The sequence below is a fragment of the Solea solea genome, chromosome 2 (assembly GCF_958295425.1).
Source record: "Solea solea chromosome 2, fSolSol10.1, whole genome shotgun sequence".
Classification (NCBI taxonomy): Eukaryota; Metazoa; Chordata; class Actinopteri; order Pleuronectiformes; family Soleidae; genus Solea; species Solea solea.
Window position 1 is genome coordinate 34,692,859 of NC_081135.1, and position 118,548 is coordinate 34,811,406.

The 118,548-nt window shown below is 41.7% G+C and overlaps 2 protein-coding genes across 2 annotated transcripts; one reads left to right on the top strand and one right to left on the bottom strand.

Moving 5' to 3' along the window:
- Nucleotides 1-561: 561 nt before the first annotated feature.
- On the top strand, nt 562-31,277 carry tmtops2b (teleost multiple tissue opsin 2b). Its single transcript, XM_058623202.1, has 4 exons — nt 562-1,328; nt 12,268-12,593; nt 23,029-23,262; nt 30,481-31,277. The coding sequence occupies exons 1-4, from the start codon at nt 962-964 to the stop codon at nt 30,691-30,693; spliced, it is 1,140 nt and encodes a 379-aa protein (XP_058479185.1). The 5' UTR covers nt 562-961; the 3' UTR covers nt 30,694-31,277.
- st6gal2a (ST6 beta-galactosamide alpha-2,6-sialyltranferase 2a) lies at nt 23,402-84,585 on the bottom strand. The gene is made up of 7 exons (XM_058623200.1): nt 84,328-84,585; nt 56,922-56,979; nt 55,542-56,640; nt 39,640-39,737; nt 38,810-38,911; nt 33,953-34,127; nt 23,402-27,471 (listed from the first exon to the last, which is right to left on the bottom strand). The coding sequence occupies exons 3-7, from the start codon at nt 56,548-56,550 to the stop codon at nt 27,224-27,226; spliced, it is 1,632 nt and encodes a 543-aa protein (XP_058479183.1). The 5' UTR covers nt 56,551-56,640; nt 56,922-56,979; nt 84,328-84,585; the 3' UTR covers nt 23,402-27,223.
- Nucleotides 84,586-118,548: the final 33,963 nt, after the last annotated feature.

Below are 118,548 nucleotides of genomic sequence, written 5' to 3' on the forward strand. Positions count from 1 at the left end.
ATAAAACGAGTGTGTCTGTTTATACTACAGTATATTCCTATACTACACGTCATTTGTGTATTGCCAAATCCCATCAAACATTATCTCATAGTAAGGCAGAAACCTTTACAACATTATACCCGTTAGATGAGGAGCTGCGATCCCAAAACAACCTGTGGATGAAATTCAACAATAAACACGTTTTTTCTAGCAATCTTACATACCCTAGCTTTAATACCAAACAATAACCACACCCCGGACCTGACCTAAACCTTCTTCTAAACCTAAAACCCAAATTGTAACTGTCCTCACACATAAAACACAGCTATTCCTACATGGAGACAATGGATTTATAATCACAACCAGTCTGTTATTGTGTAATCCTTAACCAATAACCACGATTCACAACTCATCACAAACCTTAACCCTTATTTAGCTTCATCTCTAACCTAAACACACAAACACACACCTCCCCCTTTGTAGCCCCTGTCATCCCCATGCCTCGTGACGTCAGAGAGTGGTCTTTAAAAGCCGCTGGTTGCCGGAGCAGCGCGTACTTTACGCAGCACTTTACGCGCGGCCGGAGCCTCGATTGTGAAACGTGGATTTGCGATCCATCCCAAACTAAAACGGAACATTTCCGTAACACGAAGTACACAACAGGAGAGAGATTGAGTCTTTGTGTAAACTGGAGGAGAAAAGAATATTTACAATATCCTTTAAATGAACTGTGGTGACTGAGGGAGATGCGTTTAGGTAACAGGTGGCACTTTGCTTTTGTGTCAGTTTCTTCTCCTTCTCCTCCTTCTTCTTCTTCTTCATCATCACCATCAGTGGGGGAATGTGCGTTTTGAACACGGGGGTCGCGCAGGTCGCACGTGCCAAAGGAACAACAGCATGGACGCAGCGTCTTCGTGAACTTTAGAGGTGAGCGATGCGCTGCTCAGAGCGGAGTCAAGAGTGAAAAGACGAGCTCCGATGAATGGACACCAGGATGTTTTCTGGTCAGGATGGTCTGAATTACAGCTTCAACCTGAGCGATGGGCAGGAGCTGCTGGACACGCCGGCGTACCGGGGCAGACTCTCCCCGACGGGCTTCACCGTGCTGTCCGTGGTGCTGGGCTTCATCATGACTTTCGGCTTCCTCAACAACTTAGTCGTGCTGCTCCTGTTCTGCAAGTTCAAGAAGCTGCGGACGCCGGTGAACATGCTGCTGCTGAACATCAGCGTCAGTGACATGCTGGTGTGTTTGTTCGGCACCACGCTCAGCTTCGCCTCCAGCGTCCGCGGCAAGTGGCTGCTGGGGCGCAGCGGCTGCAGCTGGTACGGCTTCATAAACTCCTGCTTTGGTACGTGCGCTGCTTTTCTCATGATGAAAAAAATATGCCTGAGCACAAACACCACACCAGACCAGACCTGACCAGACCAGACCAGACCTGATTAGACCATCTGTTGAGGATCTAATGTGGTTTAAAAGAGAGAGGTGTTTCATTTTACATGATGAAAGGCAGGGAAATGTGTTTGTAATCAGTCAAATATACGTGATGAAGTTGATTTGCCACGTTTTACATTTTTGTATTAAAGTCGCTTTTAACCAGATTTACAGCAATATTAAATACATATTTTCACACGTTATACATCAAATGCATAATCAAATTTATAGCAAAGTTTGATTATCTAAACGCTAAATCCAAAATGTTAGATCTAATTGTGCAGTGGGCGTGGCCTGAGCGGACAAGATTAGAGTGGGCAGGTCCAGAGCATGGCTCATTTGCATATTTTTTTCTTTTCTTTTTGCCGTTTTCAAGAACAGTACAGTAACCAGACTCAGACATGTAAAAATAAAGTAAAAATAAATCAAATAAGTAAAAGTAAGTGAAATAATAAATAACAGGGGGGAAATAGCCTATTTTCTAAACATAAACTTTGGTTTAAACTTAGTCAAGATTCAAGAATTCTTTATTGCCTTTATGTGTACTCGGCATTTAGTTCGGTGGTAGCTCTCAGCTTCAAATCAAAACTTAAAAACGCACAAGACACGACATTATAAACGTGTGCAAAGTTAAATAGCATTAAATAAAGTGGAATTTATACAGTGACGTGTTATAGCAGCAGATCACAAATGCTGCCGTAAATCTGGTTAAAGAGTGACTTTAACAAACTCCCCATTGTGACAAAATGTCGCTGTTAAATTCAACATGAGCGACTCTTATATTATATACATATATTACTTCAGCTGAGCTGACACATGATGACACAACTGAAACAGACCTGATAGGTAGACTCTTTAAAATAATTATTACAGTTGGGTAATGTACAAACTGTCTGCTGGTTTTCTTTTCTCTTCACAATTGTGTCGCCTTTCTTCCCCAAAGACTTTTCTCACAAAGACTTTTCAGCTTTTTTCTTCACTCATTTTTCATAGGAGATGCACAAACAAACACACTCACATATCTATGTAGCTATTCTTCTTAGGACGCTGTACTAACGCCATTCATATGGACAGTCGGCCTAAACTCATGGTTCTCAAGCGGTGGCACAAGCTTCCTCTGGTGGTACTTGGAGGAAAATCAGAAATATTGTTATATGTGGTCGGCGTGGAGCTGAGGAATTTTGACCAGAGTGTGTAGAAAATGAAACAAATGAAAAAAATTATAATTTTAAAGTCGCCTTATCTCACGCTCCATCTTAATCGAATTTCATTATACCAGTGTGTGAAGTATATGTGAGGTAGAGGAGGATGATGAGAGAGCAAATGATGTTATTGGAAATAAACAAATCTGCCTCCTATGAAAAGTCTGTAGCTGACAGATTATTTACTTTAAGGTGGTAAATGGTATAAAAAGATCAGTGTTTATGAACAGAAAAAGTTCACACACACACATACAGAAAATAAAGATATCCCCCCGAGGCGACTGCAGATAGTGATTTCCCGTCGGCACTTAAATCTTCATGACTTTTCAAAGTGATTTTGAATGAATGAACACTTTGTGCAAAACAGAGTTGATTTGATTTTTCATATCTTACATCATCCTTTAAGTCTGACTCTGTCACATAGAGCAGTGTTTATTCAATTAAGTGGAAGCAGGTTTTTGAAGTGGTTTTGGTCATGAGACTGTCCTCTGATGAACAACTTAATGCTTAGTCTGTGCATGTTGCGGCGTATTACAGTCAGTAATTGGATTACTTTTAATTGTTGAGTCCTCTTGTGAGATTAGTGGGTGGAAATGGTGGTAATATGGATGGATGGATTAGATAAGATAGATTCCCAGACTGGGAAATTATTCATAGGCGTGTTCCACGTTGGGTCAGTTCAATTGATGGCGTTATGGTTGGAAGAAAACATGGACGCAAACATTTCTGGGGCCAACAGTTGTGAGCAAAACCACTCAATTTCAATGCTCTACACCAGCGGTCTCAAATTCAAATGGTCTGCAGGGCCAATGAGCATCTAGTCTGGTCAGGAGGGGGTGGGTCCAACTGTCTGGAAAAAAAGCTACTGTTCAGTCGTGGTGGACGATATGAGCCAATATTATATCCCGATTCTCCATTAGGACATCAAAATAAGGTCTATTTATGACAGAATTTCAAAATAAAAGTGTTTGTGCACAATAAAAACATATTTATGATGCTAAATAACTCATTATAACTTGATTTTAAGAGGTGGGCTGCATGAAATCAATGGATCCACGAATACAAATTGAGAAGTGCTATGTGTACAACTGAGTTAATGTAAAACAAATAAGAAAGAAATGCGATTAACAGTAAAAGTCAATATGGTTTTTCTTTAGGTCTAAGCATGTGAGGTTGGAAATACAAAAACTGGAACATACCATTGTGCCTCATTGCATTGTACCCATGGTGAATTGGCATTCACTCCAGTGTCAAAGGACCGTGGTTCAGCTCAATTCAATTCAATTCAGTCACTTTATTTATCCCAAGGGGCAGAGAGTAGCACAATAAAAGCATAATTAAATAAGTAGTCATAGTGCAAGTTGTGCCAATCTCAGCTGACATAGGGCAATAGACGGAGTACGGTCAATTTAGAGTGAGGGGTGAAACAATAATAATCTTGCCTTTTTAGCTGGTAAAACCCAAACCACATAATCCTAATTAAGATACAAAAAAGAAAATACAGCCGTCTACCACAATTCCCCGTCTCCCAACTCCCCTGTCTGTCCTGGAACCAGAAATAAGTCCTTGCTCTCTCAGGGACCTCTTTTACCCGAACACCCTGCAGCACACAAAGGAAAAGGTGAGTGATTTTTTAAACTGCAGCACAAGTACACAGGTTTACACAGCATTTTTTTTTTGCTGATTTCCATCATTTATTAAATCTGCACACATTGCTGCTTTCTATTCTAATAAGCCTTCCTTTTCCTGGCGAGTGCTGAGCGACCTTCACAGCACCTCCCACAAGACAATACAAACATTTATTAGAATATTTTATAGAACAAGGCTGCAAATGCAACGTGGAAATCTTCTGTGCAAACACACAATTAATGTGCAAATTAATGTCATAGTGTGTCAAAGAAGTGAGTCATTAAAAGGATGTTTAATGAGCAGAGCATCCATTCTGTGCTGATACCGCTCAGTATTTGTTAGTGCGTCTTCACAAACCTGTTTCTTACCAAGTATCAATACTTATTATCACATATGTAGGTTTTTCTCTTGTTAAGAAACTCTTATTTCTTAAATTAGCTTAAATAAACCACATAAATGTTGAGAAAAGTGTGACACTTTGACGGATTTTTGGACAATGTGCAGTTGGCTCCGGTACGTTACAGGGAAAGGCCCAGCACGACCCCTTCATTTCCCAGTTTATTCAACTGCTTTGTTCTGTCAAACTGTGCCAGAATTATTTAATGTTTCCATACGGAGAGGAACTTCTTGTTTGTGTGGCATGATATTGAATGCAGGAGAAGGTGGAAATGGAATACTCCAGTCCAGTAATTCACCTTCACATAACATATTGACTTCACATGACACAGACTTGATTGAATTTATGAGATATTAAAGCCCAAGTCCATAACAGGAAGGAACATTATAGTTTGTGGTGCACAAACAAACGCACTGTTATACACAAATTGAATACAGAATGCATCACATTTCATTTATTTCAGTTCGCAAACGTCCAGAACACTCACCTTGTTCAGTACATCGTGTCTTCTCCACATGTGGGTTTTCCTCATGGGCACATTGAAACATCAGACCGTGTCCTGTAAAGTGTATGGAAATGACAGAGTCACAGGATTTTATTAGATTCTGACTTATTCACCCTGTTCATTTCCTCCAGAAAAGGTCCCTGCCACCGCCCCCATCACAAGTCTGTCCTTCAAATGAGATTGCAGAGGAGCAGCGTCTATGCATACTTACGTCACACTCACACCGCACGCACCATGACTGATCACCAGTTTCTCTCCAGCACTGCCTGAGGCCAGAGATAATTGAGGTTTAATTTAAAGTAAATGCATGTAAATGATGACCTTTATAGGACACAGTGTGCCAAGTCCTGCTTGGTCCTCTAAATGTTACGTTTAACATTCAGCATAATCGTCCCTGCAAAAGACCTAAATAGACAGTCTACTGCTCTAACATCACATATTACCTGTGGTCTCTCCCTGATTTGTTCTTTGCGCTCCCTCACTTGTTCTGTGCACTCCCTGATTTGTTCTTTGTGCTCCCTCACTTGTTCTTTGCACTCCCTTATTTATCTTTGCGCTCCCTCACTTGTTCTTTGCGCTCCCTCACTTGTTCTTTGCGCTCCCTCACTTGTTCTTTGTGCTCCCTCACTTGTTCTTTGCACTCCCTGATTTGTTATTTGTGCTCCCTCACTTGTTCTTTGCACTCCCTTATTTATCTTTGCGCTCCCTCACTTGTTCTTTGCGCTCCCTCACTTGTTCTTTGCACTCCCTTATTTATCTTTGCGCTCCCTCACTTGTTCTTTGCGCTCCCTCACTTGTTCTTTGCGCTCCCTGATTTGTTCTTTGCACTCCCTGATTTGTTCTTTGCACTCCCTGATTTGTGTTTCCATAGAATTAGGGTTAACTTCAACATATATATACACCCACACACACACACACATACTGCAAAATTTACAACATTCGCATTTTCGCGTTATGTTACATTTACATTTACATTAGTTTGCAAACTGCACAAATTGACTTGAAATCATAATCCCTTACTTAGACGTGTGAATGTAGTTAAGGGAGTGTCGGCGTGTGCGCACATGTAAAATTAGCAAAGGGGAAAAGAAACGGATTAACATGAGCATTATTCATACATTCTCGTGTCACAGGGGTTTATTAATGTAATGCAGAGGCTCCGTATATGGGGTCAACAAGATTAAACCTGCATGAGCCCGCTGCTGCTCTGTGGATGTTAATGTGATGTGATGTGTTACTCTTCACTCTGGCTCCTTCCCTCAGTCCAAGGACGTGTGGACGGGTGTTAGGTTAATTAGAGCCTCGACACTGACAGGTGTGAACGTGAGTGTGAATGCTTGTTTCGTCTTTGTTTTCTCTTTGCTGCTGGTTCTGTGACAGACTGGCCTTTTGTCCAGGGTTTACCCTGCCTTTCGCCCCACGTCAGCTGCCCGCCGCCTGCAACCAACCCTCTGCAGGATAAGTGGTAGTTAATGAATGAATGAATGAATGAATAATCGTCATATTTCTGAAAAGTCAATATGATGCTTGTTAATACCCAGACAATTTCATTCTATGAATCGCAAGCCTCGGCAAGGACGATGGTTATCTTGTCCTTTTTTTTTATTCGATTTATTTCATTTCATTTCATTCATAGAAAGATGCAATAATTGAACATAAACATGAATAATATTTTCTGAAAGCAGAAATAATCTTGTAGCATCTGACACTCTTTCACAGAACTCATCATCATTTTCTAACTAACCTCAGGCTGATATGTACACACACACACACACACACACACACAATATGGCATGACATTCAGGAAATTAATTTAATGGAATAAAAGTCTGAATATATATTGAATGAAACTTTGAATATATGGAATGAAACGTTTTATGTCACTTCCTGTGTCCACTGGCATTACACTGTGTTTCTCTTGTGCTCTGCAATTATTTATCTACTGTTACGATCAATTCACCGAACAAGCACTCGTTTTGTAAACTGATTAATACTTTCATACTCTCTTGGTGACATTTTCACTTAACTCTCTATATTTCACGTAGATTCACAGAATCTGTGTTAACAACCAAGGATTCACTTTTAATATCTTGACATTTCTCCACTAAAGTGATCCTGACCATGTGTTTGTTAAAATCAAGCATATAAACTTCAGTGGTTTTCTTTAAAATGCACTGTTTTGCAGGATGAAAGCCTAATTCCAGACACAGATGTGCGTCAGACATTGCTCGAGGGCCGTTAAACAAATTCACAATACCACAAAAAGACACAGTGTTAATACTTGCTGTACGATTATAATTAGATATTTTCATGTGATGATCAAAGTGACGTACATTGACAATCCCACATTACATAATATATATCCATTAAATCAGGATTTAGTGATTTGAAAGGATAAAGAGCTCCTAGAGTTTTGATATGATGCCTATGGAACATCAGAACATCATGACATTGCCAGTGAGAGCGTAACAAAACATGGAAGATTCTATTTACTCTGTGTTTATATGATTTGATGCTGATGTCAGTGGTTTGCGTAAGAACAGGTCAGCTATTGATGCCACACTTTGTTATAGAGAAGGTTTCAAAGCAAGGGTTGGGAAATAGAAATAACAGAAGTGTCCTGTTGTGCGCAGGGACCAAAATCCTATTTCATTTTTGGGGGGAACAGAAAACAGTCAAATTTCAGAGAGTATACTTCCTGTGGAAAATGCTGTTTACTCTCCTTTGAAATGTTTTTTTCAAAGTTGAGCCTCCAACATGTTCAAGTGTCTTACATCATTATATTAACTTTTCCTTTATGTTACAGTTTTTTTTTATGTTCAACCAGAAATACCAAGAATGGCAGTGGGGGGTCAGTGGCAATGATACACAATACTATATGACCCAAGTCTCCTGTATAAATATACATATGACTTGAAAATCGGTTAAAATTCTCCAAGATGTGATGATTTTAAAGACAAAGAAGTGGAAATAAATAAAAACAACCAAGAATAAATATGGATAAATAGTAAGTATATGTAAATAAATAGACATAAATAAGCAACACATCAGAATTCATGATTATTTTGACTATATTGTAAATTATCCCTTCAGAAAATGTATCCATTCATATATCTTAAAGTATATGACATTTACTGTACTTGAATATCAAAAGTGTGTCCCGTCTGATAAAGACTTTTTAAAATAGTTATGCCTCCTATTGAGTGCATGGACTTTTTTGTCTTAATTATGTTCCCTGTCAAGAGCACCAGTGGTTTCAGGGGACACCAAACTAAAGCCAGACGCACTTATTCAAGCGTGTTTATGGGAAGTATATTAAATTTCTGTTCACGGACAATGAAAATGTCAGTGAAATGTTACACTGTGGACATTTAAAGTAAGATCATGTGGGTCAATGAAAGATCTTATGATGGCATTTTAAAATGTTCACATCTACTGTATATTAAGTGCCAAATTAAATGACTAACCAAGCAAGCACTCAAACTGGATGAATGACCAGCGTAATTATGGCGATCTCGTTAGGATTAATCACCCACTAACCAGCCTGTGGCTGAACAATGGAGTACTCTGTATTCTCATCATTGCAACTAAACAAAGATGCCTCACACTGCTGCTGCTGCTGCTGCTGCTGCTGCTGCTCACACTCTCTGCTGTACTGAGTGCATTAATAAACAGTGTTTTTGCAAAAGGGCAGAGACATGGATGTGATGTCAGATGTGATTTGTTAGATTCATCTCGTTAGGCGTCTCTCCACAGGACCAGAACGCCCCATGATCATTTCCAACCTTGTTAGTGAAACAAAGTATGACACGGGTACAGTAACGTAGTGTTGTTTCCGTGAATGGCGTAAACACTGAGGGGAATAGAAACTTTGTTTTCCCACGATATGTTAAAGCGTCTGCTAGGAGGGACTCACCCTGCTCCTATGTTATTCTTATTAGTCTAAAATGTGAGGAATGTGATTTTGGGTGGCTCACGTCAGAGTTTTTGAGGATTTCATGTCTGGAGTTGTTGTTTTTCATTGCTTTCTTTGTTATTTTTCAGCATATTTCTTTCTCCTCTACTATTCAATTACAACAAAGCCAGGCCTTTTCCTGCAGCCGTAAGCAGCAGGTGAGGGCATATAAAAGGTACAAAATAATTATTTAATTATTTTAGTCATACCGGTCCTTTGTGTGTTTTGTCATATTTGACTCAGGCGCGTAAAATCAATAAGGTGCAACAGCATTTGTTTCTCTTTCAAATAATATGAACATGTGTCATAGATACGACCCACAAACATCTCAAAAGTACCTTTTCCACCTATGGTCCCAGCTCGCCTCGCCTCGGCACAGCACGGTTTAGGTTGGTTTTCCACTACAAAAATAGTACCTACTCAACGTGGGCGGAGTCATCACCGAAAGCATGAAACTGCCGGGATTTAGTTTTACACGCGACACACACACACACAAGCGGGTGACTAGTGACTTGTAAAGCAGTTGTTTTCATTGTAACTGAATCATTAGAATCATTAGTTCAGTACTTCTACTCCATGACCGGAGCACAGACTCCGTCTGACACAGTTACTGGACTGAAATACAGCAGTGCTGCCGCTAAATACGCCAGACTCCTCTGTTAAATATTGAGATTTTTGACATTTCCCTGGTAATTGTTGGAGATTAACCCACGTTTTTAGGATTGTTAAGTCTTTTTAATTGATCTACAGTTTGGCATTGTTCGGCTTGATTCTTTACTCTTACTGTGACGGTAGTCTAAAAAAAAAGTACCAGGTACAATGCGAGTGGAAACACGGCAAAAATGATACAAAAGAACTAACACTGCTATCAAACCTCATCAGACTACTATAGGAATTGGTGTAGGAATCTCTGAGGGACAGTGAAAATTTAATTAAATAATTTACTTAAATGAGTCTTTGGTGCAAAGTGTTTTGAACTACTTCACTTTAAAAGGTATTCTCACTGTTCCCTCAGTTCTGATGACAAACCAATACATGAAAACACAGACGTGGAGTGTCGAGTGTGATCTACGGACCCATGTGAAATACACTCCATAAAAGCTCAATGCAGCTTTCTTGGTTTCTTTATTACTGACTTGTGAAAGCTGTCAAATAAAATCCCCCCCGCTTTTATTGTAACAGCGCAAAGTAAAAATGGCAAACTCAGCCTCTCGGAGCTTAAATCTTGCGAATGAGAAACGGGAGGAATAGAAGAGGAGAGTGTAGAAGAAGGGTGCCGGGTCACGATTCTGAATTTAACTGAATTATAGTCTGCTATAGTCATTTTGTTGTGGTTTGAATAATAAATATTATAATAAAAAATAATAATTATCATGTATGATGGAGAAAACACGACGCAGACTCCACACTGGGCCCCTGTGGTGACGGACGCTGCACTTGTGCTACTGTGGAAACACGCGACGACAGGCAGCTGCAGGGGAGCACAGCTGCAGTCTGCCACAGATTAACAATATAATAATTAAAAAAAAATACATCACATAGTGAGCGCTGGTTCTAAAATGATTCTAAATTTAAAAGTCAGCCATTAATAACGTCATGCATAAATTATAGGTAATTATAGGTTCAAAAGACAGTTCTCTCTGTTTTATACAAGAGATGAGGTGGAAAATGTTAATGCTAAATGTTAAAAATAGGGGGAAAAAAAGAAGCTATAGGTATATTCTTGCCCGAGGACGAGTGGCCTCAGGTCATACAGCTGCATTAAAGCTCCTTAAAGGCAACTCTCGCTTTCAGTAAGAAAGAAAGGAAACGCTCACAGGAATGTGGAAACGACCTGAATAAGCATTCTGGGTGAATTTCTGCGATTTCCTTTCAGTTCGGTGGAGTTGTTAAAACACTGCGTGTGAAGGTTATACAGCTCGGACGTATATTCCGTTCCCCACGGAGTTTCCCGCTGCGCTAAATGTGGCAACGATCAACCAATATGAATTCCTTACGCGGTGATCAATTATTAAGTGGAGTGTTTGGAATCAGCCGAGTTTGATCACAACATTAACATCAAACTGATTTTCACATCACAGCAGGAAGCTCTGATTAAAAGATTCACAGTCACACATGAACGACTGTCAGTTTTCTTCTGGTTTAGAGTCTCTTTTTTTGAAGCTCATTGCCATGAAATAGCTCAATTAACGCCACACGATGTGCTTTTCTAGGTCTTGGCGGTCACACGGGAAGCTGCTTTACATTCACATTCATACACGGCATCTACGCCTTTTCAAATCACGCATTCAGCCGTCACCATGGGGTTTAGTGGCCGTCCACACGGAGACGCCTCCCAGAGTGGGAAGATCTCAAAATGCCGGCCTCGCGTTTCCGTGTAGACCAAGAATACGTTACTTCAGGAAAACGATGACCTCATAGTCCCACCTCTCTCTTGTGCTGTCACTCACTGTCTTGTATTTGGAGATTGTTTGACAGTTTTACCAACTACTGTCAATGAAACGTGACTGAAGTCAGTCTGAAAAGATGCTAGATGCACTAGTCCTGTAGACCACACTTCCTGTCTGTGTGTGTGTGTGTGTGTGTGTGTGTGAGACACTCCGCCCGCAGTAAATACAGTTAGATCGCACTTGTGCGGTAGAATTGTGCATTTCCTACTCGTAAAGTATTTAGGTTTATGATAGAAAGTCGGTAGATCTGTTCGCTAGTTGCTTTAAAAAGTCGCTAAAGTCGCTAAATATGGTCACAGAAAAGACACTAAACATAAACAAACAGACATTATTTTCCTTTCTTTCTCTTGGTTTATTCTGTCTCCATTTCTTTTATTATATCTGTGATGTTTACAGCGTCTTCTTCTGTTTTTGGTTTTGGTACAGTGCTAGCATATGAACTATAGCGTTTTGAGTTCCATGGGGACGGAGATATTTCCTGAAATGATGCCGCTTTTACAGGGAACTTTTTGAAAACGGCACAAAGCATAAACGATCTTTTCCTTTGCTGTATGAACGTGGCCTAAGTGTCTTGCCCAGGCACACATCTGTACTGTAGACTACAGTAAAGTATGTGGAGTATGTTGATGATAGTATTTTGTGAAAATCAAAGGATTGTTAAGATCAGGTTATTTTTTCTTTCCCACTGTTTTTAATGTCATTATTTCCTCACTTTCAGGTATCGTGTCGCTGATCTCCCTGGTGATCCTCGCTTACGACCGCTACAGCACTCTGACCGTGTACAACAAACACGGACCAAGCTACCGGAAGCCCCTGCTGGCCGTCGGGGGCTCTTGGCTGTACTCCCTGTTGTGGACAGTGCCCCCACTACTGGGCTGGAGCAGCTACGGCATAGAGGGCGCAGGGACAAGCTGCTCCGTGTCATGGACGGTTCGCACCGCGCAGTCGCACGCCTACATAATCTGTCTCTTCACTTTCTGTCTGGGTCTCCCGGTCCTGGTGATGGTCTACTGCTATGGTAGGCTGCTGTGGGCCGTCAAACAGGTACAGACACAGCGACGGTTTGTGTGCATGTGCTTGTGTTTATGACATTGCTCTATCATATCTGCCACTTGTAGCTGTAGTGCGTAACTTTGTGATTTTTGTTGTTATTGATGCAAGAAACTGGGGTGTCATGATTGACCTTTACAGATCATGTTGCCTCTGCTGCTTTGCACTATTCAATATAAGAAGAATCAGGCCTTACCTAACCCAACAGGCTACCCAGCTCCTAGTACAGGCTCTGGTCATCTCCTGCCTTGACTACTGCAATGCCTTGCTAACAGGCCTCCCGACCTGTGTTGTAAAACCCGCTACAGATGGTCCAGAACGCGCCTGGTCAGCCTAAAAGGCCACATGTGACCCCTCAGTTCATTGAGCTCCACTGGCACCCGCATCCAATTCAAATCACTGATGCTAGCCTGCAAAGTGCCCCATGGGTCTGCTCCCACCTACTTAAATGCTCTCCTAAAGGCCTATGTTACCCCTCGTTACACCCTGCACAACACAATCCAGACTCTTTTAATGCGTCGCTCCCCGCTGGTGGAATGACCTACCGAGCACTACCAGAACGGGGGGCGTCCCTGTCTATCTTCAAGAAGCTCTTGGAAGACCCAGCTCTTCCAAGAGCATCTTCTGTCCTAGCACTTACCTTACCCTCCCCCCCTCCGCGCTTGGATCCATTTCTGCACTCTCTCCCTCTGTCAGTCCACTGTTCCTATCTAGTGGAGTTCTTTCCAAGACTACTTCAATGTAGCTTATTCGTCTTTTGTAAGTCGCTTTGGATGAAAGCGTCTGCTAAATGCTTTAATGTAAATGTTGTAATTCTGCCCCTGGTTAGTCTTTGTAAACAGGAGCAATGTGACATTAGTTGTACGACATGTCCTTCATCAGTCAATCAAACTTTTTTTTTTTTTTAATAGAGCACTGTAACACAACAGTCACATTATTATTAATAATTATTATTATTAACAGCACACTCATCAGGGCTCATAAAAATGAGAAAGGACAAACAAATAGTCCTATGATTTCCTTTTGACTGCCTTTGTGGTGAAGACTCCACAGACCCCAAATTCAGATCAGAGGAGTTACATCAGCAGATTTCTACTCAGACCCGGCGCCAAGATAAAGTGATTGAAAGGGCTATTAAGAAATCCCAGGGGGCAAGTTTGAAAATTAAATACATTTATTAACCACAGCACCAATGCCTTAATGTGATCTCTTTAAAGAGCTGGACAGTTTGTTTTTTGGCAGCCACAGACAAGATCTACACATTTGAAAGTATTCCTTGTTGAAAATAAGAACAAAGCTATAGTAAGGACAACATATATACATGTAGCCTCAGGTAAAACACAAAGACATGCGACATATGACGACAGAGCTGATTTTAACACATGATCGAGGACGTCACCACGTGTCTTTGTGGTACTTATTTACCACAGCACAGCAGCACAACACCAAAAACCTCAAACAACAAGGACAGTGACATTGGCACATTGCTCTCTCTCAACTCTTTTATTTATATCAAAACAGCCCTGTGCCTGGTCTGAAACCCCTACCTTTTTTGTAATTCTATGGAAGCTCAAACAACTGAGGGGCCAACAAAGCCCAAACCATACAACCCACAGTAAAGACCCATCACTAATTGCAAGAACATGCTCCAAAGTCTTTGTTCGCTTTGTTTATGTGACCTCTCTAGCCCCAAGTGGTTCTACTCCTCCGTGTTAAGGCTGAGGAGCATGAAATATGCAGAAAATAGGCACAGATTGTCTGTGCTCTAATCTATGTCCACAAAAGTAGCTCCTCTATTTTACTGGAGGGAACATCCACTTCCCTCTGAGAGGAAATTAGTGCCTCTCTCTTACACACACACATTTAACACTTAAAATTCTTCACGATATACTGCTTTACTTTATTAGACCTGATAAACTGCTGGTGAAAAGGCAGAACATATCTGAATAATTCTTTGAACCTCTGTGCTGTTAGATGGTCTTTAAAGCTGTGTTTCCATCATGGTACAGTCCGGTCTGGTACAGTATTTGGTAGGCAGGGTGTGGACTGTGGCCAATGGACGCGACACAACAGACAACACAGGAGGACATCCAGCAGCATTTTTTCCTCCTGCTCAGTTTGTCTCATTGAGACGTCCAGCTTTGTATGAAAATGGGAAATTATTTTGTCTCCCAATCAGACTTTACCGTACCATTTTGCTCTGGTATCTAATGGGCTGGTTATTTTGGTACCATTCTTGCAAACTGAACAGTTCCACTCGATGGAAACACAAGTTTTTAGAACGCCGCTAGCTGAGGTCACGCAACGCTCACCACCAAAACAACGCCATGTTGGCGGGAAGCCGTTCCAGTAAAATCCACAGATACTATAATACAACCGGCAGCATATACTGTACATGTGTGCCAGGCTGTTTTCAAAAAAAGTGAAAATGGTGGATTAGCCGTTTGGGACAAGCAAACACGGCGAATAGTGGGAATTGAAGAGGGAGTGAAGGTTAATCTCCAGGAACAGAATTCAATTCTAATTAACTTTATCTATATCTTGTTTCGGAGTCAAATGAGAGTTTGTCAGAACATTGCAGGACTGGAATAACGTCTGCTCCGGCTGCAGTGGCATTTTAAAAGGTCACTTATATATTCAGTCTGTCAAGTTCTGTGATACATTATATTACGTAATACTCGATCGCCTTGGATTTAAAGTGTGCAGTGTACTCCCACGGCCACAGGAGCAGCTTATTAACACAGTTATGTTGTAGCCTGGTTTATTCATTCATTCATTTTCTACCGCTTTATCCTCCACATGAGGATCGTGGCAGGTGAACATAGGGTGAAAGGTCACCAGTCCTCCGCGGGGGGCGGGGAAACAAACGGAGAGGAACAACCATTTATGTTCACATTCACATGGATGGTCCATTTAGAGCAGGGTTTCTCAATCCTGGTCCCAAGGACCCAGCGCTCTGCATTTTTAAGATGTTTCTCATGCTCCAACATGACTGATTCAAAGTACTGCACAAGCCTGGTAATGAAACATTTATTTGATTGTGGTGTGTTGACGCAACATGGATGGAGTGGAGGGTCCACAGGACCGGGGGTTGAGAAACCTTGGTGTCCAATTACCCTAATAGAGACGGGGAGAACAGGCAGACAGACAGGCAGACACAGTGTCATCCAAACCAGCTTATGAAAATACTGTCACATCGAGGGTGACATTGGAATTGTGTTGTTACCGAGCCATACTGTGGAAACCACAGTGAAAAAAAGCTGCAACGTTGCTCTGATTAGCCTCAGATAACATGAGCGTAATGCAAATGTGAATGTATTGCAGGTGGATTCAGGATCTATAGGAACAGTAAGTGATAACGAGCTTTGTCATGTACGTGTAAAGCATGAATGGTTGTGACGAGTGTGTGGAGTTTGTTTTTTTTAGGAGTGACTTCACTTGCAAGTTAAATCCTTGTGACTTATTTAATCCACAGGGCAAAGAGGTTTAGCAAAGGCGGGGGATTATCACAGTGTTCCACAAACTGAAAATTCACTCAACCATCCTATTGTTTATCATCATTCTGATTCACCGCGTGTGAAAAAGACTTTGTTTGTTCCTGTGACACAAAGAGAAAGAGATGCTGTCGAACATAAACAAACACAAGAGGAAAACAAACTACCTGTGTTTGAAGAGGATGTTCCCGGACTCACTCACTCACTCACTCACTCACTCACTCACTCACTCACCAATAAGCAGCTTTTGTGTGAGTCACATTAGCCCGATGAGTTTTTCAGTTCATTTTCATTCACTTCATTAATGAAAAAAGCTGACACACACACACTCATGGCCACTTCATTAGGTACACCTGTTCACCGTCTTCACACAAACATCACATGGTGGCGGGGTCAAGGATTGCATTTGCGATGTGATTATCACAGGGAATGGTACATTTTTACACTCCTTACTCTCACTTTATTTTGAAAAACACTTAAAATGAAGGATAAACAAGCACTTTTACTGTGAAATATCATCATGAATATCTTAATTGCGATGTCGTGATGGAATATTGTGTGACATAAGCACTTTCTTTTTTTTTTTAGCATTACTGTAATCATGCGACGGTTTGTGCGATCAGAAACATTCCAACAGTTTCTGAAAGCTGAGAAGCTGCTCGCCAAAGCCAATGTGTGGTTATTACGGTAATTTCACTCGCACTTTTAGAGGAAGCCGGAGAATCAGCGTCTTTGTCGCCAGAGGAAAGAGTGACTCAAAGACTCAAAAAAGTTATTGTCAATGTGTTTTATACTGTTCAAATTTCTGATTTAACACGCAAAATCTGTTGTTCATGTACAACTGCAGTTTTTTTTTCTTCATTTTAAAGTGTTAAAACAGTATTTTAACATGCAGTAAATATTTGCCAGATATTATAAGTTATTCTGTAAAAATGGGGTAAAAACAGTTACAGGACATTCTCTGGCCTTTTTATGATTAAAGATGGACATTTTAAGGGTTAGAGGTTAAAGGGTTAAAAGTAGTTTTTTCCCCCCCTCACCGTTTTCTCTAGACACGCCCCCTTTTGACCAGTCTAGATGCTCATTGGCCCACAGGTCATTTGAGTAAATGCTCAATTTAAAGAGAGAATCTATAAGAGCAATAGACTAGGGCCGAGCGATTTTGAATAAATATCTTATCACGATTATTTTGACAGGAATTGTAACATGATTCATGATTATCAGAGAGAACGGTAATTCATTTTTTTTTTACATCATTATTCTCATTTTCATTCGAAAAACATGTTTAAAATGATGGACTGTGTGATATTTGTGCAGATCTGTGAGAAGCAAAGATGTTCCCTTCAGTCTGTAGAATAATGATATTTTGACAACACACATTTTGACTTTAACAAATATTGCTACGATTTGAAAATTGAAAAAAAAAGAAGGTCGATTAATTGTTCATTTGCGACTTCCTGTTGCGTTGAGGCCATGGTTACGATCGACGATCGCACAAAGTCGTGGCAAATAAACATAGTACCTAACGAACTATGCTCTCCCTCTGCGTTGCATTTCTAAGCATGAGCTCATCACCACTCGCTGCAACCAAAGATATTCAGAAAACCGTCTTTGAATGCACAACATGCTGCAGCAGCAGAACACCACAGCACGCCTGCCACTTCATTAGGTGTCCAGTGCACCTCATTAGGTTGCCCGTGAGTGTACATGTACATTAATTCTTTAACATATTAAATTAACGCCGTGCTAGATCAAGAAATCGTTAACATGAAGGGTTACGGTTCTTAGGACAAGAAATCGAACAAAGGTGCAGAGTTGGAAAAGCACCTACTGCCTAAAGTTTTAACTTTAGAAGTTAATTTCTGATTAGAAGCAAGAACAAGTCCATAAAAAGTTAAATGTACATAAAGCCTCTTACATTCCTGCAGAAAGGTCACTTTTGTCATAGTCCTCAGTTGTTTTAGTATAATACTTTTTCTGACTCATTCTGAGCATAAAAGGATTCCTGTGTGCGCAGTGTTTTACAAACTCCTCAGAGCGTTTTCTCAGCACAAACAAAGCTGCATTTTAAAGTTAATTCAATTCTTTTTGTTTTGTTGTATGACGTACTGACACAGGTGTACTGTATATACAGATTCCTGGGCTGTGGATGATCCCTGAAACCTGCAGGAGAAAAGCAGGCACATTTTTTAGCGACATAACAAATTACTCTAAATCTTAATCTACACCATTAGACCACATTTTTTCTCGCTCTCCCACAACAAAGTATTTCACAGCTGCTTTGTTTGTTTGTTTGTTTTGTCACCGAGGTCAAATTAAACAAAAGGATTCCAAACACTGAAGTCACAAAATACCACATTTGAACTAACAGCTGTGGAACAACAACTCCTGTGTGCTGTGATGCAAAATCAGTGATGATTGGGGGGAGTCATAAGCTTTATGAGCTTGTGACTCCTTATCTCCTGCAGAAAAAGTGGAGTCAGCCTCGTGTAAGACTCCACCGCAGACAACCAGACACATCTAAATAAAAGGAGAGAAACTCATTTATTTAAAGCTTCTTTCATTCCTCGTTTCTGTCGCGCTCCAGTTTATTGAATGTGTTTGAAGGCCAATTTATTTGACTCCTGTACCAATGTTGACCGAGTGCGACCGGATCACAGCGGCAGCTGCACCGAGACGTGAAATCACGCGTAGAATATACACGTTGTAACGTAACAGAGTACAAATACTTTGTTACTGTACTTAACGACAACATTCACATATCTGTGCTTTTCTTTGTTATGTATTCGTGCTGTCAGATAAAAGCGCTATTAACGGCGTTAGCGCAAACCCATTTTAACGGCGTCAATGTTTTTATCGTGAGATTAACGTTCTTTTTGGCCTAGCAAACTTTTTTGGTTTTTTCTTCCACACGTTGTTGCAACAACTAGTAACGTTAGAAAAACGACAACACCAAAAACAACAGGCACGCTGCACACATTTGTTTGGGCTCGCAAGCTGGCTAAAGAGTAGTGGGCTAACGTTAGGTTTTGAGTGAATGGCGAGCGTTGTGCGCTTCTCCGTATCCAACGCAGCCCGGATCATTTCTCGACGCGCTCCCCACATCCAAGTCATGATGTATGCAGTGTTAGCAACCAAGCTAGCAGACCTCCAAAGACCGCTAGCTCCTTTAGCTAGCATTAGCTCATTACGGCAACAACACATTAAACCATGGGACGGCACTTTATTCACAGCACTGCAGGGTGATACACATCCTTTTATTATTGTGCAGCTCTCACAATAAGAGGAATAACTCAAAATATGCAGGGTGACAGAGATATTGTCTCAATAAAGAAAATATTTGCATAAGAGCATTAAAAAAAAGAAATCAAGGGACATTTAGAATAGATAAAACGTGATTCATTTTGAACAACTTTTACTTTTTCTCCACTACATCTCCTCTAACTATCTTTGTTACTCGTTACTTCCAAATAAAATCAAAAGAAGAAGAGTTGGTATTATGGTCTGTATTTATATAGAGCTTTTCTAGTCTTTTGTGAGCGGTCTTTCACACCCACTGAACCGTCAACCTTGAAGGTCTCAGAAGGTCCAAATGTCATGAATGCAGTCAATATGAGCACAGGTCAAAGGCAGCAACGTCCAGTAAAATTACGGTCATTATTTGAGCAGAAACAGTTGAGATTACATCATCTGATTGCAATTATGTGTTGGAGTCGAGCCTCAAATCAGCGTGTCACCAGTGGACCAGTTGCTTGGATACGTGGGTAACAGTTGTGTCAGACGTTGTGTACGAGGTCGAAGTGAAGGGAAGAGGGAGCTGTGATGGTGGCGGTGGACACGGATCGATGTGAGCTTGTGGTTGTGACATAAGAAAGAAAAGGTTCAGTGGGTGGTTAAGTTGTGTCAGCAGTGTTCTCGTCGCTGACATGAATTCCCATCGCAACCTCACACGCTCCATTTGAAGGCAGTGAAAGAATGACACTGTACCTTTTCTTACGAAGATCAAAATTCACTCAGGAAATGGCAGCAGCTCGATTAACTACACCTCATCTTTGTAGCTTTTTAATGCTGTTGATTTTTTGTTACCGAGATTCCAATGTTTGTACTATTAGCTGAAGGGGGATTGATTTCCCTGTGCACACACTCACAAACTTTGGATGTAGCTATTCCCTTTCTTTAAAAGAGCAGATCATGTAAAGAGAAGCTTCTGACTGAGTGAAATGATTCTTAGAAGAGTCAGGATTATGTCAGTCTTCTGAGATTAAGAATTCTGACTTTTATATTCTGAGATTAACAATACTGATTTTTATATTTTGAGATTAAGAATTCTGATTTTTAAAATGTTGAGATTAAGAATTCTGATTTTTAAATTCTGAGGTTAAGAATTCTGATTTTTAAATTCATAAATCTCAGAATTCTGACTTTAAAATCAGATTTCTGACTTTTTCCTCACAATTCTGACTTTAATCTCAGAATTTCGACTTTTAAATCACAATTCTAATTTTAATCTCACAATTCTGACTTTTAACTCAGCATTCTGATTTTAATCTCATAATTCTGATTTAAATCTCATAATTCTCATTTTAATCTTTAATCTCCAATTCGACTTTAATCTCACAATTCTGACTTTAATCTCACAATTCTGACTTTAATCTCACAATTCTGGCTTTAATGCTGTTGTATTTATTTTGCTTTCTTTCAATTATTTTATTTTATTTTATTTTATTTTATTTTATATGTGGCCCTAATACTCTTCCCTAACATATTAATGTTGTTCATTGAGCAAAATAAATCAAGTAAGTCAAGGAGTCTGCAGCCTCTTCCTCCTACTGTTGTAGTCATTAGTCATATCAGCAGATATTGGTGTGTTTGCCGATATCCCATCACACATTTTAAAGCCAATATGTGCCAGTCCCGATATCACACCGATAATATCATGCATTCCCAGAGCAAATTACTTTTCATGTCGTCACTACAAGCTCAACAAGTGACTACGGTTGAGGATGAAATTATTAGCCCAAAAAGGCATTTCCAAGTGCTGTTAAACAGATCTAAAGCTTATTTAAACACAGCTTTTTCCAAACATCCTAGTATTCATTTTGGATACTTCTAAAATTTGATTTAAATTATCCCAAAAAAACCTTAAGAACTGACCTTTTTATTGAGCCACAGCACAAACCACTGTTGTGCAGTGATGTGCTTAACCTGGTAACGCTCAAAACGTAATATTAGAATCAAGTTAGAACTGATTTTTAATATTATTCACACAGTAAGGGTTTGAGCAGTCACTTGAGAATGCATCAGGCCAAAGATCAGTTTCAGAGCCACACATTACAGACAAAGACTGTGGAAAGAAAAACTGGCGAGAGATGAGTCTAAAGAACCCAGAACAACTGCAGAGACACTCGTGAAGGACTTAGCCAAGTCAAAGAAGACAATCACTAGAGTCTCTGTTTCTCTATTTCCACTAAGCCGTTACAGCCAATGATGCAGAGATGTTCCACAGCCGGTGTCTGCAGTCAATACATTTCCACTTACACAACAATCGACAGCCTCCGCTCATCCCTCACTCCAGGCAGCACCGCTGTTCTGATCCATAAACCATGACACGACTGTAAGTCCCTGCTTTTTGGTTTTCAACACAAGTCACAAAACAAAAACAAAAAAAAATGGTCGAACCACAACAGGACAAGACTTAAATCCACTGGGGAGGCTGGAGCAATCAATCACAGGTGAATCACATCAGGGCGGGGCAGATTATCAGGGCAGGAAGTGAAACTAAAGGAAGGAAGAACAAGGAACTAAAACAGGAAACTTGTAACCCAATAAAATCCTTTCTGGTTTGTGAAGGCCACCGTAGTTTCCTGTCATGCTTGAGTAAAGGGGAGGGGTCTGCAGTCTCACCTCTAAACTGCCTGAGAACTACGCCAACAACATTAGTAATCTATGAATAAAAGTTTTTCCACAGTCGAGACATTTTTATGTGCAAACGTCAACCGTGATGTAAAGTGTGTGAAGCGTGTGAGGCAGTGGGACTGGAAATAGAAACACAATCTGTGACTGATGTGGAAACAAACACAGAGGAAAGACAATTATTATATTTATATATATATAATTCATGTAAAAGAGTGGAGTAACTGTGGAAAACCAGTATCCAGGTCACATTATGTACATAATATCATGAGACCGTCTGGAGTTAAATATGTCCACTGCTGCTAATCTACACAACAAAACAATTTGATAATTCATTTGAATTATCTTTACATTTCTTAACCCTTTCCAATGTCACGACAGGTGGTTTGATTAGAAAACTAACTTTGGACAAACCGCCTCTACAGTCTACAACACACGACGATCATCAGCTGTCTTAACCTTTAGGTGAACCCATGGTAACTTGACATAGGGAATAATACACAACTCCTTATATGAACATTGTGTGTGTGTGTGTGTGTGTGTTTATAGGTTACATATTCAGGTTTTAAAAATAATGAGTTTTTTTTCCGTCTTCTTATGTGTTTGTTGAGTCAAAGTTGTGATTCATTTTATATCGCTTTTTTTTTTGCCGTGCAATAAAATAGCAATAATTGTACAGAAGTCACAAATTAGACCCTTTTTGTTCATCAAAATGAACCAACTGTGACATATTTCCAAATGTCACCAATTAAATACGATTTTAAACATTTTGGGGACTTTTTGCCCAGAATGTGTTTATATAGCTGGTGAAAATTAGATATTTTTTTATCAGATTGCTGAAAAAAAAGGAAATAAGACACTCTGTGTTGCACATTCTTATACTCTCTGTACATACATATTATATCAGCCCCTTTTCCCCCAGTGTTTTTAATCATTATCCGACCGATACAACGACTCTGAGCATCATATCGACTCATGTTGTCAGTCTGTGCTACGACAAACTCCGCCCCTCTCATCCACAGGTGGGTAAGGTCCGGAAGACGGCGGCGCGCAGGAGAGAGTACCACATCCTGTTCATGGTGCTGACCACGGCCCTCTGCTACCTGCTCTGCTGGATGCCGTACGGCGTGGTGGCCATGATGGCGACGTTCGGTCCGCCCCACATCATCAGCCCTGTGGCCAGCGTGGTGCCGTCGCTGCTGGCCAAGAGCAGCACAGTCATCAACCCCATCATTTATATACTTATGAATAAACAGGTGAGTTTGAAATATATATATATATATATATATATATTTTTTTTTTTTTTTTTTTAAAAGGAAATTACGGAGATTGACATGAGCGACAACTTTATTTACACGGTAAAAAAAGACAAATTACAACAGCTGAAATGGTTTCTTTTCTTTTTTTTTTTTAAAATATTAATTCAAGTAGGAAGAAGAGAATTCACTGACAAATCAAAGTCAAGAAGAACACCCTAAGGCTGTTTGAGAGTGAAACACAACCTTCACTCTTCACTAAGTGTGTTCAGGTGTGGATGCGTCTTCTTTCTTCCCCCCCAGTTTCCTCACTCAGGGGTCACTGCAGGCGGCTGCAGCGGGGGAACTGTAGCTAAAACAAAACAATCAAATCAAATCAACCCCTTCGACAAACAATCCTTCGGAGGCAGTGTGCGATGCAGCCATTCCCACAATATCGAATAAAAACAACGCATGGGAGGAAAAGAGCAGAGAGACGGAGGCAAAGAAATAAAGAATTAAAAATGTCATCCAGTGTCTCCGAACGCGTTTTCTCACCTCACTGTTGTGTCAATGTCACAACAACGTCCTGAATTAAAAACTGGCAATAAAAAGGTTGCTTTATACTCAAGTTATGTGTCACCCATAAGCAGGCGGCAGCACCGAGAGAGAGAGAGAGAGAGAGGTCCAAGACTTTAATTAAAAAGGAGGAATTTGGCGCCACAAACAGAGACAAAGATACCGCGGGGGATTCACGCTTACTCAGGTTGCCGCCAAAGATCTGATTCCCCCCCCCCCCCACACACACACAATCATGCATTGAAATCCTTAATAACACCATTTAATGAAAGAAAATATGTAGTACAATCTCCTCCCACAACATGGATGGCGATGGTCGGCACAGTCACAGCACAGACAGTTTCAGACTCTTAGCCCTGATCTCCACGTGCATGCTCTGCTGTGCGTCTGGTGAAGTTATTAGAAACACGCATGTACAGTAATAAGAATAATGTCCCGGGGGTTTTTTTACGCACCTTCAGTGTGTTACAATCACAAGCACTAAACACATTTAGTTATTATGTCAAAACCTGAAAATGACTCCTTGAACCTGCGGTTTTTTTCCCCCTCTCCTTCTTAAAGACATGCTCACAAAAGCCTAATCCTCTAAAACCTGAAACTGGGGCTGGATATCAAACGTCAGTAAGAAGACAGACACACGTGGCGTGTGCGTCGCTGCCGCCGCTGCTGCGTCTCACACATGTTTGTGCTGGAAACCGCGCGAGGAAAAACAGGCAAGACACCACATTTTATTTAAAAAAACAACAATAAAGCATGAAACGCGCGTCAAACTCGCGGCCCGCGGCCCACATGTGGCCCTCCAATCGATTTCATGTGGCCCGCCACTTCATATCAAGTTAAAATGATGTTTGTTTCCTTTCATCACAGATTAATTTCACTGTATTTTTTTAACTGTATATTCTTCCATATCAACACAGACACTTATTGTGTTGAATTCTGGGAAATATCTAGCATTACAGATACTTTTATTGCGTTACCATGACATCATTTTCCACTTTTTTTCCCACTCGACCACAACCAGCATGTCCATGTGGGCCCCACAAGGATTATATTGGGGCTGCCAATATGGGCCCCAAGCGGGTTTGTCCATGGTTTCCATGGTGGCACCACCTGTGTTTGCCCACTTCAAGCCTTATAGTACCCAATCATGTAGCCTGGTAAGTGCACTTAGTGGGCAAATCATGCAGGTCCCATATGGTTCCATAGGCAACAGGCCCGAACACGGCTGGAGCCGCCATGGAAACCAATGGAAAAACCCACTTGGGATCCATAGTGTCAGTCTGAAATATAAACCTTGTACGGCTCATGTCCAGATTAGGTCTTCTGAGTTTGAGACCGATGCTCTAATCTGTAAATATGGGCACTGAAAACATGACAGGACGCAGCAGGGAGTGTCCGGTGTAAACCAGGCCTAATTAATGCCTTAATTACAATAATAATAATAATGATAATAATATACACATGTATATACAGTATACGTACAGAAGTACAGCATACACTGTGTTGTCATGTTGTACATCTGTACCGCTCCTACTGCATCTTCAGTATCTTCAGGAAGTCGTGGAAGATGCTGCAAATCTGCTTCTTATTTTTTTGACGATACTCGGGAATTTTTGCCTGATTTTTTTTTTTGCATCAATGTGATGAAGTACTTTTGCCACGCGTGTAATTCACTGAATTAGTCGTTACTACGATCTATCGGAGTATTCCTTATATTTCACTATCGAAGGACAAATAAACAAAAAGAAAAGAATGTCATCATGATATACAGTTATGTCCGTTTTTTTAATATAAAATAACACGACAGGAAGGAGGTTTTTTTTACGTATTAAAAACTTTGGCCACAGTTATGACACTTTTTTTTTATTTTGTACTATTACTGACAGATTTTTTTGGATGATACCAACCCCAGAATCATCTACGCACGCACTACTCTAACCAACGCGACTATAAGCCATCCTCTTCCCTGTTATTCATAAGACAATTCACAGTAACGTTTCTGTCCGAACACGTTTTTCACATCTTATATCAAAACCACAAACCAATGGCACGAGCACATTTTGTTAAAATAGCACAACTAGTAGTAAAAAATCTCTGATTTAGGCAAGATTTTCCACCGACCGACCGGCCGAACCGACCGACCGCTTCTATCTACAGCAACAAACACCAGCCGACCTCCAGAGCTCGTCGCAGATGTGGCCCTAATTCTCCTGTAAACATAAATAACTGCTCCCTAGACAAAGCAAATTTAAATTCCTCCTCTGCAGTCATCTCCACTCGGCCACAAACCAATATTAGAGGATTCGGGGGAGAAAATATGAGACGATTACAGCAGGAAGTTACATGACAGAAGGAATAATCCTGCACTGAGGAGACGGCGCTGCACTGATCGAGCTCCTTGTGGCCACACAGTGGTGAAATTACATTCAATAAAGAGTGAGCAGACAATGGTGGGGAACCCCAAACACCCCCCCCCCCGGCAAACACGCAACAGATCGAGCCAAACTCTACAGACGACTGCCCCCCCGCCCCGCCCCACAGTGTGTGTCCAAACAGTCACGAGGGAAGCATTCAGCCGAGCAGTAGGCACAGGAATACGGCTGCTCTGAGCACCGGTGAGCTCTGACGCTCCGATTTGGCCCCGTTTACTTTACCCCTCAGTACAAAAAGAAAGAAAGTCTATACTCAGACGTTTTCTTTGACAGAATCATGTGAACAAGCAGCAACTACCTGGTGATTGCGAGTTTGCAGGAGAGCTATCGTGAAATCAGTAGCGTGGAATTAAAACCCTCGACACAAGTGTCTGATCTCATCAGAGGAATCGGAGAGGAGCGCCGGCTACAGTCGTTGCTGCCGTTGCACCAGCAAGAAAGGGGGGAAAAAATGAAATAGAAATCACAAATATCCACTGTGACAAGTGGACATTTCCCTTTAGTGGAGAATCCACTCCATACTATTTGAAAAACACACATTGTACACGGTCGAAACACACCCACTTATTGAAAAGTCACATGTCTACCTAAAAACACGGATCTGTTGCTACCCTAGTCAGCTCCACAGCTAACGTGGCTCAGCTAAAGCAGAGAGAAACTTCTTTTTTTTTCTTTTTCATCTACGTTGGAGACGTTTCCTGGAAGTCTCCGGTCCGGTTAAACCATCTTGATGAAGAACAAGTTCCTACAGAAGCCTCCGCACTGATCCTTCCCTCGAGGAGTATGGCTTATGTTCTTCATGGGTCTGATCCGGATCTTGTTGTTTTCAGGCTTCGCGTCTCCAGCGGCTTTATTGCACCTCTCCCTCAGTCAGCCAGCAGGGGGGGGGGGGGGGCAGGTGGCGGAGGGGGGGGAAAGGCCCAGTGCGTTTGCGTCATGTCGAGTGTGAACACAGTCAGGTTCCATGTTTCTCAGATGTCACAGTTGATGGTGCTGAAGCCCGGCAGAGTGACGCGGCCCTTCCTCCTCAGGTCACTCTCGGGGCCCGTGTTGATCCGCTGGATCAGGTTCTTCTCGTACAGGAGAGGATGGTAGGCGCCCAGCGTGCACGCCGCGTCGTAGTAGCGCTCGTGGTAGTGGCACAGGTCCGTCTGCCTCATGGAGGGAATGTACTCGTAGACGTGGACTTGCTCGCAGAGCGTCATCATCAGGAGGATGCCTGCAGTGTCAGAGAGAGAGAGAGAGCGAGAGAGAGAGGAGGGGAGGAAACGGTTTTCAAACGTCAACTTCAAATCATGGAAAGGTTCAGTGACTGACATTTCTGTGCCACGCTGTAAATCCACCGAAAAGAAGTAAATGGTAACTTCTCTGGTCTTGAAGACCTCCTCAAAGCGGCTTTACACTACAGATTTGACATTCACTGATAAATAATACACGGCATGGCTGTAGAATTTTCATAAAAATGTTCAACGAGTGAGTTTTTCTGCTCCTTTTTCCCCCAAAGACAACTTGGTGAATCTCGTCTGTGATCGTGACGGTCGGGAGTCCTGAGAGCTACCGTAATGACAAGTATATGGGCGCAATTAAAGCTCTATTTCTCTGCTTCACAAACAGTGTAGGAGTTACGGTGATGAGAAGGATATTAAGAAAAATAAATAAAAAAAACACATTTTCAATCTGCTCTTAAAACAAAACCTGAGTGGAAACATGGAAAATAGAAGTAAAATGCTTTTTGAATTTTTTCTCCACACCTGTATTGAAAAGTAAAGCTCAGGTTTTTTCAGAGTCGTTTTGAAATGATTCTAAAAGGAAAAAAAGTGGTCAAACTCCCGGTTCCTTTTAGCCAAACGTTCATACTCACAATACCTACATACACATTTGATGTAGTTTTATTTATTATTATTACTAAACATGAACGATCGTCGATAAAGACGAGCAGAAGCAGAGGAGTTGAGAGGAAGGTGAACTGTAACAAAGGCGACTAAATGTACGTTGGGAGCCTTTAATCTCCCTCGGTTCGCAGCGTGTACGAAGCGATGCCGTGCAGGATCCGCTGAGGCGGCAGAAACTCGCCGTCTTCATATATTATGTATTCAGGTCTGTTTTTCTTTCTCAGTGCTTATCTAAAAAGAGGTATTTCCTCCTGAACATGTACGAATGTTCCTTCTTTACAGCACTGGACTGAACTTTACATTCGCACCTATTATCACATTTGTACTTGAGAAGTGCTTCGTCGGCGCTGAGGCCATCGACCGTGAGCCGCGGGAGAGTTTTACTGATAAATACCTTTCACATGCTGAACCAGGCCATTACATTTAAATCACTGCAGGGGAGAAAACCAGCTTATTCTTCAACGCCCGAGCGGCTCCTTCCATTCGTATAATCGTGGAGGTTAATGGACGTGTGTTCCCCTTTCATCACAGCTAACGCCAAGGAGGAAATATTTAACGCTACGTTACTTGTAGCTTGTATACAGAAAATTAAACCTGTTAGAGAAACATGTCTTTCTGCGAAATCCATCAGACACGTTATATTAAAATACTGGCTTCACTGATAATATTTTTGTTTTGTACGTTTATGTCATAAAAAAAGGGAGAAAAGGGAGAAAAAAGAAAGAAAAAAGGGAATTTTGAAAACTTATTTTCCACAGAAATGAGACACACCGCGCCTCTCGTTCTCTCCGGGAACACAGACAAAACAGGAGTGACTGCATGTGTGTTTCACAGAGCTTTCAGACCTCTCAACGTAATGTGTTTAATGACCTGCGAGTGTGAGAGGCCACTTCCTCTTCTGTGCTGGTGCAATAAGCCATTAGAAGGACCATTCTCTCCTTAAACCTCACTACCTGTTGACTCTGAAGACATGAAAGTGCACTAAGGGAAGATTTCTTCTGCCTAATCGAACTCTGAGCAGACTTTTGCCTCCAGTCTCTCTCTCTCTGTCTCTCTCTCTCTGTCTCTCTGTCTCTCTATCTGCAAGGCCAGTCGACATAATGGGAGAAGGATTTTCATGCACAGTTAACTACACTTCTGTTCTTGTCTCGGTCGAATTTGATTACCCGAACTATGCTATGTAGTCTCAGGTCTGTTACATCCCAGACTACAACAACTGTAGCCTGTCTGTCTCCATTCTGTGTCTCTCTGCGCTCCATGAAGTGTGTAAGATTTAGGTGCAATTATTTCCATTCAGCATTGTTTCTAACGGAAGTCTACCATGAGCCACGTTCTGTTCCGTTTGGTCCAGTACGGTACGGTTTGGCATGGCAAAGCCCTCGGTGAGGTTAACAGAACCTTTACTCAGCGTTGTTAAACTTAAGCACAAAATGTTATCTATACTTTACTTTGTTATTTGCAGTTTTAAGCAACTCTTACTTTTACCCCACTACATTTTCCTCTAACTGTCTTTGTTACTTGTTACCACCAAATAAAATCAGAAGAAGAAGAAGAAGAAGACTTGGGATTATGGTCTGTATTTATATGGAAGTGGGGTTGTGTCTTGCTCAAGGACACTTGGGTACAAAATTCACTTATCTGTACTTTACTTTGTTATTTGTAGTTTTTAGCAACTCTTACTTTTTACTCCACTACATTTTTCTCTACCCGTTTTTGTTACTCATTACCACCAAATAAAATCAGAAGAAGAAGAAGAAGAGTTGTTATTATGGTCTGTATTTATATGGACCCACGTCCATATAAATACAGACCATAATCCCAAGTCTTCTTCTTCTTTTGTGTCTTGCTCAAGGACACTTGGGTACAAAATTCACTTATCTGTACTTTACTTTGTTATTTGCAGTTTTTAGCAACTCTTACTTTTACTCCACTACATTTTTCTCTACCCATTTTTGTTACTCGTTACCACCAAATAAAATCAGAAGAAGAAGAAGAAGAGTTGTTATTATGGTCTGTATTTATACAGACGTGGGGTTAAGTGTCTTGCTCAAGGCAGAGCCAGGAATTGAACCCACAACAATCCAGTTAAAAATCCTAGCGCCTCACTTTTATTAGTCCACTTAATATCAGAAAATGACTTTTGATATTTAAGTTCAGTAAATGTCGCATACTTTAAGACTTTTTTACTTAAGTAATATTATAAAAAAAAAGTAATTAAGATACTGTAAGATACTTGTACTTTTACTCAAGTATCCCTTTAAGGTACTTTCCTCTATTCTCAGGTGTTAATCCAACAGTTTCAGTCAGACTAAAATGATAATTATTCTCCATCCCAGTTCTACAAATGTTTCCTGACCCTCTTCCACTGCCCCCACTGGTCGTCGGACTACGGCAACACCTCCCTCGCTTCCAAGACGACGGTGATCCAGCTGCACCGCCGCGTCTGCAGCAACACGGTGGCGTGCACCGCCCAGATCTCCACCACCCTCAACCCGTGCAGCAGCACGCCGGGCACCAAGAGAACCACGGCCCCGGTGGCCAAAACCTGAGGAGCGCGGGGGGAACCCTCGGAGCGAACGAATAAACCCCATAACAATGTGAACTACAGTGAAATGTGGACTCCAAACCCCCATGCATTTTAGATAAATTATTGAGTGTGAGCTTGTGTTGTGTTGTACAGACTCTGCACATGATGTCTTTTGATCAGTGGAGCACCCTCTGTTATTATTATCATTAATAATAATTATTATTATTATTATTATTTCTAACCTGTTTTTCTTGTGCAAAGCAAAAACCTTTCCGTCAATTCTGCGTCTCCGTCGTTGTGTTGCTGTAAATGCCAGAGGCGGTCAGTGGTAGATTAGCGCTGCAAGACGGTGTTTAAGTGGATCGATGTACATGTCGTTTGACTTTTGTCTCTTCTTCCTCTTTCCTCCACTGTTCTGCTCTCACTGTAAATATCCCAGTGCATATTATGGTCTGCATGTGACCTTCAATTCGGTTCCTTTGTTTGTGTGGCTACGTTTTCTGTCGCATGGTTTTTTGTTTTGTTTGTTTCTTTTGTGTTTGGTGCCTGATGTTTTCAGATGTTTCCTGATTGCCCACAGTCCACCTGTCGTCGTCCCCCCCCTCCCCTCCCCCCCATCATGCAAAGGTCCTTGAAAATAAATAACAACCAAAAACATGGGTCCTCTGTGTATGTGTGTGTGTGTTCTTGTATGTGTATCTTTGTGAGGACCAAACAAAACTTACAAACCACACAGAGTGAGGACATTTTTGAAAATTGGCTTTTTCAGACTTAAGGTTAAGGTAAGGGGTTAGGGAAAGCAGCAGAATCGACAGACATTGACTGTCCTCTTAGTCGACCACTGACTTTTTGATTCATTGATTACTAGTTTCTCAAAACCTCGAGTGATGATGTTCTCAGATGAAATGATTCAGTTTGAATGATTTCTTTGTGATGACGGAGCAAATGATTGACCTAGTGATGTAAGTAGAGCTGACCAAGACCCCAAAATGATTCAGTTTGAATGATTGCTTTGTCACATGGAGCACAGAAACCACAGAAACCAGAAAATATTCAAATTTAAGAAGCTGAAAAATCAGAAAACTTGCCTTGATTACTTAAAAACACTCAAACAGAGTAATTGATTATCAAAGTTGACTATTCATTTAGTTATTGAGTAATGGTTTCAGCCCTAAGTGTAAAATGTTTTTTTTCCCCCGCTGACCAGACGAGATGCTCATTGGCCACCAGGTCATTTCAGTTTGACATAAATGCTCAATTTACAGAGAAATAGTAAAAGAAATAGAAAGAAAATAGTAATAATAGAACCAATAAGAGCTATAGAGTAGGGCTTAAATGTCCAATTGGGTTCGTGATATGATTCGTGATTATTAGAGGGAATGGTCAACATTGTTCTCATTTTCATTAAAAAAAAAACCCTGCTATTCAGTTTTCATAAGCACAGAAAATAAATTGAATTTGGATTCAGTGGAGAGAGAGAGAAAGACTGAATCCCTCCATGGCGTCAGCTTCCTGCTCTCTGTCACTGTCGCTGTAATGACTGCATTTCATCAGAGAGAGGGACGGACGGTTACGGCAGCCGCCATTTAACATGTCGATGCGTCAGCCTAACGGAGGGAGATACTGATACTCGCTGCTGCCTCTTCATTTCCTGCTGAATATAAAGCTGGGTGAATGCACTCGCTTTAAACCTGTCATCATTTTTATGAATTATATCCAAATTACAGTGTAAAGAAACTAAAACAAAAGGTTTTTGACATTAAAGAGGGAGGGGGGTGTGAACCTGACATACAGCCGGGTCAAAATTAATTTATACGTACACACATTGTGTAATGAGAATTAATCGACAGCACTTGAAGCAGAACAGAACATAACGAGATTACACGAGGAAAGGCCTCTGCAGGGAACACGGCGACATTTGAATTTAATCAATAACGACACGGGCAATACGACGTCTTACCATTTTTGTTTTAATTTAAGGCTTTTAACGTTTGTTTTCAAGAAAACGTGCGTTAATCTCCAACATTTAGTAAAGGAAATGTCTAAATTCTCAACATTTAACAGAGGAGTCTGGCGTATTTAGCCACAGCACTGCTGAAAGCCGGCGGTCGTGAGCTGAATCACAACCCTTGCCGCTTTTTAAATAACTGATTCGAATGATCGGCTTTATAAGTGACTAGTTTCTGTATTTGTGTCGCCGTGTAAAACGACATCACAGCAGTTTCATGCAGCCGTGCTGTGATGACTCCGCCCACATTAACATTTTCTGAGATTTTATGGACCAGAAAAAATAAATCGACATATGAATCCATTAGGAAAATAATCCTTAGTTGCAGCTCTGTCTATTTTACTGACATTTTATTGTTTCCAGAGAGATACTATTGAGTAAAAGCGAGGAGAGAATGTCCATTGTCTTACTGCTGCTATTTTTTAAAAATAGGCAGAGCAGAAACTGGCACTTTCATGCGTAGCATGTTGATCTGTAAGTTACGAGATCTGGAGCTCCTACATGTATGATAAGATTAAGCCCAGGCTCGGTTAGATTCCCTGTTACGTGAGAGGGACACATACTTCAGTGTTTGTCCAAGTAAAATCATTCACTTCGATATTGATCGGCGTTACTGCACAGAGAGGATATTACACGTTTTCCTCCGAGACATCAGAGGACATCGGTCACATAAATCAAACATCGTCTACGATACCGTTGCATTTGTGCAACGACAACAAAAATCTATGAATTGACACATACGTCTCACGAAAAGACCTGGAAAAGCATATGTACTACTACATGCACTACAGATGATTCTGCGAAAGGAGACAAAGAAAGAAAGAAAGAAACCATTTATTTTTAACGTCGAGAGCAGAAAGAGTCTCGATAAGGAGCGGAAACATCATGATATGAAGCCGTTACAGCAGCTGTCCACCTCTTAAAATAATTGGATGTTCTGTGTTACATGGCTGCGGCGTGAGGGCGGACAGGAAACTGAAATGTCTTCAAATCAAAGTCGCTATTGACAGAATGGCGTCCCATTTATGCCCCCCCCCACCACCACCACCTCTGTCGGAATGTGCTGCTTTAAAAGCGCTTTGAAGCGAAAAAAACCTCCTGTATGCTGATAACGTCACCGTGTATACTGAAGATAAACATTTCATCACATCTTCACGGCATGTGTGTGTGTGTGTGTGTGTGTGTGTGTATCTGCTTCAGGAGCAGGAAAAGGAAGAGATAAGACTCCAGACTGTGTGTGTGTGTGTGTGTGTGTGTGTGTGTGTGTACTGACCTATGAAGCCAGATGAGGGTGGATTGGGCTGGATGTTCTCCTGAGTGTTGCCCTGAATCACATCCCAGAGTTGCCACACGTATCCGGGGTGGAGGATGTAGAACGCCTGGTCGGGGTGGAGCTTGCGGTGCTCCACATACGGACCAAACAGGTTGTAGTCGGGACTGGTGTACCACTGTGGAGCAAGAGACGACAAGAGGACCAATGAGAACAACGGAAACATCCCATTTCATTCACTTGTCGTGAAAGTTTCACCTTCACGGTGCAGAACGATGTATAGATTTTTTTATTTATTCATCATGCGAGAGCAACTTCAATTGTCCTAGATCCATTTTTACAAGATGATATAAAAAATAAAAAAGGGGGACGTGGTATTTGTTCCTGCAGAGACATGGTCTCAACGTCCACGGTGTGTGGACGACCTTCAAAGACGACCGTGAGCAAATACCTGCAATAACTGTAAAAGTACAATGTGATTTAAAGAATAGATTTCACACATATTACATAACATATTGTATTACTTTACACATTCTATGACATGCAGTATAAATGCAAATGTTGGATTTATACTAGAGGTCGAATAGACGTGGATCTTTATATGTGGATAGAAAGTTTGTCCTCGAGAAGTGAAAATATGTCACTAAATATCACAATATTCCAGAGCTGAAACAATGAATCGATTATTCATCGATTACTAAATGAATCGACAACTATTTGACGATTGTTTATTTCTTTGCTCTGGATAACAAAGCAATCATTAAAAGTTAATCATTTCTGTTTGTGGACAAAACAAGACATTTAAGAACATCATCATTTCCAGGTTTGACAAACACCGATCAACACTTTTAAAGGTTTTGTGATATTTTATGGATTAAACGATTAAAGATGAAAATAATCGTTAGTTGCCGCTCTACAATATTCCAAGAAAAGTTGCAGTAACAACACCGCGATAATTATGTAAAACTGAAACGCTATAATGCTGTTTTTATTTACAAAGTGAAAATGGTCTATATCACTGAGCACTATATCATTTCCACACAAAATCCACACGGGAAAGAAAGGGCTCCACTGTCGCGTACGTTTCTGCAACGCTGTCAATCAAAAACTGGCTCCGCCCCCTTTAGACAGTTCCTCCAATTGTCACGGAGACACCCAGCATCCGCTCCACTGAATCCCAGAGAAGCCGAGCTCACGTGGAAGCGACGAAACCACGCATGGATAAATGCGTGGTTTTGTCGCTTCCACGTGAGCTCGGCTTCTCTGGGATTCACGTCCTCAGCGTCCTCCGTTTTAATGCGGAGGACGCTACAGGAATACGAAAATCACGTAAGACACTATAGTGACATGTTCTAATCTAGGTTCTAGCGCACGTTTATTAGTGAGTGGCGCCAGTGGAAACACGCCATAAGTCCCCAGTGTTTCACATACAGGCACGTGGAATTTTTGACACAAGCATAATAAAAACTGCAGAGAAAAGAAAAAAGTAGCGCCTTCACTTCAAAATTGATTTACAACGTCAATAAACATTTTAGTGACGAGTTAATGGTCTCAAGTGCCTTCAATAATGTTCCCGGCTGCAGCCGCAGGACTATGTTCCTTTTTAAATCCACTGTATTGTGAACAGCAGCAACACATGACTGCTCTTTAAGGAACAACAACTCAGTCTTTACATTTACAGACATAATTAATGTATGATGCAGAGAACATCATACACCAAAAATAACACATGAAGTCATTGTTTGCATATCCAGGGAGGGGAGGGAGGGGAGGCGAGGGGAGGGAGGGGAGGCGAGGGGGTCGAGATGCTGACAGACATCAATAAACAGTTCACACAGGCGTGTGTGTGTGTGTGTGTGTTACTTGTACGTGTATCTTTGTGAGGACCAACAATAACTTCTAGACCATAGTGAGTGAGGACATTTTGGCCAGTCCTCACGTTCAGTTAGCCCTTAAAATGACTTTCTGAGGGTTAAGGTTTGGTTTAATAGTTAAGGGTTCTGACTGTTTTATTTATTTCTTATATATATGCTCTAATACTGTTCCGTAGAACATGTGTTTGAGTGTTCTCCCTCAGTTAAAGAAAGAAACACACTGTGACACAGCCAAACAATCATATCTGTGTTGGCCCGATCAATAAAATCAGGCTTCATTTTCATGTCTTGTTTTGTCCAAAAAAAACAAAACATTACTCTTTGTTATTTCTTTATTATTTGGAGCAAATAAAACAAGAAAATATTCATATTTTAATGATTTCTTTGTTATTTGGAGCAAAGAAAACAAGAAAATATTCATATTTTAATGATTTCTTTGTTATTTGGAGCAAATAAAACAAGAAAATATTCATATTTTAATGATTTCTTTGTTATTTGGAGCAAATAAAACAAGAAAATAATCACATTTTAATGATTTCTTTGTTATTTGGAGCAAAGAAAACATTCATATTTTAGGAGCTAAAAATTCAGAGAAACTTGTTTTAATTATTGAAAGAAATGCTCAAACTGATCCATTGTGGATCCGCTCCACACGCCACACACTGCAAACACAAGTTTCCGTGGACAAGTTCCAAATCCCACAGCTGAACTGAACTGTGCCGTGCTGTTCTAAAGTAACTCTCCGTCGCTCTCTACTAACGACCTCGTGTGGTGGGACACCACCTTTTAATTGGTCCCATCACGGTTTCACAATGAACCCAAAATGTTTTTACTCGCATCATCATACGCTCACTAATCAGCCTCTTTTCTCTCTCTCTCTCTCTCTCTCTCTCTCTCTCTCTCTCTCTCCTCTTAAAGGCTCTGCGTTGATTGGCTGCTTCAGTCGAGCGGCTCACGAGGGCTTTTCACCTCGGAGAGAATGTGTGATACTCGAGGAAAAAAAACAAAAAACGTGCAAATGAGGTGATAAGCCTGCGGCGCGATGGACTCGGCTCCTCGGCGCGACTAAAGGTTGCAGCGCTGCTCATCTGAAAGCAACCATTTGTTTTCATATTCCAATAAATTAGCCGGATTATTTGAATCCTGGAGAGGGCATGGGCTACGTGGCCGCGGCCTGCAAATCAATTTTCATTAGAAATAAAAAAAAATGTTTGGATCATTAAGCTGATCGCTGCTGCTCTATTGATTGTGCCAGAAAAATCACTCCCTGAATAACGATTCTTAGAGGACACGAGGGAGAAGAACGGGAGGTTAGAGGAGGCGTTTTCAAGGGCAAGCAGAAGTTAGATGGAGGGGACAAGACGTAGATTATAGAAGACAGTGGACACAACAGAGGGAGGGAGGGAGGTGGGTCATGAGATTATTACTGCGCTTCCCTTGGGGGGGGAACTCTTCACTCTTCTTTCTATGGGCCAAAACATCCACCACTCCATCCATTATCTACAGCAATGATCCTCGGAGGGAGTCGGAGGCGATCCCAGCTGACACCGGGCGAGAGGAAGTGCAGAGTGCGGACAGACAGACAGACAGACAGACAGACAGACAGACAGACAGACAGTCTCTCACAGAGACAACAGTGGCGATGCTCGATACCAAATGTCTGACCTTGAATTCCTGCCACAGGCCGGGGGCCCAACTGTTCTGAATCAATGTCTAATTTTGATTATTTCTGACTGAATGACTCACGATTATCATTATTCTCATTATTCTCATTTAAAATGATGACTGTGTTTTTATTATTTGTGCACAAACTGAGATGTTCTCTTCAGTCTGTAGAACGGTGGCCCTTGGGCCAAAACTGGCCCGCCCAGCATCAGTATCCGGACCCCAGGCAAATTATTTGCTTATTATCTTCACACAAAAAAAAAAAAATCGAGTTTGGAGCTTTTATTCTGAAAAAAAATATGAACTTATTCAAATGGATTGAAAAAAATCTATATAAAAACAATTTAAGACGACGTCCACATTATTGTTTGTTTAAGGCAGCAAACGTGGGTTTTTCTTTGTGACTGAAGATGTTTTAAGACACTTTGCCTGATGAAGTTGTGATGGTTTGAAAAATGGCCGTCAGCCACATTTACACGCTGATGCCACTGATTTACCAGCTGAAGTTATATGTTGATGCACATTTTGGCTTTAAAAAAAAATGATTATATATATAGTATTGCGATTTCGATAAAATTTCAACTCGGTTTTGGACCATATACATATATAAGAAGTGTTTTTTAGTCTTCCATTTCTCCTCATGACACTAACGTGGAAGGAAAAATATACTCACGAGTCACCAGGGGGCGACTGCTGCGCTGTGCAGCACGAATATGTCGCTCGGCGGGTTCATGTAAAAAGTCAACGCACAGAAACTAGTCATGAGGATTATACTGTATTTTCCTTTGCTCCAAAACAACAAAGAAATCATGAAGAACTATTGAGATTCTCTGGATGATGTCACGTACTTGCCAGTGGCCAGATTTCTGCTCATAACAGAGGAGAAACGTATAATTTTTGCCGGTGGGCACTCGGAGTTCTACGGCACATCTCTTGTGGAACATGTAAATCATTAAAAACCTGAACAATTCTGTTGTCGTGACAAAACATGAAAGTCATAAAAAATCAAAGACAAGGACGGAGACTGGAGACAAGCGGGATTTGACCCTCGAAACCTTCACTGAGTGTCAAACTGAGTGGGATTTTCACTTGATGTCACTGAAACAAAAACATCCGATCCAGCCTCATTTATAAAAAGTGCTGCACACAGACCTGACTAATAAAAATTCAAAAAAAACAATAAAAGACAATTTTCAGAGAGGACTTGAAAGCAGGAAGTGATGTGCAAAGAGTTTGGGGAGCAGCGACTGAAGCAGGAGGGACAGACACCGCGGGGGCGGGGCCATGGAGACGTTTAAAAACAAACAAAAAGAACACACACCTTGTGTAAGTTGACGGTGTACGGCGCAGGGTCCCAGGCCACCAGAGTCACGTTCTTGTAGATGGAGCTCGTGTTGAAGCGATGCTTAGGATTGGCCAAGATCTGCACGACAGAGACGCGGGAATGTGTCATTGTCATGTGATCGCCCCCTGGTGTCTGACTGCAGTATGGTTCATACCCCCCACCCCCATGATAGCAGCATAGACTATAACACGTCCAATTGCACATGAGATTAAACCGTTTGAGGTTTTTTTTCCAACTAACATTTAATTTTGAGTAATTATTTTATTTGATCCTATAAAAATGGGACATAAGGACATACACAGCATATCTTTTCTGTCTTTCTTTCTTACTACAATACGGGAATAATGAGGACGAGAATGTATATTGACCTTCACGTACATGCAAACAGTATTATACAATAGTTATACAATAGAACATTTATTATTTAAATCTGAAATAATGCAATTTGCACATATGCAAATTAAAAAGTATAAATATACATAAAAAAAATGTGCTTTACAGTTAAATATTAACCTGTAGCTGGAAAATGAGACAGCAGATCGCACTGCAATTGTGACGTCAGTGAGAGAATTGCATATTTTGCGACGTTGCTCAGCCCTGGTGGGGACGGAGATTATTACAAACAGAAAAATGCTGCGACTCCAACTCATAAATCACTCCTATTCTCATTATTTGCCACTTCACATCTCGTTCAAATCCAGCCCAAGTGTTGCAGCGAGTAACGCCGCAGATCTGATGTGTATTAATGACTCATTACTATGCAGCACATCACTCGGGGTCAGACGCTCACTCGCTCGCTCGCTCACCTGCGAATTGATAATGCGAATGGTGGTTTTGTTCCCCACGTCGCGCTCGTACCCCTCTGTAGGCGCAGCGTTGAAGCGCAGGACTGCGTCGTGAGTGTCTGGAAGGACGAAAGAAAACAAATCATGTGATTAGAGCTGCTTTTACATATGGATATATGGTGTTTTTCCTGCAAATGATGCACTTTCTTTGTTGTTTAAATCAGGCAGGGCAGCTAAAAACGTAGAGAGGTTTAGAGTGCAACCTCAAAAACAACAAGAAAATCAAGGATATTTATGTTAAAATGTGTAATAATGTCAGCGTGAAAGGATAAAAAACATAAAAACGTATTGTAACATGAATAAAACATGTGTAAAACACATCACAGGGCAAGGACACAAAGAAGACTACAGTTAGGTTAAAGGGACAGTGACACTCAAAGATCCTGAATGCCTGTCTCCTGGATCAAACTTTGTCTTCAGGCTTTAATGATATACTGTACATACAACCGTTGGTGACGCATGGCGATCTACGGTTTCCGTGGCAACCGCTAATACACGAGAGGACACTGCACATATGTAGACCCCTGACCTTACGCTGCTTTATTCCATTACTACTTTTAAACGTATGTACAGAGGCTACGAGAATGTGTCTTATATCTTATTTTTATAGGCAATGTGAGGAAATTATATTAACTATAACTATATAAACTGAGCTTTTTTTCTGTTTTTCTAAATCAGTTTTTGTTGCTATTCTCACGTGTATAGAGATTAAAACTGTCCTTGTGTCCCAGGTTGGGATCCATGGCTCTAAATTGACCATGAGAGTGTGAGTGGATGGTTGTTTGTCTCTCTGTGTGTCTCTGTGATGGACTGTCGATCTGTCCTTTCGCTCTATATCTGCTGAGAGCGGCACAGCTCCGCCCCCCCGCGACCCTCACATGGAGGATAAAGCGGTAGAAAATGGCCGGATAATAAGCGCCCGTGGCCTCCTTTGCCGTGGAGTTGGTCATCTTGACGGATGGCCGCGGTCATGATCACACACACGTGACTCGTGGCTTTGATCCTTCCTCAGTCGCCATCGACTCGCTTCCCCTGCACTGATGTGACAACAGAATGGATGAAGCTGCGGCGTTTGATGTGATCCTCCTTCATCACTGACATTCAGAGCTGGAGAAACATCATGCTCATGGACCTGACATTGAGTGTGCCCGCATGATTCAATAAGATTACTGAGCGCACACCTGGTCCTGGTTTAATGGACTGTGGATTGTTCTGCTGGAGTAAAAAATACTCACATTATCAAATGAGGAATATTCTCGTAATCTGTGGATTATTATCATTATAAAAAAAGCTGAGAAGCTGCGCGTCAAAGCCAACGTGTGGTTATTACGGTCATTTCACTCGCGCTGTGGCAGGAAGCCGGAGAATCAGTGTCTTTGAGAGTTGGAAACACGCCTGTACGTGCTGTAGTTTCCCATTTTTGACCTGTTTTTGGACATTGAGACAAAAACTCAACCAAATGTTACTTTAATTTTGTTTTATACTGTTCACATTTCAAATTTAACACACAACATCTGGTGTTTGGGTACAACTACAGTGTTTTCTCTACATAAAGCTTTTTGTTTTTCTTTAGCCATAATAGATAGATAGATAGATATTTTGCTCAATTTCTAGCGGACGGATGGATGATAGATCCACGTTCAATACATGGACTTTCTTCACTTTGTTCTCTTTGTCAAAAAGTTTCCTCTCAAAATGAAACACTTGACCTTCAAGTTCTGCTCGAGCGCTGGTGAGTAATTAAATGTGAATAACATCGATTTCCTCTTCAGGGCTCTCTCTCTCTAAGGAGACCTCGGGGTTCAAAGTGCTTGAGAAACAAGAAACAAGAAAGAAATATCCAAGAATAAAGAGTGGAATGCAGGAAACAGGAAAAGGAGCTCAATTAATGGAAACATTGTGAGAATAAAAGCACAATGTATTCATTTGTTTCCATATTTCAACTGTCAGAGTGTGAACGTTTTGCAACATAAACAATTTTAACTCGAAATAAAAGAACAATTTTAGTTTAAAAGTGATTTTATGCGTTTGTTTTCTTCCATTTAAAGGAAATAACTCAAACTAAAACATACTCAAACCTCAACAGTGATCCATATATTAACGGTTGAATATTTCGTTTTCTTCAGTTACACATCTTCAGATACCGTGATGTATCTGACGATATGATTGATCATCACAGAATGGCCGTGTCTTGATATCATTGGTATGGTGTCGTACTCTTTACTATTTCTTTTCTTTGATGGCCGTGTCTTGATATCATTGGTATGGTGCCGTACTCTTTACTATTTCTTTTCTTTGATGGTCGTGTCTTGATATCATTGGTATGGTGTCGTACTCTTTACTATTTCTTTTCTTTGATGGCCGTGTCTTGATATCATTGGTATGGTGCCGTACTCTTTACTATTTCTTTTCTTTGATCTGCTTCTCCACACGCTCGTGCTCCTGCTCATTAGTAGTCAGCGACGGTTTCACATATTTCACGCCTTCGACGACGCGTTAAACACAGAAACAATGTCGTAACACCGTCAAACTGTGTCAAAACACTCACCTACATCCTGCTGATTATAGCTTGTTTTCTTCCTGAATGTGCAAGTGGAACACGGTGAAACACAGCTGAGCAACAATAATAATAATCCTAATCCTGTGTATATTATGTATAGTTTTAAATAATAATATTATTTCAGTAATTCCTCCTATACTTGTCTTATTTTGTACCTTTTATTCCTATTCTGTGCCTTTGAAAAAAGTGATTTTCTACACTGTGGATCAATAAAATCTAATCTAATCTAATCTAATCTGATCTGGTCCTGTGGATGTACGACTGAGTCAATGTGTTGCTTTATCAGTGTTAAAACATCCCGACGATTCTTTGATTTACAGGTTTATCTTTCATTATTATGTTTTATCATTATTATGACAGAATACTTTGTGTCTAATTATAATCTTTGACGGCAGCGAATAAATAATCTCCACTGCGGTCCAGAGTCTGTGAGAGGTAAGCCACGCTAAATTTAAAGTCTTCCTCTGAGAATGAAACACTTCACTCTCGTGACCTTCATGTTCTGCTGCTGAGTCATTAACGTGAAGAAACACTCACTCTCTCTCTCTCACTCTCTCTGTCTCTGTCTCTATCTCTCTCTCTCTCTCTATCTCTCTGTCTATCTCTTTCTCTCTCTCTCTCTCTCTCTCTCTCTCTCTCATACACACACACAAAGGGTTAAACGTATAAATTGTCTCTTTACATACATTTACAATGATAAAAGCGCAATGTATTCATTTTTTCACATTTCACCTATTTTACATCGAAATAAAAGAACAATTTTACTTCAGGATGTGTTTAAGTTTAAGCTTAAGTTTTCTTTAGTTTCCTTCCATTTAAAACTGAACACACTGAATCCTAAACCTAAGGTAGGTTAATCTCTCACAATGACCAGGGAAATGTCTAAAATCTCAATATTTAACAGAGGTGTATTTAGCGACAGCATCACAAACACAAACTGCCGCTGTATTTCAGTCCAGTGAATGCATTTTTTCCAAGATCCTTCAAAATAAAGGCACTTTAGTTTTCTGGTATCAATCATCAGGGTCCATGTGTCACAAGCTTCATGATAATTATAATTAAATCACATATTAAAACGATGTGTGAGGATATTAAATGGCTTGGTATCACCAACACATTAACTCATCATGTGTCTGAATACATCAGCAGATTAGACCTGAGAGGGGATTTGAATTCATTTGTACGACTAATTAAGGATCACTTCATTCCTTCCTTTGTCAATCATTTGACAAAAAGGCATATGAATAAATAAAGTCGTAATCTCATGAGAATAAAGTCGTAATCTTGCGAGAATAAATTTGTAATATAAGAATAAAGTCGTAATTTTACGAGAATAAAGTTGTAATCTCATGAGAATAAAGTCGTAATCTCATGAGAATAAAGTCGTAATATTATGAGAATAAAGGCGTAATCTCATGAAAATAAAGTCGTAATATTATGAGAATAAAGTCGTAATCTTGCGAGAATAAATTTGTAATATCATGAGAATAAAGTCGTAATCTTACGAGAATAAAGTTGTAATCTCATGAGAATAAAGTCGTAATCTCATGAGAATAAAGTCGTAATATTATGAGAATAAAGGCGTAATCTCATGAGAATAAAGTCGTAATATTATGAGAATAAAGTCGTAATCTAATGAGAATAAAGTCATAATATTATGAGGATAAAGTCATAATCTCATGAGAATAAAGTCATAATATTATGAGGATAAAGTCGGAATATGACGTCCAGCGCTCTGTTCCTGCTGTAAAAACAACTTTATTATTATTATTCTTTTTATCACGCCTGATAGAAGATAAACACTGTCCTGCTGAGAGTGAATTTTGACAGTTGATCAATTATTCATCACTTTATTTTTCACATTTCATTCGTCTGTTTGGCTTTAAAGATGCGTTTAAAGTCCAGAAGAGACAATTTCAAAAATGTTCCCCGAGCTGATTAAAAACTGCACTGAGCTTTTTTCCATTTTCCATTTCTTTCACAGTAAAATAGTTATTGTTATTAATATTAGATTAGATTAGATTAGATTATAATAGAATAGAACAGACACCCTATTTCATTGTACACAACAATTGAATTAGAGTTTTCTTCTGATTTAATGCAAGAAAATGCACACAATAAATAAATAAAAGACAAAGTATAGTTGAACTATAATGGAATAATATTTTTCATCATGTTCATGTTCTGGGATGACAAGAGATGAACTCTTGAATAATTGAATACATTTTCTTGTATATTTTCCTGATAAAATAGTAATTATGTCTTATAAATCATGTTTCTATGTATTTTATTCTTATGGTCTAACAAATACATTTTAAATCTGATTCATGCTGGATAAACATGACTATTTATGAAAATCGGTGTTGGTATAAATGAACTTGATATTATTTGCACTGTGGCCTTACCTCCACTGGAGGGCGCCACAGCTCACCAACAACTGAAGGCAGTGAAATCACACAAAACAAATGTTTTTATTTATTTTTTACTTCTGGGAGAAAACACAGAGACTGAGTCAACAATACTGGAAAATATGATATTAATAAACATGATAGAAGATATTTGCGATTATTACTGAGACGTTGCAAAGATCCTTATCTTTCCAATATGAAAACACAGTTCATGGCTTTTATTAAATAAACCATGTTTCACTATGAGTTTTAGGGTTTGTGTAAAAGACTCAGTATAAATAATAGATTACACACACACACACACACACAAGGCTGCAGCTATTATTGAGGTTATTTTAAATAATTAAAACAAGATCTCTGGTTTTTCAGCTTCTCAAATATGAATCATTTCTGGTTTCTTTGAGATTTCTCTGAGATTTCGCTTGAATAATAATTAATTAGACTTTATTCTCAAAAGATAACGACTTTATACTCATAATATTACCATTTTATTCTCGAAAGATTACGACTTTATTCTCAAAAGATTACAACTTTATTGTCGAAAGATTACGACTTTATTCTTGAAAGATTACGACTTTATTCTCACTAAAACTGAATCATTGTAGTTAGTGTACAAAAAATAACATCATTTTCTGACATTTATGTAAGAAAGTATGATGTTACATAAGATAATGTCAAATATTGATATTCTGTGAGTTATTGTTTAAGGGTTTTTACAATCACACTGAGTCATTAAAGTGCATCGATATCAATCATAAAATGTTAAATTTGTTTGCGTATTAGAGCCAAAAGCGACACTAAACAACAGAGCTGTTTTGAAGCCAAAAAGCACTCGAGTCTCTTTTTCTGCCAAGTGAAACTGAGCCAAACAACGTGTCTCACTTGAAAAAGTATGAAATCACCGACATTAATCTTCAAACCTCAGAGTCGGGTCCAAAACCACGACACGGTTCCATAAATATAAGAAGAGAAAAAGACTTGTGAAGCTCCTGACTCACAAACAAGGTGATGTCTCTCGTTATTCTGCAAGAATAGATCATTATCTGAAGAATAAAGCAAAATATAACTTAATAACTTGACAAAATGCTACACGTTTCTTATCTTGGCGTAGCCGATCATCTGAGATTTAGCTTGAAATATAATTACCACTTTATTCTCATGATATCACAACTTATTCTCGTAAAATATTACGACTTTATTCTCATAATATTACGACTTTATTCTTGAAAGATTACGACTTTATTCTGATTATAAATATTAAAGAAATTATTCTTAAATGTGGCCTTAATTTTCTGTCGTAAAATAAAAACTAAAACTATTATAAACTTGGCAGAGACAGTTTATTTTAATTCTCTGCCTCCTGTGCTCCACTGAGGATGCTGTTCCTGGTCTTCACCACATGAGGGCAGCGACGCGCCGTCACACAGCCACAGACCTGCACACAGACCTGCACACAGACCTGCACACAGTTCCACATGGAGCTGCTGCACCCTGTGATTTAAACGTCTCAGAAAAGAGCTCCTGATTGTTGCAGTGATTTGGCCGTCGCCTCCTCGAGCGCAGTTTTCCTCCTGCGTCACGCGGCCTTTGATCGTGTTTGATCGTGTTTGATCGTGTGCGTCCTGTTGGGGAGGACGAGCAAGCGAGAGGAGGACGAGTCCACAAACGCAGGGAGACAAAATCAATGCAACTTTGATTTCCTGTTGCAGCCGAGACTGAGAATTAAAGTAACAAAGTGAGGATTCTCGATAATTAAATCGGCTTTTGGTGCATTTGTCTTGTCGGCTAAGTCTCCTTAAGTGTCCTCTTTAAGGAAAGTCTTTTTTTTTAAAGAAGTGGACACTTGAGCTGAGATTCTCTTTGACATAAAGACCAAAGAGAAGAGATGATCAGGAGCAATAATTTCTCTTTTTCCTCAACAACATTTTGTCTTTGGTATCGACTTCAGAGCCACGCGAGTGTGAGACACTGAGGAAAATCAATGGAATAATAATCACAACAATAATACTACAGGAGATGTAGTCTGCTAAATATGTGAATATGGAGGAAAAATGGAGGAAAATGTGGGAAAAAACAGCTGTGACCTTAAAATCATACACACAATACTCCGCCGTGAATGAATGACCTTTATTGTCATTATGCACACGCACAATGACATTTTGTGCAGCTTTCTCTCAATAAAGACGAGAATAACCAGATATAATGTACATGTAGTAATAAATCAGGAAGATAGAAATATAATAAAAATGGCACCGACTAATAAGAGAAAATGTACGCAGGAACTTCAGAGTAAGAGTGGTTGTTTGGATGTGGAACGATGTTTACTTCACAATAAAAGCATGTTAATGATGCAAAATAAAGCGATTATAATATCGGAAACTCTAAATAAATCTATTTGATGTTCAATGTTGGCCACCTGAGGGTTGTTGTAAAGATGGGGTGTCAAACGTACGGCCCGCTGACCAGAACTGGCCCACCGGAGGGTCCAATCTGGCCCGCAGGATGAATTTGTGAAAGTTTAATCTCAACATACTATATTATATACTATATATATATATACTATACTATATATACTAATATATACTATATTTTTCAGTTTCAGAAACCTTTGACTGAATGCTTGGTGCCTTTGTTAAAGATAAACTTAGGCACAATATTGTTGAAATTGCACTTATTTTTCTCAAGAAATGTTAAACAAAGGGAACGTTTTGGAGTCCTTGTGTTTGTATTTGCAATGATTGTCTTATTCACAACTAAAAATAAACCACGGCGGCTGAATGATGTTTCAACACTGACTGTCTTTAATGGAGAGTCTTAAATTTAGCTGACGATGGTGTGTGTGTGTGTGTGTGTGTGTGTGTGTGTGTGTGTTCATGGAGCTAATATCTGCCTCCTCCTGGATGTAACAATAACTTTTGTCATTTGTTGTCGTCCTAAATAAAGACACAAGCACCAGCGTGACAGTCAGACACACACACACACACACGTCGCAGTGTCTCCACAGACACATATTCTGTCTGAGCTTCATTCTAACACAGAAAACTACACAGAATTTGACTTTAACTCAAGGCCGAAACTCTGATTTCTTCATTTTCTCAACTGTCAAGTACTTTAGACCCGGGCAGCATATACACCACACGTCTATAATCCATATAACATAACAGCATGATAACTTCTAAACAACAGGAGGCTTTTTTTCTTTTGTTTTACATCTTTTTTACAACATATTATGAACAAAACCTGAAATTCCTTGAGAAAAACAAGTGCAATTTCAACAATATATGTAATATGGACGTCTGAAAGTAAATTGGAAGTGGGAGGGGCTATATATATATATATATATATATATATATATATATATATATATATATATATATGTGAATACAATTGGATTGATTGTAAGGCTAGAACGCTTATTATTATATTAATCCATTACTAATCTTCAATCTTCAACTATTTTATAATACATCATAGATAGATGGATTGGTCAGTCTGAGTGTTTATTTCCAATAATTAAAAAGGTTTTCTGATTTTTCAGCTTCTTAAGTGTGAATATTTTCTTGGTGTCTTTGTTCCATTTGACAAATAAATCCTTAAAACTTAACATAGACATTTGAGAGCGTCATCATTTCCTGGTTTTGGTAAACACCGATCAACATTTTTCAACGTTTTCTGACATTTTATGGCCCAAACGATGACTCAATTCATCAAGAAACCAGTTGACAGTTATTTGCAGCTCTAAAATGATCCGTCATCTGTTATTTATCGTCGATCGTAGATCACCCCATCCCATTCACACATCTGAATGCTGATGCCCTCACCCCTCACCTCACCCCCCAACTCACACAAGCCTCCACTAACACAGATGAGGACAACTCCCAACCCCCCACCACACCACCCACGATCACGGCAGCTCAGGTTTATGGAGAGCTGAGGAGGCTGCGTCCTAACAAAGCTGCAGGTCCAGATGGAGTGTCACCTCGACTGCTGAAGGCCTGCGCGCGGGAACTGGGTCACCCCCTTCAGCACATCTTCAACCTGAGCCTGGGACTGGGGAAGGTTCCCCAGCAGTGGAAGACATCGTGCATCATCCCAGTCCCAAAGAAACCCCATCCTGGAGAGATGAACGACTTCAGACCTGTGGCCCTGACGTCGCACGTGATGAAGACCATGGAACGACTGGTGCTTCATCACCTCAGGCCACAGACCTGCCATGCCCTTGACCCCCTACAGTTTGCTTACCGGGAAAAGGTGGGAGTGGAAGATGCCATCATCTTCCTGCAACATCGATCTCTCTCTCACCTGGACAGAGGCAGCGGTGCTGTGAGAATTACATTCTTGGATTTCTCCAGCGCCTTCAACACCATCCAGCCTCTGCTCCTGAGGGACAAGCTGTCCGGGATGGGAGTGGGTTCACACCTAGTTGCCTGGATAAGTGACTACCTGACCGGCCGACCCCAGTATGTGAGACTGGGGGAATGCAGGTCTGACATGGTGGTCAGCAACACGGGGGCGCCGCAGGGGACTGTGCTCTCTCCTGTCTTGTTTACCCTGTACACGTCTGACTTTCAGCACAACTCAGAGCTCTGCCATGTGCAGAAATTTGCGGACGACACAGCCATTGTTGGCTGTATCAGGAGCGGAAACGAGGATGAGTACAGGGAGCTCATCCAGGACTTCGTCAAATGGTGTGACAACAATCATCTGCTCCTAAACACCACCAAGACCAGGGAGATGGTTGTGGATTTCCGGAGATCCAGGGTGCACCCAGAACCAGTTCTTATCAAGGGGGACTGTGTGGAGGTGGTGCACACCTACAAATACCTGGGAGTACAGCTGGATGACAGGCTGGACTGGACCACCAACACAGATGCTCTGTGCAGGAAAGGACAGAGTCGCCTGTACTTCCTTAGAAGGCTGGCATCGTTCAACGTCTGCAGGAAGCTGCTACAGACCTTCTACCAGTCTGTGGTAGCGAGTGCCCTCCTGTACACAGTGGTGTGCTGGGGGGGCAGCCTAAAGAAGAAGGACGCTTCACGCCTGGACAAACTAATAAGGAAGGCAGGCTCTGTTGTAGGCACAGAACTGGACAGTCTGACATCGATAGCTGAGCGACGCACACTCAACAGGCTCCTGTCCATCATAGACAATCCACACCATCCACTACACAGCACCATACACAGACAGAGGAGCAGCTTCAGTGACAGACTGCTGTCAATGTCCTGCTCCACAGAAAGACTGAGGAGATCATTCCTCCCCCATGCCATCAGACTCTTCAACCTGCATCATACATGACACATACACGCAAGCACACATGTACATCTCATTCTTTTTAACGCCTTTATATTTTTTATATATTTTTTCTTTTTTCCTTTTTATACATATGTTTCAGTTTATATTTAGACTGTACATAGACCTGCATGCCTCTTATGTTTCTATCGTGTAACATATTCTGGAGCTGCTGAACTGTGAATTTCTCTGTGAGATGAATAAAGTATCTATCTATCTATCTATCTATCTATCTATCCATCTATCGATTAATCCATAAAACAAACTTTTACACTTTAATGTGTTTTCTTTGCTCCATATCATTAAAAAAAAAAAACAGCTTTTTTATCATTTATCATTTTCAATCATTTCCAGGTTTCGGGAGACGCACGTCAACATCTCCTGACACTTAATGAACCAGACGACTCATCAGTTACTCAGATTCTGAGACTATAATCACCATCACACAGATGTTACAGTTAAATTCAACTCTGCAAATCTAATCAGATGAAGAAGATTTGTCCTAATCTCAGTCAGTGGCCTGAAAGTGAGAATATCTATTTACATTTTAATGCTCCTGGTTTTTAAGTTTCCTTCTTTTACGTGTGTGTGTACCTTTTTGTTCACATGTACGTCTTGTGTTTTTGAATGAATGAATGAATGAATGCATTAGTTAGTTTGTCTCTCTCTCAGGAGAAAGAGTTTTAAAAAGACAACAAAGGAGGAGAAAAAAGAGTCTTAAAAGCAACAGCGGAGGCAGGAAAAAAATGCTTGTTGATTTGTTTTGCACCACCCGCCAGCGACCGCGTTAAGTGTCTCAAATCAAACACACCTGCTGTGTTCCATGTCTAACAAGCTCCAGTGGTGGACGGTGATTCGTTTAGCTGGAACTTTTGTGTTCAGTGAAAATGTGTAAACACCTTTTCTGCTGCTGCTGCTGCTGCTGATGCTGCTTTCAAGGTCTTTAAAAGAAACGTAGAGCAAATAAAGTAGGTTGAATTTGGCATTTTTGTACGTTGCTTTAGTGAAAATAGTGAAAAACATTGAATAAACAGATGTATAACGAATACAAATGAGTGATAATGCAGTAAAATAGAGCTGCTGGATTATGGGAAATATAATAATGACGATTATTTCAAACTGTTAATCATTGACTTGAACTTGAAACAAACGGAATTTAAAGAAAAATTGTTTTTTTTTCTACCTTAAAATAACTATAAATTATTGAGTGTTGAGAGTATTTTTGCCGCATGGCGAGCGGGACAGGAAGTCAAACACCATTACAACATTAAAAGGCATTATTTTCAAAATAAAAGCCCCGGTTTGGTAACTTTTTTCCTAACCTACAGTAGAAGTTGCTAAATGATTGTGTTTCTGTTGAAAACCAGGGTTTAGTATTTACAATAGGGATGAAAATATCCCATATGTATCATCATTATTGGTCCAATACTGGTTATATTTACTGGACTAGATATTGTAAAGAGAAAAATATTAAATCAGACGCATATCCAAATTTCTTATACATCACATCCTTCACTATGCACAGACTGTAAAATGTCTTCAAGTGTCTTTTCAAAGAGTTTGGAATGACTGCACTGATGTATTTTTAACAGCTTTGCAGTTTAAAAGAATGAATAAAAGTGACATTAAGCCTTCCCTAAATTATGACGGTAAATGGAACGCGACACACGGCGACGTAAATATGGGCATTGGTCAGGTACGGGACAGAAATCCAGAAATCATTGTCAGTTTTAGGTCGTGTTCGGGTCACGTTAGTTGAGTAAAATAGGGTGAATTTGAATTGTTTTACATGGATTGAGTGAAAATAAGGTGAAAACACTTAATAAACAGGTGTATATCAAATAAAAATAAGTAATAATAAGTAAAAATTGCTAAATGATTGTGTTTCTGTCGAAAATTAGGGATGAAATTATCCTACACGTAGTATCAGTATTGGTCAGATACTGAAAGTCCAAAATCTTATATATCACATACTTCACTATGCACAAGACTGTAAAATGTCAATAAAAACCTGAGTCATGTTGTAGGCAGCTTATTTCTTCTTCATGGGAGCAGAATATTTGTTACCCAGTTGGAGAATTCTGTCTTTTTAACAGCTTGAAAATGTCTTATTAAGGTCTTTGTAGTTTCTAGAGGTGTGAAATAACTTTATTGGACAGATATCGGTGGATGATTGAGGTTGTGCTCTCGGGCATACTCTGGACGCAACACGCGGCGGCCTGAAAATCGCTGGATGATGATGTAAATATTCAATAGTCCCATGGCCTCGGTCGAGTATGGACAGAAAACTCGAGGCTGAAATACGACTGCAAACCTCAAGATTGTAAAAGCTTTAAATCAGCCACATTCATCACACAGAATCTCCAGCTCCTAAAACACGGCTTGTAATTTTCACACAAATACTTTTCTACTCTCACATAAACCAAAAAGGTCAAGCGCTGTTGCAGGTACTGTTTCCTATTTCTCTGTACAAGTCGCTTTACATTTAACACATAAAGCGTTCTCCCTCCTCCTCCTCCTCCCGTTTCACGCCGAACACTCGTTCGCTCTGAATTCACAAACAAGCGAATTGCAGAGAAACTATAAGTGACGCGTAAGAGGCTGATCGGTGAGCACAGGGGGCTCCTGCCGTCCTCCACCGAGCCATCTGTCACCGAATTCACACTCTCTCCACTAACCAGAGAGCTGCCAGAGCCCCATAAACCAAGCGCACACACACTCTAATGCACATACATATAGCCCACTTGGCACACACTCAACCCTGCTTACAATCTGTTTGACAAGTTAATCAGCAAAATGTCACGGAAAAGAAAAAAAAGAAAAGAAGGAAAAGAAGAAAGAAATGTGAAAGCAATGGGATGCAAATCAGCGTCGGCGCAGGCAACTTTAAAATCCACAGGCCGCAGCGCGTTTAAGCATAAATCAATCACGCGACGTTCTTTGGATATCAATCGCGTTTACGCGCCTTCGTGAAGGAAAGGAAATGTCTTTCTCTTTCTCTTTCTCACGCCGGCACTCGTATAAATGAAGCCATTACGGCGCTAACAGGGTTTAAAAACTCGGCGTGACATAGTTCGGCTTTAAGCGGAGCAGGTAGAGACTGATGAGCCAAATCCAGCTGTGTGTAATCACCGCTGTAAAAACCATACACACCACAATTGCATATTTCCCTCTTTTTTTCTTGCCCCCCCCACGACAAACGATGCTGATTACGGGCAGTTAATTGAATGACTTCCTCTCGACTGCGACTGTATTGTAGGAATAGATTCATCCCCGTGGCTTTAACGCCACCGATGTTAAACATTGTAAATGCATTTTAAGGAGTTTTTTCAAGTCATAGCTTGATTCTGACGAGTTATACTTACTTTCCTCTTTCATCGCCACTCCTCATCTGAACCTCTGTCCTTGCACTTTCTAAGTTTGCCGAGAGTTAAGAAATGATATTTGATATACTGATCGTCAGACACTCAAAAGTGTCAGAGGTTCAAGAGCAGCTGGGAAACGTGGTCAATTAAAAGAAGAAGGAAATAAAAAAGGAAGGAAATCACGCAAAAGATACACAGAGACGCTTTAAACCTCGACCCGAGCTTCAATGGAGCGGAGAAGACGAGAGTTTGTCCTCGGACGAGGCTGAACATGGCCGTCTGCGTCTTAAGGTAGAAAATAAAGTGATGTGATAACCTCAATGAATTACTTGGTGATTGAACCAAAGATTTGATGGAAACTGGGTCAATAGTTCTGCACAATCCTGCTTCAACGAATCCACCAAAGAAACACGCAACTGACCCTAACCAGGCCAGTCAGACCAAAACAAACAACAAACCAAGAAAACAGAAACCAGAAGACTAACTAAACTTAACCAAACCCTAAAACAAAAAACAAGTCATTAACAAGCAAGCAACTTAACCAAACAACCAACCAATTAACCAACCACAAACAAGCAAACAAAAAAAGTAATTAACAGGCAACTAATTAAACAAGCAGCCAACAGACTAACTAAGCCAGACAACCAACTAACTGACCAATCAAACTAAATAAAAGAGTAATTATCAGGCAACTAACTAACCAACCAAAACAAACAAAACAAGGCAATCAGAGATGGCAGACTACACCCCATTCGCGCAACAAGCCTCTGACACCCTCTGTTGGTCATATTGGCAAGTGCGGAAACACACACAGACAGACAGACAGACAGACAAAAACAACAAACAATACCTCACTCCCGCTCCGTGGAGTGAAATAATGACAAGCAACAAGCAGCCATCCGACTAATTAACCAACAACAAACAAAAAAGCAACCGATCAAACTGACCAACTGACTGACTAAACTACACAACCACAAACAAGTCATTAACAACCAACTAGATAAAACCAAAGGACAAACTAAATCAAACAACTGACCAACCACAAACAAGCAACCAACCAACTGATCGAACGAGTCAACCGACCAATGAAACAAACAAGCATCAGAAAGAGTGACCAAACAAACAAGAAAGTAACCAACTAAGTAGACATGAATAAAAACACACACACAGACGACACTGATTCCCGTCAGTTGCTGCTTGTTTCAGATTTACGGTGTCATGGATCTCAGTGATCTGCTGATTCACGTGCAGAGTCGCCTGTTAAGCGTCTTTATGACGTTAAGCTGCTTCTAATGAAAACCCGCGCGATAATCAACGGCAGCGCAGGGAAACGTGAGGCCATGTGACCGCGTGTTTGAATTGCTTTTAATTTGAAACAGACGGGAGGAGCTCCATGTTGGCCGTTCACGTAACTGTAGTAGAAAGAAGAAGCGTTGGTCCAAGAGAATTACCCTTCTCTAATAAAACCAAATTAATGATACTATAAAAAATTCCTCTGTTGGTCATTTTTCTTTTAAAAGGTCATATTTATTTTTTTGTTTGAATAAAAACGACTCATTATCTAAGAGTTTTTGTGTGGAGTACATTAAATCTTTCAGTTCAACAGCTATAGTGCCATAAAATGTTCACTTTAACGAGATAAATCTACGTATTCACGAGTAGAATCCACGAGCAAGTTGATTTTGGCGTTTTAACTTATATAAAGTTCTAAATGGTTCAATTTGTTTCCCAGTTCACTTTTTCCCCCTAAAGTTTCTTTATCATTCCCGTTTCATGAGTCCCATTTGAAGGCACTGCACATCCCGACTGCTCACGGCTGATATCTCAGAAATGAAGAGGCAGATTTAGTCATAAAATGTGCTAATTCATGCTCCTGAAAGGCAGAAAAAAAACACTGTTTTTCCTCCTTTGAAGCACATTCAGAAAACTGTTCCACGGCCGATAATATTGTGAGTGAAGAACACAACCTCAGAGGGAAGTGTACGAACTGTAGAAGACCTTTCAATTTTTAATGAGGTCCGAGGTCTGTGTGCAACCTTTCAGCTTTTATCTAGTCTGCCGTCTCCCGTCCTGTCTGTCATCCCGTATCTTCTCATCTGTTGACTCGAGGGCTCTGTATTTAACTTCTGGAGTCGATACAACGCCGTCAAGAGTCATTTTCTAACTTTTAAAAACTTCACTCGGACCAATATTCAGTAGTTTTTAAATCCGAAACTTGTGTTTCAGAATATCTGTACTCACCGATTTCTTTGCCCAGTCCTGAGCGCAGGATGGCTCCGGCTGAGGTGACCACGGCACACGTCCTGAACCTGCTCTGCTCCCGCCGCTCCAGCGGGGACGAGGGCACGAGGCGAGCCCAGCCGAGCGAGGAGAAGGGCTGCTCCGAGCCGTCCACCGTCCTCAGCTGGGCCTGCGCTTTCATCTGACACAGCAGCTCCTTGGCACTCTGGGCGGCCTTGCGACGCCCCTGGTAGGACACGTGGTGCTTGTTGGCGCTCAGGTAGTCCTTCATGGAGCGCTGCAGCCGAGGACTCAGCATGTTGGCGGACACGTCGCCCCGCCACAGCCGATGCACCACAGAGACCGACTTTGAGAAGTAATATTCCTCCAGATCAGAGGAGTCGCCGCCGGCCCTCCTGTGTGCTGCCGCTCTCATTCTGTGTCGCAGGTCTTCATCTTCATTTTCCTTCTCTCCTTCTTCTTCTTCCTCCTCCTCACCACCGGCACCACCGCGGTGGTGTGCGGAGCTGACGTGGTTCGGATACTCTGCGGTCTGAGATGTTCTCTCGCGACTCTGGACCGCGGGATCTGGGTGAGAGTCCACATTCTCTGTGCCAAAGGAGGACCAGGCAGCCAGGCTCTGGGGGTCCAGGTAATCCTGGCGACTGGCTTCCTGGCTACCGTAGGTGACATATGGAGCACTGTTGGGGCTGCGGCTCACCTCCAGGCTGGACTCTGGGGTCATGGGGCTGGCAGAGGGCTCCAGCTCTGGCTCGTCCCCGGCGTTGGTTGTCGTCGCCGCCAAAGCCGGTTCAGGTCGGGAGCCGATGTGGGCGAGTTGTTGATGGGAGGCCTGTATGGAGGCCAGGCGGCGAGTGTCGGGGTGCTGGGAGAGTAAAGAGCCAGCAGAGGTCAGGGGCTCGTCCACGCGAGCATCCAGGAAGTAAGAGAGGAGGCCGAGGAAGAGGAGAACCCAGGCCAGCATCCCGGCCAGCACCAGCCTCCGCCACTGCCTCATACTGGACTTCATTAGCTCTCACTCGCACACGCGCCTGATCGACTGGCCCACCAGCAGCAAAGCCTCGCAGCCACGACTTTGCCCTGAAGTCAGCTGGAGGGCCTGCGAGAGAAGAAAGCTGTGAATGAAACTGAACTAGAAGAATATTTATGTCTACTGACACACACGGTACGTTCTCCTTTACCTCGTTAACCAGTTTCGGCGCGTATCCTCCACCTTCATCAGAACTGTCACCTGATGTGATCGCACCTCCGTAACAACAGCACGTCGCCGCCTAACATCAGGTGACAGTTCTCAGGAAGCGGAAACTGCTTAACGAGGTAAAGGAAAACTTAAAAACTAAACTATAAGAAGAACATAGGGAGGGGTTTAAAGTCACTCACCTCAACTGACGCTCCTATTCCTTCATGTCCGTGTGTGTGCGAGGATATAAAAAGGACCCTGAGAAGAGAGGAGGGAACACGGATTAACGGAGTCAAGAATGCAGATGGACATGAAAACACACAGCTCACGTGGACACGCGCCACAGGAGGACACATCTGCACGGGCAGAACTTGTTCAGCGGTCCACTCATAACAGAAGAGGAGGGATTATGAAACCAGGAACATGAGTTTGAGTTTGAAACATGTCAAAAGACGCATTAAAATTGTTTTCTTGACTCTAGACGCCCATGAGACTAATTAGGTTGTTTTTTCTGCCGCCACATTTTAAAAAAAGGGTTAGTACTTTATGATGTGGCTGTTAAACCAACATATGGGTATTTATGTGTCAGCCATTACACCACATCCTATGAGGATGTTTTTAATATTAACAGAAATGGGTTTTACCTTTCTGTCATAAAAGATGTTTATGCAGCAGCAGCAGCAGGAATTACAGACGCATAAATGAGCACTCACATCTCATTTTACAAGGTGTTAAAACACTATTCAGTGTTTACATAAAGCCTGGGAAATGAACATTAAAAAAAACAAATAAATAAAACTTCACTGAGTGAAAAATGGCAGAAAAATTAATGAATAATGGCATCAATGAGGAAGTGAATCGTTCACTTGCGGCGATCCGTTTTAAAAAATGCAATTCATGTTTAGATTCACATCCGTCACTTCATCCGTTCCAAATGAATTATGCAGCACGACAATGACCCCAAAACATACAGCCAGGCTGATAATAAACCATGTGACGAGAGGAGGACGAGGAGTCCTGCAGCAGATGGCGCGTGTCCCCCCACAGAGACACAGTGGAGTCTGTCAGGAAGAGACCGAAGACACCAAGTTTCAAACTAAATCCAGGCCAAATGTCCTACTTATATTTCTGTTTGCATCGTTTGTATGCGGTTAATTAATTAACAATAGAGGTAGAAGATTATGTTTGGCATTGATTGTCAAGGTGTCTGTAGAACTTTCTAGCAGGCAAAGCTATTTATCTTTCATTCTATTTATCTGTTCATTGTTGTAATTGGTATCAAAGCACCGTTGCCTTTAAAGTGCCTTTAAGGTGCATTGTCAAAGCCATGTTTTGTTATATATTAACCTTCGTATCATCAGAACCTGTATGACTTGTCGGTTTTACAACCTAACCAACTGCAGTCTAACTAACTCTAGTTAGTAGCTAACTAACTTACTAACCAACTAACTGTAGTTAGTAGCTAACAAACTGCTGACTAACTTCTAACTACTAACTGTCTAAACTGACTGACTAACTCTAGTGAGTAGCTAACTACGATCTAAACTAACTACTACTAACTGACTGCTGCCTCACTGCTGTTTAACTGTGTATGTGGAATAAACCTTCAGAAAGACAGTGGAGTTGTACCCGCCGTACTTGTTCTGGTTACCCTTTCCAGAAGGGAGTATTGAGCTGAAAGGATCAGCCAGTAAAAATCTGGACAGTTTGTATGCGGTTAATTAATTAATAATAGAGGTAGAAGATTATGTTTGGCATTGTTTGTCAAGGTGTCCTTTGGTAAAAGATTTGCTTTTAATTCCCCTGAATAAAAATAGAAGCATTCGCTGTCCTGCCAATTTCTCTCTTTAAAAAAAAAAAAAATTGGATTACAATCAATCATCATATTAAAAGCTAGAGTCTGTAATCTGTTTAATTTGGTGAAAACATTCATGTCCCAATAGCCACCAATACATGAAGTTGTGCGTCTGAATGAGCATGAGTAATCGTTTGTTTCACATGACATGGAACGACTGGCGGACACTAAAGGTTGGACTCACACGGACGATGTGGACGATTCACCTGAAACAATACAAATTCACTTTGAACGGGGCAGCATCGCGTGTTGCCAAACTGCATTCTGGGTCAGAGAGGTAGTGAAATGTCAGTCGATCGAGTCACGTTACGACAACATTCCAACGCAAGGACGAGATATCAGGTTTAAGCTGCAAAGGCAAGAGCGCTAGCCACTACACCAACCGTGTAGCCCACATCACCAGCAATAAGTATAATTCTCATGTTACCAATACTTTCGAGTGGAAAGGTTTGGTACAGTATGGTATGGTATTTGTTTTTGCGTTTCCTTTAGGAATAGGACCAAGCTATAACCAGCCCAGACTGGGGATCCAGAGTAAAATGGTACGGTAAAGTCAGGGTCAGGAGCTAGACCAGCTGGTTGGGCTACATTGTGGCGACAGATTAACGTCATTCCCTTTTTGTCCTGGTCGTCTTTCTGTGCAACACCGCGCAGACTATTCTCATACAGAACTTGACGTCTTGTTGGTGGGAAACATAGCCACAAACCAGCTAAGAAAAAAACCTGGTGGATTCAATTCAATTTTATTTGCATAGCGCTGAATCACAACATACATTATGTCAAGGCTCTGTACTAAGACGACAAAATAGAGAAGCAGAGAAACCCAACACTTCACACAATGAGCAAGCGCTAGGCATCAGTGGAGAGAAAAAATAACTCCCTTTTAGAAAAGAAGAAAAAGAAGAAAGAAGAAAATCTCTGACAGAACCAGACTCAAAGATGTGTGGCCAGATCTGCCTAGACAGGTTGGGGTGAAAGGAAAAATGGGATCCAGGGCTTTATCATTCCAAACTGTACCATGATGCAAACACAGTTTAAGTTGGCCATAACAACCAGGACTCTGCTAAACTTCCTCCAGCACAAACCATCAGACTTGTACTGAGTGCTTTTCACACAATAGGTCAATGGGAGAGGGTAGAATGAATAGAATGTAGCCTCCCATCCGGCTTCTCAAGATTTACTACATCCAGGACTCGATCCAATGTCACCCCTTGCCCCGACCAATGAAGCCCTACTCCTCTGTTTTCACATGTGTGCATCAGGGGTCCTGGTTCTTGGTGAGTTAGAGGACTATAGGGTGACGTGAAATGGCGAACTAGTCCTTCAAATGATGGGTATTGAAGACAATGCCTCGACTCCATGATAGTGATCTAACAACAGCTGACAACGATCACCAGCAAAGACGCGTCGGCTGACTTAACGACGTGTCACATTCTGGAAGGAATTGCCCATCACAGACGGGGTAGATTCTAACCACCACCCAAGGGGCAAAGGAGTGAGATGAAGGCCGGGGTAAAAATGAGAAATTTTAACAACTTCTCGTTGACCAACTGCTCCGCCGAGACGCGCTGAATCACAGACACTACATCAAGAACCAGGACTCCTCAAGGCAACATCTCCACTACATCTTTATTTATTTCAGCCTGACTTACTCTGCCGCCGCTTTGATAGAAATCTGGCGCCGGGTTCACTGATAGCTTACAGAGTGAAATACACAGCAATCAAGGTGACTAAATGAGGCATTAAATGGGCTCACATTAGAGGGCTACGATCCTCCCATCCACATGTAATTATAGGTTTTAGACTCTCAGAGTGAAAGTGTTTCCTTCGAGGCGGGAGGCAGAGCGAGTTCAGAGGCAGAGGAACACTCATGAGTACAGAGCCGCTCCGAGTCTTAATTACAGCTTCCTGTTTCTAAAGATGTCCGGTCTTGCAGAGTGCAGCAGATCCCACCACCTCCCTCCACCCCCACCACCCCCTTTCACCTTTACTCAACTTCCAGTCTGCTCTCCCCCCGGGGGGGCCACGCAGGAGGCCAAAGGTCATGTACTGACCCTTGTCAGGCAGGAGAAAAACAGCAGGGGGCAACTGGGCCAGAGGGAGAAGAGACAGTATGGGAGGAAGAAAACACTGGACAGAAACGCACATCTGTACAAACACGGAGCATCTGATGAGTTTCTGGCAACTCGCAGCATGTTCTGGCCTCAAGGCTTCGACTGAGGTGGGATGGGTGTCAGACACAAATCCCCCGGTGTGGCGGTTTGCAACATGTCTGCCGCACTGAGGTCAGAAACGCTGCCGTGCAGAAAAATATGCCATTTAACACCTGGGACTTTCTGCAGCATACCTGACACACACACACACACACACCACTGCCCAGTGGCAATGGTATCGTCAGGCAAATGTCATCTATATGCACCTCTGCTACACAGGAGCCTGGTGTGGATGTGCACATCTGTGTGTGTGTGTGTGTGTGTGTTTGCCCTCAAGGCATGTTGAGCAGAAATTTGTGAGTCTGTGTGTGTGTGTGTGTTGGCGTGCCTCACCTGGCAGCAATAAGGATGTGTGCTTCAGTAAGTGCAGCGAAACAACATAAATGTGTGGCACAGATGGAGCGGCGGGGGTGGAGGACAGCGCCAGTCTCACAAAGAAATGGTACAACAAGAAAAAGAAAAAAGGGAAACAGTGAAACGTCGCGTCTGCCAGACAGCAAAGGACGACTAAATGACTTAGTGGGAGTGAGAGGGAGACGGCGGGCGAACAAAGAAGCGCGCGGCACACTCCAAAGCACAACATCTCTTACAAAGTAAAACCTAAATCTGAAGCGAATATATGATAAAAAAAAATAATTAAAAAAAAACAAAACAAACAAGTAACGTCTGTGACTTTTATTATAACTCCGAGAGCAGCACATTCTCATTATAAAGCAGCTGTGGCAGGGGAATGTTTGGGCTTTTTAATTTATCACCAATCAATCAACTAATTAATTTGAGTTCTGGTGACGATAAAATGAAAACACTCGCAGGGTTTGGCTGATGTTTGCAGCCTGATGCCGATGATTGTTGTGTTCGTGAGTGGCAGCGGCTTAGTGTGAGAAAGCCATCATATTATTCATCAATAACCTACTGTTTGTTTTTGATTCAAATCATTTTTCAATGTGATTAATACAGAACATTGACGGGACTCAATTAACTGGACGGAATAGAATCATAGCATTATACATGTGGCTGCATATTCACTTCAATTTTATTTGTTTATTCATCTCAAGGCACCGTATATAGTCAAGCAGAAGAGGAGGCATCAGTGGAGAGAGAAAAAAGAAAATAAATTAATGTTTCTCTGATAGAACCAGACTCAAAGATGTGCGGCCGTCTGCCTAGACAGGTTGCGGTGAAAGAAAAGAATGGGGCACAGAGTAGAGCTACATATTCAGTACTTATGGTGCATGTGCATGTGAGTATATACTAAAAGTGACAAAAGGTAGCAGGAGAAACTTTGCACGAGGGAACAGATGCAGTACGATCAGTATCAGTATCTGGTTTTTACTGCCCGGAAGTAGTTTAAATCCCGCCATGTGATATGGGAAATGGAAAGAAGTCAAAATCTGATATGATCTGTGTCCTAAATTGACGGTCATCGTGATATTAGTCGACAATTTACAGGAACGCGGCCAAAATTCACAGCGACGTCACAAACAGCTTAGTTTGTAGTGAGAGAGTCGTAGAATTCCTGGAGGTCACGGGGCATGAACTCGGATTTCAAACTCACAAACCCTGAGCAACCTCACCAGCTGTAAATCCCCCCGGGAATCTTCGCTAATAGATTTACAGCTGCCAAGGGCTCCTTCAGGAATTTCCTTTAAAAGTAAAAGTTACATACAAATGCACTGGTTTTTTTATAACAATTTCCATTGTCACAATTATCATTTCAGCAGTGGACAAATGAAAAAGAAAGAAATCCGCGTTTCTTTCATATCTGGAGTCAGATGACATAAAGTAATATATACAGGTACATAACACCAGCAGTTATCGGCAAGCCTTATTCAAAGGTCTGATACAATAAGTGTTTGTCTGTCTGTCACAGCCCGGGATGCAAACCCTGGTCTCTGGTTTCAGAGTCTCAGGTCTCACAGTCTCTGAACTCATCACCCAGTGTTTTAGTGCACTGGACACTTTCAGACACATTTTCAGTCCCTAAAAATCCCAGAAAAAAACCTGTCGATTCTTCACTAAGTGCAGGCGATAAAGAGACACTAATAAAGGACAGGAAATATCATCCTGTACGAAGAAAAGTGATATTTCACAAAATATTGCACAATAATTTTGACTTTGAGGGAAAAGAGGAAGAGAAAATATGGAATGGCTTCACTAAGCACAGGCGATAAAGAGACACTAAAAAAAAAGGGACAGATGATGTTATATATACTGAAGTATATGAGTATGAGCAATGTTTTAATCTTGACTGAATGAAAGGGGAAGAGAAAATATGTAAGAAGACAAGAAGAAGAAGTGTTTTCTTTCCAGACTGAGACACCAGACTGTTAATAACATCTATTTATATGCATTTATCTTTTATTGAATCAAGAATCTAATCTCTTTTATAAAAGACGAGATATATAGAATATATAAATGCCTGTGTTTGCAACTGTGACTGCTCGTTGTGTTAGATTCAGATGTTTTGATCTACATACAGATTCTTTTTCAAAGATATCACCTCACTTTCAAAGTGCTCACTGCTAACATTTGCCTTTTTAAGAAGCAAAAATCTTTTTTAACTCTCAGGAGTCAAATTCTCCAAGGCTGAAACATCTCAGGCTGCATCTGAGAGAACAAAGCGACTCAGTTTCCCCGTTCAGTTACTAGTTCTTCTTTTTTAATAGGTGTTGTTATAACTGCTAATGGGAAATTGATTAAAAAGAAAATAGAAGGAAGAATATGGCTCCCAAGGATGTGTATTTATTATCAGACTCTCGCCTCTCGCTGCTTAATAATTCAATGTTTTACCCCCTATTTAATTTAATCTTAACCATAGTTCAGGCAAATACATCGTCGTCTGATTCTGGGATTTTTTTGTTATCACATCACGACGAATTTTCCCTTCTTGACGAACATGGCACAAAATCTCTTTAGGGCAGAAACATCCGCAACAAAACCAGGCAAGAGAGGAAATAAAGCCAGTGTATTTATAGATTTCTCTTTAAAGTAACGAGATTTTTTTTTTTTTTTGGAGTCCCGGCTGCCTCGCAGCTCCCCGTGTAATATTTCTCATTTTGTCTATAGTACAGGCGCTGCCTGAGGCAACGACACTGAACTCTATAGCCACTATTTCAATGCCAGGTAAGTGCTTGTGCAGTCTTAAAGGGGGGATACACGCTCTCAGCATCCCATTAAAAAAAAAAAGTGTTTGGTCCATGTAACGACACCCCGCTGAGGAGGAGCCGAGCTGGTGCAAAAATATGTCAAATAAGCAAAGTGAGGCTTGCTCTACAGGAAATAAGGATTCTGGCTCTGGTGACGTGCAGTAAAGAGCGAGCTCCACAAATGCACCCAGATCTGTGCACACATGTGGAATTAGATTTGTGTCAATATTGTTTAAGAAGCAAATCAAATATTGATTTAATCATAGTGTTCTTTGTGCTACAGTGTTTCACAAATTCAAATTCAACCATTTTGAGTGCTTTTTTTGCTCAGGTGTGTTTATATAGTTGGTGAAAATTATTTTTTTGCCAAGGTTGTGCTGAGAAACAGGATATAAGACTCTATATTGTGCATTCTTATACCCTCTGTATATACACTGTACATTTAAACACGGTAATGGGGGAAAAAGCAGCCGAAATGCTCTGTGTTCTAAGAGTTAAAGCAGCGTTTATTTCTATAAAGATTTAAAGGAAACCATGTTGTTGTTCTTTGACAGGAATCTGCAAAAAACAGAGTATATTTATGCTGATAAAAAGATTTAAAGACGGCGAGTATATTATACACGACACACAGCTGTGCTAATGTCTCCACGACAAAAGATGAAATAAAAGTACGTTTGCATGGTTGACAGTGAGAGAATAATGACTATATTCATGTGGGACTTAAATAATATTCACCTTCGTTGAACTGTCATTGATCAATAAATAACTTAGTGGCACAGATGTTTATCAGGGCCGTGTTTACTGGGGGGGGAAATGATTGAATGTAGTGTTAAAAGATTATTTCATAAAATGTATATGAAGACAGTGTGACAGTGTTTATTTTTCATTTGTTTTTTTTGCTTTTCTCTCGCCGTCTGTTTTCTGACGCTCTCTGATTGTCGTGTTCATTTATTCCATCTTGTATTTTTTTGTGCAAACGCTCCATCGCGAGAGGTTTTGTCTTAATAAATCCATTTCTGAACAGCAGTGAGTGCCTGGGATTTCACAATTGGTGCATCAGGTATCAAGGTGTGATGTAAAGTTCATTATATTTAGATTGTCTGATAACATTCAATTTCCTTTCTGGCCAAATTCCACATCGCATGAGAAGAAATTCCAATTTTAACAGTTTGAAAATGAACGTGCTTGTTGCAGGGACACTTTGTACCTGTCCCACTAAAGAGATCATACACTTATGTGGAGACGTGTCGCCGCGGTGTTAACACGTGAAGCAGGAAATGATTCCAACATTTCCACTGTGGCGTATCACACAGACAGAAATGATCTTATCAACACCCTCGTGTTCACACACAGCGGCTCCTCCACTTTGAGAAGTTCTAATTGTGCGTCTGCGGGAGACTTTTTTTTGTATTTTATGAAAACGTTTGCGACCCAAGGAAATGAAAAGCCCTCATTAATGCCGCAGACGTACTCACAGTACACAGGTATCGATGCGCACATCGATCCGAGGCCATTTTTGTGTCGCTGCCATAATTTGAGCCTCGCGCACAGACAATACCGGGCATAATATTTCAACAGTACAACAGCAAACTGCTGCGCTTTCACATCAGACAAGACACAGAGCAAAGAGACAGTAATGGGGATATTAACTGAGGCGAGAAATCGGAGCTAAAAGACGAGGCATATGCGCGCAGTCTCTTCTTTCCTCGCTTAATGAACCCCCCCCCCCCCCCGCCGCCCCCCCGCGCGCGGGCTGCAGGTCCAGTCTGCTGTAGCCTCTAGAGGCACTGGGCTTATTACAGTGTGGCACATCAGACTTCATCCTGGGTAATTATGCCGCCAGTGTCCGAGTTTCCCCAACGCTCCGCCGCACTTCATCTCATCTCGAGACTCCAAAGTGCGGCCGTTAAGGAGTAAACAGAGCGACGGAGGAAACACTGTTTCTTATCCGTGCTGAAGCTCAGGCGTGACGTGGAACGTGACCTCATGAGGACAGAGGTGATTATAGGCCAATACAGTTACAGTGACAGTAACTCGCCACACGATGCGATACTCGATACTAGGGCTGAACGATTATTTGGACAGGAATTGCGATATGATTCGCGATATCACAGGGAATTGTCATTTATACATCATTATTCTCAAAAAATATATATTTAAAACGATAACCGTGTGACAATAATTCATCTAAAATTATATTTTGACACACATTTTGGCGTTAACAGATATTGCGCCTCCTGCGATTTTTAAATGAGTTGTTCAGCCCTACTCGATACGGGGTCCACGATACCAATAATATCACGATACAGCAATTCTGTGATAATCAATATATTGCATGACAATTTTATTGGACATGGAGAACAAAGACCAAAGGTCACAAAGTCTATGTATGTATTGAACGTGGACGGAGCATCTCTTAACGTAGCTTTCTCCATCATTATCCCACAGTAAGCTCCCGCAGAGGGCCACTACACCAGCCGTGTGGCCCTCTGTAATTATCCAAAAGGCTACTTTTGCGTCTGCAGTCTATGGCCAGATGTTAACGACACCCTGAAATGCCAAACACAACCACGAATAATGCAGACATGGCAACAAAATCTAAACAAATAGATTCGCGACAGCGTTAAAATGCCCGATGAGCTACAGTAGAACCGTGACACAGTGGGCGACAGACGAGCACACACGGTTACTACAAGACAGAGTGAGTTTAAGTCAAAACGGCAACATTATATTGTTTATTCAATCAAAATCCCCCTGAGGTTGACAAAGTTGCCTTCACCCACAAGTGTGTTCAAACACATATGTAAATTGAAATCAAAACATTTGGCATACATGATATTCACCCTTACATTGGCCTTTCAGGATCAGCAAAGAGGTCAAATAAGAGGCCAAATATGTGGTTTATCCATTTTCCAGCAGAGGGCGCTAGTAAAATGGGAGGGGTGGGGGTGTTTGATATGAATCACGGGCCGTAATAAATTAATTTGAGCGTCATTTTTAGGAAAAAAGGTGACAGCCCTTATCAGAGGTGACAAAAACAGTTTATGTCACATGACTCTCACCCAATGACCTTGCACCGCTAAATTATAGTGGCAGAAAATAACCAAAGTGAAATTCTTCCCCCCTTAAAACCGTCTCAACTCAGTTAATCCTCAACCCCGTGAAATATACGGAATAATAATAACAATAATAATAATAATAATAACAATAATAATAATATGTGTGGCTGTAGGAAAATATCAAATTTCATTTTGACATAAACATTCTGACCTCAGGTGCTTCCACGTCTCGTACTAATCGATCAGAGACGTTTTTTACGCCTTGAATTTAATCTAATTAACGACAGAATGATGTAAATGCACTTGAAAACAAGCCGTGGAGGTGGGAGAAACTGTGTGTGTGCAGAGATCTGCTGCACTGGAGCTTCCCAGGAGCACAGTGACCTCCATAATTCAACAACTCAATGATCAGTGTGGCAGGGCTCCAGAAAAACTGGTGTGGGGATCAAGGGGGGGGAAACTATATATCCTGCCCTAACCCTGCTGCCGCTCCAACATGATGACATAATGAAGGAGTTCCTATTCTCTTCACTTTCACTTACCGTGCTCACTCACCTTCTTTTCTTTAACCCCCCGTCCCCCCGCCCCCCCCCCCCCCCACACACACACACACACACACACACACACACACACACACACACATCTGCCTGATTATGTGACCTACATTCAGCTGCAGTGCCGCGTGTGCGTGCAGATATAAGTCACCGCTCCACTGACTGTGTCTGCGTTGACGAGCGTTTGTTCCAAAGTCAGTCATTTTCGTCGTTACGCCCCCCCCCACTCAGCAAAACTGAATTAATATTGCATCCACTACAGCATCTGTGTGTGTGTGTGTGTGTGTGTGTGTGTGTGTAAATACTGTACTACCATTTGCCTGCCAGTCTTTGTGTGGAGATGTGACTTCACTACCAGCAGTAAATCAGCCGCCGCCTCCTCAGCACTGGCAGCGAGCATGTGGAGCTGAGAACACACTGCAGGCAGTGCGGCTCGTTCCAGCCATCTGACCGCCTGTCAATCACAATCACATGACGAGATGCACGCGCCGTTCAGAGAGCGGTTTGGAATTGGATTTATTTGGGGTTTTTTTTAAGCCCAAGAAAAGGGGAAAACACGGGCTTCCATTTCACTTCCTCTCCTCACAAGAGAACAGAGTGAAAGGAGCCCCAGCAGCAGCAGCAGCAGCAGCAGCAGCAGCAGCAGCAGCAGCAGGCATTCCTGCTCTTTCGCCTGCACTCGTCAACGTGTAGAGACTTGAATGTGATGCAAGTCAGCGCGAGCGTTGCTCTCCACCAGTGTGATGCTGTTGCTATCAGCATGTTGCCAGAAATGATTAAAATAACACACAAAAAAAAAAAGAATACAAGAACTCGTGTTCATAATAGTCATCGGGAGGATTGAGGAGAGACGCGCGGCAGCAGCACACCTGCGGCAAATTACTATCATCTCAAAAGAAAACAACAAGCCGACACAGCTGTCGGGGAATTCATCTGCAATAATGGGCTTTATTATTTAACTCAAACAGGACGAGGTAATATTTCAGTAACAATAATTATCACAGTATGGTTTTATTCCAAAGCAAAATAAGACGTTGGTATGTGTTCTTATAATGTGGTTTTAAAGTCTGGAGGCCGCCCTGCTACAGCTGCTAACCTCGCGAGCCCATCTTACATCTTAAACGGTTGACTTGGACATTTTCTAGTCACTCAGGTGAAATGTTATCCTGCTAATGGACAATCACCGAAAATCAACATCGTCCTCAAGTTCCTTCTCAGCTACAGCATATACAGATATGGACGACAGTGGTGGAGGAAGTCCTCGCGTTCGGACGGAACTTTAGAATCTACCATCGCTCCAGCAAAAGAGAAAGGGACTGAGCCTTCAGCGTGTCCCCGGGAATTCAGTGTGACCGGAACGTCCTCCCAGGATTTTGAAACATCAGCGAGACGCTCGCCGGCTACTTCAGAGCAAAATGAATACAAGTCAAGAGACGCTGTGCTCAAACGGTGGGTTCCAGTCATGAGCCGTGACAAACTTTGTTACCTCCTCCTTCATCTGTCCATCACACTCCTTATCTCCTCCTGCTCCCCTCTCCTCTCCTCTCCTCTCTCCTGTCCCTGATTTGAAAAAGGAAGCCAAACCTCTAGTTTAAAATGGAACGCGATGATCGCGTCGTAAACACGTCTCCTTTATCGTTTTAAAGATGGATTATTTAAAAAACACACCAAATATTCCACTGAATAATCATCGACACACATGAATCATCGTTTGATATTTATTACTTGCGGCAGTGTTCTGATAACATCCGTCATATAACCTCTTCTCTTCTTCTCTCTTCCTCACCATTGGCAACCTCTCTCTCTCTTTATTGTATGTATTGTTCTTCACGTTTATTTATAAAGGGTTTATCACGTGTAAAGGTTTGACCTGAAATACATGTGTTCATAGACAAACAGCAGTGGGATTCCATGAACTAGATCAGTTAGATACTGAACGAGCAAACACACACACACACACACACAAACACACACACACAGGCTATAATTTTTCCGTGGTTATTAATAAAATATTCAGGCCTGCAGTTTTAGATGCTCAGGCCTCATGGCACCTACTGGTGTGACAACAGCTCGATGCAAAACAATAAAAAAATGCCTAAATATGTTGGCATTAGAGGCTGAAACTAGCCTGTTTTCCATAGCTGATTAATCTATCGACTGTTTTCCCATTTTATCGACGATAAATCATTTCTATGCTCCTAAAATATGTGTTTTTAATGATTCCTTTGTTATATGGAGCAAAGAAAGCAAGAAATATTCATATTTAAAGGGGCTGAAAAACCTGGAAAGCCTGTTTCAATCATCAACAATGAGTGATTGAATATCAAAAAAGTTGGCTCTTTATTTAGTAACTGATTAATCCGTTAATTTTGCAGCTCAGGTTCACATAAATGCTGCAGTAGCATCATCAGGTACAGGTGTACTTCATCACTGAGAGGAGAGCAAAGAACAGCGCTGAAGGCTTTTCTCATCAGCGCCTCATAGACAGATGGTTCATCCAATCACCTGCCAAGTTTGTTTGTTTTTTTTTAAAAAAGAGTCCCAGCCTCTCTTTTTTTTTTCAAACAGTTTCTAACAGAGCCTTCCCAGATGGTTCTTTGCCACAAACCATCTGGTGCTTTTTTGTTCAAATAGTTGCTGGTTTTTTTCTTTGTCTTCCGTGAAAAAAACAAAAAACAAAAAACAAAAAGACAACTTCAGCAAAAACACATCGAGAACAATCATCGTGCAAAAGTCTCCTCTTCTGTCATTAAACACAGAATCGCCATCTCAAATACTCACAATCCGCGATGGTTCATTCATGCTGCTTTTTGCTTTCACTGTCCACGCGTTTTTCTCTAAGCAATACATCCACTAGAGGGCAGCACATGGCCAAGCGACTGATGTCAACAATAGATTTGCATGGCAACGACGGAGAAGGAGAAGGTTGTGCTAACGAAACACCTAAAAACAAAAGCATAAGCGCTCACGCTGTTGTTGAAATGTGTGGCGCGTGACCTATGGCTACACTGCCCCCTGGTGTTCAAGGTGGTACTGCACCACTTTGTTTACATTACCTGAAAAAAACGTCACCTAACGTAGAGGAAGGGCATCCATCACAGGGACACATAGAGACAAACAACCTGTGGTCACTGATGAGCGCAGGTGTCAAACTCAAGGCCCGTGGGCCACATCCAGCCCACCATGCAATTGTATTCAGCCCGCGAGAAATAAAATGTTATGTCTTTCCTGCTTTTTTCCACTGATATAATGATTACAGTACCCTTAAATGTGGACTTTGAAAAAACAGAGGTGGAACCAGAGGGGGGGTTCTATGGTTGTATTTGGCTCCCTATCTTTTAGCTTTATACATCCATGTGCTGCAGAGGAAATTAGGCAAGACGGATGGAAACGGACAATGAAAAATCATTTGTTTGGAAGTTGTTGTTACTTAACCTCGTCTGGTCCTCGACTTGTCTAATCTGTCTAATCCCCAAATCTGCATGTTTTTTAGACTGTGGGAGGAAACATGAGAGAAAACGGAGAGAACATGCCAATTCCATGTTATTCCATGCTATTTTGCTATCGAAGAAAATTGTTCTACGCCGAGCCCTTCTTGAAATTTTGGTGTTCCCTTTTTGAGAAAGACAAAACAAGCAAGAAAACTTTAATCCTGATTGCCGCAAGGTGGTCTCGGGATCAGCCTCATGAGGGTGGGAGGTTTTCCACGCTGCTGTTAAGACCAGGTTCAGCAAGGTCAGCCCAGCAGAAAGTCCTAACTCCATTAAAGAGCGGAGGCAGATTAGGTCTGTCCTGTCCCCGACGGTCCTCCTTCACAAACACAGATTATATCGGCTGGAGCGGGAAGAAAAAAAACGACCACATCCAAATTCAGGTCTCTCACACACACATCTGTCACAATCCATATGCGATAGAAGACTCACACCTGATGTCCCCTGGAAATGTCCTCCACACACACACAACACTGCTTCAGACATACCAGAAAGCTTCACGGACACCTGGACGCGCACACACACACACACACACACACACACACAGGCAAGGTCGCTGCACTGCTAATTAGCCCCTCTCTTTCTATTAGAACACCGTGTGAAGTGTTCGTTCTCCTTGTAATTACCAAAGATGAGAACACGTTTCATTTATAGCCTGCGCTGCTAACACGGCACTTGACAGAGAACAAGCGTCTAAAGGACGAGAGAAAGTCATCGTCAGACAGACGTTAAGATTTAAAAACAAACGCCAGCCGAGTACCTGAAGCGCAAAAGTTACCTCTAGACCGTCTGACGGAAACACGGGACCCGGAGGAGTGGATTCATCCTGACCTTCTGAGCTCGTTGCCTTCTGATAAATCACAGAGGGCAGCAGTTCCTGATGACAGGCCTTCACGGTGCAGGGAGCCCTCTCAAAGACGAGCCTGCCAAAAAGCAAGGTCCCGTGAAGGAAATGAGACTCTCCACCTCACATTATAGCCCATAAATACAGCTGGGAGCGCTGACGCCCGCGGTCCGTGGGTGTTTGATGTGTGAAACAAGAGAAAGTCCACCTCCAGCTCATTTTACAATCCGCTCTTATAGTAAGAGCCCGAGTGGCCATAAAAAAGCTTGTACCATCAAAGTGTGCGACTCAACAGAAATGCAGTTTTCATGATTATCATTGATTGCTAAATGGGAGGAGAGAAGTGTAATTCTCATCCTTCTTCAAAAAGCTTAAACCAACAGGGTTTGGTCGTGGGCGGCTGAGATACTGCATAAAAACCCCATTTGAGTGTTTGAGTTTGAGGAAAATGAGGCCATTTGTCTTCCAGCACGGTACAGTTCGGTTTGGTAAAGCCGCGGCTCAGGCTTGTGTTTCCACAGAGGACAGTACCTTTACTCGGTGGGTGGGGTGTGGCGACGAAGCGTGACGCTGGACCAACAAACGGCGACACAAGAGAACAATGGAGGACACATCAAGACAATCAAGCCTTGTATGAGAATAGACTTCCATAGACTTCCACCTCACCGTACTCTGGTACCCCAAAAGGGAAGGGTGCCAAAAAAATGGAACCATTGGGAGCTGATTATGTTGGTGCTATTCCTCATGGAAACACCAAATTCAAACACACACACACACAAAAAGTACCCTACTGAACCAAACCAAACCAAACCATTCCACTCGAATTTCCCTTTACTTTAATGACGGAGGCGTCACACTGCAGTGTGCAGAGCTACCACAACCACCCATAGTCCGGACCACATGAGGCCAATTTCTTTAGCAGCATGAGCAGTTGTTCCGGATGTTCTCTAACGCGCTCCCTGTGCTATCGCAATAAAAATATACCACAACCTTAACCCTTGTGACAATGGGCCGTTTTATTACAGTTGGAACTATTGAGAAACCAAAAAAAAGACGTGGGAGCTGCTTTCAGACTGGCACTGAAGTCCTGAAAATGGCCCGAGCTGCCAAATGTCAAGCAAAATGTCACTCGCCGACACTTCTCCTGCCAAAAGCATTGTATAATATCCAAACGAACGTGCGTTTACAACACAGCAGCAGGAGAAGTTCCAGATCATTCACACGCGCTGATTGTTGGTCCACTTCTTGAATACTACGCCCCTGGTGCCACGACCCAGACGTTTTCCTGTTGTGACCCAAACACTCGCCCGCTGAACTGCAAACTCCAGAGAACCCAATGGTCTGGACATTCTCTGCCATTCATGTCTAAAAAGAGTTGTTTTTTTTACTTGGCATGGAACCGAAAGGGATACCCACTCAAGTCCCCGCCAGGTCAGGTGGATGGGGTATCCTTGAGCAAGGTACCCAATCCCCACTTGTTAATTGGACACCCTTAATTGACCCCAGCCACAGGGGTCACATCACAGGGTGTGCCGGTCCCAAGGAAGCATAAAACATAACTTATACTCTATATAATCTAATGTAGAGGGAAGTAAAGAGTATAGCTGCTGCACCAGAGCTGTCGACAGCACAGACAGAGCTGCCAGGGGTTTTTCAAGAGCTGAATCTCAGACACTTTCTGAGAAGCAGCAACGACGACAGCAGCAGCAGCAGCAAGAAAACAAAAGCAACTGACCACACACACACACACACACACACACACACACACACTGCAGCACAGAAAGGTTTCCTTGGTAATGTGAGACACATACACTGAATGCTAATGAGTTTATTGTGCGGGTCATAGAATGTTCAGGAGTGAACATAAAAGTAGAAAACTTCACTGAGATGAAGTTCACTGACGGTTCACCTCTAATCCTTCTTCAGCTCGGCTGTATTCTCCCAGCGTGGCTGTGATACAGTATCTAATAAAACATTTATTGACATGTAGTGTGTTTGTTTTTTTTAAATGTGAAGCTTAAAATTAAATATTAGATTGTAAATTTAAATCCTCATCAAAATATCGCCTACAAAGCATTATTTTCATTCTGGGTTCATCTGTGACTCATTTTCTCTGTGAATTGAGTCATTGTTTTGTCAGTAAAATACAAAGAAAATATTCTTATTCTCCAATCCTGTGAATCACAACATCCTCACATTAAATAAAACAAGTTTCTCTGATTTTTCATCTTCTTAAATGTGAATATTTTCTGGTTTCTTTGCTCCATATAACAAATAAATCATTCAAATGGAACAATGTTAAGTTTGTGGACAAAACAAGAGATTTGAGAAGATAATTTCCAGGTTTGATCAACATTTTCTGACATTTTACCGACCAAATAAGTAATCGATTAATCAAAATAATGATCATTCATTGCGAAAATAACTGGTAGTTTCAGCCCTAATTCAGTTTACCGTCACTTATTCACATTTAAAAAGCTGAAATAATCACTGATTTAAACCAATTCATCGAACACATAATAATCGTTGAGGGTAGTGTAGCCATGAATTAAATTATTAATCGATTCATTGTTGCAGCTGGAACAAAAAATAGAACGAGGCATTTCGAAATGCCTCAATTTCAATTTGAAAAACTATTAATTTCTCAAGCCTCCAGCAAAAAAAAAAATAAATAAATAAATAAAAGAGAACATCCACAGCTTTGACAGGTTTATTTACGAGGAGTTAAGTGCTGCCTCTTTTTTAAATGATGAAGCTTTAAGCTGGATTCATTTAGACCAAAGCAAACAGTGCCCACTGACAGGCACATTATGAAGAGGCCGCTGATAGGATTCATTCATATTCATATTTCACACAGTGGCTGTTGTGTTTGTTCAGGGAGGAAAACGATGCTGCTTGACAGACCCAGAGAAGAGGGCGGACGCACTGACTAATCTGCAGCTCCGCAGCCATTTTCAGACGGATTAACCTCCGCATAATCCGCCTGAACTCTGGTCACTTAACGTCTAAACACAGTACCGAGATTAACAGGCTCAGATCAGAGCAGCGAGTGGGGGAAATTATAAGCTGCTCAAACATCACCATGTCCCCCTTTTTAAGTAGATACAGCACACACAAAAAAAAACACACACACACGCATTCCCAGACTAAAACACACATCTCCTCTCAGGAAGTTGACAATCTTGTGAAGGCGGCTAATTAACCCTGAACGTCCATGTGTTTCTCATGGAGAGTCCTGTCCTCTGACCTACACACACACACACACACACACACACAGACTGACCCAGGAGTGAGCGGCACAGCTGGTCTCGATGACTGCAGTGCTGCTGCTGCTGCTGCTGCGTTTGAAGGCTCAGCTCAGATAACTGCTGGTCTGGTCTGTTAGTGTGCATCTGAAATTACACCTCTACCTTTTCCCAGCCCTGCCCAAGCATTCCCCTCTGCTCCCCTGCACCGTATCTCCGCACACATGCAGCCCGGGAACAGACGGATATGAGACTCTCCTCCTCCTCCTCCTCCTCCTCCTCCTCGGAAAGAAAAGACAAATTCCGGGGACAGTATAAAAAAGAAAAAGAAAAAAGGAAGCAAAATATCCCACTTAAACTTTGGCCTTGGCGTTCAATGAGCAGATGTGAGCTGATAAGCAGGGAGTTATATAATACAGATAGAGTCAGATATCCACACACAGTGCAGTGGCGTTCTCCTCCTCGCGAGTCTCAGCCCATGGTTTTTGCTGTAGGGTTGTTTTAAAAAAGTACTTTCATCACTGTCGCAGCCTCTCTGTGGGCAACAGGCAGCTGTTTCCAGTGCAAATGCTTTTAAAAAGCTAACTGCACACAGTTAGAAACGGGCTGGTGAACGCGGGGGAACCGTGTTAACAGCCGACGACCACAGTCGCTCCCCGCAGGAGTTGGACGGTAACTGAAAACGGAGCGACTATTTGATTAAGGCTGCGTGCATATTAATACGATTACATTTCTGCTTTAGTTCCAGAGGTAGAAACACACTACAAAACTAGAATGAGGATAAAGCCTTGGTATTTGAAATGCAGCAATCACTTTCTACCCCTCTCTGCCAGGGCTGGGTCAACATATCCATTTGTTGATATATCGTCGTCGAGGTCCTTTCTCGTGCAACACACCAGGGTTTGAAATAATTGTGATTTAAAGTATGACCCAAATAATCCCAATTGTTATTTTTTCACAACAAAACAGCACTGTTTTTAATCTGCACCCTCTGCTGGACAACAGTCTAATGCACTTCTAGGCTGTATCTTGTCTAATCTAAGGAGACAATTAATCATTTCAATAATTGATGACTGGTCGATTATTAAAAATCCAATGCTGCACAAAAAATGACCCCCAGTAATCAACAATAACTTAAACTACAAATTCCACATCACCTCTTTTAAGCCTCATTTTAACAAATTGAAACAAGGCACTGATGTAAATACAGTATGAACCACCGCTACTGAGTTTGTTCTGTATTAAAACTCCTTTTCTAGACCATGGTTCACAGTCACACAACAGTGCATCCCAGAACAGACAACAGGGGACTCATCCCGTTAATATTTACCACATTATCAAAATGATTTATTACACTTCAGAGGGCAACCGCGCACATTTTCATAAATCCTCCTTTCATGCGGTAGCAGTTTCACTCGTGTGAACATATCATGTATTCCGTGGACACACTGTATTGATCATTCATTATCAGGGTGGGGGGGGTGGGGTTTGTCTTCTCCGTGACATTCTCTCCCTCATAAATCCGTCCCCTTCCTCTCGCAACTTCCTCTGATCCCGATGCTAGTGAGAGCAGTCAATCTCTGAGTTTAACCTTGCTCGGGGGTCGTCGCTGCATTTCATCACTTAGTGTTTTTTAGAGCGGCAGCATTCGGTCGCAGCTTCACTGTGGCTCGCAGAGGGGAGGAAAAAAAGAAAACAGAAAACTGGCCTCCACACGTCTCCTGACTGACTCATTTGTTTGCACGGGAACAAGAGAGCAGCCACGTGTGAATGAACATTCTGCTCTAAAGCCATATCTGCTCATTTTGTTTTTTATATATATATATATATATATATATATATATATATATATATATATATATATATACACACACATATATATATATATACACATATACACACATATACATATACATACAGTATATATAAATATATTGATCCTGCTGCAGCCGAACATCCACACAACTGGCCGTGTACATCAATACAGCGGTAACGGTAAAATGAGATGTAAACATTAACATACTGAGCAGCGTGAAAAATGATGCTCTCTCAGGCTGCTTGTGGTTAAGAGGCTCTGCTTTGACACCGTTGCTTTCTTCCTTCCCCGTGCATCACAATGGAAAAAAATCATTTATAGCTTAAATCATAGAAGATTTGAGAGCATTAACATTTTGAAGTGCAAAGTCACCCCCCCCCCCCCCCTTCATAGCTGGAGGCAGCCTCGACTCGTTGCAACAGTGCACAAAACTGCCGAGCTGCCAATCAAAAGGCCACTAACTCTCTGTGCGTGAAGCGTCTCAAATTACTTCACTCAGGATTCCAGAAGATAGGGTCTGTGTGTGGAGAATAAAAAAGAAGACGAGGCTTCGGTCTACTGTACGTAATCTTGCTTTAGCAGAAGAAAAGTGTCTAAAATATCATTTTGGTGTGGACAAAGAGCACAGCTGCTGCTGCTGCTGCACACACCTGTCCTCTGTCTCCACACATGCAGAGACAAGACACGCCAGTCCATCATTCTGGTTTCCAACTTTGTGACTCGGATGCCCTGCAATCTGACACACATGTTCTGAACATGCTCGAAAAAAAAATGTTTAAATCTATTTCTGACATCCTAGGTACATCTGTCAGTCCTTCACCACAAATAGCTTTTTTTGGATATCTTGCAACCACATCCTTGCAGGAAAATATTATAGCTTGTGGATCCTTGATTGCGCGCATGGGACGGGCGGAGAGGAACATCGGCTCTCGCTGTATGCCGATGACCTGCTCCAATATGTGAGCGATCCCCTGTCAAGCCTTCCACCTATTCTCTCCATCGTGGACTCTTTCAGCGTCTTCTCCAGGTATGAACTGAACATCTGCAAAAATGAATGTTTTCCCATAAACACAGGCAGCAAACAAACAACGTACGTTACACTTCTTTTCTCTTTCTTCTTTTATTTTCTTTCCTTTCTGCAAGTACGCGCTGTTCTTGAAAACCGATCTGGGTACACTGCTCTCTTGATGTAACGATGTCAGGGTCTCTGGGATGGATGAGTGGGTGTTGGGTTATACAGAAAAATGTGTGTGAGTGAGTGACGGTCTCACTCTCACTCATCATCATCTACGGCTTTATCCTCGGCATCAGGGTCGCAGGGGGGCCGGAGCCCAATCCCAGCTGACACAGAGTGAAAGGCAAGGTCACAGGAGACGGAGACGAGCGACTCTTCACTCTCACGTTCAGCTTCAGAGTGTCCACTGAACCTATGCATGTGTTTGGACTGCGGGAGGAAACCGGAGAACCCTTTGAGAACCTGTCACGGTATCAAAACCACTAAACCACTTTGATGTCATAGCCTGCCAACGGTGCCAAGAGTTCAGGAGAATCTGCTTAAGCTTTCTATTGTTTTGCCTTTTTAATCCGCGTGGAACCAGTGTTTTGAGAGCCTTGAGTCGGAGCCACACCTGTGTTTGCATGTATACAACTTTATAGAAAACGCCGCCGCTCTCCTGCTCTGGCATTAGCCGTCATTACCTTGGTCTCTGTCGTCTTCTCCTTCAATCAATTCACTTTGTCTTTCCTTAGTCGCCCTGGCTTGGTTCATTTTGATACTGTATATATGTAGAGTATACTGTTCAATGCCCTGGTTCTCGAACTGTGGTGCGTGTACCACCAGTGGTACGTGAGGTTCCCCTGGTGGTACTTGGCGGAAACTGTAGAAATACTGTTCTACTGTATATGCCAGGCTACGTGATCAGATTGGAGCTGAGGAATTTTGAAATTAAACAAATAGCAAAATATTAGTAATGAAAAATGTAAATACATATAATTAGAGCCACCTAGCTTCATGTAATGTTACAATACCAGTGTGTGAAGTATATGTGAGGAAGAGGAGGAAAAGAAAGTTTGTGGAAGCTTTGTGTGCATGCGCTACGTCTTCTTCTCTGCTTTTCTTGCATTTCCGTGGCAGTGTTACAGCGCCACATACAGGCCTGGCATATGTACTACAGCATTTAGAGCTTGGGGGAGGTTTCAAGGATGTGTTTACAGTGTGTTCAGCTTTTGTTTACGATGCTACGATCGCCAAAAAGGAGGTTACAATGCAGATGTGTAACGTTGACATTTCTGCTTAAGGTTATCATAGCGACACAATGCAATACCAATCCAGGACTCGTTCTCACATGGGCTCACTCGTTGACATCTGAAATGTGTGTGTGTGTGTGTGTGTGTGTGTGACCGGCAAAGCAAAGAAAATGTCAGCAAATGTGACTTTTGCTGACATTTTCTTTCTCACACACAGGCCCTTTGGACAATGTCAGGAAAGTCATTGATTTTCATCAGTGCACGTCTGGAAAGCAGCTCCAAAAACACACACAGCCTCTTCATATACTGGCCGTGTGTAAATATACGAGCCATTAGCACGTTGATAGTGCCGTCTTAATGTGGAGGGGAACAACTCTACTTTACTTAATCTCTCCCTCCATTATCTATACCACTTATCCTTTGAGGGTCATGATGGGAGCTGAGACTAATCCCAGCGGACGCTGAGAGGGAGAGCGAGAGGCAGGGTGACGCTGGGCCAGTTCACCAGCCCATCACAGGACGGACAGTAACCTTAAACTCTGGCGTTCACATATGATAGAAGCAGCCGGGACATAAGCTATGATCAAGTAATCCGAAATAAGTGTAAGTCACGTAAAAATGACAATCCGAAAACTCTGAGTTGCCTCTTCACTTGATTTCATACACGAGGAGAATCTCCAGAGATCAACGCATGTGTGAAGAGCAGCTACTGTATATGAAGCATGTTCATCTCACCAACACCCAGATTTTTCTTTAGGTTACAATTAGGGCTAAAAAAAGACAGGGCGAGGCAGTAAATTACAGGCAATAACCATTACACTAATAATAATAATAATATTTATAATAAGTATAATAATTGTAATAATTAGCGTGAGAAGTGAACTGCCAGTGAAAACCTGATAGGATCAACTTGATGAGGTCACACCCAAGATATTGCTGTTATTTATACTACCACTAGCGGCACCTATTTTATTTACCTATGGGTCATCATTCCTGTTTCAGTGGAGGACGGTCTCACCGAACCCCCAATCCACATGCCTTTGGACAGTGGAAAGAAATGCTAGGGTTTAACGATTCGGGCGCGATTACCTGACCTAATTTAATGTACGTCAAGGTTTAGTTCAAAGCTCACTGTGTAATAGTTTTGTAAATGCCACAACGCTCACGACTCTTCCTTCTTCCTTCCATTGCACTTAAAAGACATTGTTCTCATGTTCTCGCTGTGCCTGCATGGGTTTCCCCCCCTCAAGTTCTCCAGTTTCCTCCCACATGCTGCGGTTAATTGGACTGTCTCTAAATTGCCCGTAGGTGAGAGTGAATAGTTGTTGTCGGTCTCTCTGTGCGTACCAAGCCTTACGCCCCATGTCAGCTGGGATTGGCGCCAGCAGCCCTGCGAACCTCATGTGGAGGATAAAGAATGGACGAACAGCGATTTTTCCACCACACAGTTCCAGCACGACTCGGCTCCTCGTGGTTTTTTTAATTGCTTTTCCATTCATGAAAGTACCTGGTACTCTTTCGCAGTACCTGCTCTGGCGAGGTTCCAAGCGAGCTGAGCCGATACTGAAATATGACGTCAACAGACTGTCGTCACTGGAGGAGTCATGACTGCAACGTCCGACACAAGAATCAAACCGAACCATGCGTAGATCAGTTGGAACGACTTAAATATCCTGAAAAAAGCTGTTAATGTCCAACATTTAGCAAAGGAAATAAAATCGAAATCTAAATCTCAGTATTTAAAGGAGGAGTCTGTTGTATTTAGCAGCATCACAAACCTTGCCGCTGTATTTCAGTGTCAAATAAGTTTGAATTAACTGATTCTAATGATTCATTTACAGTACATCCAAAACAACTGCTTTACAAGTCACTCGTCACTGTGTGTTAAACAAAGTCACGGCAGTTTCATGCAGCCGTGCAGTGATGACTCCGCCCACGTTGAGCAGGTACTATTTTTGTAGTGGAAAATCGACCTAAACCGTGCCGTGCCGAGGCGAGGCGGAACCATAGGTGGAAAAGGGGGCTCAAGTGAGCTGAGCCGATATTAAAATGTGACGTCAACAGACTGCTGGTCATAGAGTGTCGTCACTGGAAGAGTCATGAACGCGACGTGTGACACTAGAATCAACTCAAACAATGAACTGATTCTAATGATTCATTTACACTGAAAACAACTGCTTTACGCGTGTAAACAACATCACAGAAGTTTCATGACGACTCCGCCCACGTTGAGGAGGTACTATAGTAGAGTTATTGCATTCTCTGAAGAACATACACACACACACACACACAAACAGGCCACACAGAAAGGTGCAGCACCAGCAGCCAACCTAGTTCACTTAACGTCAATGAAAAAGTCCCGACAGGCATAAATAATTTATCTGTCATTTTTTGTAAAATGTGCATCTTTTCATCTAAACTCCAGTTTGTCCATTGAAGTCAACTTTTGTCCTCGGAACAACCTCCGAAAAGCTTTGAAAACAACAAAAACTAAAAATCATGTCATTATTCAGCACCCACACACACACACACACACACACACACAGACACACAAAATGACACTTTCCTTATGCAATGTCATGTTAACCTAGAGAGGAGCTTTTCCCATTTTCCTCCCCGCGCTGCACAGGGAAGACAAGACAAAGAGCAGAAGTGGCTTTGATTAAGAGCGGACAACAACAGGGAGGCGTGAAGGCACTTTTCTTTCTCTAATGAGTTTCAGTCTCCTCTACAAACCACAGCCACTTTCCCTTAGCAGTGATGCAATCGTGTGTTTGAGTGACATTGAGCTAAATCCCGACAGGCCAGAGTGACAAACTTCCACTTTCTTTTCGCTGATACGAGACAAGTCAGAGGACTTCAAAAGGGCATCGCACTGCAAACCCCCCACCCCCACAATAGAGAAGCCATTTAATTACCATTGACACTCGTGTGTGTGTGTTTTCCTCTGCTTTTAAGTGCGTTTGCCGTGTGTTGTGATGGTGAGGTGATTAGGAACGTGGCACCTCAGTGTTTAATTCAAAGCCAAGATTGTATCTGGCTGTTTGTAATTGAATTACTGCAAACAACAGCTGTGAGGAGCGCGAGGCAGCGTGGACTTTGAAGGTGGAACAAAATAAAGCGTTTTATTGAGTGGTGTGTCAACAGAACAACATCACTGCTGGAAGAGATACAAGGCCACTGATAAGAGTTTTGGGGTTTTTTCGGCGCTGCTGCGGATAATTGACGTCAATTTGTCTGGCCCTGATATATTTCGCTGATTTTACTTTATTTTGTCAAAATTGCTTCACTCCAGTAACCAGCCAACATTAATATTCTGTCTCTCCAATCTATATTTCATGTCTGCGTTGCTATTATATGCAGTATTTTCAATAAAACTGCACATGATAGACGTCAAAAAACTAAAAGCTTTAGAGACTTTCTGAGAACTTGGCCGGATCAATAAACCAGGGCGATTAGAATTAATATAAATGGCAACTTATTGGTCTACTGCTGGTGCTGCTAATGAACCTTTTAAGCACAAAAAATTGCACATATTGAAATTTGACAAAAGATGTAGGCGGCCATCAAATTCTGCTCCATCTTCTATGCAAATTAAAAATGTAATATGTAAAAGGTTAGAGACGGTTCATATCTTCAACTTCTCATCCTTGTCACACAACAAAGAGGAGTTAATGTTATGATGGCGGTGCGTGCTAATGCTACATCATCGATTACAGCTAAAACCTTGACTCAAACTCGACTAATCAATTTGCAACTGCAATATCTGTCAGAAAAATCGTAAAGAAAAATTATATTTTCTTTGTTCGGTGCTTGTTGGTGCGTCATTGAAAGATAATTGCGAATAAATGCAAGCTAGCTAATTCACGACATTTAGAAATCACGTGACAGAAATGTCGCCACTGGCAAAAAATGGCCTAAACAGCAGAAAAGAGGAAGTACGAGTGGAAAACCATAAGATTCAACGACCTTCAACTGCTTATTTGGGTGAATTGCCGCCCATTAGTCCCGCCTTTGTCTCTACGGAGCTCCCCCTACAGTTTGGGAGTACACATTTTAAACGACAACAAGAATCTTTGACAGTCGCTCCCGCGGAAGTCCTGAGGTTCTATCAACTGCTTTATCCTCCACGCGAGCGCGGTGTGCTGTGCCAATCTCAGCTGATACAGGGCGTAAGGCTTTTTTATATGTATATATGTTATAGACTTTTTGTGATATGTAGACAATTTAAAAAAAACTACAGAGAAAGCAGAGAAATAGAGCTTTGTCTTTACGGTAGCCCCTCAGGACGAGATTCACCAGCGCTTTGCACGTTTGCGACGTCAGCTTCTCCCAAACGGTCCAATAAACTGCCAGGTATCGAAAAAGTGAAAGTGATCGTAGGAAAAGGAGCAGAATTGACAATTCTACAGCCATAAAATCAAAATCAGATCATCATGCCGCTCATAGGAGGGTTAACCATTACGATGACTCCAAAACTGTTAAATGTGGGTAAATAAAAATCCTGCATAGTCGTGCTTTAACAGCCGTAGAGACACATTTAAATTGAGAGAATGGAGACGTGTGTGTTTTCACACCTTCACCATGTGGCTGAAGCTGCTCAACACAACAATAACTGAGAGACAAAAGGAAAACAACTGGATCTTCTCCTCAAGTTGTGGAGCAGCGCGCAGGCCCACAGGGGAGTGAGTGTGTCTGTCCCTCTCTCTGTCTGTCTGTCTGTCTGTCCACGCTGTTGTGTGAGCAGTGAATGAGTGAACTCTTCTTCAGCGCGCGCGCGTGTGTGTGTGTGTGTGAACAATTCCAATCACACAGCTCCAGTTAAAACGCGTGGTTTGTGTGTGTGTGTGTGTGTGTGTGTGTGTAAATCTGTAGCGCGTTATTGTCTCACTGAGCTGCAGCAGCTGTGGATGATCACGGTAAAGTCACCCAAATACACGGCGTTATTAATTACAGCTCATTCGCTTCGATCAGTCGGTTGTGGGGGTTTTTATCTGATGAAATTCCGCCTCCAGGGTCGCTGGAACGGAACCGCGGTGGCTGCACATCCTCGCGGCTCAGACGCGCTCTGGAGCGCTGCGTGCACGGCAGATCTGCGTGGAAATGCAGCGGAGAAGCAAGCGAACAAAGCCTTACCTTAAAAACTGTGTCGGTCCTCAGTGGCAGATGAAGGAGATGATGATGATGATGATGGTGGTGGTGGTGGTGCTCGGTCCATTTTTGGTGCTGCTCGCCTTGTTGCACACACACTGAGCCCGCAGCTGTGCGTGTGTGTGTGTGTGTGTGCCTCAGAAGAACACGGAGAGCCGCTCGTTCGCTGGTCGGAGCGGCGCGTTTGTGTTGTCTGTCACATTGTTGCTGGCCTTTTTCTCACATCCACATCTGAACATGGGGGGCGGAGTCAGCGTCCCCCATGTTTTCTGACCCCGCCCCCCATCAATGAAGAAGCAAAGGCAGGAACATTATTTGCCTCCTTTCCGACAGAAGAAGGTTGAAAGGGAACTATGCAAGTTTATAATAGTTATTGATTTATTCGTTTAAATTTTTATTTTGTTTTGACTTTTAGTTTTTTAAAATGAGTTCGTTTTTAGAGGTTTCTTTTTTTTTAACCTCATTTCAGTTTCCGTCAGTTATCGTTTACCGTTCATTTAGCTTAGCTTAGCTTAGGTTGGCTAGCAGTGGTTTTCTGAGCTACTGTGCTGCCGTGCAACATTAATTATTCATTTTACAGTTTCTGTCCGTTTTTCTACAAAAATAAACGTTATAAATGTGTTCATTTGTGAGCTTTAGGGCTGATTATGTTAACTTTTTTTGACAAAGCCAGGCTAGCTAGCCAGCGCCACCTGTTTCCAGCCTTGTTCTACATTTTAGGCTATTCTGGGTTAGCTGCTTTAAGTTTGAAAGCATAAAGAACTCTTATAGTCTCCAGGCAGTGAGGACGGAGTCAGGGAAGAAGACCCTGTCCTACTTCAGTCCATGGTCTCGGAATGACCTACAGGTCTGTTGGAGGTTGTGGTCTTTAGTTCTCTTTGTCTGGTTTAAGAGTTTTTAGTCACTAGTTGCACCTGTAACATCTAGCTGGGCAGGACCATTATTTTTACTCCTTTTTATATTGTTTTTTTTATGCTGGCATCATCCTTGCTCCATGTTTTAATTGCTTGTTTTGTATTTTATGCAAAATGTGCTGTTGCTTATTTTGGCCAGGACGTCGTCGGAAAAGAGATTATTAATCCCAACGGATTTTTCCTGGATATATAAAGGTTAAACAAACTCCATAAAAATAAACCCTGCGGTTACTTTTCACCATTGTTTTTTTGGTTGTTTCTTGTTTAGCTGGACTCATGAGAGAGCAGAAGCAGAGGTGAAGGCTGTGACACTCAGAAAAAAAAGTACAGTCCATTTCCAACAAGACGGATTAGCTCAACTTCAACATCCCCCCCCCCCCAATAAAACACCAAACAATGCAGGCAGGACAGCTGATATCAGCAACACGATGGTGATAAGGGTTTACACACCACTGCATGTTCACTCTGAGTTACCACAAGAGCGACTACACAAAACTATCAGCCAAGAGCAGAACTCCCATCCTGAGGGGATTCATTATAGCCGGGGATTTAAATCAGAACGTCTGTAGCTCGCATTCTATCAGAAAGTTAAATGCCTACCCGTGGGGGGGGGGCACATTAGACCGTGTTTACAACCAGTCAAGGCAATGTATACAAGTGTGCGCCCTGCCCAAACAACACTGCAACCACCTCTGTTTGTTAACGCTCGCCATCTTAAAAAAATCACTCATTAGCAGACTTATGCCAACGTGCAGTGTTGATAATGCATTAAGTGACTCAGCAGCAGGTCATTTTTACAAACCTACAGAATATCAATAATAATAACATACTGTACGGACACACTGTATCGCTATACTGCTCTGACCAAACAGGAAACCTGTGTAAGTGTGTTTATTTGCCAGAAAATCAGCTTGAACCCAAAAAGGATAAGAAAGACTGGTTCAGGTTCAGAGACGCTGCTGCAGAGTTAATGACACTGCAGCTTATTATCCCGCGAGAGCTAAATTGTAAACAAGGCGGAATTGAAGCGGAGAGAAAACTGCAAAACTAAAGAAGCAAACTAATGACAGCGCCCGCCTCTGCAACAACAGCCACCTACAGTTACCTGGCCTCACAACAAACAATATCATCAAGTTCACTGCCGGAGAAAAAGATAATTCCTAATAATTTTCTCATCCAGTTCATCATCTTGCATTATTTCAGATTCCCCTCCTGAACCTTCGGAGGGAACCTTTGACCTTGGGGTCAAGCACTACTTTAAATAATCTGCTAAAACGAATAGTAATGAATGGAAATTCACACACTCTCACAGTCCAAACATGCATGCAATTAAAATCAAGTTAAAACAAGTCCCACACTCTTTTGTGATGGGCAGAATGTGTACGTCCACACATTAACAGTTGTTTCTTATAATAGAACGGTTTTTCTCTTCCATTAACGAGGCAAAAATAGTGCCATTTTCACACACGTTACACAGCTTTAGCAGTTTTTGTTTCTCATCAGATGTGGATTTCCATCAAACGTGGTTTTCACAGCGACTAAAAAAGCAAATATAATCCATTGCGCTCCCTCCTTTAAGTTTAAAAACCCGAGAATAAACTTCCAAACTCATCAGAACATGTACATCGACCATTTCCAGCTCGGAAACATCCACACAATGCAACGCTGTTGTCATCCGCTGTGTCTAAGGTCAAAACCGTCCTTCAGAAGTAAATTACGGCTTTTATCAGGGGAAAAAAAAAATGATGCCTCATATTCATTTGAAACAAGATGAGAAAACACATTTTATGATCTGGCAACCCCCATCAACAGGACAAAAAAATCATTTCCTATGCTTTGCAAAAGCAGAACAAATCACTGACGTGACGTGCTGTGACAACAAAATAGTTCCGATTTAATTCCATTCAGGCACAAACAAAAAGAACATCGTCATTGGGTTGTGTCTGTTTTGGGGGGGAAACACATTACTGTCAGAGTTATAATAGTAATCACTCGGTTAAGGTTAGGAAAGGATTGTGGTCATGCTTCAGAAGAATTGTCGATGACTCACTGTAGGAAATGGTCTATAATAGTCTATAATCTCTAATTGTTTTGTTCATTCATCCATTTATCTCCCCCCCCCCCCCCCCGAGCTGATTTTGTCAGTGTGACATCAGCGCACTCCCTCCTCTCTCCTCACACCATCGTTCCTGTCAACCATGTCTCCCAGAAATAACCTTCCCCACACAACGGAATGGCGCTCTCGTTCACCTCTCTTAAAGAAATAGTTTGGGGTTTAACGCATAATCAGTGTTTACGTACAGAGGAGACAGCATTGAGTTTAGTGTCTGTTTGGAACACTTGTATAAATGTATAACCCGCAGCTTTGACGCTGCTGCGCTTATGTTTGTAAGAATATGTGAGGGGGGGAAAAAGCCATGTGAAAGAACGCTAAGCCTCTGGGAAAATAGCACAACTGGACATTCACATCAAAACAAAACGTCTACTCTTCTCCAAACAGGCAGCAGAACCACACTGAAAAATGTACTCTTTATGGGATGTTTTTATTCTCTTCTTTAACTATTCTGTGTCGTTGCATAGAGAAATAGATAGATACGTTGCATAGATAGCTTTCCATGCGGAGGCTGCTACGGGAATACGGAAATCACGTAAGACGAACCGTCGTCCACGATAAACGGCTGATTGTGAACGAACTAGTGACACGTTCTAATGGCGTGTTTCCACCATCTCGCCTCTCCTCGCCGTGCAGTGATGACTCCGCCCCCATTGAGGAGGTACTATTTTTGTAGTGGAAAACAACCTAAACCGCGCCGTGCCGTGCCAAGGCGAGGCGTGGTATGGCAAAATGATATATGGAAATGTAAACACAACACAGAACATGTTTGACAACATTTTAGAGGAAGCTGAACTTCCTTTACTCTCTGAGATAATAGCTACTGCTGTCTAGACTCCTAAATATTGAGATTTTAGACGTTTCCTTTGCTAAATGTTGGAGATTAAAGCATCTTTTTAACAGCGTTAATTTAACGGCATTTTTCACTTTGATTCTCGTGTCTGACGTCGCGTTCGACACTCTCTGACCAATCAGTGGCCGGTGTTCTGAAGAAACATGCCTCTTTGTCTAAACGTCCAACGATATTTTACAGTTTTCTGCTTTTAAGAAGATTGTTTTAAGGTCATTAAAGGTGCCGTGTCGTGAATGACGATGTGTCATGTGTGTTCAAAATCATACAGATAGGATGATCTGATGATGAAAGTTACCCCATCAGAATAGGCTTCTACACTTTCTTTTTTTTTTATCCACAAATAAAAGTTCAATAGTGTTGTTATTATCCCTGTAAGGCTTTTAATTAGGGTTAGAAACAGAAAGAAAAAGAGTCAGGGAAAATCCAGCATTTAAGGAATACTTTACACTGATTTTTCAAGTTAAAGGAAAACTTCACTGATTAGCATTTAGCATTTAGCTTTGTATTAGTAGAATAGTGTTTTTGAAAAATTCATTCTTTTTTTTGTGACGTGCCCACCGGTGACACTTGGTCCGAGCCTTGAAACTGCAACGCTAATTCCACACTTTTTACACTCAGAATGTAAACAGTGTCCGCCATCTTTGCTAACAGTCACGCTAAGTGTCAAAGAAAAGGATGACGTTATTTCTCCACTCAGGGGAAACTCAGGTTGGGAAGCGCAATCTTTCAAAAAATACTAGCCCTTATTCTAGTAATACAAAGCTAAATGCTAAATGCTAATCGGTGAAGTATTCCTTTAACTTGAAAATAAAGTGGAAAACAATTAGTACTTTTCCAAAAACACTCGGATTGAGGGAAGGATAGAATTATGGGCATGTTATCTAAACCCTGAGAAATGACTGTGTTTTTATTTGTAAGCCTCAGTGCGGCGTCTTGTTAGCACACCGGGAGTCTGTCGACGTCACGGAGCAAGTCGAGTAGAGTCGAGTCATTATGGGGTTAAAGTTATTGTACCTCAGGGAATGCATATGAGTCATTGGTCAATGTTTGTGTGTTTATGTGAAGGTGAGAGAGAGAGAGAGAGAGGCTGCTCTTATCGAGCCGCGCTACAGTCAGCCACGTGTAATGCAGGCCGCGTGTTTGCGCGCTGCTCTCTTAATTGCCTCATCAGTAAATGTCACCTGTTCAAATAGCTCTGCTGTCTGAATTTATTTATTCATTTGTGCTCCCATCAGATGCAGGCGCTGCGGCTGCATGCTGCAATTACTGCTGCACAGCCAAATGTGCCAATGAATAATAAATCACAACACAAAGAGATCCAACAAGCGGCCCCGCCGAGCAGAACCCAGGACTGGAAGAGAGGGAGGAAGGAAGGAAGGAAGGAAGGAAGGGGGGAAAAAACTCAAGTTTGCTTGCACGGAGCATTTTAACGGTTAAAGAACACGCTCAGAGACGACGCTTGGACATGACGCGAGCAGAGCGGAGACGCTGCCTTCATCGCTCCCTTCAAAGTGGAGCTAAATTGCAGGGCGTTTGGAGGCAGATGACTCATACAAAGTCATCGGTGTGCTCAGAGTCTGTGACTGAAAAATGGAGAGGCTGAGTGGGCTGCGGGAAGTCTGTTCCCGGCCCAGAGCAATATGTTAAGACCTCTGCTCTGATAGGTATTAGACATGCATCCTGACAGCAGCTCAGCGGCCTGACTCACACACTTATCATCCGTGTCCAGGTGTCAGTCAACAACATTTCATTAGCCTCTCGCAGACACGGCGGCAGCGGCGGCGGGAGCAGAGCAGGAATTACACGTCCTAACATCTCCTTCACGCTGACATGAATATATTTTATTTCAAATCTAGCAAAAAGACACCTTTTGAAAAGCAGATTAACACGCTTGCCATCGCCGGTGCGTGACCTGTGGTTTCACAAAGGGCGACAGAAACAAAAGAACCACACAACGAGGCTCACAGTGGTTACTGTTTCCCTGTCTCTCTTTCAACTAAATAAAGAATATTGAGCTCTGTGTTCAGGTATAAAAAGTAAGCTTTGCTCCAGGGATTCAAACCATGCAGAAAAAATGTTAATCTTTAAATGTGTAAGGGTTGGTAGTTTTGAGTGTTTTTACTGATCTTGTATTATGTGTTACATTGTTTCACGGCAAGTCCATTTTAAGTATTTATGCGACGTACAGCACAACACACTCTGTTTACACTCTTTAAAACGAGCTATAGAAACACGTTTGGATTGGATTGGAACAAAAAGATTGTTGATGACGATTTGCAAATGGTTTACATTTAAATGTACAAGAAATTTGAATTAGGCAATAATAATAAAAACAAATGTAAAACAAATGCATACAGTAACACAATGGGTTAAATGGGAAATATTGTCCTTATTTTTGACATGTTTTCAGTCATACTTTAACCTGTGTGCAGTCGTCTGGCTTCAAAAGCTCCATCGTGCTTTTTTTGCCCGTTGCCTCGTCTCGACATAAAATGAATCACTTCCTGTGCGCAGCCACCGGAATGTCTGCGGGCGACACAAGATCAAAACCCTGCCACGCTGAGAAACACGAGGAGAGACTTTTATGGAGCGTACTGTGTGAAGTCAGCGACAATGGTTTGAATGTAACACACAGTTGTTTAGGTTTAAATGTCCCGTGCTTCAGTGATTTTGTCACGAGGCGGCCGAGGGTTCAATTCCCAACTCTGCTAGTTAGTCTACATGCCGATGATTCCTCGGTCAACTCACTTAAACCCAAGTTTCTCCTGAGGGTTGAGCTGACAGTGTGAGAAAGGGTGTGAAAGACGTGTGAGTAAAAATAAGCGATGCACGCACTCGTACTCTGTGATGAATGGGTGAGTGAACGAGTGAATGGCAAAACTGTAGAGTGTAAAGCAGCTTTGAGTGGTCGTCCACACTGGAAACACTGACAGCATCATTTCGAGGCAGCGTGACACATGAAATGTGAATTTTAAAGTCCCATGTGCAGCTGAGATGAAACAGTATGCGATTCACATTTCCACTCAGTGGATGTTTGAGCGTGAGTTCACTGACTGACGTGTGTCGGGGCGCATTCACACCAGGAGGAACTGCCTGGACAACAGCGCGCCGTTACAACAGCCGCAGGTTTGGGGCATTTGTTGGCATATTCCCACTACTTCCTGTCGTCCTCTGATGCTACTTCCTGTGTCCCACCTTACTCTTTTTCATCGGCAGCATGTGTTCGCGGTGGGGTCAGTAATCGGCAAACACTGCCTGTTGGCGTCCAGAGTCAGCTCGGAAAATTCAAACATGTTTAATTTGCTGCGACCGAGGTCACGCACTAACAGGATTTCTGTCCCCAACTGGAGCGGACTCTGCCCAGCTGTGAATTGTGGGTAAAACCCGGGCAATCCATTCTGCTGCTTTTCCCTCGCCGTACCTGCACAGTAATCACTGGCACTCGTAACTCTGATTGAGACGAACGAGAGCGGGAGAGAGCCGTCAAAGCTTCTCTTCTCCTCGTACCTAAACATCTGGCCCTCTCTCTGATCTCCCCCCGCTCTGTTGTCTCGCTCAGCTAATTGTGTCCATTAGAAAAGCCGCGAGAGCGTGACGGTTTCCATGGCGACGCGCCGACGTGCCTCGGATGGAACCGGCGCCTCAGTATGCCAGACAGTCATTTTGTGCCATCTGTTCCCCGTGATCACAGCGTCTCGACTGATTTCGGGGAGTTATGAGAGTCATGGAAGCTTAATGGGCCCGTTCACGTCTGCAGAACGCCGCCTGAGGCGTTTGATGAGCCGCTGACAGACTGAATGATGAGAGTTGTGAGAGCGTTTCATTACGCTCGTATTCCAACCTCGAGCACCACAGAGCGGGAACGTAAACAGCGAGGATACTGGGAAACGTTGCCCCCCCCCCCCCCCCCCCGAGCAGACTGTGTCAATTAAACGTGGCGGAAATAGAGTGATGTGATGCGTCGTATGGCTGTGAATCACTGCTGGTGGTAAGAGTGTGTTTAGTTCATAAACTGTCCCGCGTCGGTGCCATCACACGTTTGACCCACGTAAACGTGATGAACGCCTGTGTTTGAAAATATGGCAATAAAGAGCAAAAACGGGCAGACACGTGCGGGGTTTGTGTGCGACGGAAGCACAAGTGAAGCTTCTTCTTCTATTTCCCGGAAAATGAGACAAAAAAGAATAATGAACAGACACAGAAGAGGAAGAAATGAGACGCACGTGCAGCATTTGTTTACTACGGAAGTAGAAGTGACGCTTCTTCTTCTTCTTCTTCTGCTTCTATACTCTGCAAGAATTAGTCAACACTGTCGCTGCTGGAAAACAATGAAAAGAATTCTGCTTCTGGGGACTTTACAGGGTTTGTTTACTACGGACGCTGAAGTGACGCTGAAGTGTCGGATCCTTTTCATTTTGCGTCATTATGAGCACAAACTGTTACACTGACATCTTCTGAATTTCCTGACGGTCAAAGTCGCAGAGAAACGGTCGAGAGTCGGCGTCTGCAGAAGTTAGACCATCACGACGCTGACATTTAAACATCTTTTTCATTTTAGTCAAACACTACTTAAAGACAACTAAAAACACCTTAGGTCGATATCAGACGTTTAAAGCGTTATAATGTTACCTTAAGTTAAGTTCAAGTTTCCACTTAGCGACAACTCACCGGAAGTTAAGGATCTGTCTTAACGTGGGAGAACGTCTTGTCTGTTTGTATTTTTATTAAACATACGACTGTTTTATACACAAACAACTGAGCAGTGATTTCAGAACTGACAACATTCCTGGTATTTAATATATTTGCATAATTAGTAATAAACTAATAAACAAACAAATAAAACCAACACGAGCGGCCAGGCAAGAATCAAGGTACATAAATATTCATGAAGAGGCTTTTTATGTTTTTTTTATATAATGTTATGTTATTAAATATAGAGATGGTCTTCAAATAACAGCATTTTTAATGTCATGTGTTGGTAGAAATGTGGCTTCGGCTTGAAAAACACGACATAAAAAATGGCCAAAATCAGTCATCAGTCGTTTTTTAGCCCCTCCCACTTCCCGAACCACTGTCAGACTTAAATAAATGATAATAAGAATAAGAAGATGCACCTTGATACAGTTCCAGTCTTTGTGTGAGTGATCGATCGGCACGGTAACACTTCATATTTTAAACATCACTGGTATCATGTCATGACATTATTAGCAAACAAAAGGCAGGAACACACCACGCTCTCCCTCTCAGCAGCATGTGTTGACAGCGTCGTGAATCACAGATTATGCAACAGACGGCGAGAACGCTGAGGAGCGCGAGAGAGAGCGAGAGAGAGCGTGTGCAGGAACCACTTCAACTTATCCAAACCTCACGGAAACATCCAAGACACACACAGCCTGAGTTATTTAAAGGTTTCACAAGGAGCTCCATCATCCACACAAGGTAGTGGAGTGGTTTTCAGTGGACGGACCTTACAAAAAAACATTCAGTTTCTTCTTAGAAGGTCAAACTCTGCAGAACATCTACGTTAACGGGCCTCTGCTGATGATCTATACGTTAACACTCGCTCGCCGGCGTTTCACAACCACACAGCTCACCACGGCGCGATAATAAATGAAAGCAGTGAAATGTCACCGGCAGGACACATTACTGAAATAATGCCTCTGCAGCTTATCAAATATGCAGGAATGGAAAGAAAAAAAGACGGAGATATTAATTTAGTCGGAGGGAAAAGGGAAAGGTAAAGCGGCTGCTGTCTGAGTGCTGCTCTCCTCGGCATCTCACTTGTTCTGCCCCCGTCTACTTTGTTCCCCTAAATATTACATGTGCATTAAGCCCGGCGGATGATGGATTTGTTGTGGTAGTGGCCAGACTCGTTGCCTCGTCTCCACGTTTTTGTTTCTTTATTCTTTCTCCCTCCAGCTGCTCAACAAACACTGGATTAAGCCCCCGTGACCCAGGAGGATAAAACCGAAGGGTTAGGGTTAGGTGACCGCGTGGACGCGTGGACGCCCTCTGCTTCAGGTTCCACGTGCTGCTGGACTGCAGTCACCTGAAACACATTTATTAACCTTTATCACATGACATTATACACTGTGTGTGTGTGTGTGAGCTGATAAATGTCAGACAAAATGCTAATAATGTGGATGCAAATTCACTGTGTTTTCAACACTTAAAATAAAGAGTGTACGATAACAGCAACCAAACTGTTTTTAATTTTAAATCACACTGAGACTGTGACTGCAATGAAGTCATTAATGGACAGAAAGTCCTTCAAAAAAATCTCCTCTTGACACATAAGTGTGTGCCAGGCCTTGGTTGTCAAGGGAACAACAATAAACACATGACAATTACGGCCAGGAAGTCACATTTCTGTTCAGTTTTGCCACTCAAACTGACAAAAACCATAAATTCTCGTTCATTTTCCACCCGGTGGCTCGTTAATTAAGCGATCATTGTCAAGAATGTAAACACTGTTGTATCAGGATGTCAAAAAAAGGTGCTGTTGCAGATTCAAATCTTTACAAAGATGATCTGAAAGTGTGGTTTTGTGTGAGCACGGAGGATAAAAGCCTGCGACTGTGACTGCTCTCCTCTGACGAGACATAAAACAACCTCTGCAGGTAAATCCTGAGGTGTTTGTGGAGTGTATTTTTATTACAGCAGGTCCGCAGAGAGTCCAGACCCTGCCAGGCCCTGTCACCTGCTGCTGTATTAATTTGAGCTGCTGCTTTTACCAGCAGCGTTGGACCCCATAACGTGTCCCTGAGACGTCTTCACACTACACCTGTCACTTCCTGAGAGACGGCGGCGCCTAATCTAATACAACACCGAGTTACAGCGAAAGTAGACGCCATCATTTCACCTTTTAGCACTCACTCTCTCTCTCTCTCTCTCTCTCTGAGTCTCCTGTGCTTCAAACTTCACTTTGCTTTATTTATTTCCTCCTGCAACAAACAACGATTAAGGCCCGCCCACACGGAGACGGCGTTTTAGGGGACTGCGTTGGGGCAGAGTTCTCGTATTTACGTCTATGACAGAAAGTCGCTAGATTTGTCGCTTTTTTTAAAGAAGAAATAAAAGTGTGTAAAGTGTATCTTTGTAAAGTGGCTAAATATTCACACGGAAACATAAATGTAAACGAACAGACGTTATTTCGCTTTCTTTCCTCTGGCTTGTGTCTCCATTACTGTAATTATATCTGTAATGTGTAGAATCTCTTCTTATCTGTGTTTTTGTTGTCACGTTACAGTGCTTCACTTACAGTCCCGGCTCATAAGTTGCACGATAAATCGTTAAAAAAATCGCAACTGCACGTGATCTCATTCCTAAACGAGTTTAAAACGATTTCATGAGCTGCGTCGCAAATAAACGATCCTCACCACTTACGTTACGTGACTCAGTGGAGGCGGAGTTCCTCAGTGGATGCAGAGTTCCTCAGTGGAGGCGGAGTTCCGTCTGCGGTCGAAAGTTTACGAGCACAGAACATCGGAGAACATCGTGTGCGCTAAAGATAAATAAACACAAAATGGATGGCGATGAAAACCCAGGTGGTCGTGACGAGAATCACGCAACCACCGACTTTCAGCTTCAGTGTTGTCACTAAACACGCCAGACTCCTCAAAAAGTCACATGATTGACATGTTTTCCTGTCCTGGCATATGTGCTCCAGCACGTGGTTTCACGTGTGGACGGAGATATTTCCTGAAACGATGTCGCGTTTACGGGGAACTTTTTTGAAAACGGCAAAGAAAAAAGATTGTTTACGTTTGGTGCCGTTTCCAGTCTGGACGTGACCTTTGACCCCTCTGTCTGACAGCGTGAGGTCATAATAGTCACCGTGCTGATAAGATGTCAGTTTGATGTCGTCTTCCTTTGAAACTCTCTAATCGAGCTTCACACTGTTTGTAACAGCAGCATCTCTTTTCCTTTTTGCTCCATCCGTCTTTTACTTTCCGTCCCTGCTCATAAAGGGGGGGTGGGGGTTGGGGGGGGGGAGTGTCCTGTCACCAGTCTGATGAAAGCTGCACGTAATACCTTTAATGATCACATGTTCTTGATCAGATAAGTCATCTTGAGCTCTTTGAAAACCTTTGAATAAACCTCTCTAAACCCCACACTATCGTTTCCAGAGAGACGAGGTGGAAGAGGAGGCACAGGATTCACCGTCAGGGCAGAAGATGAACACTCACAGATATAATGTCCCGTGTTTGTCTTTCAGCACATGTTCCGCGTCTCGTATGGACGGCAGAAGCCAGATACTGTGTCGCTGCTGCTTTCATCCAGCTGGAAAACGACACGGACGAGAGAGAGTGGTTGTTTTTTTTTGTTTTTTTTTTGTGAAAAGCAACGCATTCCCAGGCAGGCACGGCTCTGTCTGGTCCTCCATTATATCACTGCACCCCGCCTTGCACTAGTTTGGAACTGGGTTGTTTCCATGGCAACCGGTGTATTTGATAGACAGGTTTGTGTATAATGGCTGGTGTGCTTGGAGAGAATCCACCTTCTGCCGTCTCCCCAAACAGGACGCTAAGGACGTCGCCCGTCTGCATGCAGTGAAATAACAGTATAGACGTTTACGTTAAGGACAGACATGCGGACACGTCCATACACCCCCCCCCCCCACACACACACACACACACACACTCGGCATGTTGACTCCCTGTGATATTGTTTTGGGGGCCATTTCTACAAACAAAAACCCCAGTGGAGAGACAATGATTTGAGTCACTGATGTGTGAAATTTCACTCACAGAAACATCTGCTTCATTATATCAATTCAGTTCAATTTAAAAAACAACCAAAAAAAACTGTATTTATCCACAGTGGCCAAATTAAGGGAACAGAAAAAATAAAAAAATAATAAAAAAGACAGCAAAATGGAACTCAGCCACTGCAAGAACAATCTTTTAATGCTCTTTTTTTTGGTGTAACCCATTAATCAGTATTGTGCGACCTGATTTGACAATTGTATAAATTGAAGTAAATAATCTGAATACTTACAGGCCATAGTTCTTAGTAAGAAAGTGATGGATCGGTGGGGAATGAGTCTTTACTCCAGGTGAAGGAGTTTAGTGGTGATTTTTCCACTCTATACTGTAGCTCTAGCACAGGGGAGACCCCAACATGTAGCTCCTGGTCCCTTTCCAAGACGCTCGCCAAAGGTTTCTATAATCGAACATTAACCTGCTTAAGCTCAGTTTGTTTGGGTTGGAAGGAGCTATGAGAATAATGTTAAAATGACTCGGCTCGGCTCGGCTTGACTCTACTCACTGTAGGGACAGTACCTGGTTCCTTAGTCCCTGCTCTGGAAAGGTTCCTGATTCCCTGACTGGTCAGAGAGGACACTGACACTGGGGTTGGTGTAGAGACCAGAGGCATGTGGTAAGGATACCACCGCGGCGCCTCCCTTGGGAGGTGTTCCTGGCACGTCCGAGTAGGAGGAGACCTCGGGGCAGACCAAGGACTAGGTGGAGAGATTATATCTCCTCACTGGCCCGGGAGAGCGCCTGGGGATATCCCACAGTGAGAGTTAGACGATGTGGCCAGAGACAGGAAAGTCTGGGACTCTCTCACTATAGAGATGCTTCCACCTGTGACCCCAGTTTGAAGTAAATAATCTGAATACTTTAAGACTAGGATTTTTTTGTTGCTGTTCATCTTTAAGGTGAAACTACAAATATATAAACGCTGCAACAATGGGCTCAGACATTTCTTACGGCTATTGTTCTACACCTGTTTCAGGTGGACCAGAGTTCGCTGAACTAGGATTCCAATTAGAAGAGCTGGTGTAAATACGACTTTAATCCGTAATCTGGACCCGATCTGGATGAAACTTTGGTACTTTGGATGGTGGAGTGTCTGATCCTGATCATCAATTTTGTTGAAATCCAGTGAGTTTTGACAGAGATATGATAGTTTTGGCCACAATGAGAGAAATTTCTTACCGAAATCTAATGGAACCATATTTGGGTGATCGCCTCGCCATCACAAAAACACCTCATTTGTATTTCAATCAAAAATTGTAGACAGTAGGTTGCAAACAGGAGGACAAATTTCAATTAAAAATGATCACACTCATAAATGAACAGACACACGTCACACTGTAACAAAATACTGCACTTTACTGAGTTTACTGCACTCGGGACAGAGGGAGATTTGAGTGTGTTGCCGTAAACCTGTGTCTCCTCCCAGAGGAAATAAGACCAGATTCCTTAAGCAGCGTGCTGATGGAGCCTCGGTGCTTTATAAACCGATGTCTGCTGTCATGAGTGTGAGCGGAGATGATTGTTGCTGCTTTAAATGATGACACATCTTAATGATCAACACCAAAAACATGTCAGACGCTTCCCCTCTGACGCTGCTCTGAGCAATTTCCTGCTCCATTAACTCGGAAATAGGTAATTTAATTGTTTGGGCTCTTTCTTTCTTATTCTTTTTCTTTTTTTATTTCCCCTCAAACTGACAAGAAATGACAAATAACCGCAAATGTCTCTTATCTTCTATCACGCTGAAATCACTCTCTTCCAGCTCTTTTGTCAGTGGTGTTCAAAAGAGACGCTACATTAAAGTGTTTGTGCAGTGAGAGGCAGCAGGATCCTATTTAAAGGATTACAGTGTGAGTGGGATGAGATTTTCCCACTTCTTCTTCTGCTGCTTTAGTCACTTCTGCACTAGGCACGAAAACAATGACTGGGATTATTGAACGCTCGAGCCGATCGGTTAATCGATTATTCGGTTTTCATGATTATAAGAAGATTTCTGATCGTTTCAGCTTCTGAAATGTGAATCTTTTCTTCGTTTCTTTGCTCCCATGTGACAAAGACATCGTTAAAAGTGAAAGACATTGGAGAGCGTCATCATTTCCACATCTGACAAACACTGAGCGACGTTTTCTGACATTTTCTGGACCAAACGATCACTCGATGAATCGTGAAAATCATCGATTATGAAAATAATGGCTAGTTGCAGCGCTATTGAACATTTTTGTGTGTGTGTGTGTGCCTCTGCTCTCTGTGCACCTGCACACTCAACACCTGCAGGTCACAGACACCACACGCCTCAGTTCACAGGAGTGCAGAGGCCCCCCCCCCCCCCCACACACACACACACACACACACACACACACACTCAGTGGAGTGAAGAAACTGCACCACGAGCATAACAACACCTACAGTTCCTCGTTTGCTGAATACAAAGAGGAAAAATACTGTATGCTATTTCACACATTCCTCTCCCTCGAGGTCAACGTGTGTTTCTTTCTGACTTTCAAAAATAAAAATGAAACCCTTCACAGTGTTCTGCCCTCGTTAGTTAGATTGACTCATTTCACTGTTTCTTTTTTGAGTCTTTTTTATTCGACTGCCCATTATTTAAAATAATGTCACAAGTGATAAGATTGATAAATAAACTGCAAATTCATTCATTACAGGTATTATTTAAAACATGCACATCAAAAACAATCTTCAGTGACCCATCGATGGATCTCGACACACAAATTATTGAATGATTGTTATTTGTAGTTTTTAGCAACTCTTACTTTTACTCCACTACATGTCTTTGTTACTACAAAATAAAATCAGAAGAAGAAGAGTTGGTATTATGGTCTGTATTTAAATAGAGCTTTTCTAGTCTTGATAAGCTGCTTTACACTATTATATATACTATATATACACTTTACACTAGTATTCACCCAGTCACACTCTTCAAAATGGGGTTAAATGTCTTGTTCAAGGACACATATAGACTAGCAGAGCCAGGAATTGAACCCACAACCTTCCGTGTTGAAAGGCAACTCACACTACCACCGAGCCACCATGGCTAAAACCTTAATCTTTTAAAACTTAAGTACATTTTCGGCAAATCGATTATATCGAGATTAACGTACCGAGAAAAAGAAAGAATCGGTAAAGATGAGTACGCTAACTTAGACAAAAAAATGAGCTAGAGCCTCATAATCTACACAACACAACAATATCGCATTAAACACAAGGAAAAACGTCTTGTGAAGTGAAAAACTTACCAAAAAAGTCCTCGAAAACCACGACGTCCAAGGATGAATGTGGATTCTCTCAAGCGCCGCCATACAGAGTGTAGCAAGAAACAAAATGACTGACACCATGAGATGTGAATTTAAACAGCACCACAGAGTGGCCATGAACGGAACTGCATCCCTTCTCTTTAGACCTCTGCTTACGTTAGACGTGATGAGGGTAGGATAAAGTCGGCATGGAGACGTCGCCTACGCGCTCTTAAACAACCTAAGTCGTATCAAAAGAGCCAATTTTTCAATTTCCCTGTTGGATTTTCCGAGGTCACCATGTCCTCCAATCAACTTTGACATTTCCGATGACTCATCTTCTGTAATCGAGGAGAACACTTAGTCGCATCCAATCAAGCTCCGTATGAACCTTTTGACTCGGCTCCATTATGTGGATGAGTCTGTGTTTCACCGCTCTCTCTCTCTCTCTCTCTCCGTCCTCAGCAGCTCGTTTGGTTTCCATCGTCTAAAATGAGCCTTAAATCATGATTACTACCTTGTATGTTCTACAGAAGCCCAAATGGACAAACCAGCCAGAGTGTGCGTTTTGCATTTTGAAGAGGAAGCTTATACGACATAAATGAAGAAGAACAACATCCTTTTTGGTGTGTGAAGGCCACCGTAGTTCCCTTAAACACTCGGGAAAGAGAGGGTTAAGTCGTCCATTTGTTAGACTCTGCAGTCTTAGATGTCACTAAGTTCTTGTTTAGACTGTAGCTCAAATCAGATTTTTTTAAGCATATCCAGATTGTATTCAGCTTGATTCCTTTTGGCAGTGTGAACAGCTATTTCCAGCTATTAAACCTGATTCAAACCATACATGGAGGTGGTTTTGGAATGCGATTCTGAGCGGGTTTTTAACAGATCTGTTTCAATCCTAACGTCTCGGTCGATGAGGCAGGATTTCAAAGTGACTTCTGCGAATAGTTGAAAAGAACTCGATGAAAAGTAACGGGATGAAATAACAGTATAGACGTTTACGGGATAGTAACGGGATGAAAGAACTCCACCAGGTATCGCTGGTCCGTCCTGCTCCACCGCCATTCTCAGCAGTCACATGACCAGATTTGTACACGTTCCATTTTGTTTATTTTGTTTAGACTACTTGTTTTTCCGGGGCGTGGCCTGTAACTATAGAAACGTGGACACACAGCAGATCGGATCTATATAAAGTGAACAGTTGGTCAAGAAGATCAGATTCTGATTTGGGGCTGCAGTGAAAACAAGGACTAACCCTTCCACACTGGATCGTGAACGAGGATGGAGGAAACCTCCGGAAGAGAACAGAGGGGAATGGATAGACGGGAAACAACAACAGTGACAAAAAACAACATTCTACACAATCCTTTTGTATTACACTACACATAATAATAATAATAATAATACTCCTAATAATCCTTTCTTTCTCCATAGTCCTCTCACACGTTTTCCCCCTATGGATCCTACACGGAATAATGTGACAGTCTCCTCAGCCTCCAACCCGTCTAATCCACGAGGCAGTTTGCGATAATGAGAACAAAACAAATATGACGAAATGTTATTAAGATGAGGCGGATGACTGAGTGTAACTGCCTCGGCCTCCAGCATCATCTCACAGTGTGAGATGGTCTCATTATGCCGGGGAATGTAAGAAAGCACAACAGGTAGAGCATCAGACACGTGTGGTGTGATTAGTAGTCGGCACTGGTAGAAATACATAATTCATTCCCAGTGTGACTAACTGTTGCCCCCGAGAGCACGGCCATAATTCGCCGTACAGCGTGCGATCCATACACAAAATATACGGGGAGGCATCCGTAGTGGGGATCAGTCGATACGCTTGTTACTTCTTTAGGACACTGACCTTGTCCGAGTCAGTGGAGACCAAAACCTGGTCCCAATGATGCACAGCCTGATCTCTGCAGAACTGGTTAAGTTTATGGCTCAGATTTCAAATGTGGTTGGGTTAAGGTAAGGGTTAGACATGAGGGACAACACTTTGTTTGTTTGTTTGTTCAGGCCAGAGTTGTCAAACTGGTGGTCCGCGGGCCACATGCAGCCCCCCAGTCTATGACATGCGGCCCACCACTTCATATCAAGTTATAATAGCAACATGGCCCACGACCTCACCTTCTTTTAAACACAGTCAGGTTATATAGAATACAGACAGAATATAATACTATATATATATAATGCTAAAAATGTTTTTATAATCCTAATAATACGACATTTGGGCGCAATTATCCCATTTAACATTAAATTAATATGTATATATATCTATATATATATATATAGATATATATACATAAGCTTGTTTGGCATTTTAATTACAGTGGTCAACATTATTATTTATCGTCATTTTTGATATTATAGAATTATTTTGCATCATATATGTGTTTTTTTTATCATGAAGTAAAAAACAAAGCACTCTTATTTTGAAATTCTGTCAAATATCATCAGGAATATCTTAATTGCGATATCATGATGGAATATTTAATATTTTAATTTCAAGTTCTTGCTACAGGCCCCCCCTTGACCGGACTAGACACTCATTGGCCCCCAGGTCATTTGAGTTTGACACCCCTGGTTTAGGCTTTCGAAGTGAATGGAAGTCAATGCAGGGTCCTAAGAAGAATAGCTGCACAAACATGTGTGTGTGTACCTGGTATTCCTTATGTCGTGGGGACCTGTTTACACACTCACATAATGGGGGATTGTTCTCCATTATGTGAGTGTGTAAACAGATTTCGGTCCCCACAACATTAGGAATACCAGGCACACACACACATACTGTACACACAAATGACTACATTTTAAGGTGAAGACATGTTTTAAAGTTACGTTAGTTAAGGTTAGGGGTCAGGGTTAGGATCAGGTCAGTAGTAGTTATGGTTATGGTCAGAATAAGGAAATAAATGTAAGAATGCAAGGTCCTCTGAAGTCATGGAAATCAGTGTGTGTGTGTGTGTGTGTGTGTGTGTGTGTAATCAAACTGACCACCAAAGCTACTACGGTTGTTTTATGAGTCTGTGGTTTGGAGCAGCAGTGTGTTCCACTGGAGGCTTTGAACGTTTGTTTTTCTTCCCCCCCAGGAGTCACTGGCCAGACTCTTCCCGATATAATGAGGGAACATAGAAAACCAAACTACAGGTTTGAAATGGTAATTAGTAAGACTCCCTGCTCGGAAAAAAAAAGGAGGCAGGCGTACTGATTTAGCGCAGCAGAAATTAGAGATTTTACAGACAGTAATGGGACAGATTTAGTCGGCAGTCGTATATTTAGCTGCGGTGGACCGGACAGGAGAAGAGAGGTGGATTCAGAGTTAGTCTCTGAGCATGTGGAACGTGTATTTATGTCAAAGGGCATAAAGTGCCATGTGTTCTTCACGAGGGAAAATTACAACTTTGTACGATTATGCTACAGAACGGCAATTTGGATTCAACCGGGGGGGGGGGGGGCACACTGTTGCCTCGCAGCAAGACGGTCGCTGGTTTGGTAACCACATTTTTCTGTGTCTATGTGAGGTTAATTACTACACTGTGTTCGCCGCCTTTCACCCCTACAGGATGTCAGCTGGGATTGGCACCAGCAGCCCCGCAGACCCTCGTGTGGAGGATAAAGCGGTAGACGATGGATGGATGGTTGTACCAATCAGAGATAATTAGAATTGGATGGCAGTACTGTCGGGTACGTAGAGTTGCTGGTGCTCTTTGTTTAATTTAAGCTTTATTTTACCAGGATAGTCCCATTGAGACTGCAAATCTCTTTGCCAAGGGCTTCCTGGCAGCAGCAACAAACACACACATCAACAAGGACAACAAATTTCAATAAAACACGCGGCAGAACGACAGTGACAGGCAGAGTTTAGATTCCTAAAGTCCTCCAGAAGGATTTTAAAATGATCCAGACAAACCAGATTTTGGAGTTTGGGGCTGTTCCAGTCTGAAGGAGCACAAAATAAGTTGTCCAATTTATTATGGCCCAGAATAATCATTTATCAGTAGATGTACTACGTGACGTTCTTGTTTTTTATTGATAAACACAAACAGTATCTATCAAGCAGATGATCCGCAGTGGCGGCCTCTAAACGGAGAAGCCAAAAGAAGAAGAAGGATATCTTTTAAAAAGTGTTTCACTGGAGGAGAACATAATAACAGCACACCAAATAAAATGGACCGTGTGCTTGAAGTTTAAATGGTTTCTTGAATTGCGAACAATAATCTGAATATATAAGTTGGCAAAATGTGAAACATGAGTGCAGTTATGGACTAAATATTTAAATCAGGAACATCTTCTGGTATCTTTTGTTGTTTAATGATATAGACACACACGGCTCGTGTGGACAAGGGGAGTTCTGGCATTTGATAAATCGTCTAACACTCACCCTGGTCACAATTTGTCTTCAACAGCACTACACAATGTTCACCAGCTAATGGTTTCCTCCGCCGTCCCCCTAATTACCAACGTGTCTGCTAACGCACTAGCACGGAATGTATGAAAAATGCCTTTGCTCGTAGGGTCTTCTGAGAGCTAATTCACCACCAACGCTCACGCCGACTTCACACGGTTAGTCTGGTATCGAGTGGTGATTCATCATGCACTTAAAAAGCACCACAAACTCCGCCGTTTCACTCTAATCCGGCGAGCAAACAGGAGTCAAAGCAAAGCTCTTGTTTGCAAGTCAATGTTGTGAGTATCCTGCTGGAGTATCCTGCCTCTCCTGCATGCTCCAGCCAGGTGCCGTCGCCTCACGTCTCCCCCCCCACCACCCTCACCCTCACCCCTCGCCCCTCAGCCCGGATCCACCATAGATTCTCCTGCTGCTGAACACGTCTCAACCTGATAACGTCCCCGCTACAGTTTCCCTGTCTGGAGAAGGCTTCAGTGGAGGCTGGAGTTGACAGCTGTGTTTATGGTGTTGTATACACAGCATACACCGTTGTCATTATCTTAAGGTGAATTCACAGTTTCCGTGTCTGGATCTCACGTACAACGCCCCGTGGACTTCTCTGAAAGCCGCTTTATTTTAACATGTTAGGGGACGGATTCATGAAATTTTTAACGACGATGGAACCAGAGGAGAAGATAAGGGATAATCTCTCAATATTTATTTGTGTGGCAGACGGTCTAGCAGATGGTTTGCAAGATATGTAGAAAAACTTGACATGCTGTAATGAGACAGAATTACTACACTTAGACTCTGGCAAATTAGATTTCTTGTGAAAGTTTTCATAGTCACCTAACTCACTCTCGAGAGTGGCTGAAACTAGTCAAGCTAAATGATAACGGTCGTCAATTTAATTTGACTCTCAACTTTCTCACAAAAACATGTAGAGAGTAAAAATCCATGAAGGCAAATTATGTGATCAGCAGTTGCAGTTTCTCCAGCGTGATGGAGATTTGATCTGAGCCTGCAAAGACTCAAGCAACCGCACACAATCAGATACCAGGCGTCTGAAACCTGCACAGGAAGACAACAGGGATTTTTCAGAGAAGAAGAAGAAGAAGAAGAAAGAAAGAAGAGGAAACGTTACATCTAAAGACATGACAGATACATCCTCATTCATCCACGTCACTGTTCTTCAGAAGTCATCCAGTCTGTTGCCTCTGGACTTGAAGATTTCATCTCACAGCATGTCTTTTTTTTTTTTTTTTCATTAATTTATTTTAATCTCAGGTGCAAACACATCACACACTCCCTCATTTATTGCCGACACGTTAAAAATCAGGTGCTGCTTTACATTAGATTTCAGCAGCAGCACAGGATTCAACTGGGAGTCCAATGCCCAGCAGACCAGTGTCAGCAAGCACTGATATATGAAATGTATAAGGGACTTTACAGAGAGAGAGAGAGAGATGGTAAAAATGAAACCAGGACAGGAAGCAGCCACTGTACTGTCATATCGTGTTCAAGAATACAGTGAGTCTGACTGGAGGAAAAACAGAATCAAGAATAGAAAACGTAAGACGGTGAGTTAAAATAACCTGTTTTACACTGTGAGTAAGTAAGAAATGGATACAATCATTGATTAAAGATGATTTAGAGATTTGGGAGGCTGTCTCCAAAACTAGCCTTCCAAGATCAGGACCGCCGACCCAGAGTCCTACATGTTAGCAATTTAGCTTCAGCCAGTATTAGCTAACCCAATTTCTCTCTGTCAAACTATATTGTTTGTCTCGTAAAGTGACAATTCTCCTCTATTGCTGACACTCTTTCAATCTCAATTTAAGTCAACCCACAAGACGCCTTCAATCCTGGGGGGGGGGGATCGTTGACGCTAACTGTCACACTCTTTCAAATTGTATATATGACCCATTTTAATGCAGGACTGTGTGATATACATCTCAACACAAGCGATATGATGAGATATATTGAGATACTATATATAATATATGCGACCCACTACACCTCTGCTGCCAACTAGTGGCCGGAGGGTCAAACACTACGTAAAGCCACAGTCTATATTGATGCGTTTTTTTGGCTTCTCCTTCTCTAGGGGTCGCCACCTGTTCTTTCAGTGATCTGTGTACATTGGATGTGGAGTGTACAATTCACCCAATCATTGGGGGAATTGGGCACCTTGCTCAGGGGGTACCCCAGCCCCTTGACTTGGAACCGCCAACTTCTCTTTCCACTAAGCCATGGGCTGCTCCTTCCATATCAGTATATCATGGTTTTTTTTCACCTACTTTCATGTATTTTAGTCCAGTAAACCTCACATAAGTCCACAGGAGCTCACTGAGCATAACTTACAGGAATTCAATATTATGAGGAAAAATAAAGAAAAATACAGAGACAGGTTTCATTTTAAACCTGCAGTAATCCAGGGGTCTGTCGATGCAAGGACTCTAGCTGAGGGATAATCTCAAAAGAGACTGTGCTGTGAGATTTTTTTTTTCCTGAGGTACAGCTGACACACATTATCCCTGCTGCACTACGTCACTCTGACTTCCTGCCTCAGACTGCCCAGAGGTGACAGCAGAGGAGCCTGGAATAAGAGGGTCTTTCTATGCACTCACCCAAGTGAGATGATTGGTTCGAGGAGGGGGGGGGGGGTCATCACAGATCCATTCAAGGCTTTCACTTTGCGCGACTTTCCTCGCGTGACGCCTCTTAGAGGTCACTGTTACGTGAGATAACATCTTTACAGCCATCTCATGCTTGGCTGGAGAGCTTTGTAGAACAGAAAAGACACCAGCGTCGAGAGGGTAAAAGGACGAGCAGGAGACGGAGATGGAGATGGGTGTAAACGGCAGGCAGAGACACTGTTATTGTTTATGGCATGTTGTTTTCTCGTCTCTGAATTGTTTGTGTTTGACTTTGACTCTATTTTACCTTTTATAAAATACTATACTTCTGTAACACGATACATTACAGTGGAGTAAATACGTGGTATGGTAATGTTTTTGTAATACCATCTTATTTCTAATATAATTTAAAAAGCTTATTAATGAGAATAATTATAGGCTACCATCACAAGTTCAAGTCAAAGATTTTGTGAATCAAAATTGCAAAAATCACCATATTAATATTTAATATATCTCTTTTGTTCCACACAAACGGCTAGAATGCTTTTATTTTGAAGTGCTTGGAGGACATGCTGTGTCTGCAACTCATGCGACAAAGAGAGACAGTGAATTTTGACTGATTCATTGATTGATGGATTGATTGATTGATTGTCGGTCAGTCGGTTGGTCGGTAAGTCATGTGACATGCAGATCAGGATCTGCATGTCACATGGTTGGTTGGTTGGTTGGTTGGTTGGCTGGTTCGCTCGTTGGTTTGTTTGTTCGTTGAACAATAATGTGATTGGTTGGTCAGTCAGTCGGGATTGATTGATTGATTGATTGATTGATTGATTGATTGATTGATTGATTGATTGATTGATTGATCGATCAGGTAACATCCAAACTAACACCAGTAAACCACAGATAACTAGTTATTTTCCGTTTGCAGCACAGCCACTGGGAATGTGATGTATCTTCACACACTAGAAGACTCAGTCTTGTGGTTTCTGAATTATACGTGTAAGTGTTTCCCCAGTGTTTTCATGGGAAGATATATTCAAATGAAACACTCAAGTGCTGGAAACTTGGCTGCTGTTTATATTTGTGTTTTTTAACCTCAATGAAAACAGAAGAAGTCTGAGGGGATTCAGTGAGAGCAGCTTCTGCGAGGAGCTCTGTCACATGACAGAGCAGCTGGATGAAATGAACGTTCCCTCAAGGCCCGGCTGCTGTTTCTGATAGTCCAACACACACACACACACACACACACACACACACACACACACACACACACACACACACTGCAGGAATAAAAAGACTGAATAAGCATTATAACATGATGAAAAACATGACCCTTAAAGTCCAGCTCATCTGCAGCAGTGACCCCATCCAACCACAAGTCACTGCACTTCTGACTCTAACGCCAACTGTAACAACATGTCCTTTTTGGCTACTCTCCCTCCCCTGTGCGTGTGTTCTCTCTCTCTCTCTATATATATATATATATATGTATATGTATATGTATATATATATATATATATAAATAAATATACATATACATGTTCTCTTTCACAGTCCATTTAACCGATAATCCACCACAAGTATTTTTCCGTGCAGTATCCTCTGCATTATCATTTTCTCAATCTGAGAGTTAAAGAATGTTTTCATAACAAAAGATATGAAACTTCCTGTTCAGAGAGGACACTGATCAGCAGAAACTTTGCCGAGCTCACCAGAAAAGAGTGTGTGTGTGTGTGAGACCCACACCTTGAATCATAGTGAACCTTACAAAGCGGTGACATTTTGACTGTTCATCACTTCTTCAAAGGGTTAGGTTTTAGGTTTTAGTGTGAACAGCTTTTCAAAGGAACTATAATGCGTCATCTTTGGTTTTAAAAAGTGATGTCAAATATTTTTATGTGTAATCTTGTGTCAACGTCACAAGAAATCCTTACAATTTTATAACAGACCAACATGGGATGTTTTGATCCCGACATGCTTAATGTAGCTTAATACAATGCAACAAATGGCAACAGAGGGAAATTTTGTCCAATTGAAAACTTTACCTGAGACTAAGAAATACGACAGACAGACATTACAGGAGCTATTTCAATTTTAAAGCATATCTTTAAAATTTGAAGAGCTCCAGTAAAATTTGTTAAAGCTCCAGTAGGTAACTTGTGTCGCCAAGACACTTAATGTCTAAAATTGTAACATATTAAAGGTGCAGTATATAACTTATGTAAATATATTAAAGCTTCAGTATGTAAGTTGTGTCTAAAATTAAATTATATTAAAGCTCCAGTATGCAAATTACATCAAAAAATGTAATATATTAAAGTTCCAGTATGTAACTTGTGTCTAAAATTAAATTATATTAAAGCTCCAGTATGTAACTTATGTCTCGTTAAAATATATTAAAGTTCCAGTATGCAACCAAAACACTGCTGGCATCTCTAACAGTTGGCTTAATCAGAATTGTGTGAATTCATTTAACAATGGTTTGATTGTAACAGACATTTGTTTACATTCAAAATGTACACCTCAAAGTTTTAACTTGAGAAAAAATGAAACATTTGCTGTCACCTAATCAACCATTTTTGTAAAAGGTCAGCAACAACTATAAAAACGTCCAATTTGTGAGTAAATCAGGTCATGTTCAAAGTATGTCCTGATTCCAGGTTTTTTTGGGGGGGGTTTTGTGTGGATTTGTTGACATGTTGGTTTTTGCAATTTCACACTTTATTTGATTCCAAATTTTCAGTTAAAAAGATGAAATGCACTGTGTGAATTTCAACTTGTAGCTGTGACCGCGTGTCTGTGATTTGACCTGTTTGCATATGTTCGCCTCACATATGACGGTGGACTCTCAGACAACCCAAACATGTCTTTCCTCTGTGCAGTTTCCTGTTTGAACCATCTGTACATGCGCTTCCTCTGTGACTTCCTGGACAACCAGAGGACCAGTGACAGAGGATACAAATCTGTGCCGACTTCAAACCCTGTGGAGTGTGCGTGCGAGTCAGTGATGTATGTGGAAGAGCCAGAGGTTGACAAACAGAGATGTGAATGTGTACTGAAGTGATGGGTGAGGGGAGTGTGGGCGGAGCTATGGGTGGACCGGGAGTGTCAGAGTCCTGAGTGAAGACACAACAATAGAGATGTGAGAGTGGGAAAGTTTGGAGGAGGATGTGTGTGTGTGTGTGTGTGTGTGTGTGTGTGGTTGTTTTTTTTCACTGGTACCATGGGGTTTATGAGACTGACTTAGCAGTTTGTCTTGTTCACACGAGTGTCGTCGCCACACAGTGATGGATCGCTGTTTGCTGTGGCTCTGAATTAATTCATTATCTTTAAGAAATGAAAGACAGAAGATGAACAGCAGGTCAGACAGCATTAGCTTTTTAAAGCTATTATTTTGAAGTTAGATTCAAAAGCACAAACAAAAACAAACAAATACAACACGAGAAAGTACACACAAATCCCAAAACCCTAACCCTTACCCGCGGGGGGCGCTGTCGTGCAGCTCTACAACCAGCTGTTACGATACTCGGGGACTACTTAATTCTTACTTTATTAGAAGACCTGGTCATGTTGAACAAAAGGATAAAAGTTATCCTCCTGTAACCTCACAGTTTTTATGATCAGTGTTTTATTTCAGCAGTCGTTAGCTCTGAGCGTCGTAAGAATATAGTAGCGAAGACGAAGAAAATACTCAAATAGTCAACAAAATTTATCGGGAGGGAGTAACAACACTGCTACACCAATTTATCATCTGTGAAAAATTAAAATACACATGCACATTATGGAATAGCCGTGTAAAACTGTAAAACAATACAAAATACACACTCATAAACAAAGGTAGGCTACATAGATACAAAAAGTACTCTCAAAACATCAAGAAACCTAAACATTCTGTAGTTAACTGTGCACAATCACACTAGAATATTACACTCTAGTAATATATAAAGAAATAACTTACAGATTGTGCTTCTTGATGAGCAAACCAAAGAGGATGGAGAAGGATTATGTGCAGCTATCTTCACCATGTGCAGTGCGTTCATCAAAATGGCTGATTCAAACTGACCACAATTAACTAGGCCACTAGATGGCGATAACCACGACACATGTCTATGTGAGTGGGACATGAGTCTATGGAGGGGCAGAATAGGCAGAATCATAAAAAAAACAACATCGCATCGCCATTGAGTTTAAGAACGTTCCCAAAGAAACCCTCTTTCACCAGTGAGGCTGTGCCATCGTGTAGCTCCAGCACAAAGGCAACACTTCAAGGAAGAAACTTGGGTCCAGAACAGGCCTGCCAAAGTACTGGACTGTGGCAGGAAAACGCCAAAGGTCCAGGTGTCACAGGTAGAAACATTGTCAGAAGGTACAGGAGGTAAACTCATCATTTGCCCCTGTCGGCCACCGTAGAAGGATACTGAAACATGGATTGGAGAAAAAATTGGTACTATACCAAACTGTTCCACTTGGTAGAAACATCTGCCAACATGGAGGACGTAGGTGTGTTTTGGTTTGAGTTTTGGGAGTTATTATGTTATTCATGTTTCTCTGCCTGCTTTCACTTTCCTACCAGGATGTGAAGGTATGCGACCTTGCTATGTGACTTATTCTAAGAAGCCACAAAAGACTTTTACTTCTTGTTCGGCTGTGACACTTTCACATCTCCTACAAGGTTTCGATGGCCCAGACGTGACCCCAGATCACAGAGAAGTTGAACAAGGTTTGTCACGTATGCAAACAGAATAAAAACCATGAGTATTTCCTGCCTGCCTTTGTCACGTCCCCACAGCCTGCAGACGTGTTGACACCCGTGCTTGTTTGTCAGTGACCTCTTTACAAAGAATAAAAATACAAGAGGAGACAGTTCTCGTCTCAAGTTTTTATTCATCTCTCAACAACTCAACAAATGATCTTTTTCTTTTCAGTACAGATGTACAGCGGCAGCATCTTGTTGTAAGTAGCTTATCTCAACTTATCTCAACCTTAGTTTGACGTCATTATTAGAGACCCCTCAAAGATTATTCCAATTAAAACTCGAATCCTGATTACTACACTCCATCCCATTAAAAGTGATGGAATTTTGCTATAAACAACCCAAATCATGTTGAGTCACATGTGTGAGGACCAGACCCAGTTTTTTAGTATTTATTCATTCTTCCATCCAATAAGCAAATTATTCAGCCAATATAACTGCTGATTTTCCCAGCCAAGCCAACAATACATCATAACACCTGCAGTATTATCGATTCCCAATCGCTGGCTCCTTCCAAGATAGCAAGAAACTTGGGTGTCATGATTGATGACCAGTTGACCTTTACAGATCATGTCGCTTTGCACTATTCCGTTCATCAAAGGATTGTCGTCTGGCGGTGCCAACACTCTGCACAAGACAATCCAGACTCTTTTTGTGCGTCGCTCCATGTTGGTGGAATGACCTACCGAGCGCTGTGTTATCTTCAAGAAGCTCTTGAAGACCCAGCCCTTCCAAGAGCATCTTCTGCCCTAGCGCTTACCGTACCCTCTACCCTGCAAGATCACCTGTCAGTCCTATCTAGTGGATTTCTTTGCAAGACTTCTTTTATGCAGCTTATTCCTCTTTTGTAAGTCGCTCTCAGATAAAAGCGTCTGCTAAACGTTTGAATCAAATAGAAGACAGTCAGTATTTCAAGCATTCTTAAGCACTTTTGTCCATTTTTGTAATTTTATGGTCTTGAATATTGATAGAATGGAATAGCAGTTTGTTGTCTACCAAGGAGGACATTTGAAGGAAACTGGACATAACTATTCAGTGTCTACCCATCAGAGTATTTCTATTGGACATGAGCACAACGCTGAATATATTGATAAGAAGTGAGAAAAAGAGCATGGAAGCACTAAAAATGTGCAGGGGAAAATGGCAGCACAGATACATGCGCTCGTTGAGTCAGAGGCAGCCGGCGACAGTGAATGATAGATGTGGCGAGACAGACATGACAGATGGAGGGAGGATGGAAAAGGAGAAGAATGTTTGATTATGTCGTCCCCAACTGCAATGAAAGGATGACAAACGACGTTCATTTACAGTGGGAGAAAAACTTCCCTTTGGAAGACGTCGCCATGGGGCCGCACCTCTGAGGTCATCGCATCTGCCGTCCTCTGGTCTCTGACCGTCCCTCCATCAATCCTCCTTTTATTCTCTTTGACCTTTGTTTTTCTCCAGGAAATACATACACTTCTGGGTGTGAGGTACAAATATTATATACACTTGTCATTGCTGCCAAACCCGCTTTCTAAAACAAGCCATATATAACCTTCGGCGACTTTATTATTGTACGAACGCAGAGGCCTAAAGTGTGTGTGAACATTTTACAACTGTTTGTTTGTTGTTGTGTAGTTCCATTACGGCTGCATGTGATGCAACTGTGAGCAAAGACTGCTTTGAAAATCGTTTTCCCGAGGGCAACAACGCCAAAGATCAGAGACGGCTGACTCCAGTTCAACAGGCTCGGCTCGGAGTTTTCAGCGGCGGCTCGTGAAGATGAATCCGAGCAATTATCACAACACACTACGGCGCTTTCCCACTACATGGTCTCCATGGTCTCCAGAAGGTTTAGTTTGTTTTCCATTACTTAACTTACGTACCGCCTCAATGTGGGCGGAGTCATCACAGCACGGCTGCATGAAACTGCCGCGACACCCAAAGACTAGTGATTTTTAAAGCACTTGTTTTCAATGGACTGAATGATTAGAATCAGTTCATTAAAAAGATTTGTTCACAGAATCGTTGAGTCCATCCTAAATGACCGGAGCACTCCTCTGTTAAATATTGAGATTTTAGACATTACATTTAAGGCTTTTTTTTACTGTTCTACAGTTTAGCATTGTTCGATTTCAACCCCCTTTCGGGGTAGATGAAGCATTGTTCTCTTCTTCTTTGGTAGGAATGCATCTTATTTCCTGCATCCAGACTTGTACTGCCACCCGATGGTGAGGTCAGATACTACAGGAACCTGACGCGCGAGTATACCAAGGGTCTTAAGTGAGGTTTGAAACAGAACAGGAACAGAAAGGGTAGCAACAGCCAGACATGTTTGATTGAACACGTGAGGGAATCAACTGACTGGGAGAAGATGAGGTTACTGTCGGGCCTGAAACATCATTAGAGTTAATGATTTCTTTCAAAGACTTATCTCTTTAAGGGCCACGTCTGCAGATCATCTGCCTCCATCTTGTCCTCTCCCTTGTGTCCTCTACTGTTACGCCAACTGTCCTCATGTCCTCCTGCTTCACAATGAACCCTCTCTGTGGTCTTCCTCCTAATTCCTCCTTCCTTCCTAGATCAACCCTTGTGTTTTTTTATGTTTCTTTTTTGTGTGAATTCTGCCGTTGAATGTGTTGAGTTATACTGAGCATTATTAATTGTGGACTCCTGTGCTTTGGGGCCAGAGCCAGTGGGCTTCCTGATAAATAAACATAAACTGTAGATTTTTCCTGCATTTTTTAACTTGGCATAGAGGTTGTTAGTTTGTTTGTGTGTGTGTGTGTGTGTGTGTGTGTGTGTGTTTTTATATATGCCTGCTGCCCTTCCTGACACAACCCTCTGCTGACTGTTATCATTAACACAATTATCCCCCTAGAAAAGTTCCAACTTCATCCTACGTCCTTTTGAACATTGAATTGTTATTATCTGGTTTATTTACATGCAGCCGGGATTTACCTTAAATAACCGACTATCCTAATGACTATTGAGCTTTTTCTGTATAAGACACGAGCATTACCATTACTACACGATTTCTCCTGGAATATCCCTCTCATATTGCAGTTAACACATTACACAGAGCATAGTCTGATTATGACCTATTGTCTATATAATGAGCACTGGTGTGAAAACAGTGTGAAATCATTAACTGATTATCAGGTGTTTTACACGTCTGCACTCCATGTATTACTATTTCCAAGAAATGTGCAGCAAATCGTAAAAATTGTGTTGAATAAATGTTTTATTCAGGCTATTTTCTGAATTAGATCAGTGTTGGAATATTGTTGCCATGTACAGATACCAGGTCTTTCTGTTCATTTGACCTAAATTATTGTTTTATGCTGCACTGTCATATTATGATATGCTCTATTTTAGCCTTTCCTTTCTCTCCCTCTATTGTTCTCCACATTCTATTATAATATAATATAATATAATATAATATAATATAATATAATATAATATAATATAATATAATATAATATAATATAATATATAACATGCATAAAACAATTTGTCAGGTGTGGCAAAAATGCGATATTGTCAAAGTGCTGCTGACCCATGCGACCCATGGGTCAGCAGCACCACCTAAGGCGAAACGTGGATGGAGCAAGCCAAAGTTAAGTTGCACCAAATTTCGCGAAACTTGGTGGGAATGTGTTATAGCCCAAGATGAGCAAAAAAGTCAATGGGGACCATGGCCTCAACTCAACAGGAAGTCGGCCATTTTGAATTTGGCGTCCATCTTGGCGATTTTATTGTACCAACTTAAAAAAACCCGACAATTTGCACTAGTTTTATTTTCAGTTAGTTTGATTGTTTTGTTTAACAACAACAACAAGTGTTAAAATGAGGGAAAATCTGCGGGGAAAGTTTTGAACTTAATGATTTAATGAAGCAATCAACACAGGATGAAACTCAGACATACTCTATGATTTTTTTTGTTTTGCGCCACAATTATATCAAAACTAGCATTCATACGTTACATCACCATGCGGGCAATTATCACTTTATTATTAGTTTGCCACCAAGGTTGTCTAAAAACGGTGCCAAACATCTGAATGTTAGTGACAAAAACGTTGCATAATGATGATAACGCGGCTGTGGACTGTAATTTGTCATGATCACAGCTTTTTTCCCCGTCGCCTCCAGTCCTGAAATTCTCTTTGTTTCTGTCTTTTTTTCATTGTGCTTTCAGTTCCAACCTTCAGAGTGCACCTGCACACGGAGGAACAATAGAGGCTCTTTTATTTAATTTTTTTTTGTTAACCTGGAGACACTGTACGGCGGTTATTACCTGCAGCATCGGTATCACATCCTGTTATACTTTCATGTAAATGTCCCTTGTTTGTCGTTGTTGTCGCTGGGATGTTTCTTTGAATGAAGCGCACAGACGGCACAAGCTTGCAGATTATGCACAGAGCAGCTGATAACATCTGCACTGATTCTGTGCCAAATTCATTACTTTCCTCCTCTGCTCTGGATGAATAGCAAGGTATGGCGAGGGGGAGGGGGGTGGAGGATGTAATTCCTCGGGGCAAACATTCATTTTCTTGCTCCTCTCTTACTCCTGTACAACACGACGTGTAGACAGAGCACACAGTTATGATATTGTCCTTGGTTCAATGGATTTCCGCCTCTGCTGCAGTGAGTCTGGCAGCGCAATCTGCAGGAAAGGCCTGAGGAGACTGGGCCACAGAATCTCGTAGATATTCTTCAAGACGACGCCAAATGCTCTGCTCAAGGGCTAGCGATCCATTCTCCACCCCGTATCCTCCATATATTAGATGAGGTTAGGGCTGCAAGCATGTTACAGCCAACTCAAAGTGTTATATCTCGCGAATATATCCCAGGAAGAACAAAGCCCATTACAGAGAAATCATTGTTAAATAATAAGAGTTATATCTTTTATTTATATAGCACATTTCAAGCTTGAGGCTTGCTTTCTATTCTCCACCCGTATTCTTGTGGGGTTAGAGCTGCAAGCCTGTACAGAGAACTCAAAGTATAATATGTTGAGAATATCCCGGGAAGAACAAAGACCATTACAGAGCAATCATTGTTAAATAGTAATATTTTATTTATATAGCACATTTGAGGCAAATGAAAATAGAGCAGAAATTGAAATGTAAAAAAAAACACCATGAATTCCCCTTTACAGGACATAAAAAACAGCAATATGGGCTTCAGGCATTATTTTACAAATAAATAGATGTAGAAATTGCATTTTTGTCCCTCATGTGGTCACATGATGTCCCTGCTTTAAATCAGTCAAGTCGTAAGAATATAGAAGATGAAGATGATTTCCCCACATATTCCACATTTAAAAATAGAGTTTTATCTGTGACAGAAACACTGTTTTACTCACACAATGTAAGGACTGCATCACGGTCCCATACAACTGAATTTGTTAGAAAGAATATATGTAATTAACATCAATAAAATGAAAGTAAATAAAAGTACAGAATATACTCACATAACTGACACACTACAGTAAAATACAATATACATTAATAGCAACCCATCTGACGTCCTGTGTTGAATTGGTGTCGCTCGGTTGGTTGCCAGGTTTGTACGCAAGGCCGCAACAGCAGGCACTCGATGATTTCCACGTTTCAAAAACAAATTGTAACGGTAACTCCTTAATGTTTGAGAAAATGTAAACATTAAAATAAGTCATTTTGAGTCATTTTACTAAAGTTGAGTCTTTTACCAACGTTAGCCAAGAAAGTCTTAAAATATGTGACTTAAGTCCGACTTCAGTCAAGTCTAGTTCTTGTTTATTTGTTCTGGAATATGTTTTTTCATGTTATATACGATGTGTTATTAGTGGAGGATGGAAGAAATGTTTATTTACATATTTATTAGACCATCACCCAAAGCCACAGCTGCACTAAATTAACAGCGTTGGTAATTATTAAAATTATAACATTTTATACACCAGTATGAAGAAGCTCTTTAACCAAAATGATATATTGTCAAATTATAGTTATTTACTTGCATTTAGTGGTTGAACGTTTTGCTTGATTCATTCTCAGTGAACCCGGCTCCGATGTGGGTATTAAAAAAAAGGTGATTTCAGTTTGTTATTTGCAACATGTAACATTTTTAGTTTGATAAAAGTAATCAGTTTTGGAAAGTGGCTAAGTGGAACGAGGCCAGTGTTTTATTGTCGATCTGCTACAGTAGAGGGAAGAATTAAGAATACTGTACATTCTCTTATTTAACTGATGCTGTATTACGAGCCCTTGCGTGTCACTACATAATAATACTTTGTTTCTTTTGTTTAATACTTTGTTTTTTTACCTTCAACCAGACCAAGATTATTTTAAGTTTAATTTGTCACCATTTCTGGCGAAGTTCCTTCGCCAAGGTCACGCTGTCAGCGTGTAGCAGGGGGTGCGGGGACTCGCTCGACACTAATCAGTGAAACAAGAGAGGGAGCGAAGCTATCATCAGACACAGACCTCTGGCAGATGAAGCGTGACACAAAGAAAGGGAGAAGGGAAGAAAAAACATAATTATAGAGGGGAAGCAAGGAATCTG

Bases quoted from the DNA above. Each gene is read 5' to 3' on its own strand.
- st6gal2a (XM_058623200.1), bottom strand. From the start codon at position 56,550: ATGAAGTCCAGTATGAGGCAGTGGCGGAGGCTGGTGCTGGCCGGGATG. The intron at 38,912-39,639 runs GTGAGCGAGCGA...TCTGTCGTGCAG, and splicing joins TTCGCATTATCAATTCGCAG to ATCTTGGCCAATCCTAAGCA. The intron at 27,472-33,952 runs GTCAGTACACAC...CTGACACTGCAG, and splicing joins ACCCTCATCTGGCTTCATAG to GCATCCTCCTGATGATGACG.
- tmtops2b (XM_058623202.1), top strand. From the start codon at position 962: ATGGACACCAGGATGTTTTCTGGTCAGGATGGTCTGAATTACAGCTTC. The intron at 1,329-12,267 runs GTACGTGCGCTG...CCTCACTTTCAG, and splicing joins CTTCATAAACTCCTGCTTTG to GTATCGTGTCGCTGATCTCC. The intron at 12,594-23,028 runs GTACAGACACAG...TCTCATCCACAG, and splicing joins TGCTGTGGGCCGTCAAACAG to GTGGGTAAGGTCCGGAAGAC.